At 36.2% G+C, this 142,552-nt stretch overlaps 12 protein-coding genes and 1 long non-coding RNA gene across 18 annotated transcripts; 6 read left to right on the forward strand and 7 right to left on the reverse strand.

Annotated features, from left to right (window-relative positions):
* The first annotated feature begins 6,140 nt into the window (after positions 1-6,140).
* LOC130714232 (NAC domain-containing protein 2-like) lies at positions 6,141-7,826 on the forward strand. Its single transcript, XM_057564130.1, has 3 exons — positions 6,141-6,424; positions 6,514-6,788; positions 6,905-7,826. Exons 1-3 carry the CDS (start codon positions 6,265-6,267, stop codon positions 7,319-7,321), a joined length of 852 nt encoding a protein of 283 aa, XP_057420113.1. The 5' UTR covers positions 6,141-6,264; the 3' UTR covers positions 7,322-7,826.
* Positions 7,827-8,156: 330 nt separating this feature from the next.
* LOC130714223 (aspartic proteinase Asp1-like) lies at positions 8,157-11,269 on the reverse strand. The gene is made up of 8 exons (XM_057564122.1): positions 10,951-11,269; positions 10,494-10,611; positions 10,001-10,224; positions 9,371-9,595; positions 9,121-9,259; positions 8,747-8,947; positions 8,567-8,639; positions 8,157-8,477 (listed from the first exon to the last, which is right to left on the reverse strand). The coding sequence occupies exons 1-8, from the start codon at positions 11,178-11,180 to the stop codon at positions 8,368-8,370; spliced, it is 1,320 nt and encodes a 439-aa protein (XP_057420105.1). The 5' UTR covers positions 11,181-11,269; the 3' UTR covers positions 8,157-8,367.
* A 476-nt stretch (positions 11,270-11,745) lies between these two features.
* On the reverse strand, positions 11,746-16,276 carry LOC130714211 (aldehyde dehydrogenase family 3 member H1-like). 2 transcript variants are annotated; one of them, XM_057564102.1, is made up of 12 exons: positions 16,118-16,276; positions 15,398-15,502; positions 15,069-15,312; positions 14,764-14,832; positions 14,565-14,661; positions 14,234-14,440; positions 13,901-14,016; positions 13,561-13,665; positions 13,312-13,484; positions 13,137-13,227; positions 12,771-12,920; positions 11,746-12,215 (listed from the first exon to the last, which is right to left on the reverse strand). In XM_057564102.1, exons 1-12 carry the CDS (start codon positions 16,153-16,155, stop codon positions 11,976-11,978), a joined length of 1,635 nt encoding a protein of 544 aa, XP_057420085.1. In that variant the 5' UTR covers positions 16,156-16,276; the 3' UTR covers positions 11,746-11,975. The 2 variants fall into 2 exon arrangements, with proteins under 2 accessions (XP_057420085.1, XP_057420094.1); XM_057564111.1 differs by having other exon boundaries at positions 15,398-15,499; positions 16,118-16,265.
* Positions 16,277-16,394: 118 nt separating this feature from the next.
* On the forward strand, positions 16,395-19,699 carry LOC130714187 (serine/threonine-protein phosphatase 7 long form homolog). 2 transcript variants are annotated; one of them, XM_057564087.1, is made up of 4 exons: positions 16,395-16,688; positions 17,296-18,314; positions 18,399-19,159; positions 19,252-19,699. In XM_057564087.1, the coding sequence occupies exons 2-4, from the start codon at positions 17,300-17,302 to the stop codon at positions 19,585-19,587; spliced, it is 2,112 nt and encodes a 703-aa protein (XP_057420070.1). In that variant the 5' UTR covers positions 16,395-16,688; positions 17,296-17,299; the 3' UTR covers positions 19,588-19,699. The 2 variants fall into 2 exon arrangements, with proteins under 2 accessions (XP_057420070.1, XP_057420063.1); XM_057564080.1 differs by lacking the exon at positions 16,395-16,688 and having other exon boundaries at positions 17,114-18,314.
* Positions 19,700-19,951: 252 nt separating this feature from the next.
* Positions 19,952-20,895, reverse strand: LOC130714241 (uncharacterized). Its single transcript, XM_057564139.1, has 2 exons — positions 20,227-20,895; positions 19,952-20,134 (listed from the first exon to the last, which is right to left on the reverse strand). The coding sequence occupies exons 1-2, from the start codon at positions 20,587-20,589 to the stop codon at positions 20,027-20,029; spliced, it is 471 nt and encodes a 156-aa protein (XP_057420122.1). The 5' UTR covers positions 20,590-20,895; the 3' UTR covers positions 19,952-20,026.
* An 18-nt stretch (positions 20,896-20,913) lies between these two features.
* Positions 20,914-23,198, reverse strand: LOC130714203 (uncharacterized). Its single transcript, XM_057564097.1, has 4 exons — positions 22,665-23,198; positions 22,264-22,574; positions 21,319-22,181; positions 20,914-21,213 (listed from the first exon to the last, which is right to left on the reverse strand). Exons 1-4 carry the CDS (start codon positions 23,057-23,059, stop codon positions 21,028-21,030), a joined length of 1,755 nt encoding a protein of 584 aa, XP_057420080.1. The 5' UTR covers positions 23,060-23,198; the 3' UTR covers positions 20,914-21,027.
* Positions 23,199-38,253: 15,055 nt separating this feature from the next.
* LOC130747138 (uncharacterized) lies at positions 38,254-39,042 on the reverse strand. The gene has a single exon (XM_057599981.1). It carries the CDS (start codon positions 39,040-39,042, stop codon positions 38,254-38,256), a length of 789 nt encoding a protein of 262 aa, XP_057455964.1.
* Positions 39,043-51,372: 12,330 nt separating this feature from the next.
* LOC130714251 (uncharacterized) lies at positions 51,373-53,815 on the forward strand. The gene is made up of 2 exons (XM_057564147.1): positions 51,373-52,428; positions 53,067-53,815. Exon 1 carries the CDS (start codon positions 51,446-51,448, stop codon positions 52,421-52,423), a length of 978 nt encoding a protein of 325 aa, XP_057420130.1. The 5' UTR covers positions 51,373-51,445; the 3' UTR covers positions 52,424-52,428; positions 53,067-53,815.
* Positions 53,816-56,009: 2,194 nt separating this feature from the next.
* LOC130747145 (protein ROLLING AND ERECT LEAF 2-like) lies at positions 56,010-59,948 on the forward strand. Its single transcript, XM_057599994.1, has 4 exons — positions 56,010-57,345; positions 57,975-58,144; positions 58,246-58,469; positions 59,153-59,948. The coding sequence occupies exons 1-4, from the start codon at positions 56,010-56,012 to the stop codon at positions 59,946-59,948; spliced, it is 2,526 nt and encodes an 841-aa protein (XP_057455977.1).
* Positions 59,949-60,733: 785 nt separating this feature from the next.
* Positions 60,734-71,381, reverse strand: LOC130714261 (cyclin-dependent kinase E-1-like). Of its 3 annotated transcripts, none has more exons than XM_057564168.1 (16): positions 71,028-71,381; positions 70,723-70,833; positions 70,432-70,535; positions 70,304-70,346; positions 70,095-70,193; positions 69,278-69,347; positions 68,668-68,762; positions 68,515-68,548; positions 68,329-68,413; positions 68,057-68,134; positions 66,371-66,418; positions 64,028-64,060; positions 63,678-63,786; positions 61,801-62,007; positions 61,642-61,708; positions 60,734-61,054 (listed from the first exon to the last, which is right to left on the reverse strand). In XM_057564168.1, exons 1-15 carry the CDS (start codon positions 71,247-71,249, stop codon positions 61,643-61,645), a joined length of 1,404 nt encoding a protein of 467 aa, XP_057420151.1. In that variant the 5' UTR covers positions 71,250-71,381; the 3' UTR covers positions 60,734-61,054; position 61,642. The 3 variants fall into 3 exon arrangements, with proteins under 3 accessions (XP_057420151.1, XP_057420143.1, XP_057420160.1); XM_057564160.1 differs by having other exon boundaries at positions 60,734-61,190; XM_057564177.1 differs by lacking the exon at positions 60,734-61,054 and adding an exon at positions 61,223-61,538.
* A 5,680-nt stretch (positions 71,382-77,061) lies between these two features.
* LOC130714285 (fatty acid amide hydrolase-like) lies at positions 77,062-82,989 on the forward strand. Its single transcript, XM_057564190.1, has 20 exons — positions 77,062-77,553; positions 78,068-78,177; positions 78,325-78,385; positions 78,479-78,666; positions 78,876-79,005; positions 79,494-79,571; positions 79,674-79,821; positions 79,954-80,066; positions 80,527-80,602; positions 80,683-80,754; positions 80,839-80,890; positions 81,041-81,112; positions 81,205-81,285; positions 81,506-81,606; positions 81,703-81,795; positions 81,949-82,017; positions 82,110-82,174; positions 82,263-82,324; positions 82,422-82,517; positions 82,735-82,989. Exons 1-20 carry the CDS (start codon positions 77,454-77,456, stop codon positions 82,792-82,794), a joined length of 1,827 nt encoding a protein of 608 aa, XP_057420173.1. The 5' UTR covers positions 77,062-77,453; the 3' UTR covers positions 82,795-82,989.
* Positions 82,990-83,249: 260 nt separating this feature from the next.
* Positions 83,250-87,469, reverse strand: LOC130714294 (S-adenosyl-L-methionine:benzoic acid/salicylic acid carboxyl methyltransferase 3-like). The gene is made up of 4 exons (XM_057564201.1): positions 87,213-87,469; positions 86,185-86,592; positions 85,613-85,867; positions 83,250-83,636 (listed from the first exon to the last, which is right to left on the reverse strand). The coding sequence occupies exons 1-4, from the start codon at positions 87,375-87,377 to the stop codon at positions 83,259-83,261; spliced, it is 1,206 nt and encodes a 401-aa protein (XP_057420184.1). The 5' UTR covers positions 87,378-87,469; the 3' UTR covers positions 83,250-83,258.
* A 2,850-nt stretch (positions 87,470-90,319) lies between these two features.
* Positions 90,320-98,117, forward strand: LOC130714312 (uncharacterized). Of its 2 annotated transcripts, XR_009011245.1 has the most exons (3): positions 90,320-90,998; positions 91,088-91,155; positions 91,227-98,117. It is a non-coding gene; the product is annotated as an uncharacterized LOC130714312 (long non-coding RNA). The 2 variants fall into 2 exon arrangements; XR_009011239.1 differs by having other exon boundaries at positions 91,088-98,117.
* The last annotated feature ends 44,435 nt before the right edge of the window (positions 98,118-142,552 follow it).

A 142,552-nucleotide genomic window follows, 5' to 3' on the forward strand; every position in this document is an offset into this window, starting at 1 on the left:
ACGAGCAATAACAGATACCCAATCACCCGCAGCATCCCAAAGAACCGCCGCGCACCCCATTCAATTTAGCAGCGGATTCCTGCTCCCATCAGTAGCAATTCGCACAACAGCATCTGAAATCATTAGACCCAAATTCGTGCTAGAGCTTAATAGCTAAGGCTGTACGCCCTCTGCCATAAATTCACGTCCTTGAGAACACTTCGAAGGACCTGATTGAGTGTTCAATGGTGCTCACCGAAGGCTCTGTGGTTTCTCCATCGCCACGTCCATCATAGCACTACAATGCCCAGAACGTTGTTTTTATTTCTTAACAGGACATGAAACCAATGAACAAAATGTAAGATCAAGTTTTGATCTAGTAGTACAACTCTATGTTTTGATGATTACACGTTAACTATTGTGTATGAACAATTATGGTACTTTAACGTTGTTTTCTGAGTGTTTCTAATGACAGGCTATGACTCTGGTCTTATTTCACATAATTCAGAAGCACTATGCTCAAAGAGTAACCTCCGCAACGCTTTCGCACTTACTATGTTCAATCTGAACAGTAGATTAAGCTTTAGAAGATCTGAAGATAGTAAAGCTCTGATATGGATTCAGTTCACTAGAAGCTCTGAAGGATCAGAAGCTCTGAAGGTCCAGAAGCTGAGTAGTGAAGATTCTGAAGTCCAAGAGTAAGCTGGCTCTGAAGACCAAGTACTTCTCCTCTGAGTTCAGAAGCAGAAGGTACAAAGGTCAGAGGATCCAAGCTTTCCTCTAACTCTGATCACCAAGTTTCACAAGTTCCAACATGAAGCGTCGCTCTGATCAGAAGTCAACTAGGATAAAGGTCATGTCACTATCCAAAGTACAAAAGCAAGTGTACCATTCTTGACGACCTTACCTAACTTATTCAGCCACAACAGAACCTGGAAAACCCAGATCTGCCCTCCAACGGTAGCATTCCATGCAAACTTCCAAACCTTAATCCTTGGAGTATATAAAGAGGCTGAAGATGAAAGATGCTTTTTGAGAAGAAACTTTGTTCAAGCTCACGCGATATTCAAATATTTCTCTTAAGCAATCTTTCTTCATATTGTACTAATTGTGTTTACCATTAGCTTTCTGAGAAGCATTTCTTTGTAAACCCAATCTTTCAAACAGTTGTTTGTTTTTCCTTAAGGAGACCAAGGTTGGTCGGATCCTTGAGAAGACTAAGAGAGTGAATCTTAGTGATAGCTAAGTCAGTGTATTGTTAGTCACTTTGCAGGTTGCAAGTGCAGTTGTAACAAACTCTGATTAGTGGATTGCCTTCATTCTAAGAAGGAAGAAATCACCTTAACGGGTGGACTGGATTAGCTTGAGGGATTTATCAAGTGAACCAGGATAAAATCATTGTGTGCTTTCCTCAACTCTTATCTTAACACTTTTATCTTTGGTGTTCGAAGAGATTTGTTAAAATCTCAAGTGAGAAAGGTTTTAGATTGAAAACGCTATTCAAACCCCCCTTTTCTATCGTTTTTCATACCTTCACAAAAGCCATGTGATTCGCAAGGGGAGGCAAGATAGATCCAAGCTAGGATCAAACAGTGCAAGAATATGGGCATCCTCGAAAAATGCGGTCCATATCTTCCTGATCTGCATCGCATCTTTGGCAAGCCGCATTTAGCGCCAGATGACACCGATGACGCTTCTCATTAGTGGGTAGCTCTCCTTTCCCGATAAGCTATAGGAAGAATCAGATTATTTCAAGGACTTTTGCCTTCCAATTTAACCTCCAAGGTTCGTCGTTCTCCTCTACAGGAGACACCAAACTGTGGTACATGGAATTAGGCGTATAATGCCCATCTGGTGCGTGAATCCAACATAAATATCTGGCTTTGACTCCACCATTCTCTTCCAGTCAATGAGCATCATTTCGCTTCCAAGTTGGTTGTGAGCCCAGCTTGCTCTCGCTGATCCCATATGGTTGGAAATGCGCTCCATTGTCTCCGGGATTGCCCACATTCCAAGGAGCTTTGGCTCCGTTCAGGTTGCATTTTCTTCCCGAATTTCTTTGTTTCAAATCTTTGGAACTGGATTGGGGATATGATTAATCATTCTGAAGCTGTGTGGATTGGCGATGAGGTTTGGCCCATGGAGTATGTTCAACGTCAAATTGTGAGCACTAATCATAGCTCGGGCTGGTGGGTTCGAAATGATGTGATTCAACGTGCGGTTTCGAGTTTTGTTCCTCCTCCAACTGGCTGGATAAAATTGCACGTGGATGGTAGGTTCCATCGCCAGTCTTCTTTGATGAGCTGTGGTGGCCTGCTCAGGGATCACAATGGTGTCTGGGTTGAAGGGTTTGCTAGTTTCGAAGGCATTGGTGAGGTGTTCCTTCCTGAACTCATTGCTGTTATAAGGGGTTTAACCTTGGCTTGAAAAAAGGGGGCCTGTAAGCTTATCTGCATATCATATTGTCCGGATGTTCTCACTAGTAACATCTCTCTAAACTTGTACTCTTCTGCAATTTACTTGGCTGAGGCAAAGAGTTTACTGCACCAGGATTGAGAAATGTCTAATCATGAACCTAGGGAGATGAATAAACTTGCTGATGCTCTAGCAAAGTTGGGGTTTAGACTGAGAGTAGATTTCTCTTCTTGGGTCGTTCCCCCTCCTGAGATTGCTCCTCTTGTGGGGTGTGGCTAGCTTTTCTTCTTCTTCTTCTTGAGTTCTTTGTTGTTTTGTTTAAAAAATATTATTGAAAATTCCATATAAAATTAAAAAACATCTAATCATTTTGATTTATTTAAAGTTTAAATTTATTTATATTATCTAATTTCATTTAAACATATTTAGAAATAGAATAGAACTAAAACATCAATGCCTAATTTTTATAATAGTAAATATTTTGAATTAAATAAAGTATTTAAGGTGAATTTGCACAAAATATATTTTTCAGAAAGATAAGTTATATTGATTTATGTTCATGCAGGGAACAAAGAGACTGTGTCAATCGGTAATGGATTGCTCTAGTCAAGTTTAGTAATGTATTCAATGTGTCCTGTCAAATTGTAGATATATACATATGTTTACATAGGGTATGGATTAGGGTTTTCACGTTCAATATACCCTTCACTAGTTGTTTGACTGGAGGACCTCCTTAATCTAAGTTGAGGGACATGAATTGATTATTTCCTTCTTTTGGAACCATTATGCCATTGCAAAAATTCGAGGAGAATTATTGATAGTGTCATTAAGATTGATCGACCGATCGAGCCAAAATCAAGGATAGTACAAAACCCAAAGCCTTCAACAATTTTAATTGTGTGAAGTCTTAATGCATTGTACGGTTGGGTGAAGTGACTTGACACAACATAATCATTGCAACTTGAGAGATCTCAAGTGGTGAAGTATCTCGATGCGAGTCTTTGAATTGTGACGGGCCAATTGATCCTTTTCTCCCAACACTCGAAGTGTATATGCCTAGCTATTACAAGAATGAGACACCTCTTGTGAGCTTGTGACAACCTTTAATTACAATAATGAAATGAGGAAAAATGGTAAATTGCGGAGTCATCCTTTCTGTTTATTGATTAACCCTATATTAATTTCACATCATTTTTACTATTGTTAATTAACCCATTTTAATTTAAAGCCCCATTGTGGACTAATGATATGGTAAGAATATTATCGGCATATTCTCTCTATTTCTAATTTTCTATATATTTATTTCCAGATAAGTCTTATGTGAAGGAAATCCGGTTCAAAACCAAGCCAGCAAACATCCATCCATTCAAGTCCACTTTATGCATGAATAAATAATGAAGGGGAAATTAGTAGTGTCCTGGTAATTAAAGATTTAAGAAATGGGAAAACCATGGAAAACCTTGTTAAAGGGACAGTAGCTTGAGAATTTTATCCAATGTGCTTGACTCATGCCTGTGCTTGTAAGCATAAGATTAGTTTAACTTGGCTTAATATTAAAGGCAAAAAGGCACAAGATGAACAAAACTAGTTTTTTAATGGCTTAATTTGTGTGCTTTGATGTGCCGTGCTTTTTTGTTTATTAATTATTACTACTACTTGTTTTAATGATAGGCGTTTTTTTAATTATATATTGGGTGTCGACACTTAACATAACATGCGTATTTCGCGTGTGTTTCAAAAAATCATATATAGCTAGGTTAATCATCCTAGGATGAATAGTTAATGGATTAGCACAAATGTATAACTATAGTACTGAGGGTTAGCTCAAGTGGTAAGAGTTAGAGGACATAAGGGTGGGGAGGGGAAGGTCCAGGGTTCGAATCCTGGAAGTGAACTTTGAAGAAAATTTCTAACTTACTAACAACTAACCACTAACATTTGCCTATAAAAAAAAAAAACTGATTCTCAAGAAACATTCTTAATTCATAAGCTTATTCCAAACGAGACCGTGTTGGAGGGGATTGAAATTAGTGGACCTTATTAATTGCTAATTGTAGCACGGTACGGTTGATTTTTCTCAGATAATATGACAAAATACTATGGCCACAGAGATGTGGTCCTTAATTAGCAGAACATTGATCATTAATTAGTGTGACAATGTGACATTACATGGCAATTCCTAATGCTTGTAAGTTGGAATGTTAATTACTACGAAACAAACGTGCGGTTTCTTGGTGGATTACAGATGAACTAACTAAAAATCCAAATTAGCAGCTAGCTGGAGTGGATGACGCAGGTTTGCATACGTGGACACCAAACAACTTGACCAAGTATTCAAACTCACTGTTCAATACTTCAATATTGGAGAGATGCAGATTCTCTACGGTGAACAGTAATATTCAATGTAATTTTCGTATTAAGGATTTGGCAACCAGTTAAAGAATGTTTTGGTTTTAGCAAGTATATATTCTACGTTATACGCCTATGAGACTAATCTTATCAAAGTAAAGTTATGAATAAACAAATTTTAATAAATCATTTTTCATACACATTTTTATGAATCAAACTCTCAACTAAATATTTAACGAGTTCTACCAATTGAGTTAGATGTTGTTGGCGACCAAATAAAGAATTAAGCAAACTATAACATTTTTTTATCTTCGACAGATGTCACCACCTATTCAAAAAACACTTGCATGTCTCTCATAAAAAATGTATTTCACTAATAATAAATAATATATACTAGTAACATTTTATTAAAAAGTATACTCCCTTCGTCCCTAATTATAAGTCCCAACAATGATATATACACACCTCCTTTTTTATACACTTCATCTCCACTTATTTTTATTTCTATATCTCTCATCTTATCATCTATCACATCTTATATTTTTTCTATCTTACATTTTCTTTTTTTTCTATTTCTCTTCTCCTCCACCTCTTTCCATCTCATTTTGAGGTGTGAACAAATAATTATTCTTACAAGTCCCTATAAAGAAATTTTGGTTTCCATCTCACTTACCTCCCCTAATGTGTTATTATTGTTGCATTGATCTCCCCTCTATTATTTAACAATATAGTAAACTAGTAATCACTCTTATTTTATTGTGAAATATTGTACTAACCTCACTTAAACATTTTATCAAAAAGTATAATATTTTTAAGATTAATTTCTATGTACTGACGGTGTAAAAAGTTTTACACTATCATTTAATCACAACCTTTCATTTTCTATTTTAGATATTATTAAATTTAAAATTAATTGTGAGATAAAAAAATGGAGGAATGTGATTAAATGATGATGTAAAACTTATTTACACCGTCAGTGCATAGAAATTAATCTCAATATTTTTGGGTTAACAAATAAAATATTTAATATTTTTAATAACATGAAATATAAAAAATTCTGCTTATTTTAGCAGTCACAAAATTTACACGATAGGAACGACATGATTTGCCATGTCGATCCTAGAACCATCATCATTCATTCATCCTAGCGAACACAGTCAACCGAAGCCGACATATTGAAATATCCAACAAAAAAAAACAACAATATGGTACGGAGAAAAAAAAAAGTGACGGAAGCAGTGACAAAATCACTCTCAAACAAAACACTCACACGTGCCTCCTTTGCCACGTGTTGGCTGCTCTACACAGTTCCACCCTCCACCTTAACTACGCACGTGCTTCAATTCACTGTCTCTCTATTGATTCTTCCACCCTATATAAACACCTCCATCCACTCTCTCATAGTCTCATTCCAATTTCCAAGTCACAGAGCAAAACAGAGAAGAAGAAGAATCATCATCAACATTCAACAACAACTACATCACCATCATCATCAATCAATCAACAGGAATTCAAACACCAATGAAGGGTGAATTAGAGTTGCCACCTGGGTTCAGATTCCACCCAACAGATGAAGAATTGGTGAACCACTACCTCTGCACAAAATGTGCTGGCCAATCCTTCAACTACTCCGTTATCAAAGAAATCGATTTGTACAAGTTTGATCCATGGCAGCTTCCAGGTAAACAACGATTTCCAATCGATTTTGTGTGAATTTCTGTGATAAAATGAGTTTTTGATGTTGACCATGAGGTGTTTGATGAAATGCAGAAATGGGTTTTGATGGCGAGAAAGAATGGTACTTCTTTTCTCCGAGAGACCGGAAGTATCCGAATGGTTCCCGGCCGAACCGGGCGGCCGGGAGCGGGTATTGGAAGGCTACTGGAGCTGATAAACCGATTGGGAAGCCCAAGGCGTTGGGGATTAAGAAGGCACTGGTGTTTTATGTGGGGAAAGCACCTAAAGGAATCAAAACGAATTGGATCATGCATGAGTATCGTCTTGCCAATGTTGATAGATCAGCTGGAAAGAAAAGCAACTTGAGGGTATGTGATTTCATGAATTTGTTATTACAAAAGGCTTCAATTTTTGAACTTTTTGATTGATGGGGTGTGTGAAGATTGAAAAAAGTTTCTGATATTTTGGTTTGTTTTATTTGCAGCTTGATGATTGGGTGTTGTGTAGAATTTACAACAAGAAAGGGAAGATTGAGAAATACAACACCCCCACACCAAAGTTTTCAGGTTTAGGGGAGGTTCATGATAGTTATGATGAGCATGAGCATGAGAGGAAGCCAGAGATTCATGATCAATTGTACATGGAGGCATCAGATTCAGTGCCCAGGCTGCACACGGATTCGAGTGGCTCGGAGCATGCGGCTTCACCTGATGTCACGTGTGACAAGGAGGTGCAGAGCGAGCCTCAGTGGAATAATGAGCTAGAGTTCAAGCTGGATGATGGCACCTTTGATTTTCAGTTCAGTTTCTTGGATGATAACAACATGTCGGTGGATGAGTACCAACTGAACCAGTTATCACCGTTGCAGGATATGTTCATGTACCTGGAAAAGCCATTTTGATTCTTCTGGTCCAAGCGTTTGTATGAATTGAAAGTGAAAGTTTTTGGGAAGGGGGAAAGGGTTTTGCCTAATTAGTTTGTAGGAAAAGTCACCATTTATGCAATTGCACCTAACTACAGCTTGTGAACCAAACAAACATTGATGCACGTGCGGTAACTACTCTCATTCTCAGCTCTTGGGAGATATGGGAAGTTTGAACTCTGCTGACATGGACCAATTGGATTGGACCCTACTGAAAAAAAGGAAAAGAAAATGAGATTAGGCCCTGTTGTGTGTAAGTAGTGAAAAATAAGAAGCAGGAAGATCTCAACAGGGTGCTGATCCATTCCAATGGATCATGCAATGTTAGAGTGTAAATGTGTAGGTGCAACCGTGCAAGGACTCTTAGAAAAATTCTTGTTCAATATTGTTATTGTAGTGGGATTTTTTCATATCTTTGTAATATACAACAACTTGTACTTTTCAATTCAAAGGAAACAATTGAATGAAAATTCTTATATTCAAAGGGATAGAATGTGCATTTTATATCTACCTGTCTTATATTCAAAGGGATTCAATTTGACTACAATATGTTACATCTTCTTTCTCAAGGTTTTGGTACTTTTGACCTTTCTCACACATTGGAACATAGCAAGTGATTTATACGGATTAAGAAAACTTGTTTTCTGTAGTCAAATTTGAATAGATCTGAAAATCTTGAAAGACAAGATGTAACATATTGTATGAAATCTGCCAATGAATTAAATCAAGAGATGATGCATCTAATCTTCACATCAATCAGCATTAGTCTTTGGCTCTTTGCTTTGCCTTTTGCCTTTCAAATTCTAACCGTGCATTCAAACTAATATGATATGAATGATTATATGACTGATTAGCCGAAAATACACTGTAAACTGTACCAATATACTACTATATACAACACAAGGATATCTTCTTAAGCAGATACATTCATTTTGATACAACCACCCTTGTCTTATAAATCAGCACAATAGCTACTATCTGATGATAACAAAGATGTAAAAGAGTTCCCAAGTTGTCTTTGGTGATCAAATGCTGACATGTCTGGAATTTGGAACCCGGTTACAATCTGCTGGTGCCCAACCAATCAGTTGCTTCTCATTGTCAAATACCATCACTTTGTCTAGCATGGATATGTCTGCATAAACAAGACAGAGGAGTTTATAATGGACAGTTAATTGGCTAATACAAGCATCTGAAGAAGAGAGATAGTAACAAAATTCGTACCTCCAATTAGGTTCAGATCACCCATTCCTACTTCAGAGCCATCTAGAATGCCCAAGCAAACATTTCCCATGTTCTGAATCAACAATTTATCAGCATTTAGAAACAAAATGTATCAGTTACTTGTGATAACAATAAAAAACCAATCTACGAGAAATTGATTAGTTGGGACTTAAGACTTACTGATACAATCAGATATGCTTCAGGAGGGATTTCAAACTGAGTATTAGTTCTCCCACTGCTGGTGAAACTAAGTGCCATAGGCTTGAAGTATTTTCTGACTTCATATACACTTCTAAAAGGTCTTTTACCATGCCAGCAAAGAGGTAAAGTTTGGTCATCCGGTGCTTCTTTCAGGGGTTTTCCAGCTAATTCCTTCTTCAACTGCGCATGGAAATTGAACAAAAGACTCATGTTAAGTAGTATGGAAACATTTTCTTGTATTACTTCAAACAATTCAAATCTTGCATGATGAAATTGACATGATCTTATTAATGTCTATTGCATTTTGAAATTCTTGAGATTGGAGGACATATTGAAATTTTCTCTGAACTGACCCAAGATATTACTGCTTGGTAAGCATTAGAGTTGAAGTAAGTGTACGAACTCCCCGTGTCGAAAACAGGAAGAAGGCCTCCAATTCCAGTCTTCTTCCCTCCAAAAATGAGTTCGGCAGCCCCTGCTACGTAATGTTTTCTATGACAAATCACAAAGATGGGATTACAATCAGGAGAAAGGATTATAATTCATCACAATACATGTGGAAAATGTAAAATGAGGATCAAAGTTCTGGAAGGTTCTGCTTACAAATCTCTGGATGACATTGGAGTCCAAGTCAGTCGAGAAGAGTCATAAACATCCCCAAAGAAGATATACCCTCCTCCTTGTGCACTCAAACAGTGTCCAACCACATTTCGCACCAAACCCTGACTATTCAACTGTGATACCAAGCTGGATTTTCCCCTGCCAAGGCCAAGCATTCCATCTAAGGGGTGGTAAGAAGAATCTGGAAAAAGCTGATCATATCCACATCTGCAGAAAGGAAACAAAAAACAAGTGTATTAGATAACCAAATAATTTTTACTTCTAAATATGCTTGGTTGCCATGATAAAATAGTATTCTGAAATTTGAACACCATCCTTTCATAAGCCAAATAGTGGATCATGTAACTATGGTTTTGTTTTTTAATTGCAGAAAGTGAATTTAAAGAGAACATACATATGGACTGTAGGAAATTAAAAAATGGTTTTAGGTAAATGATTAAATATGTGATTGGATACCAGTTAAGTGCGAGGTGAACTGACTTTCATTTTAATTCATAAGAAGAGTTTTGTTGAGATTTTATCTCAAAGTGAGTGCTAATGTCTGTTTGAACTGGTACTAACACGTAACAAAACATATATGTAGCCTAAAGCAAAGCTTTTAAAGTTACTAACCCAAGTGCCATACGAACTTTAAGTTGTACTCCATTTGTGAAGTTGAGAACATAGACATCATTGACAAGCACACCAAGGGATGAGTAATGGTCTGCATACTCAACTTCGTAGTCACACTGATGTTGGACTTCACAGTCATAGTTATCAGTCTGGTGCAGGGAAGCACAAAGGGGATTCCTGCAGGGCACTAAGTCATTGCTGGGCCTGTAAAGCGGATGGGGTGTCTGAAAAATAAGCAACAAACATTTAAGATTAATTCTAATAGGATTTGGTAATCAAATAGTTTCTACATGTATCTATGTGACTTCTAATCACAACTTTGTACTTCTAAGTTGTTAATTTGATTTGAAACATTGGTACTGAGTGAATATATAATTAGCATGTTAGATTAGTTAATTTTTTCTCAGAATCTATTCTGACATCTAAAAACTTCTCGTAATTGATTTTGGCCATAGAATCTATTATAAAAGAATTTCCAAACATGCATATATACCTGAGAGCAACGGGAACAAGGGGCATCACATTGAAGCCATGTGAGGTCGCTACCGGTGTCAATGTCAAGATAATATGGCCTGGGTGGGTTGCCTAGGTTGAGAGTAACATTGTAAAACCTGTAAATATTGAAAGTAACAGTGACTTGTATATTAGAGGAACATATACCAAGGTTCTTTCCTCTCAATCATATTGAAAGTAACAGTGACTCTTCTATGCTTTTACCTTTTTGTGTGTGTTGTGTCTCAATAATATATTATGAAAGTGAGAAAAACATGATATGGGAATGGGAAAAAACCTCATAAAGATGATTTCTTTATTCAAATTCATTAGTGGGGTTTTCAAATGCACACACCATAGAAAAAAAGGTATGATGAAAGCAACATAGAAAGAAAGGTATAAAGTGAAACATAAGGAAAAAAAATGAAGAAAGGGGGAAGAGTGTTCTGTTTACGTACCCAACAGGGTAAACATTGCCATGAACGGGTAACAAAACCGATGAGCCGGAACGAAAACGGCTTAAGTATGAAGATGATGATGAAGATGATGATGAGGTTTCATGTGGAAGAATGGAGTTTCTTCCATTTGCATAGGAACTTTTGTGTTTGTTACTACCAAACCATGCTGAACAAGCAGAGGAGTTCAAGAAGAGTAAAAGCAGAAAGAATCCTAATTTCCCTGACTTCATCTCTCAATTTCAGATATTGATCATATGATGAGAGAAACAAGACTATAATATGATGGTTCGTTGAGTGTTTGATGAATTGCGTGAAACAACACAAATAAATACCAAGACTTTAATAAACCAGGGTGTGCATGGCATAAAGGCTTTGCTTCAGAAACTGGAACTTGGGTTTGTTAAGGAATGTTTTGTTCTTATTCCTTCCTTCCTCTCATCAACCCTCCTCCACACAAAAATGCTAGTTTTTTATTTTTATTTTATATTTATAGTGAATTTCACAGAAAAGTAATTTAATGATGATTTGTAATTATTTTATTTTGTTTAATGTAATTTTTTTTGGTACAAATAGTTTGAGTCCGTTCAGCTTCTGTCACGACCACCGGTCAGAGCATGTTTTCAAGACCATAGATCGCATACATGGGTTCTTACATGTAACCCCACCAATACCACATTTATATTCGTAGCGAGAATCAAACTCTCTAAGGGAAAATGGTTTAAGCTTACCAACTGGTGTTTCGGTTTACCCCGCTGAGCAGGTATTATGTTGTCCGTTGTCACACACCACTGTATATGCAGCAAAATATTTGTTGTTGAAATCTCATTCAACATTTTGGATGGAGTGTACAATTGAAAAAATACAAAAAAAAAATCCATTCTAGTCTAACCAAAAAAATTGAAAAAGGGATTCAACTATCCAATCAAAGTAAAAAAAAAATTATAATCTAGCTAAAAAAATTGAAAAACGGATTCAATTATATATCCTACATTGGGCAGAAGTTTGAACGACATTTTCCTTATGCATTATTCTTTGGACCATCCGATCAAAGTAAGAATTATGCGGACAATATTGCCACTGATAAGGGCCTTCAACAATCTTTGCTTTTCAGGTGTATATGGTGGGTACCTCAGGGATGAGTCTGCATCAAAACTTCTATACAGGACTGACTTCTTATGACTGAAACCATCAAAGGAGAATTTTCCATGGTAAGACCCCATTCCACTCTCTTCAACTCCTCCAAATGGAAGACCAGGAGTTGCAACCTGTGTCAACATTGTTATAAATGTTAAGTAATTGATTATGTCATCTTGCATGTGTATATACATGAGAGTCAATACATGGACAAGTGGGTGTCTAATACAAGTATCCTTCATGGAGACAATCTTATTCGAGTCGGAAAAATTCACTTCCGATTGAAGATACCTCTCCCAATGTTTTTTTTTTTTTCTGCATACACAAGACTTGAACCCGAGACATTGCTAAGGAGAATCAAGCATGTACCATTCGAATCAACCATTTGTTTATGGACAAGTGGGTTTTTTTCGTCTTAGTCAAGGTGTCTCCACAACAGGTAGTTGTGAGGTGAGACAAATCTCTCGCCCAAACAGTCAGCACACTAAAAAATAAGGGGCTAGCCGGAGAGTTTTTTTTTTTCCATTCATAAGAATTGGGAATCAAACTCCTAACCACTTATTTAAGGGACGAAGTGCTGAACCAATACGTAACCCACTTGGACAAAATGGGTTTATAGAAGTAGGAGCATATATAGAGAAAAAAATGCTCGCATAGGATTAATATTTCAAGAAGAGAATGAGTACATGTAAGATAGTGTCATTTATGAGCATCCCTCCAGAAGATATGTTTTCCACATAATCCTTTTTCAACTGCTCATTGTTTGTGAAGAGATAAGCAGCAAGAGGTTTTGGCTTTGATTTGATTATGCTGAAGCTATCTTCAATGTTGTCAACCTGCAAGAATGGAAGAGAAAGAAAGATGTAACAACTTAAGTTCATGTGAAATATGGGGGAAGAGTGGAAGACACTACAGTCCTTCTCAAAATAACACTAGTAAGAAAGTAATAGGGAATAGGGAACTAATCAGAAAGAAGAGGCATCAAGAGGTTTTTCCATTGCATCAAGAATAGAGTCATGATGTACTATTTCTTTATGACCTAGTATACTCACAGTGATAATTGGCATTATTGGTCCAAATATCTCCTCTTGCATTACCATAGAATCGTCAGGAGCATCCAATATGATGGTTGGAGCAATCTTTCTACAATAAGGGGAAGTGAAATTATGGTGTTTCTCTAAATGACTATTACCTAATACTAATAAACAAGAAGTGGATGCAACTCACAATTGCTTCTCATCCTTCTGACCTCCTAAAACAATTTTGTCTGATACCTTATCCTCATCTAAGAGCTTCACAAGCCTTGCAAATTGGGATGGAGACACAATACGTGACATGTCTTTTGATTCCAATGGATCTTTTCCAAAAAATTGCTCCAGTTCCTCTTTCAGAGCATTTATCTGTTGAGTGAGAATTTATCAAGTAAAAATATATTTAAGTAGCACACTTGGTTTTGTAGTTTTGAAGCAATCTTACAAGTGTTGGTGCAAATTCTTTCTTTGTGATGATATAATCAACAGAAATGCATGCTTGTCCACTATTGCATGCCCACTTTCCAGCTATTATCCTCCTAGCAGCAACCTGAAATTTTCAATGATTATTATACATGAAACAATGTTGTTCGGTAAAATGCCTAAATAATGAACCAAATTGTGGTTTGTTCAAGTATTGTGTATGGAGGAAAAAACTCTACTGGGAGAGGTAGTCCCACAAGAATGTGGATGTCCATAGCTCGAAAAAGGATAGCCTTTCGTGGAGGATACCAATATTGGATTATAAAAAATGCCTAAATAATGACCACTGGAGACAATGTTACCAGTAAATTGACATTTGAATCGATAACAGCTGGGCACTTTCCTCCAAGTTCAAGAATTACTGGAGTAAGATGTTTTGCAGCAGCAGCCATGACAATGCGACCTACTCTAGCACTACCTGCATAAAATTGATCTATTATGCATAGGAGGTAACCCTGCTTGAATCAGGAACATTTACATCATGGTGCAAGGCTAGCTCTCCTAGCGGATAGTTTTTTCATTTACAAGACTTTAACCAAAGACATTGCTTAAAGAGAATCAAGTATGTAGTACGTACCATCTGAACCGATCACCCGTTGGTAATGGATTGATGAATATATTGAAGGCAAAATTACCTGTGTACAGTATCTTATCCCACTTCTGCTCCAAGAGTGCTGTTGTTTCAGGAACAGCCCCTTCAATAACTCTTATGGCAGAGTTGTCTAGATAATCTTTGAGCAAATTTGCAAGCAGTGATGATGTTGCTGGAGCAATTTCTGATGGTTTAAGAACCACTGCATTACCCGCCGAAATTGCTCCGATGACTGGATCAAGTGATAATACTGAAGGTAGGAAATACAACCTCATTAGTGGATTGAAGGAATGCAACAGGAGAAAATGGAAAGCCATTTAGACAGTGTAGGAATCTTTATGAAATGTGTGAAAGCATGAATAGCTTTTACATACAGAAAGGAAAGTTCCATGTTGAGATGACCAACACAACTCCCAGTGGTTCTGACACAATCTCTGCTGATGATGGATATGTTGTAATTGAAGTTTTTACCTTAAAGGGATAAGATAAACCTGTGTGTTAATTAACTGAAGCTGATTATTATAAATCAGAGGCTGGAACTTATTGTCATTGCTATTCATTCTTGGTAATTACCTTTTCAGGTTTCATCCAATGACTCAGTTCTTTAAGTGCTTCACTACAAGAGGATTTTGTTTGAGACACCTGCATCAACAACCACCTGCTTAAGTACACGTTTGGTAATCATTCTACAATTGATTCTAAACCAGGGTCAATGAGAAATTTCTCTGAGTAGCTTCTGCATTTCAGAATTGATTCTAGAAAACAGAAGTTGATTCAAACATGTTATAAATTTGGTGACCATGATGAAGGTAAGGACAAAAAATGAAGTATATATCATATAAGTTTGAAAAATAGAGCCAAACTAAGAAATTGGAGACCTCAGATAGAAATGCTTCAAATCCAGGTTTAGAAAGGTCCTTATCAAGTGCTGCAATGATGTCCTTCTCCCGCTCTTCTAGCATCTTAGCTATGCCCTTCAACTGGGAAATCCGCCATTCATAGCTTTTTGTCTTGCCTGAATCAAAGCTCTTCCTAAGATCCTTAACAAGCAAAGCAGCCTTGTGTCCATCAAATATAGGCTTCTCTACTACTTCTTCAGTTGCTGATATAGTAGCAGAACCTCTTTACAAGATAAACCATTCATAAAATAAGATCAGAGTTGAAAAAATAAAGAACTCTATTAAATTGTTGAGGGATAGAGGTTTACGAGTGTGAAGAGAAAACAAGGAAATGAGAGTGGAATTGAAGTTGCTTTCCAATGCTCTTTCTAGTTAAATGGTCCGAAAAGCTTCTGCTGTGAAATGGGACACTGCTACTCATTATGAAGAAGAAGAACCGAGTAAGAGACTAACTATATGTTAGGAAATTCTTTTATCACTAACTCTAAAGTCAAATTGTATGTTTGAATATACAGGTGGAAAACTACCGTGAACCCAAAATCACGGTAAACAACTATAAAAGCTAAGGGAAGTTGCTTCGGTTTACTGTGATTTTTGCTTACAGCTGGGATTTTTCACTACCTATCCAAAATATGCCCAAAATCAATTTTGGTGTGAAGCTTATATGAAGAATTGACTATGACTAATCCAAATATGCAATCAAATATGATAAAATTGTAGTTTTTTATTGTGCAAAATTTTAGCAACTCTATTCCTTGAGGTGATTTTGCATTCTCACAAGTTTCATTGGCCAAGTTTCTTTATATTCCCAAAAATATATGGATAACTAGTTTTGAATTTTGATACATTCACTCTCATTTTCTCTTTTACGACACTGCTATTTTATTCTCACATTTTTCTTTTTGTAACAACACTTATCGTATCTCCCATTTCACTATTTGTGTGCGGTGAATTGGAGGTGCTAACAAAAGTTTTATGCTAACCACTTGTATGAAAAGTAGGAGCAAATAAGCAGGAAAAACAGGTACCTGGCACCAAGGAACAGGCCAATACATACGCTTTTCATTGTAGAAGCAGAAAGATCATTGAAAGTTCAGGTCTTCATTCAAGAGGAGCAGGTTCTTTACAACAGTCTAGAACTAGAACGTGGAGTCTAAATTTGTTGTTTGCATTTACAGATATATGTATTTAGACGTTGGGTGAATCTCAGCCATGAAAAATACAAGGATAACGTTGTACGCATTTGATGACATTTTGCTTTTGTATTTACAATGTCACAACAAAAAAGGGGGAATTGGGTTTAACACCCCAGCCCTTAGGCTTCCCGCCCCACTTAAAGTGGGGAAATTACCGGAAACCCTCAGGATTAATATCGGTAAATGATTTTCCGATACGTATCGGTTTATCATTTACCGATTCGTATTGATATTACAGCATCAGATAGGTTTTGAAACATAATTTTCAAAACCCATTTCCCTCCCCAAATCACTCCCTCTTCAAATCTCTCCCAAACTTGCGTTCCACCACTCCAAGCTTCGGTCCCATCATCATCAAAGCTTCCTCAAAGCACCGGAACTCCCATTCCATTACATTCAAAAGGTAAGTTTGATTTTTATTGATTCTCTCACATTGATTGATGATTAGAGGTAGTTGATGGATTATTAGGTGAATGTTGAACACTAGGGTAGTTGATTATTGATTAGAGGTAGGTTTTATTGACTGAAATGACATGAAACAGTCATGGGCACGAGTGGGTCGTTTCCAGTTCTGGTTTCTGGGTTACTGTAAAATCGGAAAAACATTTTCCGATTCTGTAATGGAAAATGTTTTTCCGATTCTGTAATGGGAAAACATTTCCCGATTCTAAACCAATTTAAGGCAGTTTAAAGCAGTTTTTTTAAGCCAGTTTTTTTTAGTTTTCCTCCATCTATTGGGCTGAATATTTTGTACAAATTTTCAAATATTTTAGTGTCATGACACTGGGAAAGGGTGTTGATGGTATCAGCTTATTAGAACTAGGGAACTTCCTTAATGTTGCATTTTAGTTATCTAGATTGACAAATTAGAAAGGGTGTTGATGCTATATGAGAGATGTTTGTTTCTATATGAGAGATGTTTGTTGCTATATGAGAGATGTTTGTACAAGTTGTAACTGTTAAAGTTGTTCAAGTTGTAATTTGATGTTAAATTTGTTTGCTTTTCATAGGAGAATGAAGGGCGGGAGGAAGAGGTCTCGATCTTCTACAGTCGATGATGCAGAGGATCGCCACGAGCGCTTGCATGCTTCTACGCGGCGCGGCGACCATCGAGCAACTAGTCAGGCGGTTGAGGCTTCGGCCCCGTCTCCGTCTGCTACTCCGGCCGGGGCTCCGTCTCCGTGTCCGTCTGCTACAGCTCCGTCAGGTGGTCCATCTACTACAGCTCCGTCAGGTACTCCGGCTGAGCCTCAGCCTCATCCTACTCCGGTCTCTCCGATGGTTGAGTTACCTCTTGAGGAGACATCTGGCGAGCAGTCTTCTTCGGAGCCCAGTGGCGAGGAGTCTGCTTCTGAGACTGCTTCTGAGGCCAGTGGTGAGGAGGAGGAGCCTCTTATTCTCCAGGAGGAGATTGATGCTGCTGATGTTGTGCCAGATGTGGTGGCAGAGGGCGGCGCGGATGACGACCTCATCCAGAGGGTGGCACCGTTTCCTGGGGGGCCTGAGGATCTGTCGCTTCTTGCGCATTATCCTGACCACAAGGCTCCTTGGACGTGGCAGGCACTTCTTCGCACAGACCCGCGGTACGTGGACCGTCGGACATTGAGGGTGGCCACTGTTGGGGGGAAGGTATGGAACCTCCCCTGTGATGGCGATTCAGAGGCCCACACACATGTGCGACAGCTGCTGCAGCAGACGGGTTTGTATCACCTGCCTTGGTGCGGGTTACCGGAGACAGACCCAGCTGTCGTACTGGCCCTTGTTGAGAGATGGCATGAGGAGACGAGTAGCTTCCACATGCCGTTCGGGGAGATGACTATCACCCTGGACGATGTGTCTGCTCTTCTCCATCTTCCCACAGGGTCGAGGTTCTACACTCCGGGCAGAGGGGAGCGAGACGAGGTTGCAGCGCTATGCGCCCAGCTCCTGGGAGGATCTGTTGCTGCTTATCTGGCTGAGTTTGAGGCGGCGGGTGGCCAGAACATTCGGTTCATTACTCTGAAGACCATGTACACGTCTGCTATGGATGGTATGTCTTAATAATTACTTTATTAAGTTGTATTTATTTTTAGAGTATTATTAATAACTGTTAACTTAATTCATTTCATTGTAGGGGGACGCTATGAGGATGCTGCTAGGATCTGGCTGGTGAACCAGCTTGGTGCCACCCTCTTTGCCAGCAAGAGTGGTGGTTACCACACTACTGTCTACTGGATCGGGATGCTTGAGGACCTCGGTCGCGTGTCGGAGTACGCGTGGGGTGCGATTGCGCTGGCTTCGTTGTACGAACAGCTGAGTCGTGCATCCCGTAGGAAGACAGCGCAGATCGGTGGGTTCACCTCCCTCGTGCTGTCATGGGCGTATGAGTACATATCCAGCAGCGTCATTATCAGGACGGAGGTCCCCGGCTACACACAGGACCAGCCTAGGGCGCAGCGGTGGTCCACGTCTCGGATCGCGCATTCCGGACTCGATGAGAGACGAGTCATGCTCGATGAGCTTACAGTGGATGATATCACATGGACCCCTTTTGAGGACCATCGAGATGTTCGACCGCGGGATCCCAGGGCCCTCTATTCCGGCTACATCCGGACACCTTACGGCCGGTCTGTGAGCCGACATCTACCAGAGCGGGTTATGCGCCAGTTTGGCTTCATACAGGACATCCCTCGACACCCCTCTGAGATCCAGACGACGGGGTCCCTTGCTGAGACCACAGATGCTGCCTATGCTGAGTTTGAGCCGCACCTCCGCCCTCAGGGGATACCTGCTACATATCCGGGAGAGGCGGTGGAGGGTTACATGAGGTGGTATAGCAGAGTGTCACATGTGTTCATCATCCCTGAGGATAGGAGGGAGGAGCTTAGTGCCGTGGTAAGTTTGGATTCTAAACTTGTATATTATTTTTATTCATTCAATTGTGATTTTTGTTAATGAAATTATTTTTGTATATTATTTTTATGCAGTCTGCCATACGTAGGGGTGTGGAGTTGTTGGAGCAGTCCCTGGAGGTGCCAGGTGCTCTTGCTCCAGGGACACAGCCCCGGATCCTCACGGAGAGGGCGCTCGATCTCTTTCGACGGAGTTCCTTCGTTGGTACCCAGGGAGTTGCCTTTTCTGCTATTCGAGGAGCCGCAGCTGCGGGAGGCAGAGCTCGTGGAGGCAGAGCTCGTGGAGGCAGACCCCGTGGAGGCGGAGCTCGTGGAGGCAGAGCTCGTGGAGAGGGTGATCCTGGAGAGGGTGTTCGTGGAGGTCGAGCTCGTGGACCCAGAGGTCGCAGGGGGCGGGGTCGGGGAGAGTGATTTTATTACACTTGTTATGTGGGATCCATTATTATGTATATGTTAGGACTTTTTATGTTATGTTATGACTCTTGCCTCGTTTTATTTACATGTGTTATATTTTTAGTCTTAATATTATGACTCTTATAATGAAAAAAACAGAAACAACGACAACATATAAATAATTCAAAGCATGTAGTAATCCATGACAATAAGTTAAACGGTTACACAACCAAATTAAACATAAGCAACACCGAAAACAAAATTATTCCTCTGTGATATCGATGAAGTCATGGGGTCCGCAATCTTTTGGGAATACCTTCACTAGGTTGGGCAATGTTATATTAAGATAACAAACAGTTCCTCTAGGTGCAAACACAACAACCTGCATGTGAAATGTATACTTTAATTAAACCATGCTTAACTGTCCAAAAAATGAAGCAAGTTTCATGTTTAGGTTTCAGACCTTTTGGAGAACGAGAACAGATCCAACAGTTATGTCATTCGCAAATTCACTGTGAGTAAATGCCTTGCGGTGGATGCTAGCATCAACAGCACCCGTGGGGTCCTAAATTTTTGAAATCGTTTGAGAAGTAAATTAGAACGGTTAGTCAAGGGGGACCAAAAGCAAGGCCTTACAAAAGCAAGGACAAGACATACCTTGAGGGTAACTTTCGCATCTCCAAACCCATTGGGAGTGCAAGATTTGATAACAGCAACAACATTCTCCACCCTCTCAACGTTCGCTGTCAGAGAGCCCAGCGGAGTGGCTATTCCCCACTCTTGCAGGGCTGATAGCCAAGCATGTGAGTTGAAATCAGGATCGGTTTCGGTTGATCCATGATCTAGCACACGCCTCACGATTTCCTGGGTCGGAATGAGTGGTGTGTTAGGGGTGGATCTACGGGCATACATGGCAGCCTGGATGGCGCCAGCCGGGCCAGGAATGAGAGGACGAGAGCTGCCAGAGTTGTTGCTTTGACCTTTGCAATGGCGGAGGAATGGATTTGGGTCTTGTTCCATCGTGTAGAAAGAGGAGTAATAAGAAGAGGCAAGACACAATAGACAGGAAGATGAGGAATGAAGAGTAAGAAGAAGAGGCAAGACACAACAGATATTTATAGCTCAGGCGTGCGGTCAAAACATTTAAGGTGTACTGGTGGATGGTAGAAGAGTGGTTGGGGCTGGTGGTTGAGAGTAATGTCAGGGTTGGTGGTGGAGGGTAATGAAAATGAAAATGACAAGAGTACATCAAATTAACATTACCAAAAGTACATCAAATTAACATTACCAAAAGTGCATCAAATTAACATTACCAAAAGTGCATCAAATTAACATTACCAAAAGTGCCAATCTACGATGATGTCTAGATTTTCATCATTAACAACAACCTGTGATAAGGGCCACATTCTACCAAATTACAGAGAGTTTACAAATTAATATTACACAATACAAGAACATTCAATCTGTGGTGATGTCCACATAGTCCGCATGACCACTAAAAGCACCAAGCCAAGCTTGGAATTGTGCATCATACATGCCTAAACGTGGACCATATAGGTTGCGCCAGTATTTGGAGGCAAGATCACTGTGCCATTCCCACTGGGGAGCAATAGTCGGCATAGGATGTCCAGGAGTTAATTGGAGCTTCATTTTAGAGAATAACCATAAAATTAGATAACTTCCACATACAAAAATTAATCGACAAGCTAGTAGGCAACTAAAATATTAGTGTATTTGGTCAAAATATACCTGTACCCAGTGATTTATCACATGTCCAATAGCTATAACAGAATGCTCATCTCGTGGGCCGGCTCCTATCAGTGGAAAGTATGTGTTACAACCCATAGAGGATAAGGATACGAGAACCAATTGGTACTTTGTGGCAACAAGGTATCCCATCTCTGGCAGTTGAAACCATTTGTCAGGGGTGGCCGGGTCACCAATAGGAAGAGTGAGACGATTATGTAAGCCATCAACAACATCTGTGCCCCACATCCTATTATACATTACCACATTGGTCTCAAGTTCTTGTATCAATGTAGCCCTAACCCAAGGCCAACCGTCCTGACCGGCGGAATGCCCCATTAATGCAGCAATGGATCTATAGCCACAGTTACCATCATCCTCAACATCTGTAATTGTGCCAATATATGGATGGAGAAAGGCTGGAAAGTTACACATGAAATGGCTTGTATCAGACTTCTTCACACGCTTCTTCCTCTTTGCTGGTTGTGAAGACTTCTTTTCCTCTTTAATCTTCTTGTCTGTAAGTTCAAACGCTGAAGGATCACGAGTCAAGGATCCTATTGCTCGACCCTTGGGTTGTTTGCTCTCTTTCAACTTAGGAGTGCGGTTGGACTTTATCCGAAGCTCAGGAGTACATAGTGTACTCCTTTCAGGACAATATATCGCTTGAAGCTTCCTCCTTACCATACTCTGCCCTCCAGTACCCAAAGAATGGAAATAACGTGTCAGTGCCTCAACTTCTGGGTGCATCTCTCCATGGTTTAGTCCGCAAATATCTGAGCTGCCAGTATCTGCAACAGGTACATGCTCCCAACTTAGGCTCTTCCAGAATGGATGAATGGCCTCGTACGGAATCCTCTCATAATCTGCAAGTTCACAGACATGTTACATTGAATCACAAATATAAATAATTGGAAGTAGTTGAGAGGAGAGTGGTTGACCGGTAACCTGCAAGTTGACAACCGCAAGGTAGTCCATGAGTCTCTCTCAATAAGCAATCGCATCTGCCGCCGCAGGCTCGCATTCTTGTCAGTTCAGCATCAATGAGTTTCAGGCATTTGATTGACACAAATCCCCTAATATTTGTGTAGAAAGGGGTCTTGAAAAGGTGATCAATTTTATTCATACTGCGCTCAAACGATGCTACTATCTCAGTGTGGCGATTGGTGGTCAAACTATGCGACGCATCCCATGATGTGGCCAGGTCACCCTTACTGTTCCGCAACATCAACTTCAAGCTGGCATGTGCACCTTCAGCCCTGCAAACCAACAACGCACATGTAAGAATTAATATTGTAATAATCTATGAAATGAAATACATATAACAAGTCATAACATAATTTTTGTACCTGTTACTTGTTGTTGTTCCAAAATGCATCACATGATTTGTCCATGCCTTGGCAAATTTCTGCTTGTGGACCAACCATGTAGTAGAACAATAAGTGGCAAATTTCAACTTGTGTTTATGCTTGCACATGTTAAACAATTCAATCCAATGAGCTTCAAATTCTGGAACTGTTGGAGCATCTACCAATTCGGCCCACTTGTCCATAACCTCTTGAGCAAAATCATCCGTGCCAACATACTCTTTGCACTTTGCCAAAACACACTTGTTGATGTGCCACAAGCATAGTAAATGGGTGGTGGTGGGAAGGCTTTGTGAAGCAGCACTCAATAAAGCAAGATCTCTGTCCGTCACAATCACTCTAGGCAACCTGGATTGGTCGGAAATCAGAGACTTCATACACTCCAATGCCCAAATGTAGTCCTCTGTGGTCTCACTGCCAATGTAACAGAATGCTATTGAGTATGTTTTATCCGTGGAGGTCAGGCCAACAATCTCGAGCAAGGGTAGTTTGTATTTGCTGGTCTTGTATGTGCAATCCATGATGACTACATATGGGAATGTGTTGAAAAGTTTGACGGCATTCGGATGAGCCCAAAATATATCTCTAATCACTTCCGATCCGGGTTCATTTCGTTCGAAGTGAACATACTTCTCACCGTCCAACTTCTTCAGCAAGTATTGTATCTCTGTCAGTGACCCACGAACGGATTGTCTGAACCGCTTGCAAACACCATAAATTTGTTGGATGGTAGTCAAGTTTGAAGGATCTTTTTCCTTCAAGGACGCCAACATCTTTCTAGGTGGAACCCAAGTCTTAGCCTGATTTATCACGTCCTCCTTCGCCTCACTATTCAGTCTACCAGCGTAATTGTGGCCAACTAGTGACTCAGCTGCGAGATGGATGTGTCTACCGTCCATCACCTTCAACCACAAACCTTTATCATCTTTCGTACGTCGTCCTTTTAGCCTAAAAGGACAACCTGTCTTTTGTGTTGACGTTCCTTCAACAAGATCCGGTTCTCTGTAGGGAATATACGCACCATGCTTCTCACACCCCAGAATGACATATTCTTTTCTTCCCTTCGCACCACTATCAGACTTTGTTGTCACCAAAACAAAATTATTTGCCATAGAAATGTCGCGAACCCATTTCATAAGATCATCTTTCAAAGGGAAACGCTGTTTCAGGATAAACAAGGCATAAGGCATAAAACAAGGCATAAACAAAGCAAACAAAACATGCAAAAATTTGTGCAATGAGTACCTGATCAGTATGATACAAATGAGAGACATCTATAGATATAATCGGAGGTTCAGCTAGTGATGGTTGCTCCTCTGGATTATCATTTTCCAATCCAGCAGCATGTATCAATTGTGATTCACCAAAGAAAAAGGACTCTGTCATCCCTGGAACAAAAACGGTAAATCAATAACCGACCATATAACGGTAAATCAAATTCCGGTATAATAACGGTAAAGCATAACCCGATACATTAACGGCAATTCATTTACCGATTCGATTCACGATTCAGCAGCCTAAATTACCAACTTAACTAACTAAACTAACTACTTAAACTAACAACTAACTACTTAAACTAACTATAAATAAAGTACCAAAGCTAACACCACTTACCAGAAGTTAAAAGCTTTCCCTTGGTGGTGGTGGTGGTGGTGGAAATGTGGAGATGGTGGTGGTGGTGGGAAGGTGAAATGTGAGGGAGGAGTGGAGTAATGGTAGAATAAGGTAGTTTGGGCGAGTTATGGGGGGCTGGTGGGGGTTGTTGGAGGGAAGAGTAATGGTGGAGGGGTTGGTGGAGGGAGGAGTAATGGTGAAAAGGTGATCAAACTGCCAGATTACCAATCGGTAAATGATATACCGATATCAATAGAAGAATCAGTTAATGATTAACCGATATTGTTCTTCGTGTTCTGGGTAATGGGATAAAGGTGTTCATACTGAGGAACAATAACGGTAAATCATTTACCGATTGTTATTTTGACATCGGCAAATCATTTACCGATGGGTAGTTTTGGAATAAAAAAAAATGCTGGGGCGCGTAGCCTAAAGGGTGGGGTGCCAAACCCAAATCCCAAAAAAGGTAATAGTGGCGGTACTTTGTACAAAGGCACTCTTTATTTGTCTTTTGTTAGATTTCATGAAATTTGGTTCACTTTTTTGGGTTTAGTTTTGTGTAGAATTTTTTGTTTTTTGATTTTAAGAAACTTACAAATCTTATTAGTAAAAATAATATTCATTGATGGATGACATTTTAAATGGACGGAAAATTAAAATAATACCAAAAAATTGTTTAAAGATGATGAGATAAATTGTTTTCTTGAATATTTTTTTGCACATTAATATATATTATATTAATATTTTTTAGATATGTTATTTTCTAAAAATAAATTGAATTTTCTACATCTTAAGATAAAAAATGAAAATAGATAAGATTAATTAATTTTTTTTCCCAAAGTATCCCACGGTCGGCTATCAATTTTTTTTTTTGATAAGCCAAATAAATATATTGAATGAAGTACAAGGGGTACTTCAACCCAATACAAAGAGGAAGAAAGATAAAGTAGTAAGAAAGAAGCAAAAAACAGTGAAAAAACATGTCAGGAATAAACCCCCTCCTCCTTGAAAGCACAGCATAATAAAATATGCCTCATTAAAACCTTCCCAGGAAAACCCCCTTGGGAAAAACCTGGAAAAGGAAAAAGAGTACATATTTTAGAAGGCCATAACAATACCTCCAAGGAGAAATTACAAAACCCACCCACTAATTGAAACTGAATGAAAATAAATCCATAGCACTACCACTCGAAGCCAGTTTAGCAGTACAGCTTCAACTATATCAAGCAAAGATTCCTTTACACCATGAGACTAGTTCTTCAAGGCTCTGATATCATATTAAGCGGGTAAGCCTCTCCTATCAAATATTTCTTCATACGCACTGCCCAGGAAAAAAACATCATGTGTGTGTACTGTTAGTGTAATTTAATGTTATAGTTTTTTTTTTGAAAGTTAATGTTATAGTTCATTCAATTGAATTCTGCCACATTCTAAAATATTGTTTTTTTTTTAACGTAAACTATAGTGTTGTGTTAATTAAAATTTAGAATCAAAGTTTTTTTTTTTTTTTTGAAAAATTTAGAATCAAAGTTATTATTTTTCGTGTGTAGCATGATGTGATTTTTTTTTGTTACATGAGAAATAAGTAGCATGATGTGATTGATGGTTAGAGTCCTATTATTTGATAACCATTATAATTGTTGACGAAATAGTAGTGACATATAATAATAAAGTACATGGTGTTATACAAAAGTTTTTCAATTAAGTAATTATCATTAAAGTGAAAATAGTAATAAAATTTAAGAATATAATTTAACATTAAAGTTTTTTTTTGAACGAATAGCATGAAAGTTAATACTAAAATTATTGGTATATGAATAGATTGGGTGTTATTGCATTTTATTTTATGAAAACAGATGGTATCAAAGTTATACCCTAAAATAGAGGGGATTTGATAAAATTAAGCATTAATGGATTAGATTTATAGATAAAATCTTGATTAAATTGGAAAATTTATATTAATTTAGTACTGAGTTTTTGTTTTTGTTTTTGAAATCAAGTACTGAGTTAAAGATGTTATGTTAAAATTATATATTACTAGTGTTTTTTTACCCGTGCGATGCACGGGGAATATGTCTTTCGTATTTTATACGTGAGTCAATACGTTAATTCTTTTAAATATATTATACAACGGGTGAAATTGAAGAGTCTGATACGCTGAGCATAGTGGCAGAAAAGTCTTAAATTGAATCACTTGTTTGAAATTCATGCGGTTGAATAACTAATAAACAAAGATGAAATAGAACTGTCTGAAATGCGAACCTTACGACTGATTAACTAATAAGAAGATTGGTTAACAAAACCTCAAATTCTCCAAAACATATAAGGGGACGGTTTTACGGTGTCTAATAAACAGTAGCTGAGTTACTGTGCAGTGACCGCGATTATGCGCGTCAATTTCCGCTCACACGTTCTCAAAAACTTCTTTGTAGACAACATTGCGCGTGGAGCTCGAAACCACCCCTTGCTCATCCACAATGAGCACCTTCAGGCCTTTTCTAGCCTTCACCCTTGAGAGAGCGACATACAGCCGTCCATGAGTAAACACAGGCCTCGGAAGGTACAAACCGACATGAGAAAGGGACTGCCCCTGACTCTTGTTTATAGTCATCGCAAAGCATAAAGTCACCGGGAATTGCCTTTGAGAGAACTTGAAGAGAAGACCAGAGTCAGAAGGCGTTAAGGTTATCCTCGGAATGTACTCAGTTTTACCCAGCCTGATTCCTGATAAAACAGTCGCAACAATTATATACTGAGTAAGATGAGTGACTCTCAACCGGGTTCCATTACACAGATCGACCGCTTGGTCTATGTTTCAAAGAAGCATGATCGGAACTCTAACTTTCAATGTCCATCCCCGTGCATGAAAGTATTTTCATGCTCATTTCTCTCCCTATTCACACACTTCACTTACAAAAAAATGAAAACCAAAACATGATTACTAACGAAAAAGAACTTTATTTATATGAAAATGAAAAATGTTCATCCCTGTACAAAAAAAGAACTTTAATTATATGAAAATGTATTTTTACTAATGAATTCATTAAAATAATTATCTAAAAACTCGAGAGTCAATTACTATGCACTAACAACGCAAAAAAGATTATATAATTTAATTTATTTTTTTAAATAACTCATGAAGTTTGGTAAAAAAACCATACTCGTTCAGCAAAATGTTGTCTATAATGTCACCCAGAATTTTCAGTGATTGTCATTTTACTCACTCACCCCACATGCCAAGAATGTAAGGTTGTTATTCAGTTTGGGTTTAAATCTTGAGGATCTTAAATATCATCACATAGCAACTTGTTTAACAATTTATATATAACCAAACATGCTTCACTGCCATGCTTCCACGATATGACATGTTACCAAACAATAGTCCTTGAAAATAAAACTTTATTGACAAAAGTGATATATAAAAAAATGAATTTAGGCTTTAGATTCATGAAGCCAAAACTCTGTCCTTAAATTATGACCACATCATCATAGTAAGATGGTTTAACAAAAAGGAATTCTAGAGGCATTAACTTCAAGTAGATAAAGTAGACTATCTAATACATATTAGAAGAGGCTAAAGCCTTGGGAATATCTCTTGGCATATTTTGTTTTAATTGAATTGAAGAAGCCCAGGTTCAAATGCTTTGTTGAAGGACGATGTACAGAGATATCTAGCCTCTGAGATGGTGGATATGTTGTTTTTGATGAGATGAATAACATTGAGAGAAAAATTGGATTTGGAAGGGACTCATTGATTGTTCTATCAATACTTCTTGGCAGCGACTATCATTAAGTAGTTCATTCCTTATTAATACACCCCTGCAACGAAAAATGCAAACCAGTTGCTTTTCTCAAAGAGGTGCATCAACAATAGTGAACAATATAGATAAAGAATATAGACTTTACTCTATAAGCACAAATTATAAGAATACCTTTGGTGAGCAAGTGACCTATTCACCTTATTTTATAACATCTAGCCTCATCTGAAATTGCAGGTAAACAATATTAGAACTTGCAACAAAAATTCAGAAGATACTATTAGATAAGAGAGCAGAGAGATGAAAAAGAGAACACATTTTCTTTAACCACCAAGACCCCCCCATCAGGAACCACCAATCCAAGTCCCCTTACTCTACAAACACTAACTTCTCTTTGATGATAAAGTTGATCAGAAAGTGTTCTACTCATGAAGATGATTATATAATTGGTTCCTGTCATCTTCACCTCACCAAATTTATGTCATTTTTTTACAAAATTCATTTCTTATTTAGTTGAACGAATATCCTCCTAGGATGAAAACTATTATGATTATGAATCCCAATAGTATGTTTTAGAATACGTCCAAAAGTGAACTCAGGTTTAGATCAATCCTGAAGGAAACCTAACAAATAGAGAGAATGAAATGAAGTACATGAATATCCTCCTCTATCTGTTTTAAGATTAGATTTGCTTAAGATTTTAGATATTAGAATAGATTTAATATACTAAACTACATAAACTTTTGGTTTCAGCAAATATTTTATGCACTTATTTTTAGCATTATAACTTAAACAGCTATAAGAATAACAACTATAATTTTAATCACGTGATTGAATAACAGCAACTACAGTAGCAATTGAAAATTCTAAATCTGAATATACGAAACCAACATTAAAGACCAAAATCAGATACAGTGTTTGAGAAGAGAAAAAGAAACCTCTTCTATTGCAGCTCGTGCAGCTTCTCCTTCCTTTTCTCTTCGTTGCCTCAATTCTTCCTCATCCCTCATTCTAGCAGCAACTTCTGCAGTTTTGATTTGACCTTCAATTCTACCTCTCTCTGTTATGCAGCATGCCATGAACACTTGTAATCAAAACTAAGATACAGTTCACATTACTCAGCAAATCACTTCAAAGTATAATAAGTTTAAACGATTGTAAGCATGGACTTTTATGCTGAAACCGAATATTAAAATTAAAGCAAATATTTTAAAAATAAGTGCATAAAGTTCATGCAACCATGAGACAAATATTGTTGCTCAAATTCTGCACATATTCAAGTCACAATTAGCACAACGATACATACTTTGCATTCCTGCAATATGATATTTAATTAGTCAAGTAACATTTACTACTACAGGCATTTGATGGATGAAACTACATAAAACTTAAAAGATGTCTTAAAAGAAATTGTTAAAAAGTACCTTGAATTGGTTAGGTTTGAAGTCCGAATGAGATGGGGCATTTGAGTAGGAGCTGTTCTGCGAGGCAAAACCAAAAGGATTGGGCTTTTGTTGTTGTTGGTGGGAGGCAGATACAGATGCAAACTTAGACCCAAACAAAAGGATTATTGGTATTTTGCTGCTAGTAAGAATTGTTCTGCCCTCCAAATCCACGAACGTTAGGTTTTCTGTGTTTGGACTGCATTTACAAAATTACACCTTTCTCCATATTGACAACTGAAACATGAAACCAAACCAAATCAATAATACAATCTTGAACATGTTTCAGGTTATACTAACACATTCTTCAAATCTAAAAAATGCATGCGGTGACGGATTAAAACGGGAGAATGAATATCACTTACTCTTAGATAAAGACAGTGCACCCTTTTTCTTTTTAGCTGGAATTCTTTTAGCAGTTTTGGGTGCTTCACCACAAATCAGTATTACATCTCCTCTATCTCTGGATCCACATACTTGGCAAGGTATATCACCAGCACTGAAACTCATAAATGGAAATTAAACGCAAAACTAATGAAAAACTCTGTCCACACCAATTCACCAGGAATAAAAAAGAAAGAACCAAGATACTAAAAAACCATTGAGTCCAATAAAAAGTATGAGTTTAATCAGATGCTCCAAGAGAGCCTTTGGTACACAGTGCATTGCATATTTTAACAAAGATTAAACAAAAAATAATCCAAATTGCATCTGGATACAGAACTGATATTTTCAGGTATGAAAGTTCAGCCATGTGAGGTGCCATAAAATGAGTGAAATTTTCCATAAAATGAGTGAAATGAACTAAAGACTTTGCTTGAGACATCCTCATTGCCATCATATATTTCCACTGAAAACCTAAAATGAAATGCCAAATTCAAGAATTCCAATGACAAATGGAATGAAAGGAAAATTTAAAAGACCAAATAATATCAATTCAACAACCAAAGTATAGAATGTAATCAAAGAAAACTATCTGTAAGGCTACAATTTTTACACCCAAGTCACAGGAATACAGGAAACAAATCACATCTCCTAGTTTTGCCTATTCCATATTTGACTAAGAGTGGCTCTTGTAGAGCACGAATAATAGTATTAAATCAAACATTCACATGTCAGTAAGAATGATCATGATTGAAATAGATGCAACATAAACCATTTTCTCCAGGCTACTTTGACCATCAATTTCTCGATCATTTAAATGCTAGAAAGCCAAAACAACTCAACACATAAGCAGATCAATAAAACAAAATAGAACTCTAGATTCTGCCAGTAGAAAAATGCCTTAAAAAACAGCAGAATGCCCAATATAAGAATAAAAAACATGATAGAACTGAACAAATATATTGATTAAAGTATGAGAAAGAGAGAACTTACAGTTACAGAAGACAATGGGATCTAAATGTCTTCCGCTTCTCTTCAATCTCACAGCACCTACAAATATCAGTTCACAAAATGCATCAATGTGCACACACAAAAAAATCTATTAATGTTTCATGCAAAATAGAACCAACCATTTTAATCAATATATATTTGAAAAGAAGAACTCCAATCAGGCTGATTTAGTGACGTGTCATTCTCACGTTAATTCTTAGTGACGTGTCATTCTCAGGTTAATTCTCATAAAAAAAAAATTCACGTGTCATTCTCAGGTTAATTCTCATAAAACAAATACATTTTTTAAATTTTAGATTTGATTAGGATTTTTGTTGATTATTTCTTGATTTTATCTTAATTTATTTTTGATTTATTTTTAGAGTATTAATTAATTTTTATGGTATTTTTATTGAATTTTCGGATTTTTAATTAATTCAGGATTTTAATTAATACTCCAAAAATAAACTTTTTTCTGCACCTAAAATTTATTTACCGACTTTTTAAAGGTAATTTTAAATCTGAGAAACGGTTTTATAAAACATTAAAATTTTAAAAGATTTGCTTTAATTATCTAAGATTTACCTAGATTACTCTTTACTAATACTGCATCAGCCATCTCCTCCCCTATATGCCTCTACTGTGAACCGGTTGACATGGAGGAAAAATGAGGAAGATCACTCGAGTATGCAACTTGCTTCATGTAATGCTGATAATTGTGTAAGTTGATAATTGTGTAGTGTTTGCCATAATTATTGTTGAGTAATTAGATTATTTTCCTCATCCTCTTTTGATATATTTGTTAGAATATTCTCAGGTACGTCAAAATTGTGGCTCATTCGAGAATATTTCTTCATCATCCCTACTGTTCTTCATTCCTTTTAATTTTTTTTTGAGTTTTAACCACTTTCTCTGTCTTTTTAATAATGGTCCCCCTGTGTGTCAGGATCAAATTTTATCAAATAAAGAACCGTGAACTGCTGAAGCAGTTGAAACAACTTCCATTTTCAGGTACTACTTTCATTCCCTGATTTTCTTAATCCTATTGTGCCGCCACCATGGTAATCAAGTTTGTTTCCTTTATGGGCAAATTGAAAATTGAAATGATGATTAAAGAAACTTAATTATCAGTATCAATTAGTAATAATTGAACAATTTCGGTTGTGTGTGAAATCCTCCCTACTATTGCTTATTGCAGGACCTTGCCTAAAGTTCATTTGCACTGAACTATGTCAAGAACTAAATTCTATTATGTTCTCATGCCTATTTTTAAGTCAACTTTTTGACCTATGATGTTTTATTCTCTTTTTTTTTTCTCTATTTCATTAGTTGAAATTTTAGAAACAATTAGAGCTAACTGAACCATGTTACTTACTGATGTTGTTATGCTTTCATTCCTAATATTGCAGATGTGCTTGTTTCAATTGCATTTTGCGTTGGTCCAAGGTGGCTGCTGGGAAGCAACGTTATCCACCTTCTTCTGTAAAATTAGCTACTGATTATATCTATTATGTAGACATAATTTTTTTTTTATCATATATGGAGTTGATGGTAGTTGCTTCCAGCGTCAATATGTAAATACATATGTTAAGGATAGGTTTGGCAAAACATTTCTATCAATGTCAATTCCGAATTAGTATAAGCAAGATAAAGAAGCAATTTAAAATCACCCAGATTCTGGAACTGGTTAAATTTGGTCAAGTTAGTCAAGCATTTACTAATTCATGAGAATGACCACCTCAATCTCTAATCTTTGATTCTTCAATTACTTTTAAGTTTTAAGAGTTGCAAATAAATAGAATAAAAAAATCTGCAAAGAGTACTCTAACTTCTTTTTTTCTATCTATGGAACTTACCTTTAGAACTTCAGTAGGTGTTCTATGTTTTTCCTGATACACCAATTCTGTAAAAATGACTTCGGGTTTTTTGTTGATTAATCTCCATTTATGTACTCAATGGTCAATTCTTTTACTTACATCAACCATGTAACTATAGGATGGTCCAGCAGTGCACACTCCTTTACCAAAACGCTCCAATTCTTTAAGTGAAACACACAAGTTTAAGCCCAACTTTATTTTTCCTTTATCTATTATTGTCAGATAAGAGTAAACATCAAAGGTCTCATATCACTTTCCCAATATAGATGTATCAAACAAAGTAGTCCGAGTATAAAATATATACAATGGACATGATCAATTGATCACAGTAGTTCAGACTACTCTTCAGTTCCTTCACAATCCTTTATGATTTACCTTTCACAATCCTGATTTGTGCTACTATCACACCCTTTTTTCTAAGATTAATATGTGTTCTGAATGCTTTATTGGTGATTTCTTATATGTATGCTTTGTGTTATTGTCTTCATGTTCATGAAGAATGTGAAACGATTTTCTGTTGATTTGGATTAAGCTTAGTTTGATGTATCAAATACAATAGACATATTCCCCGTGCAACGCGCGGGTAAAAAACACTAGTATGTATTGATTTTTTGTCAATCACCCTGATATGTTTTGCGAAGGATTTAAAATTTAGTAAACGAAAAACTATAAATCAATTAAGCCGTGAATACCTGAGATGTCGTTGTTGCGCCATGGACAGGATTGAGGCCGCGAGCTGCTGCTTGGAGCGCCGGAAATCCAAAAGCACATAAGGAGAATCTACATCCTTGGAATTGTGAAAAAAATCTAAGCTAAAATTCAAAATATTCTAAAATATAAAAGCAGATCAAAATTAGAATCCAATTCCCAATTGAGGTGCATTAATTTCAATCAGCATAAGCATATCCATAAAAGCTTGAAGCAAGTCTCTCTTTGCTTGAGTTATTTACTTTTTCATTTGCAATTGCAACTAATAAGTGAATTCAAAAAACCATGCGGTCAAATGTACCCAAGTTAATCACAGCATCTTGTGATTCTTGAGTTTACACCTTAAAATATACAAAATTATACCTTCAAATCAGTTAATCTCTGCAAGTGAAGAAGATGAAATAATTAACACTTAACAGTAGAGGGAGTTCTGAGTAATCAATAATACAAAGTTTTAAGGTTAAAAAATCCTCTCAGTGCATTTGGTGAACTCACGACATCTCTTGCAATGGAAGAAGTTATCCTTGCCTCTAATTCTGAAAGCTCATTGATTCTATAAAGCAAGGTTGTGTTATGTGTTAGTTGAGGGGTTAAAACTCTTATTGTTGATTGTTGTTACCAATCATTGCGGCAATGATTGAGAGAAAGTGAGAGTCTGTAGTTCCTGAATCATGAGTTAGTGGATTTCCTTTCTTTGGGTCGATATACTAAGTAGAAAAACACTTGGTAGATTAGGAAAAGAACTATGAACTGTGGCGTTCATGAGTGTCTGTAGTTTCTGAATCATGAGATAGTGGATTCTCTTTCTTTGGGTGAAAACCCTCCAAATGTATGTGATGTTTCACCGAACTGGGTTACCAATTGTCTTGTGTCTTGTTTAGTTATTCTTTTAAACTTTCTGTTGTTACTGTTAGTCAGTTGTCAAACCGGTTGTCCTAGCATCGCGTTGAACATTTGTCCTGTGCGAGAACCAGAATTTCAGCTATTTCCAAGATTATTATACGAGTTTAACAAGCGTCGTTTGTTCATGGTTATAACATTCTCTTATCTATTTCTTCAATCTGGGACTTTTCTGATGTTCACTGCTTAGTCTGATATTTTTCCTAGTAAGGTGTATGTTGGTGAAAGAATATCTGGAAACAAAAGTTTTGCGCAAGAGTGCTCTTCAAAGTCTCCTTTTGTTACTTGGGAAGTCCCATCAGAATGAGCAACTTCGTTAGTGGTGGTGCTAATTATCACACAATTGCCCAGGAAATAGACTTTGAAGACCACTCTTGCCCAAAACTTTCTTTCCAGATATTTTTTCAGCGTCGTAGGCCTCGACAACAAAATACCTGACCAAGCCGCGAACGTCAAAAAAGCCCCAGATTGATAAAAAAGAGAGAAGGGAATGCTATGACCATGAACAAATCGTGAAACCCCTCTAATAATCTTGGAAATGGCAATCTCATCAACACCAAAAGCGACCCTAATGTTAAGTAACATGCATTGTTGGTCCTATTCGCCACAGTGGTACCCAAGTGCTCCCAATTCATCAACATGTTTGATAAGCGCATAATTGATGCACTTTACGTGTGTCTTTCTAAGCTTCATTATATACATTTTTGTGCTTAATTGTTATGACTTAGGCATGTTTTGACCATTAGTGTTTATTTGGATTATTCATGGAAAAGAGCTTAATTCTACACTTTTAGTTTCTATGACTGTTTTGCTAGAACAGATTGAATATGGAGCTAGAAATATGGAAATAAGGCCCATAATATGTCGTTGGAAAGCTAACTCGAAGCCCTACAACTTTCATGTTCAGAAAAAATTTAGAATCAGCCTCTAACTTGGTCATAACTTCCTTGCAAAGTTGCTGTCGCTAATCCTGCGAGTCTGGAACAGTCTGCACTAAAATGATCATATCTTGGGCTACAGAACTCCGAATTAGGATCCGATTGAAGGCCCGCGAAGCTGACTTAAAGAGCTACAACTCTCATGTTTACCTCAATTGAAGATTCAGACTTCTTGTGGGACCCGCGAATGCCTGATTGTTCAGCAGCTTACTCCTTTATGTGGGCCCGATTTTGTGAAGATTTATAAAAGATTTAGATAACAAAGATTGTTACTTGATGAACAAGTTTATTTATTAGTATAAATAAGTGAATTTAGGCTTTTGTTAGACCTCACCGCCTCACCACATCTCACCATCACCTCCTCCACCTTCTCCTAATATCTCTCTCCATCTTTTCTAGTATGAGTTGCTAAACTCCATAGTTAGTCTGTCTTAGGATTTTTAATATTCTTGTGTTTGCAAACTTGAGGTTCTGTTTTTAATGCAAATTTCTTCTTTATTAATTCTCTTCATCTCTATTTCTGATCTAGGGTTTGCTTAATTCCGTAGTTTTAGAAATTAGAGTTGATGCATGTTCGCTTAGTTCATGTTAGTTCGTAACTGTTTCTTAATCGCTTAGTTTAGGAAACTGTGAATTGATTTTCGCTTAGTTAATCAACTCTCACGAATTAGGGAAACAATAAGGAAGAATTAATCTTTTGTAACCAATGAAGGTTTGTTGCACTTAAATGCTATAATCCGATGACTAACACTTTCTTTTATCTGACTAAATCTCTTTTAAGTTTTGTTTGTTACTTTACAATCAAATCAATCAAACCCCCTTTTTAATTTGCTTTTGTTTTACTCTAATATCAATTAATACTTCACCGAGTCCTTGTGAGATCGATCCTGGTGTTCAACACCTTGTACTGTATTCAAAGCAGAATAATTTGGCACGCACCCGCGACAGTGTGTTCGTCAATGTTGGAGAGTTTTTTTTAGAAAGATTAAGAATTCTGGCTTTGGGGTTCAAATGTCCATTGCTGGCTAGTTAATATAACTCTAGTCAAATGTCTACACACGTAGTACACACATAACACACACACACACAACGTAATTCAGAGGAAGGTGAAGCGGAGAACGAACAAAATTAGCAATGTTTGAAAACATCGGACATACCCAATTCAAGTAAGTGATATATTGCACAGAAGGAAAGAATGACGCCAAAGAAGCTTTTAATGATATATCATGAAAATATTTTATCATAAAGAGAAACAAAATTACCACTCAATTGTTTGAATAATATATAGAGCATAATGACTTATAACCATTTTTATTCTTATATTACTTTTTCTAATATTTTTATTTCTTTTAGTTTTATCCATATAATTACTTGTGACTTTTGTCATCATACACATTTGTCCTTCTTTCGAGTCTCAAGAGTTTGTTGAACTTAGCCATCAGTCAAAGATTTGGCATGTGATGCTAGTGGAACTTGCATGGTTTCTGAAATTACACATAATTATGATGTTCTTCACTCAATTTTAGGGTCATCGACAGAGTGGACCACAATGATGATGAAGCTAAGTGGTTTTAACACTTTAACTTGTGGGTGATAACTCCTTAAGCCTAGAAATATGTTTCAACATGTTAAAACGCAAAAGTTGGGTGCCAATATGATTGGCGGGTCAAACCCGACTTGACATTGGTCAAGGATAATGCGGATTGGATTAACTCACTTTTGTATTTGGATTCAAAATCTCAACTCAACTCAAATTGTGGCGGGTCGGCCGGTTGACGGAATGACCCATTTAGAGAATGTAGTTGTTCTTGCCATGAACATTGAGAAAGGGTATAGTCCCTAAAGTAGAGAGATTGCACTTACAGAGAGAAAGTTAGAGAAAGAGAATAACTGAATTTCATGTGTTATTTAGCAAATGAGCCAAGAGTCCCTTACAAATGGTAACCGCTCCCTATTTATAGTGGGGGAGCTGAGCCTAGCATGCGTAACGGCCTCGGTTGGGCCTGTTGGCCTTCGCTGGAGGAGGCCCAATTTCTAGGCTGCGCGACCGCCACGTGGAGGGTAACCCCTGGGCGTAGGCCCCCTAGGGGCTCGCCCAGTCCACCAGTCCACAAGACACTGAGCTCGAAGCATGAGAGCTAAGTGTGTCTTAAAGATCAAAACAACTAACTACAAATGCTAATGTGCTAAAGTATTTAAGTCGCCGACATGGTGTTAAAAAGAAATCAAATTTTGCAAGTCCACGAGCGGCGGTCGTGGTGAGTTTGGTCGCCACGCTTGAGGGGCGATCGTGGTGAGTTTGGTCGCCATGTGTGTTGACACGTAAGAGAAGCGGAGACGTCATCATATCTCCAAGATCTAAACAGCTCCTCTCGAAACGTCACCCCATGTCACAAAGTCGTGAAACTCGAGCCCATCATGCGCAATAACTACGCGCCGTCTGCCCTCCACGAGGAAACCATCATTCAATGTGGCCACTCTCTTTCATCATCATGGGGCACGTTCCCCGACCAACCGTTGCAGTCTTTCACACGTCCGTTCTGATTCCCCCTTGAGTCTATAAAATCCCCACGACCCCATCATTTCTTCTTTTCACGAACCTACTCTCTGCTCCTTACTCCCTCCAGATATTCCCGGCGAACCCCTACTCCGGTACCGCTGCAACTTATTTCCCTTCCTCCACCTTCGCTCGCTTTTCCTGATGAGTTTCTTCTTCCGCTCTTTGCATTCGCTTTTGCGTATTCCCGTAACTGCTGTTTTCCCTACCATGTGACCCACACGTCAAGCCAGAGACCCTCTCCCCGATACCGACCGTAACTCCCCTTCATTTTCCCATATAAGTCCAGAGCATTGTTGTAGCATTGCCTAACTTGCTTTTGGTCTACCTTAATTCTTCTGATCCTCCCACTTGGTAACAGGTATTTGACCGCCAAATGAGCCGTCGAGATTACAGCACACATTCAATTCAAGGTGTTCCGGCCGATGATCATGTTGTAAGACCCCACCACTTGCAAGACCAGATACCTTACCCTTAGCATCTTGGCGTTCTCATTCTCGCCGAATGTGGTGTCTAAATCAAGGAACCCTCGCACCCAAACTTGTTTACCTGAGAACCCCACAAGAGTCCTTGTGTAAGGAGTCAAATCACTATCCTCCAAACCAAGCCAGTCAAATGTGTCACCATAGATGATGTATGTTGAACGGCCTTGATCCAAGAGCACACGCCTGATGTTTAAATTGTTGATCCTCAACAGGACTACGATTGGGTCATCCAGGTAAGGCATGATCCCGACAAAGTCTTCTGTTGAGATAATGATATATGGGTGCCTGAAGCCAAAAGAAGTTTCCTGAATAGAGTTCACCGCCCTCACATGTCGCTTCCTTGCCGCACAAGTATCTCTGCCACCCCCGAACGCTCCGGCGATCGTGCTAATGGCTTTAGTCGACGACTCTCGCTCTTGCCCTACGATCACCAAGGTTTCCAATTGGCTTGATAGGGCCCGACGATGATCACTCCTAACATGATGTCTCAAACGTCCTGCCTTAACCAACTTCTCAATGCCTTTTCCCAAGGCGTGGCAGTCGGTGGTTTCATGGCCGACCACACAATGGTACTCACACCACTTGGTTGCGTAACATCCCTCGGCGAGCATTTGGGCAACCCCGTCTGCCAAGTTAGTGTTGAGTACCACGTTTGCCTCCGCTCGCCAGCTGGATCCTGGGCGCTCCCAGCGACGACGTCGCTCCATGTTTTCCCGCCACCATTGTGGCGCTAATTACTCCTTGATCGGCTTCACCACTGACTTTTTCTTCTCGCTATCGTGCCTTTGCTTCTCAAGTTGTTTCACTGGAGCTCCATCCTTTTCTCATTTCGCACGGTCACGCTTGAAAGCATCGTATCTTCATCCAAGATATACACACTCGCCCGGGATCGAACCTCCGTCATGGAACGAGATGACTTCCTGCTTAGCTTGCTATTTAGAGGTCCTGGCAACAGTCCATTCTTGAATGCTCGTGCGGAGGAATGAGGTTCGGATTCCTCTATTCTCACGAAAGTTGCACTGAAACGCGCTACATACTGCTTCAAATTTTCGGCCTCTGTTTGGCTAACGTTATACAGACCATCAATCGTTACCGGCCTGACCTTACTCGCGGAGAATTGAATCAGGAACTTCGATGAAAAATCGTGAAAATTTGTGATAGAACCGCGAGACAGAGTCGTGAACCACGCCATTGTCGTGCTCTTGAACGTCGACGAGAACATCTGACTGTGTCCGACGTCGCGTTTATCACCATTTTTGTATTGAAGTGGAGGAGATGATCCTTCGGATCGGTCTTCCTGCTGTAAGACTCCAAAACAAGATTCTTCTTACTGTCCGGAATGGCGACTTCCCTCACCTCCGTCGAGAAAGGCTCAAACTCTGCGACTGCTGCTGCCTTGCGAATTTCTTCGTCCTGCTGCTCGAGGCGAAAGAAATCAAGTTGTTCCTGCAGATGTTCATTTCACCGTTGAATGTCGGCCACACTTCGAACCATTTGTCGCTAGTCTCTCTGTGTGACTGCCAACCGAGGCGACGACGACGGAACCGACGGCGGAGTTTCCTGCCGCGAAACTGATGAAGGCGATATGAGTGGTGTCGGTGAAGGTTGAGGAGGTGGAGGAATCGGCTGCTCTAGCCGCACCTCCTCGCACTGTCCCTGTTCCGGTGGAACGCGTCGTCGTTGGCGACAGGTCTCCATAAAAAATCGCCTAAAGAACACTGAGAATCAAGAAATTCCTCAGAAATCAAGGGACTCAATCAGAAATCGAAGCTTCCTTCAATTGTGCAATCAATCCATGTGATCCGGGAGTAGAAAATTTAACGCTCCCCACAGACGGCGCCAAATGTTCTTGCCATGAACATTGAGAAATGGTATAGTCCCTAACGTAGAGAGATTGCACTTAGAGAGAGAAAATTAGAGAAAAAGAGAGAATAACTGAATTTCATGTGTTATTTAGCAAATGAGCCAAGAGTCCCTTACAAATGGTAACCTCTTCCGATTTATAGTGGGGGAGTTGGGCCTAGCATGTGTCACAGCCTCAGTTGGGCCTGTTGAGCTTCGCTGGAGGAGGCCCAATTTCCAGGCTGGGCGACCGCCACTTGCGGGTAACCCCTGGGCATAGGCCCCTAGGGGCTCGCCCAGTCTAGTAGTGAAAGAAAAAAAAATTGTGTAATGAGTCATTTTAAGATATCTTTCACCTTGGTGATTGCTGCAGTGAGTGTCGTCTTCCCGTGATCAACGTGTCCAATTGTTCCGACAATAACGTGAGGTTTTCTATAAGGGGAAACAGAGAAAATGAGGATCACAATAAAATTTCGAAGAGTTAAAGAGTGAAAGAGTTACGTTCGTGCCACGGGTCTTAGAGATGAGGCAGAGGAAGAAGTGTCATTGAGGGTAAGGGAATTAGGGGATCTATCAAACAGCTATTGCAGTGTGACCAAAACTCCCTGAACCCCTTACACTGGAACTCCATTATTTCGGCCTCCCCCACCACCAAACTGCAGCCTTGCTCAGCTACATCTCCCGGAGTGTTAGCAATACGACACCACATGTAATCCCTATAGCCAAGCCAAAATACCCAGACCTCACCATATCACCAAGGACAACTGCAAAGGTTAGCATCAACCCCATGGTGAAGGATAACACATCAGACACATGGGAAAGCTTAAGGTTGCTTCCAACATGAGGTATGAAGATGTATACAAAAGTGATTGTGGAGAAAGAAACACAGCTCAACATCCACCTTGCTAACAGGACCATCCCCTTAGAATGAGCAACTTTATCAGTGGTACTGCTAAGCATCACACAATTGGCTAGGAAATCAACTTTGAAGACCAATCTTGCAGAAAACTCTCTTTCTAGATATTTGTTCAACGCAATAGGCCTTGCGAGCAGAATACCAGACCAAGCCGTGTCCCACATTGAACAAAAAGGTAAGGAAATGTTATGACAATCAACAAATCGTAAAACTCCTCTGATAATGTTGGAAATGTCAATCCCATCAACATCAAAAGGCAGTATGATGTTAAGTAACATAGATAGTTAGTCCTATTGCCCACAGTGGTACCCATATCCTCCCAATTCATCGGCATGGTGGAGAGTTTTTTCTTAGGAAGTTGAAGAATTTTGATCTTAGAGTTAGAGGTTCATGAGATTTGGTTAGAAACCTTTTATGGGTGCCCAGGTTTAGTTTTTGCTTGTTTTGGGGCCAAGCCCTTCATCTAGAACAAAGAAAAAACCAAATCTAAAGTTAGAAAAAGTTTCTAATTAATATTAATTGCATTTTTATATGATAAAATTAATTACGTTTTGTGTCTATTTAAATACAAACAAAAGATTCTCTGTCATGAGTATTGATTTTATTCATTTTTTAATATTACCTAAGAAGTAATTTAGAAACTACAAATATTAAAATTTCAAAACTGATGAGGTATGATTGGATTTTGAAATATTTTGGTTCAATGAAAATATGTAAATTAATTTAGATTGAATTGTAAATCATATGTATATAATATCGTAAATGTTTTTTATTTCATAAAAACGTGGATCGCACGGGTAATCTACCTAGTTTGATGACATTTTGCTTTTGCATTTATAATGTCACAACAAAAAAGGTAATAGTGGCGTACTTCGAACAAAGACACAAAATGGACAGTGAAGACCAAGAATGTCCAGCACATCGATAGATTCTTGGGCTCTTTTAGGATGGGTTATGAGAGATTTGCATGAAAAATGATTTGTTAATAGAGATTTTATGATGTTAAAGTCTTGAGGAGATTAGTCTTATAACAGTCCGTTGCACGTGGATATCTTGATACAACATTAAAAAATGATAAAAAAAAATTTAAAATCTTTGGTGGATGTTACTACCCGTTTGAGAAATGGTTGCATTTCCCTCAAGCAAATGTCTTTCTTGAAATTTAGACCGTTTTCATCCTTACACGATTTCGCTTGCTTACCACTAGATTAACACATATAATTGCTAAAAAATGACCATTTAAGATTAAGTTTCAAACAAAATATCAAATTCATTTGAAAAAATCAATTATGCTAAGTGCTAACTAATGATGTTTATAATATAAATAACTTTTTAAAGGAAAAGAGAAAATCTAAATGAGTGAAGGAAGATATATCAACACAAATCTCATCAGTCCACGACAAATTAAAACAAAAGTGACAATACAGAAAAGTCTTGTTTATGCTAATAATTATGTTGGCTTAGCAATCGAAATAATGGATTTAGAAACTCTGACTCAATGGATGAATGCTTTAAACTTTCACCAAATGATCCCTTGAAATATCTTACACATTGCATGGCTTATGTGAAATGAATCATGCGATTTTGGTTAAATTCCATTGGGGGCACTACTCAATTTCTACGTCCTCATCATTACAATTTTTTTAATATTTTATGCTCTTATCCAACTCTAATGTAAATGTAAGATCAAGTTTTGATCTAGTAGTACAACTCTATGTTTTGATGATTACAAGTTAACTATTAAGTATGAACAATTATGGTACTCTAACGTTGTTTTCTGAGTGTTCAAATGGCAGGCCAAAACTCTGGACCTATCTCACAAAAATCAGAAGCACAATGCTCAAAGAGTAACCTCTGCAACGCTTTCGCACGTACTATGTTCAATCTGAACAGTAGATCAAGCTTCAGAAGATCTGAAGATTACAAAGCTCTGATATGGATTCAGCTCACTAGAAGCTCTGAAGGATCAGACGCTCTGAAGGATTAGACGCTCTGAAGGATCAGACGCTCTGAAGGATCAGATGGTCTGAAGCATCAGAAGCTGAGTAGTGAAGACTCTGAAGTCCAAGAGTAAGCTGGCTCTGAAGACCAAGTACTTCTCCTCTGAGTCCAGAAGCAGAAGGTACAAAGGTCAGAGGATCCAAGCTTCCCTCTGACTCTGATCATCAAGCTTCACAAGTTCCAAGATGAAGCATCCTCTGATCAGAAGTCAACAAGGTTGAAGGTCATGTCGCTATCCAAAGTACAAAAGCAATTGTACCATTCCTGACGACCTTACCTAACTGATTCAGCCATAGCAGAACTTGAAAATTCCAGATCTGCCCTCCAACGGTAGCATCTCCATGTAACGTTCAAACCCTAATCCTTGGAGTATATAAAGAGGCTGAAGATTGAAAGATGCCGCCTAAGAAACTTACTCACGCGCAAGAAATATTTCAAAATCTTCTTAGCAATCTTTCTTCAAATAGAACTAAGTGTGTTTACTATCAGCTTTTGTAGAAGCACTTATTTGTAAACCCAATATTTTCAAACAGATGTTTGTTTTACCTTTAGGAGATCAAGGTTGATCGGATCCTAGAGAAGACTAAGAGAGTGAATCTTAGTGTTAGCTAAGCTAAGTCAGTGTATTGTTAGTCACTTTGCAGGTAGCAAGTGCAGTTGTAACAAAACTCTGATTAGTGGATTGCCTTCATTCTAAGAAGGAAGAAATCACCTTAGCGGGTGGACTGGATTAGCTTGAAGGATTTATCAAGTGAACCAGGATAAAATCATTTGTGTGCTTTCCTTATCTCTTATCTCTGCACTCTTATCTTTGGTGTTCGAAGATATTTATTTAAATCTCAAGTGGGTTGAGTTTTTAGTTGTAAAACGTTATTCAAACCCCCCTTTCTATCGTTTTTTATACCTTCAATTGGTATCAGAGCGCAAATTCTGATTACCACACCTAACAGTGTTCAGTGATCCGGGCCGGTGTGAAAAACTAAAATGGCTGCCACCATTGAAACGCAAAAAGATGTCTACAGTGCAAAGCCTCCTATGTTTGATGGGCAAAGATTTGAATACTGGAAAGACAGATTTGAAAGCTTCTTTCTGGGCTTTGATGCAGATCTCTGGGATATTGTAGTGGATGACTACGAGCGTCCAGTTGATGTTGATGGCAAGAAGATCTCAAGATCAGAGATGTCTGCAGAACAAAAGAAGCTTTACTCACTGCATCATAAAGGTAGAACTATTCTTCTAAGTGCTATATCTTACGAAGAATATCAAAAGATCACAGATCGTGAGTATGCTAAGGGTATCTTTGATTCATTAAAAATGACCCATGAAGGAAACAAGAAGGTGAAGGAATCAAAGGCGTTGGCCTTAATCAGAAAGTATGAATCCTTCCAAATGGAATCCAGTGAGTCCATTGAGGACATGTTCTCCAGATTTCAGCTACTCATTGCTGGAATCAGACCTCTCAACAACAGCTACACAACAGCTGATCATGTCATGAGAATTCTGAGAGGCTTTCCTGAAAGCTGGATGCCTCTGATAACTTCCCTGGAGCTCACAAGAGATGTTGATCAGATGAGTCTGGAAGAACTCATAAGCATACTGAAGTGTCATGAACTGAAGCGTTCTGAACATCAGGATCAGAAGAAGAAGTCTATAGCCTTGAAATCCAAATCTGAAAAGGCTAATGCTCTCCAAGCAGAAGAAGAAGAATCTGAAGAAGTCTCTGAAGATCTTGATGAGGATGAGCTGACTCTGGTCTCCAGAAGGCTTAACCGCATCTGGAAGCACAGGCAGTGTATTGTTAGTCACTTTGCAGGTAGCAAGTGCAGTTGTAACAAAACTCTGATTAGTGGATTGCCTTCATTCTAAGAAGGAATAAATCACCTTAGCGGGTGGACTGGATTAGCTTGAGGGATTTATCAAGTGAACCAGGATAAAATCATTTGTATGCTTTCCTTATATCTTATCTCTGCACTCTTATCTTTGGTGTTCGAAGAGATTTATTTAAATCTCAAGTAGGTTGAGTTTTTAGTTGTAAAACGCTATTCAAACCCCCATTTCTATCGTTTTTCATACCTTCAGTAAACACTCAGCAACATCAATCACAATTATTGTAAAGATGAAAATTTTCAGTGCAGTATTAACTTTCGGCTAGTTGCTTTAGGATTATACTTATTCCATACAATACAATTATTACTAACACAACTCTTCTGAACTAAGATCCGACCACAGGGCCTAAAACTGTTGAATTAAGTTTCATACACTCTAATATGGGTCAAAATTGAGTGAAGAGAAGAAAGAAATCTATATATATATATGAAAATAATGTTTCCTTCTAGAAGTCTATGCCACATGGCACCCCCAAATTCTTCCAATTTCCCTCCAAGAAAAAAAAAGACATCCCACTTTTTTGTTACAACATATTTCATCTCTCACCTATTTAATTTCATTTATTATTAATAATTCCTTATCCTATATGATACACTTGAATGTATATTTTTAAATATTATATTTTTGAAAGTTTATGACAATTCAAGTAATATTACGAAATCTATTTCAAAAAAAAATGATTATTTCGAAATCTTTTTCTCACTTTTTAAATTTTAAATATAAAAATTAATTGAAATTATTTTAAAAATAAATCTAACATTAGTTTTTTTATTACAAATTAAAAAATATAATACACAACAAAAATTGGAATCCTTTGTTTGTTCAACTCCAACAGCAATGTTGATAATAAATATTGAAACTTTTAATTTAAACTATCATTATTTCCTAACCTATAATTTATGTCTTTAACATGTTTTTAAAAAATATATTTAAATTTTTTAAAAAATATATTGGAAGGAAATATTATATTAATTTTACATTTGAAATTTAACTTTCTTCATTATAATAATTGTTGAAAATCTAATTAATATTATTGGTTGTTGGTTTACTTAGATGAGAAAATGAATGTTTTCAGATCAAATAAATATTTTTTTTTCCAGCATCATGATTTTTTGGTAAATTGGAAAATAAGCATCATGTTTTTATTAAGTTTGATTTATTCTTCTGAAATTTTAATCTATATTAAACATTTTATCCTTATAATTGTTATTAATGACTCTAATTAATAACTAAAGTCAATGGATATAATTAATTACCTTTTTTAAATTCAAAAATGAAAAAAAATCAATTTTTTAAAAATTTTGCTTTTTTTTTTGCTAAAACTTCTACAAATCAAACAAATAATTTATATGTGAGACACACATCATTTATAAACATTTCATTACTAAACAAATTTCCAAGGTTTTTTCCATTAGCGGACCTTATTATCCTATTTGATCCAAAAAGCTAGAGCATATTCTGGAGTTTTTTCTCCAAGAAATGGAATATTCCAAAAATCTATATATATGTGAAAATAAGGTTTATTCTAGAAGATCTATGACACATGGCACCTCCATATTCATCCATTTTCTCTCCAAGAAAAAAAATATTCATTCTACTTTTTTGTCACAACATACAATCATGACTCACCCTATTTAATATCGTTTAATTTAATTCCAATTTTTATGTAACCTTTATTTAAAAGTTTAAAAATATTTTAAATCCTTTTTAATTGAATTATCACAACAATTAATGATTTAATTTTTTAATATTTAATATTTAATTTCGATTTTTTATATAACCTTTACTTGGAATTATATTTGAAAAAATTACAAATATGATAAGAAAAATTAAATTCGAAAATAAAAAATAATAATCACAAATCGGAAAAAATACTTCTTAATTTAATTTTCAGCGTAATTATTATTTTAATTTTTCATCTGTTTCGAAAGTACAGATTTTCAATATTTAATATTGATTTTAATTTCAATTTTTTATGTAACCTTTACTAGGAATTTTATTTGAAAATATATCTAATATAATAAAAAAATTGAATTCGAAAATAGAACAAAAATAATAAAAAATCAGAAAATAAAATTAATTTAAATCATTTTTAATTTAATTTTCAACGTAAATGTTATTTTAATTTTTCAATCTATATCTATATATATATGAAAAGAAGGTTTTCTTCTAGAAGACCTATGCCACATGTCTCCTCTTAAGTAATTCATTTTCCTTCCAAAACAAAAAAATATATTTCCACTTTTTTTTGTCACATTAATTGCTAAGTTTAATATAGGTAAAATCTTGATTAGGAATAAAACATAAGTAATACTTATAAAAACTATCAAAGTAAGGATATAATTCCAAATAATATTATTTTCTGCCCCTCCATATTTTCGAAAACATGATACAATACATGAACATCTCTAAACCTATTTCATTTCATCCATTATTAAAAATTCATAATTAGATTAAAACTTTTTGAAAATAATCAATTCTGATTAAAAAAATTTAAATTTTTATTTTCCCTGAAATTATTTTTTAAGATAAATCAAATATTTTAAAAAAATATTACAAATTTGAAAATACGATTCATAAAAATAATTGCAATCCCTTTTTTTTAATTAACAATATTCTAAATAGTTATAATAAATATTCGTAATTATTTCAAATAGAAATAAGTATTGGATCTTTTAATTTTTATTTTTCTAAAATTCATTTATTTGTTTTTCTTTAATATTATGGTTAAAATGATTTTAAAATATAAATTAATTTTTTTGAAATTCGAATTTCCTTTACTATAGTAATCGTTTAAAATCTAATTATTACTAGATTAGTTGTAAAATGAGTGTGATGAGCAAATAATTTTTTGAAAATAAAATAAATATATTTTTAAAAAAATTTTAGCATCATTTTTTTTTTTAATTTTTCGAAAATTTGGCAATTGAATAAATATTCCTATTTTATATACTACAATTTTGATTTCTTATAATTGAAATTAATGGCTCTAATTAATTCCTACAATTAATGAGTATAATTAATTGTCTTTTGAAATTCAATTTTTAAAAACCTTGATGCTCAAGAATTGATAATTTATTGGAACAATGAAATAATTTGTAAGAAATAACGAAAAAATTTAATTAAATTAGACAAGATTAATTAAAGAATTGAAATTTCAAAAATGAAATATTCCACATTTTCGAAATTAAATTGATATAATTTAATTAATGAATCCTTAGAACATTTAATACAAATAATTTTGTTGATATGTTTAATTTCTGATTAATTTTTCACTGACCAATAATTAATATTTTATTTTAGGAAAAAATTAAGCATAAATAAATCAAAATATTTCAGCATCATTTTGTGCATACCTCCTCGAAAACAAGGTAAGGACTTTCATTTTCCTCCATTTCCTATTCAACTTATACTTCTTCCTCCCATCTTTGGAATTTCTTATGAAAAAAACCCATCATGTTTTTCTCTCCGCTCCATGGTAAGTATTTTCAACTTTCTTCCATATTTTTCATACTCCTCTCTTTCCTCCCTTTCATTTTTCTGTTTCTCAATTCTTTATTCAATTTCATGTTAAGCAACTTTCACCTTCAATTTTTCTTTCATTTGAAACAATTATAGAGAAAAATAATTTATCAATCATGTGCTAGGTAATGCTTTAATTTTATCTTAATGCAAAAATAATTAATTTTGCTATACATGTGCATTGGTTAGAGAATTCATTTGCTCTTTTGAGACATTTCTCACATTATTTATTTAATCTATAACATTTTGATATAATTTAATTAATGAATACTTAGAACATTTAATACAAATAATTTTGTTGATATATTTAATTTCTGATTAATTTTTCATTGACCAATAATGAGTATTTTATTTTAGGAAAAAATTAAACATTAATAAATCAAAATATTTCAGCATCCTTTTGTGCATACCTCCTCGAAAACAAGGCAAGGACTTTCATTTTCCTCCATTTCCTATTCATCTTATACTTCTTCCTCCCATCTTTGAAATTTCTTATGAAAAAAACTCATCCTGTTTTTTTCTCCGTTCGTCTACTCCATGGTAAGTATTTTCAACTTTCTTCCATATTTTTCATACTCCTCTATTTCCTCCCTTTCATTTTTCTGTTTCTCAATTCTTTATTCAATTTCATGATAAGGAACTTTCACCTTCAATTTTTCTTTCATTTGAAACAGCTATAGAGAAAAATAATTTATCAATCGTTTCGGTTTTATAATTTAATTACCCAATTTTTTTTTCCAAATCCGATCCAATTTTTATCGGTTTGGATTGGATTGGATTTCAGTTTTTCAAAGAAAGTAAAAATCTTGAAATACATAACAAAATAGAAAATAAAATCATAAAACAAGAAGCACTGTAAAAGTTACAGAGACAAGATATCATGCTTAACACTAACATCAATACTGTAAGAAATGAATTATGTACGCACTGATATGTTTCACTTTCGCTGAATGAAAAGAAGGCATATGTCTCCTAACTTGGAAAATGTTAAACACATTACTGTAAAGGTTTGGGTATACATGGAATAAAATATTATAAGTATGGTTAAATGGGTAATTATGTATGTCAAAATTTAAATAAATAAATACTTTCGGTTTGGTTTGGATCGGTACGATTTAGAACATGGGAACTGAAAACCAATCCGATCCATTAGCGTAAATATTGGTTTTTGCTATTTTCGGTTTTTCAGTTTTTGGTTTTTTTGGATCGATTTGAGCGGTTTTAATTAGTTTGGTTCGGTTATGAACACCCCTATTTCATGATCCTATTATTTACTTATTCATCCATTTTTTATTCACCATCATATATTGTTTCACCCCTTTTTTAAATCATGAAGGGGAAAGACGAACATCCTTCAATTTATCTGCTTGGATTGATAAAATGAATTTTTCCTCCATCGTCCCTGGTAGGCGGTGGTTACCAAAGGTATGATCGAAGAGCCAAGGACAAAAAAGAGGAATGAGTTCAAACTTAAAAGTAATAGTCACATGAGAGTTTATTCAAAAATAAGAGAAGCCTCTGGATCTAAATAATTTTCGTAAATTATCTATTATTTTGGTTTATTTAATCTGGCGATTTTCTCCTATGATTTGATTTGAGTTTTATTAGAAGTGGGGTTTCATTTTGTTGTTACATGTTTTTTTTTTGTCCTTTGGCCACCAGTCACCATGGGGGAAAAGGGCCCCACGTGACTAATCTGGCTCGGGATACGGTAGTAATGTCCCTGACCACAAATGTATTATATTTTCCCTTAGAGGGGATCGAACCCGGACCAGAAGCCTAGGCGAAATCCCTTAAGGAAATGCACATTCACCAAACATTTTGAATCAAAATATATATATTATTATTAGTGTTATTGCTATTATAAATAGAAACATTGATATGAAAAATAATCAATCAAATATTAATAATTAAACATGTATAAAAAAATTAAAATACTGATTTAATGCATATATAAAAATTTGAGTGAATTTAAGTCTTATAATTTAAAATATTTAATTTTTTTCATATTTAAATAATTAAAAATTTATAAGTAAAAAGTTGTGGTAGATTAATACATAATTATCACTATTAAGAACATATAGTTGAAACAATTGTTAAAATATATTTACTAAAAAGATACAAAACATAATATTACATGAAATTTAAATTGTAAATAACAAAAGTCACCCGTGCAGGGCACGGGTAATCCCGCTAGTATAAAGTAAAAAAGAGAAAAAGTAAGAGATATGATGAGTGATAAGATTTAAAAAGAAAAAAGAAGAATAGAAAATAAATGTGTTAATGAATTTATAGTATGAATGAATAATAGATCAAGAGTTTCAAAAAAAAAAAAAGAATAATAGCTCAAAACCAAAGGCTAAATACAACAGCCAAACTTCTATTGCTTTAACTAGCTAACTTAGCCAATAGTTAAGATATTTGGACCATGACCAAGCTATTAGAGCCCATATTAAGTTATTCACATGGCTATTAAGTTATGCCATTTATGTAAACAATTATACTAAGCAATTGAAAATACGAGGACAACCATGAGTATTCTTTACTTTCACTTGAGCGTCTTTTACACGTACAATGCCATTTTGCACCATTATGTTCCACTTGGATACCATGAGTCCATAAAACCGAGCACCATCCTACCACTTCAAGAACATCTTGTTGACCAGACTCTTGGGTCTAAGAAGATTAACAACTATTATAATGTTTCTATCGACTTCTCTTTTTTCAAAATTAATTTTAAAACTCAAACTCTATTAAGATAAGTTTATCACTATAATCAATTTTAACTTTAAAATCCATTATAGAAGAATGACAAACATGCACTAAGGAGTATAAGGGCAGAAAGGATTTGGATTCAAAGAGTTGCTTTATTAATAGGAATAGGAGAATGAGAATGAGAATTGAGAAGGACACACACGACAGGGATTCATTGTGAGGTGTTCATGAAACCAAGTGAAGGGACACAAACACAAGGTAAAGTAGTAAACAAAGATATGCTTCCACTAAAGCTGGTTCGTTCTCTGGTCTTAGGAGAAACCATCAACCACAACCCTCACATCCTAAAACAAAAACACCACCATGCCCACATCCATGATAATGTCATTGATCCCAATGATGATGATGATGAAGCCAATGAAAACCATGCAAAATCCCAACCCCACAACCATCAAACAAGAAGAACAAGAACAAGAACAAGAAGAACAACAAAATTGAAAAAGGCAAGTCTAGTTTTCCTCCCAACAAAAGAAATCATTACAAACACATATAGACTTGCCACCATTGCAAGGGAATTAGGCTTGGACTTGTACCCAACGCCATCACTTTCCCACATCATCTTCTCCAATTCATCATCCATACCTTCATCATCAACATCCCCTTCAACTTCAACCCCATCAACCTCCTCCGCTTCATTCTCCTCCCTCAACGACGCCGTTCCAATCCCATTCCCTTCACTCTCAACAGCGCCACTGACCCACCTTCGTCTCTTTGCCAAACTCTCGCCACGCGCCTTCAAGATCGTCCTTTTCGACTCCGACGAGCACCCTGACGCCGCCGCCGCCGCCTTCGGCGGCGGCGTGAGCAACTGGGATTGCTGTTCCGCTTCTCTGTACTCGCGGGTCACCGGAAACCGGGTCGGCACGATGGAGGGGTTTTGCCGGGTCCTCGCCGGCAAAGGTTGGACCTTTTTCAAGAGCAAGAAAACCCCATCTACGGATCAGAACGGCGGTGGTGCTGTTTACCTCTTCAGGAAGGTGGATGTGAACCGGGTTCGTGTGGGTCGGGTCGGTGGAGTCGGGTTGCCTGATGGGGCGTGCAGAGTGAGGGAGCTGAGATTGCCACATTTGGATTTTGAGAATGCTCCTTTGAGGATTTTGCAGTATATTTTGTTGATGACTGATGACATCTTCTGTCTGGAGTAAAATTTGTAAGTGTTTGATTTTTTTGATGAGTTTTTGCTTCACTTTTTTGTGTGTAATCTTTTGGTCTTGTTTTCTTTGTTACTAAAATAAGAAATTGATTTCCCTGGATTGATTGCTTTTGAATTTGAGGGCGTTAGGTGATGGATAATAAATAGGGGATTTGCTTTAGTGTTGCAATATGTGGTGTTCAAGTTTAACTGTTTAAGTGATCTTCTCTGATGTCTATTTGGAAATCTGGTAGTCTTAAATGTTTGTGAAAGAAGTGATTATGTAAAAAGCTTTTAGCTTTTTGTGGGGGGAGTAGTGGTTCATGAAGGAATCATAGCATGTTTGGATCAACTTCTATTTACTCGTGATCATTCCTTAAATCCATAAACTACTGTTAGAAGGTTCTCCCTAAAACTGATTCTGTCTTTAGAATCAAATCACAGTGCATGTTTGAATACACCGTGGACAACCACAAAAGCTAGGGATGTTGTTTCTGTCCACTGTGATTTTGGCTTACCATGGTTTTCTACCATGTATCCAAACATGCACTTAGAAGGATTTGCCAACATGCACTAATTGTGGATCCAAACACACACTTAGCATTATTGCACAGGTAAATTGATTCAACCTAGTAATTTCCTCTTGTGTTGTCTAGGATTCTTGATGATGTTTAACCAGATGCTTAAGGAAGTGGAGTTGAATGATTTTTCATAGAGGAGAAAATGCTGAAACCCTTGAAAGATGAGAGTGACACCTTTCTTTTACTCTGTGATTCTTTCAATTAGAAGCCAAGACCTTTGGGGATGCCTTGTAGTTTGCCACAATTAAAACCATATAAGAATGGAAGGTTGATGCACCAAGGGATACACAATACATCGAATACACATGGTTTGGCTAACTACAAAGTTCAATTCTGGAGGCTGGTGGAAGGGAATGGACATGAGGAAATGAAGTAGAGTTTGTCTATCTGAAGAGCTATTACCCTTTGGTATGTGATATTCAAATCAAATTTGGAGTGGCAGAGCCATCATTTCGCTGGTGAATTTGAAAGAAAGGCTATTGTCAACAATGAGTGTAGTGTATGTTTAGTTTATCGTTGGTCCAAACGCAAACGATTTCAAGGTATCAATGGAGAAGCTAAATTTTGTTACTTTAAATTTACCGTGGATCGGAGAAGCAAGATTTTGTCGCATCGAGTTCAAGGTGGATCTACATCGAGTTCTAAACGGAAATCTAGAGAATGGAACTGTTCCTATTTTTTTTTTTGTTTACTGCAATGCACTGTAATTACAGCCACTACACTCAGCTTAACAATGAGTCATGTCCATGAATGCTTCTGTAACCAAAAAAGATGTTGCATATTTCAATAACAGGAATGGAGGACTAGAAATATATTGATACTCATGTCTTGTGAATTTGAGTTGAGATGAATCCATTTGAAAAAGCTTTTGGGACAAAATCTGAGGTCCGGTGATCCAGAAACTACACATTGGAGCTTCTTTACTTATGATTTTCTTTTTGTACCTGGAATGGCTGTTGTGATTCCAAATATGCAATTGTTGTTCTAGTTTAAAAAAGTGCATATTTATACAAGTCAATCATTTATACAAGTTCAAAATTAAAATTTATAGAGGAATAGAAGATAGAGAAAGGATAGATATGATGAGTGAAGTGATAAGAGAAAATATCTAAAAATTAGATAGAAGATAAAGTTTGTTTTAATGTATGAGAAATGTTCTTTTTGGAATAAAACTTCAAATACCTTTTATTTTTGTATGGTGGATATAAGTTGAACGCACTTGTGGCTGTAGAAATGTCCGCAGCAGAGCTTGGAAGAGAATACCAAAGGTGAACTTGTAAAAGACATTCGATGTTTAAGAAGGTGAACTTGTAAAAGACATTCGATGTTTAAGCCAGCTTCTAAATCAAAGTCTAAGAATAATATTAAAGTAACAAACTGAGTAATAGTTATGTAAATGAACGACCAAATTGTATTTATAGACATGGTAAGATTATGTGAGACATAGAACCTTAATGAAACCCTTAGAGAAGGCTTTCAAAATGATGACTATGCTTGAGTTGTCTTGCAAATTTTAGTAAATGTGTTGGTTTGGTTTTGTTCGCCTAATTGTTAGACTAGATAAATCTTTGTTTTGGTCGTCCCGTCTGTCTAACATTCACTTAGTTGTGAAACTTTTGGACCATCCATAATGATATTGGTCCTTATGGCAGCTATTTGGGCCGGCCATGACAGAATCCTACAAGCTTGACCTGTAATGCAATGTAATATCAAATTCGACAAATTAATGCTAATTACAAATGGAGCATATATGAGTAAAAAAACTAATCCAACAGATAACTTATTTGAACCAACTCTTAATTTATCTAGTTTTGATTAATGTGAAAAGCATTAATTGATTGAATACTCATTTAATATGTAATTCATATTGATAATTTAGATTTATTGAATATTTAATATAAAATAATTAATTTTTTTTGAAAGAAAATTAAAATTGATATGATTCATATTTAAATAGGGAAGTTCATATCACGTGGTTATATGGTGAAATCATGATATTAAAGATTCAGAACCCGAATTTAATATATAAATGGTGGATATGTTTTTTTTTTCTTTTTCTTAAATTTCTCTTAAGAATTGAACTATTAACTTTCCGATGAAGAAAAAAAAAATTTGAAATATCAAACTAGGGGTTAAAATGTAACAAAAAAAACTAGGGGTTAAAACAACTATTTTTACTACTGCAATGTGATTTGATTTTTTTTTTTGGTACATGAGGAAGAAAATGTGTGATTTGATTTGAACATGAAGACAAGTATACTAATAATTGTCACAAAAATATTTATATTTTGGTCAAAATAAAATATCAAAATCGAAAACACTTTTATATAAAATAGAAAAATCGAATATAATTTGACTTAAATTTGAAAACAGTAACATGCGTTAATAACCAAATTTTGATGGATTCAAAATAAAATAATTCAAAATTTAAAATCCTTTGACAATAAGATTTGAAAAATCAAATAAGATTTTATTTTAATTTAAAGATATAGAAATAGAATATATTTTCTTTGATAAAAATATAAATAGAGCATCGGTGATACAATTATGTCTTTAAAAAAAATTATACAATTATGTATCTATTAGTCTGATTCATCTCAAATTTAGCACAATCTTTTAATCAGTATAATTCGGCGGCTAGATTGACTAAATTGATATGGAATAAAATTACTTATTAAGCATAGTAATTTACTTCTCTTTATTCTTATTAAGTGGATACCACACAAATCAAGATTTCAAGTTTTCTGAATGCGCATTTACTGGCTAGATACATGACAGATATATGCTTATTTTCCTTTTTTTTCTGTTACCTTACCTCTCTTGAGTCTTTAACAATAAACGTGACCATCTTTCAAAAAAACCAAACGTGACTTGTAATTGTATCGCAGAAACCCTTCTTTTCGATTTTGTTTATGTTCAGAGGTTTTTCCTTAGGATTCAGATTAAGACTTTGAAATTTTTTGCCGCCTATAGAGGTCCTACCTGACTCGAATAAGGTTGATTCAGTAGTTAGGCGACATGGTTAAGGTATCAATGTTGCATTCAACATCACAAACAGTGAGTCTATGTAAACAGAGAAAGGAGATTATTAAAGCTGCTAAGTGTTGTAGGTATGATTTAGTCACAAACTTTGTGTTGTACTTGGATTCACTTTTGGTGCTAGGAAATTCCCTCAACAACTACGTGGAGAAAGAGTTGCTGATTTATGATAATTGCTGTGGCCACTTGGAGTTTTCCTCTTCCTCTGACTCTGATTCTGATTTGGATTCTTTGCTTCACCATGTTGATGAGGAAGAACCAGTAAGCATTCATCATATGTTGGAAGTGGAGGACGAATCCAGCACTAGCGACGACGAGGAGATAGAGGGAGCCCAAAGCACGAGCACAAGCACTGAGGAGTCAACACCGAAGACTGCCAGTCCCCGGATTCGCAAGAACAATACTCATATTCCCATGTCACATGGAGATTTTGGACACCATGAGCATAGTCAAGAGATGGAAACTTTGGGAACTCCAATGTATTATTTTTCCCACTACAATGAAATGTATGCGCATTATAGTACTGAGGCATTTCCAATGGGTGTACCTGTAGTTGTACCCCCAAGTCATGATGATCCAATGTCTCAAATGCATGGACCTAAGAAGAATAACACTGTTACTCCCTTACCTACTCCAGCCCCACCTGAAAACTCTACATGGGATTTCTTATATCCATTTAGCATGAATAATGATGTTTCATATGAACATGATCTGGATGAGAGGGAAATAAGGAAAAGAGAAGGGATTCCTGATTTAGAAGAAGAAAGTGGTGAGAAAAGTAAAGAAAGTGAAGAAACTTTTCATTCAACCATGGGAGTTTTTTACCAGAAGGAAATGGATAGTGGAATAAGGCTTGGCTCAGGTGATGAAAATGGAACAAGGCTTGGCTCAGATGATGGAAATGGAACAAGGCTTGGCTCAGGTGATGGAAATGGAACAAGGCTTGGCTCAGGTGATGGAAATGGAACTAGGCTTGGCTCAAGTGATGGAAATGGAACTAGGCTTGGCTCAGGTGATGGCACTTCCAATGTTACACAGTCAAATGCTAAAAAGGGTGCATTTTCAAACAAAGGTAAAGAGCTTATCATTATGGTTAGGGGAGAAACAAATGAGAAGAAGTGTGACTTGGGGCCTAAGACAAAAGGGCAGGACACTGAATCTTCTGAAACCAGTCTTCAGGAAGCAGTGGTGGATATAAGGAACCAATGCAAGTATCTAGTTGATTGTGGAAAAGAATTCTCATCAGTTATAGAGGTGGCAAAGCGACAGCATCATTCTGCAAGCACCAAATTAAAGGGTATGGTCTCTGGTCTTGGTTTGTTTACAAGTACATAAAAGTTATGGAAGAATTTTCCTTTTAGTTGCCTGTGAAGTGATCAATAAATCCATTACTTTATTGAAAGAATAGAATGAGGTATGATTGTGAAAAATATAATATAAAATCATTCATGTCTCTTCACACAACACCTATATCTTGATGGTTGTGAAAAATATAATATAAAATCATTCTAGTTTTTGAGATAGTTGTTCATTACATGGTATCAGAACCAAGTGATCTAGAGTTTGATCTTTGCTTCCTCATTATTCTATTAAAGAAAATGTTTAATTTATAAGCACAAAGTGGAGTGTGTATTATCCATGCTTCAAGTTTGATAGGCTCTTTTGTGAGGAAAATATTAAAATTATAATATAAAACCATTCATTTGTTCACCCCTATCAGTATAAACATTTGAGATAGTTGGTTCATAACAATGATGAGGATATGTTTCTTCCTCATTTTCACACATGGAATGAACAAAAACTTGATCATGATAGACATTAGAGTTAGAAGAACCAAATAAGAAGGGAGTGAAAATAAACAAATAGATTGGAGAGAAAGAACTTGATTATGATTTAGCCTTGCAGACTTTGCTTCTTCTGTCCTGGGGTTGATAATTCCTTCAGCAAAAAGGTGTTTGTACCCTTCACACATGTCATACCAACCAGCTCCTAAAGCAAGGTTGTTGTCCAAGGCTGATATGAAAAGCAATCAAGATCATGAAACATCAAGTGACCTTTTATCAACATTGGAGAGGCTTCATGTCTGGGAGGATAAACTCTATAGAGAAGTAAAGGTAAAAACTTACTTATATTTATCACATAGATGCCTTCTTTGTGATAGTAACCAAATATTTTTGATATTTTATTCCTTAACAATTTTAATGTTTAATGATAGGGTGAAGAAAAACTTGGAATTCTCTATGATAAGCAGTTCAAGAGACTAAAGGAAATGGATGATAAAGGTTTTGACCCAGATCAGATTGATGATGCTCTTGCTGCTTTTAAACTACTAAATTCAGAAATGAAAGTAGCTGTTACATCAATCAGTGCAAAATCAAGAGAGATACATGAGTTGAGAGATAATAAGCTGCTTCCTGAACTGAATAAATTGATTGATGGGTATGGTCCTTTGGCCTCTTCCTTTTATTATTTGTGGAGTCCTATCACCTATGTAACTTTCATTTGTTGCTCCCAAATAACATTATTATTGATGAATTTGTTGAAGAATTTAAGGTCATTGCTTCATCTCTACGCACCAAAACACTTGCATTCCTTCTTTCTACTTCAATGAGATATTAGGGACTAGGTCTGTATATGATTTTCCTCTGAAATGGTTGTTTGATGCAATATTTTTCATCTCAATATTTAATATGTCATTGATGCAGTGACTCCTTGTTTTTATATGTCTCAAGAATTTGATGTAGTGCCTCTTGTTTTTCACTAGTCTTGTTTTGCTTTGAGAAAAATCAATGTGCAATGTGATATTAAACATAGAAGAGGCATATCACTTATGTTGAATTCCAGTAACTGAAATTGTTGATAGCAGATTAGGTAGATATGAAGATAACTTCATATTAAAGAATAGGGAAAACTTCTGCCTCTATTGATAAGTATGTTTGAATCTGTTTTTCTTTTTCTTCAGAATCAAATTCTGAAATCCAGATGCTACTCACAAAAACTTCTTTCCATAATTGATTCTGACTTTAAAATCAATTGTAGACGGATTTCCAACCATGCATTGAAATTCTTTTATTTAAGTTTTTGCATTTTATAATTAAACTTACCCTACATCTTTTTTGTAGCTTAACAAGATTGTGGACCGTCATGAATACATGCCATCAGAAACAATTCAAAGCTATCAAAAATGCCAAAAGTCATGTTCACATACTAGGTCCTGGGAACATGAAAAAAAAATCAAGCTCAAAAGGTACTTTGAGACTGGAAAAGGTGATCTTGAATTGGGGAATGTGCTTCAGAAACTTCATCAACACACAGAAGACCCTTGTGAAACACTTACATAACTGGCTTCTGAGGTTCATTCTTGAATCAACTAAAGATGGGACTAATCCTCTCTTGCCAAGTGATGCAGAAGCTCCTCCTATTTTCAGAGTTTGCAACAATTGGTACCAAGCAATTGACAAAATTTCAGAAGTTAAAGTCTCTGAAGCCATTAGTACTTTTGCCTCAAGCTTGCACCAGTTATATGTGAAACTGAAAGAGGAAAAGAAATTAAAAGCTAAACTGAATAAACTTGTACAGAATTATCAGCACCAGCTTCAACCTTTTTGTGATGAGAATGGTAACAACGCTAAGAAGTGTGACTCTTTTATCAAAATGAAACCCTCAGAAATTTCTATACTGGATGATATTCCAAAACTGAGAGTTTTTGATGAAGATTTAGCAAATTCAAGGAGAAGACTGGTTGAATTGAGAAAGAAGCACCATGAAGTTTTTCTGCATGTTAATGATGTTGCTTCAAGTTTCTTACATGAGGGTCTCACTCCCATCTTTGATGCTTTGCAGAGCTTCTGTTTAGAAAATCTGAGAGTATATGAGCAGCTCAGACTTCCAAGCTCTGGTAATGGCACCGATGGATAAGCACTTTTTTGTTAGAAACTAGTGTGTGTAGAAACTCTGCAGGTTTTCACTGATTCTGAGAGAAGCTACAAGGAGTAGTTTTTGTGATGCGAGAAGTGATTCTAGGAAGATTAGAAGTGGGTTCAAAATGTTCATAGTTTTATCAAGTTGGTCATAGGAAGTGTGAATAAACTAACTGGGTTAGACATAGACAAATATAGCAGAAGATCATGGTTCTTTGATTTCTGCTATCCCTTTCATTGTAAATTTTTGCCATTGATGCATGTTCAGAAAGGAAAATAACCTACCAAAAAGAAAAGAAAAAAGTTGAATAATTTCTTTTGAACCAAAAAATATTCTCCTAATTTGATAAATATCAAATTTCAAGATTGTCAACTATATTTCATCTAGTATTTGGTTCTTTCCAAACATTAGTTTTAAAATCTAACTTTTTTTTTTGGTCAAAACTTTTAAATCTAACTTCGAACGAGTACTTTTTTGTTGTCTAAAGGATAATCTTGGTTTTTTTTTGTCAAAGGTTAATGTTGTGGCAAAATTGGTTTTTCTTGTAAATCCCCTAATATGGATTTTGAAATGAATTCTCACCCGAGTTATTGTGTTGTGTATTTTTTTTTAATGTACTACAAAAAATAAGCTTTTGAGCCTAAGTAGAAAATTGTTGGATAAAGCAACGCATGCCTAATAGAAATATGTTTTCAACAAAATTGGTCAATACTCAAAGTTACATAACTCCTAGGAATACAACAAAATTTAAAAGGCCAAAAAGAATATAATACACTTCGGGCTAGTAACTTGCGACTTCCTTAATTTAAGGCAATATTCTACACAATGAGTTCTACAAAGTTATACATCAGTTTAACTACTAACAGTTCATTTTTGGGAAAATCTATGTAACATGAACATCTTTTATCTTGCCATAGCATATGTAAGCATAATCTACAAGAACATTGTACAACTATAAGCATGATATACATGTGCCTCCAGTTGCTCAAGCATTTCCTATGTTTATTCCCCTCCCCGGGCTCCTTTGGAGTTCCAAAATTATAGTTCTAAGTATAAGATCCAGAATTCCTGCACCCAATGAGGCGAATCTTTTGACTGCAAATCTGCATTTACAAATTGTGAGGTCCACAAGCATGAAGCAAGCCATCTGAACATGGCGTTCATAAACTGTCCTGAATGAGCACAAGCTCCCTAGCGTTGACCCAGAATCCCTCTTCTCTTGACATCTATCAGTGCATCCTAACCATGAACATGATAATTCAGCTTCATGGAAAACACAGAAGAGTTGTCCAACTACGAGTTCAAGTATGCTAAAAGGTTGAACAATGTTGACAGGGCACTATTCAAGAAAAATATTGATAAAGATGTGTGCATTTAGATGTTTGCCACAACCTCCATACACAGTTGACTGTTTAAGAGGAGAATCAGTGAATAGCGATGCTCAGTTTGTAGTTTCTCAAATACTTTGCAAGAATCTTAGTACAAGAATATAAGAATGCCATGTTTAATTAAGAACATCACCATGAATCCTAATTGCCCACGAAAATCATTCATGCAAACCAGAAAATTGGTGAAACTCCTGATTGCCTACATCAAAGGAGTTCTCCAAGTTTTATAAAAGGCGAAGTTATAACTCTATAAAAGTCACCACCACCACAGCCATTATTATGGGTGGAGCAATAGTATTTACCTTACATACGCCTTGACTTCTGCTGTGGAGGGTATCCGGGCATCCCCATTTGATCTTTTCTCCTCAGCTGTTCAAAAAGAAAAAACAATATCACACCCACCTCAGAAAAAGGACAAAAAGATAACCCTTCCAGCCTCCTATTCCAAATAAACCACAGACCTGTTGCTGCTGATTGCCTTGTGGAACACCTCGCTGCATTGGGATTCCACCAGGATTCATTCCACTGCCCATCCCTGCCTGGGACGTGAGATTATAAGCTTGCATTCCCGGGTGATGCATTCTTTGCATGCCAACAACATTCACTGGCCGAGGGACAGATCTTGATGCATGACCACCAGGCATGCTGCCTGCAGCTCCAGATGATACCTGACTCAGATTAAGAAAAAAACACATTCAAAAAGCATGAAGCGGAAAATGTTTGTGTGGCTATGCTTGTCCATGTGCAAATAATGTGAATACAAAACCAATAACAATGAAAAAGCCATTTTTATATTTTAAAACAAAAAAAAAGCAACTTAAGTTTCAGTAAGGAATCAAAATTATCCGTGAACAGACGTCAGTCAGCATATTATTCATATACAGTTAAGTAACTAGGTCCAGTTAAAAATAGCAAGTCATTGAAAATAGTCATAACCTCATAGCAAAATTTGATTCAACTATATTAATAACAATTATTACCTATATTTTTTTCAATATGATTGAGTTAGAATGTTAGATAGAATATTCAAAAGTAAGCCAAAGTAATTCGTTTTATGATTTCTATCCTCTTATTGAAGGCCACGACAGTTATATAAGCAAAGGTTCATTTCCTGCTATGAAGTTGGAAAAAAAGGAATAATTAAAACTGGTTATCATTTGATGGAGTTACATAGGAGTGGGAGAGGAACCCTGACTAATCTTAAAATTTCCAACTATATTATTGCCCATAGGATACCCTCATCATTTAGAATTTCTCTATGTCAAAGCTGAATTGCTATACACCAACTTTACATGGTTATTTAAATGGATGTGACAACATTAAGCTATATGGAGAGGATGCAGTCCACTAAATCATCCACCATTTGGAGGTGAACCTGAAGTTTTGACATAATCTGTGTGTATGTAGAGTTCAAGATATAACTTCATACATAAAATAGTCAGAAAGATCTCTTCACTTGTCTAAATATGCACTACTCTTTCAATTCCAAGTACTATCGATCCAAGTTTGAATGTTATAGAGCAGTTAATGAAAATCATGAAAGAGTATTAAAAATATGAAGAAAAACCCGATGACAGAAATGGAGTCCGTGATACCCCAGAGCTTGGCTCCTAATCCACTGATCCACTCCCACAAAATGCGCAACCCCCACCCCAAAAAAAATGAAGGAAAATACCTTGAGATCTAACTATCCACTACTAATTTCCATTAATTCCCATTTTGCCCTGCTACCCCACCTTTTTCCTTATTTCTTCTTTAGGTCTCCCAAACACTAAATTCGACTGGACCCAGTGTTGTTAATGGCGGATGGCGGAGACACAAAACCCGCCATACTTGACAAATAATGATAGCGGATTATGGCGGGATATCGGCCATGGCGGAGTGCCAAAGATCCGCCATGAGATTCCGCACCATGGCAGATATTTGATAACACTGACTGGACCAACTGAATCTTGGCTTGGCGTCTTACAGTGAACATCGCTATTTGTCTAATACTCATTACTCTCAAATTTTGAACCTATAATATGACTCCACAATAAAGGAGAGATTCTTATGTACTCTGGAAGTAATACCATTGGATTAAAAATTGTAATATGAAATTAAATCAGGACAGTCGCTAAACTAATGAGAGTATTACATATATTATATACCTATTTACCACAAAAATACGATTTAAGGACAAAATTGAATTACATCTTCTCTTACTTATATGCCCTACTTAATAAAAAAATAAAATCTATTAACCTTTACAATATCAAGATGGCTTCATAAACTAACTCAGCACAATTTTAGTTAAGAATAATATAGTTTCAACATAATTTCAATTATAATTGCATACCGGCTGAGAAGATTGCATGGTGGCTGTCCCTTCAAAATCTGTTGTTGTGTCCACTGGACGTGTGGGATAATTCACAAATGTCTCTCCAGGTTGGCAGGGTACAAGTGCACTGAGCAGAGATTTTACAGACATGTTTAATGAAGACAACAGACAATTGTGGAATACATGTTTAATTAAGACAATATCATGATGAGAACTATGTGAATATTGTTTATTACTAAATCTTCCACACAATTATTTGAAGTAATGAAATGTAACCAACAGTCCTAGGAAAAAGTTTTATCCAATCAAAACTTAGGGGGGGGGGGGGGGGGACCAAAACAGAATAGCAAAAGGAAGGAAGGTCTTACTTCCGCCCAGGTTGTGGATCCATTTTGAAATACCTGACAAACAAAGCATAAGGATGCTTAAAAGATAATAACTGAAAGATACAAGGGAACTAACTGTATAACCGATATAGATACAAACACACACAAACACACACATGTATATGACGTGTCTTTTCATCAGAAGTCACAGTGTACATCCCCAAATTTAACTAAGAATCTTTGCGAAGGCAACAACCAATTTTTAAGCTTTTCCTACCATACATTCAAGTCATATTGATAAAGTAAAACTCGTAAAACTGCATCAACATCAAATCCCCATTACCATTAAAATTAGTAATCCAGCGATGTTTTGCAAACTTTCTTAATTTGGAATAAAAGGCGAAATTAAGAAGGCAAATCACTAGCGATTAAAAAACAATTAGCAGACTACCTCTATGAACAAATATAGAATATCTGACATGACCAACAGCGATCTAAGAGGAATTGACTGAAAAGCCATGCAATGTAATCAGGCCATCACCCCAGGAAAATCTTAAAGGTCTACTATAAACCCAAAACCCAACTTGTAAGCTCTCTACCATATACCGAAGTCACATTGATGATGTACAACTGTATCAACATCAAATGTCCATTACCAATTTACCTTCCAATTTGGCATATAATACAAAATTAAGAAGGCGCACTGGGAGTTATGAAACAATCAGCAGTCCACCTCTACGAAGTACGAACACATGACACGGAAAATATGACATGACAAATACTGACTCAGGAAGGAGTAAAGAGCCAGGCAGCCAGGTAATTTGCCCAGGTGTTAGAATATGAGAGCGGGGAAATTAGTGAGGGACTGTTATAGCAGTTGGTTAGCTAATAGGAGGGGATTAATAAGATATAAATAGGGGAAATAAAGAGGAAATTAATTCATTCGGTGAATTTGTTAGTTTTATGTGACAGGAAATCCTTCGTAAAGGGAGAAACTTTTGGAGGAGAGATTTCTCTCCTTTTCTATCCATTATTTTCATTTAAAAGTAATAGATTCTTCAATTCTAATTTGCAGGTTCCAAAATGGTCCGACCAGCCAGATCCAAAATAGCGGAGATGGAATATCATTTGGAGATGTTGGAGCGCTCGGTGGAGAAGTTGAGAAGGTTTCTTGGGAGTAGGGGACATAGATGTCAGAGATTAAGGTGAAGCTTGATCCCGGCCATCCCGCTATCCCTTTTTTGGGGCTGGCCGCTACGTTCTGAGATCTGGGATTGACAACATAGGTGCTATTAACAAAAAAAATTAAAATAAACTGGGGGCAATTGCCCCCTTAAGGCAATGCAAGGTCCCTCCTTAAGCAGGTAACTGGTTTAGGTTCTGGAGACAGAAGAAAGAAGACCACTGATCTCTTTAGGGACGGTTTCCCCGCTGTATTGCTTGGACGATTCAGAGGTCGAAGATTAGGGAGCATCTACAAGCATCGAACAAATTCACCTCCAAATAGGGTCAGTGTAAGAGTACATTCAAGATTTTGAGATATTGGTACGAACAGCTACACAACCTTGAGGACATGGTTGAATTTCAGGGGGTGGTATAGTTCTGATATGAGAATAGGGAAAATTAGTTAGGGGCTTTTATAGCAGTTAGTTAGTTAGTTAATAGGTAGGGAATAGTTAGATATAAGTAGGGGAAATAAGGAGGGAAAGATTCATTATGAGAATTTTTAGTTGTATGTCAAAGGAGAAATCCTATATGAAGGGGGAACCCTTGGAGGAGAGATTTCGATCCTTTTATGTTCATTCTTTTCATTCAATAATAATAGATTCTTTAATTCTGATTTTCCAGTTCCTAACACCGTGAAAATCTGAAAAACATAGATAAGGTTTATCATTGGCTGATGACCTATACTCACTGACCTGACAAATTGCAGCATCAATATTACGAAAATGATACCATACCCAGATGCAATTGCAAAAGGTTTGACTGAAACATAAGTGGTAAAACTAATTTACGTAAAATTCTTGAACTCAGGAGCAGCTAGACAACGTAATCGCTTCATTTGGTACATAAAGTAGTTTAGGGAAAGCTTAGGACTTGTTCTTAAGATGATTACAACAATCTACTTGATCATCCTCAATAACTTTTGCAACTTCTGATCATAATATATATTGAACACATCAATAAGATGGCAACCGCATAATTTTCCATAAACCTTAAAAAATAAGCCATATTGTCAAGGTTTCTATACAAGGAGAAATGTGAAATCTTGTCAAGGTTTCTATTGATAGAACAACCATTAAGCAAATAAATGTTAAATCATCCTTTTCATTGCTAGGGGTGTAGATTTCATGCCAGGATAGAAGTGAATAAAAGGAGTCTTACTCATGCTCCAAAGCTTGTGCTGCTGTTATACGCTTTCGAGGATCATATCTGCACATAAATACACAAACCATATTATCAAAAAACGAGAAAAGAGAAGCAGAAGCAGAGGAGGAAGAGACAGAGAGACTTCAATTAAACAGAAAGCCATGCATTACATTCACATATCCATAAATGCTAAATGAAATATTTAAAAGTTGAATGCCATGTCTGACAAAACTGAAATTAAGGTTTGGCTATCTAGAATGATTTAATCGGAATCTGAATTGTTGAGAAAAAAATGAGAAGCAAGAAATTGAGAGAAGAAAGAGATTGATACTAAAAAAGGGTGTTTTGAACTCTGATTTAATCTATATACTGATTAGAAGACACTACTTGTATAGGGACTAGCATACAGGTAACTGAGTCAGTTATTAGTTACAACTAACTGATGGAAGATAATTCCCAGCAAGTCAGTTGTAAAACTAATCACTAAAAACTACAGATAGCAACAATTGGCAACTAACTCCACGTGTAAAACAACTTTATACTCTAACCAGAATAAAATAATAATTCCAATTGGCATATTTGGCATTAAAAGATTTTAAATTCTATCCCTAAATGGTATGCCAAATCAGGCAGGACAGCAAAAGAAAAATGTTCAATGGTAACATTTAGCTAGGTGGTGGATGTAGTAGTCGTGGTACCAGCAAGAGCAGTCGCAATAGGGGTGGCTGACCAGGGATGGCAATGGGTAAAGTCTACGTAGGATTTTAAAAATACATGTATTCGATTCTATCCCATGTGACACCGAACCCATTAGACGTATTTTAGTTAACTTGATGTGGTCCCAGTGATGTGTTTATGAGCAGGTACAAGGCAATTCAATTAATTATTGATGAATGCAGTGGGTGGAAGGTATGGCCATTCAAATCACTCCCGTAGTAACTACCAGACATAAGTTCCTAGTGATGGTAAAAAGTGGAAATCAGAATTTTTGGATTGCTCATAATAAAGTTCGTTGATATATTGTTTCAGCCAGGTGAGTCTTTCTTTCATTGAAGGTAAGAGGAATGAGTCCCCCCCCCCCCACCCCAAAAAAAAGAAATAGAGATAATCATGTAGTGAAGGATATAATTCTCCAACTTATTCAGTGTTGCAGAATCCTTGAAATCATTCTCAGAATTGAGAAATTCCCAGAACTTCATGTCAAATATACTCTTTTGAGGCTTAGATGATGAATAATTTACAAGAAAAGCAGCAAACTTTATCAAGTGGGAAATTGCCAGGTGGACTAGCTCAGCAGATTAATCAGAGTAACTATGACTCTATGAGAACTAAAAAATAATTCAAACAATGTAGAAAGAGTTTGGGCTAGATTGAGTCTGGTGAACTCATGCACTGTAAGTCTGTAACTATAAACAAGAACAGGGACAGTGGGTGATAACGATAAAATTAGAAATAACAACTAACAGAACCACAAACATATCCTTCACATATACAAGCTGGACAAGGAAACAAAATACTGAGACTTATTTAACCATACTATCATGATATTACAGAGGGAATATCACCACAAATTACGAGCATGTAAGAAGTTATAACTCCCTCCTGCGATCAATTTTGCATCTTTTTAACGAAAAGGAAATGCAGCGCCATTATGTGTAGAGGGAGCAAAAAATTCTCCAAAGCTTAGAAGGAACTACTTACTCAAGCATCTTTGACAAGAGGTCATATGCAGGACTTTTTGGAGATAAGTGTACAACACCATTGAGGCTAGCATTGTCACTGTTTGCAAACAGCAGAACAAAAGATCCATTAATTTCATGAATATTTAGAAAAACGGACAAAGAAATTTAGATCAATAGATGTAAATGGTATATCATTGAACTTGATTAATAACACATTAACACGACATCATGGAAATTGGAAATAGGCCTATCCTGAATATATTTGTAGAAACACATTAAATAGTATCTTACTATTTGTGCGCTTGTATATGTTGCGTATCTTGTTGCCAATGGGGAAGATTTGGTAAGGAAGGCCACTTTTCTAATGTGGGATGGCCTGGCACAGTAACAATGTCCATTGATGTAGGTCTGGAATAGCATAAAGAGAATGAACACTCCCCAGCAGGGAGAAAGAAAAACAGTAAGCATATAAATTACCTAAAACCTTGAATATCTTGTCAAGTTGATCGAGCTGCACAAGTGGAACAACATTATACAAAATGCAAAATGACAAGGTTATATTAATAGAGACTGCATTTATAACAATATTCAACTTCAGAATCAGAAGCTGAAAGTTATAGCATCAAGCACCTGAAAAGGATTAGGTGTGGCTTTGACTTCTGCACCTTGAAATAGTGGCTTCAAGGTCAACAACTCAGCAAAAATGCATCCCACAGCCCACATATCTAAGAGTTCATTTAAGGAAAAATAACTGTACTAATTCTAGAATAAGTTTATACCGACACATTTATTTAATATACAAAGTAGATAAGTCTACTCATTGAGTTACGTGTATCATGGTTCCCAACATCCACGTAGATGAATTCAAAATTTCAAATTCAGTTATACCATGTCAACCTTTCGTGTAGACACTAGATACTCTGACATCCCAGATTCATTGAAAGCCATAACTTATTCAGGCGACATCCTCGACCTCAAGTCAAGCTACGGATAGCAAAGGTTCCAAGAATTTTTAAAAAGATTAGTATATATGTATTAAAAGACTTGAGAGATATCCATGAGATATTAATAACTTCACACAATTATAATTCTGAAGTTAAATTTTACACTGGCAAGCTGGCACACAGGTGCAATCATTCGACTGGAAAATATTATTAAAAATATATATATATATATATATATATATATATATATATATATATATATATATAAGAAAGTTATAACTTAAATTAAAGGATACCAACAGCACTGGTGTAATGTTTCGCTCCAAGAAGCAACTCAGGCGCACGATACCAAATGGTTACAACAACCTGCATGTTAGTATTTATTAGAATCATTCATGTGTCTCACCCAATAGTTTAGACTTCTTGAGACAGTTAGAGCTTTATCACAAAGTGATCTGGAGTTGAATCCCTGTTGCCCCCCTTATTCTAATAAGAAGTTGAATTTCAACACTGGGTAGATGAGCCTGTCCATGCAAGAGCCAATTGGGCATTTGGTGATGAGGCTTGCACCATGGCCCCCCAACAGATTAAGGCCAATGGGCTCTAACATGAGGGGGCACATTAAAAATATAGTATAAAATTATTTATGTGGTTTCAGTTTCACTCAACGGCTTATGTTTTTCGGATAGTTAGTTTGAGGAAGTGTCTTTATAAAATCAAGAATATAAACCAGCAAACATATGAAAACGTAAAATAAGTTACAAGTGCACAGATAACTCGATTTAAAGATGATAACGAGCAATGGATTATCAAGCAACCAGCTTGTGTGAATCAAAACATGTGAGGTTTCCAGCATATTAGACAGTTCATTAAGCTAAACTTGAAATGAAGAACAATATCTATCACTAAGCTTATATCAGAAAACTGAGATACAGAGATAGAACAAGACTTTACTGAACTACTATCAGTACTACATGCATACCCAGATTTTTGGTTTTCAAATATTAAGAATTCCGTATCTACTATCTATGTAGAAAACATACATGAAGATTTTCCAAATACACAGATGATAGATATAATGCAGGTGGTTGACAATGGAAAATATTCTCATACCCCATTTTCAGATAATGGCTTCAAAGGGGCTTGATATATCCTCGCAAGTCCAAAGTCAGCAATTTTAATAACTCCATGTTCCTCCCCTTCACCCATAACCTTTTCATAAAAAGCTTGTTAAAGACAAATAAATCTGAATCCAGACGTCTACTTAAAGCGGTAATGGTTAAAGAACTAATCACATAGCGATAAAGTGGTCAAAACCATACCAATATATTTGATGGCTTTAAATCTCGATGTATAATCCAATTACTGCAGGAAAAATACAATATAGTATGTGAACATATAAAGAATGGAAATAAAAGGAACCATCTTCAACTTAACAAAAAAGACTTGCCTGTGCAGATAGTTTAGTCCATTGAGCAACTGCCATAGTAACGATTTAACCGTGTACTGGTTAATGGATTGGTTAACCTTGTCTCTATGATGTCTTATTATTTCCTGCCATTCAAGATTTCAATCTTTACACTCTAGCTAAATCATACATTTCCTTGCTACCTACATATGACTCTTCCCATAAAATTCACAATTACATAAATTCATTGCAAAGCCCATAAAATATGTCCTATACAAGATGCAATAGCAATTTCAAGTCCAGTGCCTAATGTTCCACAAAATTATGACTTACATAAAGGTCATGTTCGGCGTAATCGAAAGCTAGATACAGAGACATGTCAGTATGATTGATGTGAACATTCACAAGCTTCACAACATTCTCGTGTGTTATCTCCCTCAGTAACTGCACCATCAAACAAAATTCACACAAAATCAATCCAAAACATCAGAGAACAAGTGCATTAGCATCCAGTGATCATCAAATGAAAGAAAAAAAACACAAATTCTTTGAAATTACGAATTGAAAAAATCCAGTAATTTCAGCTTGCTCAGTTCCGAACTTCGCAACTTCCTCAGCTGCAATTAACCAAGAATTACCATGATTTCACGAATGGCGGTGGGAGAAACACCGTCGCCATCCTTGGATTGCTTGAATTTCTTGATGGCGATGGATTTTCCGCGATTGGTTTGAGACTTGATCCGAGCGAGGAAGACGAGACCGTAGGTTCCTTCTCCGATCTTCCCTATCAGATCATACTGCTGCAGCCACTCCGGCTTGTTGCTGCCGCTGCTACGGCTCCCGGAGGTGCCGTCTCCCATGGCTGCTGCTCCTCCTTTCTGCGTTCCGCTTAAGGCTCTGTTTGGATGTAAATTTAGGATTATTGCTCTTCCGTACGTACAAATTACAAAATGTAGAACTTTACTTTAATATTCTGAAACTGCAGTTCAGAATATTCACCTGTAACTGTATTGATTATGAAAAATTTTTTAAGGATTTTTTTGGTAAATTTTTTGAAGGATTATGTGTGGTAAAAATAACTAAAGATTTTTTTTTCTTCACATTCTTTTTAAAAGGAAAGCTCATACAATAATATTTTGATTTAGGACAGTTTGTAATTGTTAAATTATGTGTTAGTTGGCACATGTTACCTCAGTTGGTAAAGTACTACTTTCCTTCAAAAAGTTGTGTATTTAATCCTACTGCTTATATGAGGATTGTGTTAGTATTTAAAATTCTTGAGGCAAGTCATGTTCCATAGTACTGATAGTAGTAACCAAAGGTGAATTAACTCAAACTTTTATTCATAAAAAAAAATTAAATATGTCATTTTGTATACGATTGTTATAACTTGTTCTATGAAAGCTTAAACCTTTGTAAACATGAGTTTACTATTGGTTGAGATGATAATCAAGTGATTGATGATAACAATTAACAAATTAGTTTTCTAAAAATATTAATTTGATGGAATGTTGACATATGAGCTCACTTGCTTAACAAGAGTTCCAATGTTCCATGTGTTTAAGATTAAATTTACTTTCTAAAGTCAACTATTAAACCATTATTTGATGTGAATGTAAAAAATAATTAAACAATATTACATAGACACAAAATCTTCTCAAAATTTATTCTTGTTCTGACGACTAAGTCGGAGTACCCATAGACACGAGCTACAGATTATGCAATGATGAGTGTTAAACCTACATGCAACCTAACCTTGGGTTGCACGATAAAACAACGAATAGAGCGATCTAACAACACTCCTCAATCAGCATACCACATGGCCCCCACCCCGAGCAGCGCCCCAGCCTCGTAGCTCGTTACCTAAGAAATCGCAAACCCCCCACCTGTATAAAGATACAACTAAAGGATTTCCCGATAACAAATTAATCTCAGATCTTCTCGCTTATCACTCACATACTAACTTGGCTATTGGAGTGTTTTTTTGCGAGATTCCCCTCCTCAGGTCGATGCTAGACAGAAGAGTACAATTACCCCTATTTCAGCCATTGCATTCGTCGAAGCCCTTCTCATTATCATTTCAAATCGTTGTCTTTCCTACCGTCCCTTATTGGTGATTTGGTTAGATAGACCTGTCTAATCAATTCTGAAAGCAATATTGTATGAACTATAGCGTAATTGAAGCATCACATCAATATTATCAACTTTGACTTTTGGTTCTTTCAACCAATTCTAATTTTCTTCTATGGATAATATTGTTTATGATTTGTTTGGTTAGAAAAGAAAATGGAGAAGAAAGAGAAAAGAATAGAAATTGAGATGGTTTTGTAAGTTGTGGTAGGAAAAAAGGATTAAAAATGTGAACACTATGAGGTCGATAAAAGTATAGATTTGTTTACACAGTTGATTAATTGAATTTCGCTACATCATAAAATATATAGATTTGTTTTGATTAAAATCTATAACAAAAGTAATTATTTCTTCTACATGGTATGTTGTAATTGGTTATCAGTGTAAAATTATTTTACACTAACAGATTGAACTCACTCATGAAAGAATGCAGAAAAAAATATGAGAAAACATAAAAGGTCATAGTGATAAATGGCAAATGTGCTTATGTTTGACTGAAAACCACTATCTTAAAATAAAAATTTAATTTATGTAACTATTCTTGAAATAATGAGTCGATGTTGCATGAAATAATTGAACATTAGTGCACAGTATGTGTGCTTTTTTTTTTTTAAGTGACTTTTATATGCAACACTTTATATTTAATTATGTAACCCTTATATAGTAAATTTTAAAATTAAAGGGTCTGATTTATGTACCACTAGAGCAACACTTTGTTAGTAGAAAATAAGTCTTTTTAAGACTAATATGAGTATGAAAGTTCAAAGAAAATGGAGATAAATGTATTTAAAAACTCTTCTAGACATGACTAACTCAAGTACAACACTCTTGAAGGCCAATTCTAAAATTTTAAATGCAGTACCAAATAGAGACAATAAAGCTTGTCTCTCTTTCGACTTAAATATTTTTGCAGACTGCAGGTTTGATTTAAACAAAGTTTTTATATAATGATGGCTAAGAAGTATATAAGGAGCTAGAGTTGAATCTAAGTTGTTAAGTTGGTGTTGAAAATCTTTTCTTCCAAACCTTTTATTAAATGCCAAAGTGCAGGAGTTGTTATAAGTTGCTATCTTCATCATCTTTTTGGAAATAAGTCACAAGAAGTCCAAGTGTAGGTTTAGGAATCATTTATCTTTTGTTGAAAAGTTTTACTACATTAACTCAAATCCAAAATGTAAGTATGTTTATTAAAGCTTCTACGTGGAGCTTTTGTGTCTTTCCTTTTTTCTTTGTTGCCGTATAATCATTTTCAAAAGCATAAAATACTTACTTATCTTTTTGAGTGATGGCATATGCATTTTCAAATGCATTAAATTCTTACATTACAATGAAGAGCTGATATTAAACTTTTCGATGATTTAATTAGTTCTTAAAAATACACTTAGACATGGTTCGTGGTAGTCTGTAGAGATAGGAAGGCAGTAGGTTCTCAAATTAAGGTAAGAATGGAATATATATTGGAATTGTTGTCACGATATCCTTTATATTCCAAAATTAGACAATAAATTTGAAGTCATCATTCATTCATAGTTCATACACATCAATAGATATCTAAGAATTTGCTTCTACTCCTATTTTTATTCTTGTTTGAAAAAATTTACCCTTTAATCATATAATTCTATAGAATTCATATTTATTCTTCTCGTTTATAACCTCTTAACTGGAAGCTGATACTTGAGTTTGACTCAAATAAGTAGAAATTTCCCGTCTTTTTATAGATTATTCTGCTTAGAAATTTAGTTTTACATTAGGTTTTCATGTGGTTTTAGTATTCTATTTTCATTTATAGCAATTTACATTCATAGTTTAGGCTATTCTCTATGATCAAAAAGGAACTTAACTCAAATTTGGTGTACTATTCTTACATTGGCAGCGCAGCGGGGTTGGGAAATCCATCGCTACAATATGCCGCTGCGATCACCGTAATAAATGTTGGATTTAGCATTAAATTTTAGCATCACTCAACGTGACAACGTGTTAAAATTTAAATTTGTTTCACTTAATGTTAGGCCGCATTAGCTATAGTTTGGTCGATGATAAAATCACGGGACAATTTTAGTGTTGCCATGGCCAACACTAATTTGAAATATATCCAACCCCCATTTAATCGGCTCATGTTTTAGTGTCGGCATGGACATGACCAAAGTTCGATGAATAATATGCTTGTGTTATAGCATATGTCGGGCCAACGCTGAATTTGATGAATCTTAGCATGTCTTTGTCTTTATTACTTCTCATTGCTTGTCGCCATCTTTCCCTAACCCTCCCCCTTCACCCTCCTCAGCCCACCTCCGCCACCAATGTCGTCGTGATGCCCCGTCTTTGCCACCTTTGTTAACTTTGTGCCTAGCATTTGAAAACCTCACCTTGAGACTTCTCGTCGTTCCCTAACCCTAACCTTCCCTCTCACTCTAACCCTCACCCACCTCAACCTCTTACCCTCTTTGCTCCACCACTCATGACCTTATGACCAACCCTTGCGACGCCTCGCGACGTTCCACACAACCACCACAACGAACCAACTAGAATCAACCAACCCTTCAATCAAAGCACATCCTCACCCATAACAATCCTTTGTTGGCGGCCGTCATGAGTCTCGTCACTGTTGACAGTGAAGTCTCCCTCAACCCTCTGTGAGTCCTCTTCGCGGATGATGCTCGACCTCCACCACTACAAAAAAAAACACTCATTAGCATCATCAAAAAACAATGCTAGCAAGCCAAAGTCGAAGTTATAATCAATATCGCATCGATGTCAGGGTTGTTGCTAAATAGCTTGAAGCTTACATGTAACATTGACCACGTGGCCGACCCTATCGTCCATTCGTTAATGTCGGTCGCGGCAATGACAACGGAGGCTATGACGACACTAGAGGAGACGACAACGACAAAGGTCGTGGCAACAAAGACTGTGGTAGCGATGAGACAATGTTGAAAGTGTAAGTAGTGGCGGAGGCCGTGGCAAAGGCACTGGAGATGTGGGGGTTGAGGGATTATTTTTCAGAAAACAAATTAGGTTTTTTCTTTTAATAGCCACTGAAGCAAGAAAACTTGAGATGCAACAATGATGTAAGTTTTCTTTGGTAGCTGCAAAACAGTGTTGAGTTGACTGTTAACTTACTGGTGCTACTTTTATGCAATTCTACCGAACCTAGGTTTCGTTTTTCGGCCTCTGCTGGAACAAGAAAAGTAAAAAATGACAAGCTCATGTGAAGAAACGCTTAGGCATTGGACCACTATAAATGTGCAAACAACTCAGGTAGTAAATATTGCATTAACTTGGATCGTGCGTGCTGCGACAAAAACAATTAAATGAAGGAAAGGGTAGTGGTAACATTCAGAACATTGGTAGTCATCATACAGATTGGAGAGTCAGAAGCAGGAGGCCACTAAATGGGGCAACATTTTCAACCAGTAATTCACTGTACCGTGCACACCCCACCAGTGTGGATCCTCTCAATGGTAAGTGAACATGCCCCCCACTTTTCACTTTTTATGTTTTTCTATTTTTTAGGTCATACAATAAATTTTCCAACAACCTTGATTCTTACCACTTCTCTAATAGAGTAGTTGGTGTAATATTTCAACACTTTATTTTTTAAGGAAATTATTGAGGTTTAACTCACATAAACTCATTGGTCAGATTGATATATACTACCGCTCTTTGCATTAACAGGGACGTGATGAAACAGTCTCATGACTATCGGGTATGTTTGAATGCCTTAATTAAGACAAAAAAAGTATATTTTAGTCAATTCTCTTTCCTCTGGAATTAATAATGAAACCAGGATTGTTTGGAAATGCTTCTAAAGCTCAAATAAATTATTAGGTGAAGTTTCTCGAAATGTCTTTAAGTGACAAAATTGATTTTGAGGAAAAAGTAACCGATACAAACATTCAATTGATTTTGATTTTTAAATCAATTGTAGCAAATTCACTAGAGAGAATCCAATGGAACCTACTTGCCTAAAGACAATTTTTATGCAACCATGCAGTTAAGGCACATCGACGAGGATGAAAGTCGATTGATTCTAAATTTAGTGTGATATATATGTAAAACATGTTGTCAAAATCTCAGTCATTCAAATTTTATCTAATGGTCGAGATTCCTTAACTGCAGTGACTGTACACCGAAGGTGGACTGCGAAGAATCCATTTCCTACCCTCAAGCCCCAAGTAGAAAGACAACAAAATGATGAAATGAAAGAATATGTTTTGTAGATATAATAATATATTATGTTTTGTAGATATAATACTATTCTCACCAATCAAATATAAAAATTGCTTAAAATTAGCAAAACAAACACAAACCAATAAATTGTATTAGTGACATTCCATTATGTTTATCTGTCTTTTTAATGAACATTAAATAAGATTTTTAATTTGATTTTGACAGCATTAATTCATAGCAAAAACAAAAAAAGAACACCTATCATGTAAGCAAAACTCGACTTATATAGTAAGCTAGATAAGGATCACGGGGCTAAGATTAGTATTATTAGTTCCCTTTAACTCGGGTTGAAAATTTCATAGTTGTGTTTGTGTCTTTGTGTTTGTTTTGCAGAAAAGTTGCTGTGAAATTTTCATACCAATTTTCAAGGAGACAACACCAAACTTGCGTGTGTTTTTTTGTATTTTACTCTTTGAGTGTAACCAAATTCCACCCTGTTGTTGTTCATGCAAACCATGAAACTAATTGATTACTAGTTGTCTTACCAGATCCTATCCATCACCATGGACAGTTAAGAATTCATGATAAAAGCACATTGAATTGAATGACTACATATTGAATTACTACATAGTTTCCCCTTGCAATCTCCGCCAAATCTTCCTATAACAAGAAGATTCAATTCCACTATTCTGATATAACTTCTCTCTGTCTCTCTCTCCTTTTTCTTACTGTCCTACTTCCATACACCAACCTTTTCTTGGCTCATGGGTTTGTTGAAATGTAAGAGTGTGTTTTACACACCAGCTAAGGATGTTGATTTAAGCCCCTATAGCAGTGAATCCTACCTCCAAGCCAATGTCAAAGGTTAATTCACAATGCATTGCCTTTTTTTTCTTTCTCTGTTTTTTCTCTCTAGTCTCTATATATAGCTAATTGTTTCTTGATTTCCTGTTCTTTTGGTTTTTTTTTTCATACATGATTTGCTTTCTTGATTGTAATATTCACAATCCTCATAGTAGCATCACTCTGCATGAGGTTTACAGAAGGTTCTGAATGTTTCTACCATGTGTTTTAACAATGATGCATTTTCCAGTTTTGAGAAGTTGTTATGCATGTTTGAAAATCCTTGTACAAATGATTCTGGAGTCAAAATCAATTCTCTGGAGAAGTTTATGTGAGTAGTTCTAGGTTCAGGATGTCATAATTGATTATGAGGAAAGAGAAGTTGATTCGAACATGCTAAATAGTTGCTTCCAGTGTCATTGATTTGTCAAGTTTTGAGAAAAATAATAGCTTGAGAGTTGTGAGTGAGTTTTTTTAGCTTAAAAGAGGATAGTCATGCATGCACACCAAATGAAGATGATATTGTCAAACACAGCTCCTCGCATGACTGGAGTTTTGGTCAAGATTGTCACTCACTTGTTGGAGTGTCCAATACTTGGAACCTTGCTGTTGTACATATTGAAAGGAGGCAATCTTATTCACCAGGTATGCTTTTGTTCCATGTCTCCATAATCACTTGGATTCCACTTCATGAGGTTATTTTTTCAATAACAATTGAATTTCATCCTCTTTATCACTTGTAGTTGCAGTTGCAGGTTTTTCTCCAACTCTTAACATGTTCTTTTTGTGCAGCTTATTTCAAATGCAGAGTTAGCAGAGCCACCTCTCTCTGTTCCCTTACATCATTTTGAAGGTTCGAGAAATAGATTATGGAAATGAGCACTTTCTAATTGCAGAACTTTGCCTTAATAGATAGTGGATCATTGATTTCGGTTTATTCTTGCAGACATAAAAGAAAAAGAAGTCAAACGCTTAGATCCTTCTTCATCTCCACCTGAGAAAGTTCAATTTGCATTAGATTGCTTGCCTCTATCTCCAGCAGAAACACCTAATGGAACAGATCCTTTATTCCGTCGCTGGACGATAATGGATTATTCCAATGCTTACAGATCAGGGGAAATAACACCAAGCTTGGTATTTTATCTTTTAGTCTTCTTTTAATATGTTCTCATTCTGTCATCACTGTGTTCATTCATCAAAACTTAACATGCATGAAAAAAGAAGTTATAATTGATATTTGGTATCTCTGATTATTCCACAAGATCACGAGTACTTCATATTTCTAGTGGTAGTGAATTTTGATGTAAGTTTCATTAGCTTTCTTTGCATTTTCATTTACATAGGTTGCAGAACGATTTGTTGCTGCTGTTGATGAATCCAGAAAACCCCCACTCCAAATGGGATTCTTTATTCACTACACCGTTGAAGATATACTAAAACAAGCAACTGAATCAACTCTTCGATACCAACAAGGTACTTCATAGCAACTCGAGCAGGAATCCAAACTTCCAAAGTTAAGAGACCTTTTTTTAACCTTTATATGATGCCTGATACTGTTTTTGAAACTAACATACATGTTTACTTGTGCTAAGGTGCATTCCTTTCTCCTACCGCACTTTAAATCTGTTTTGGTTGCAGACCAAAGAGCACTAATTGGAGCTTATCCAGTGTTTTTTTCTTTTCTTTTCTAGTAGATAAGTTCTAATAAGTGTTCTTTAGTCCATATCCAAACGGGGTCTTTGTAACTTAAATGTGCTCATGGTACAAGTCTAACCTTGGAGGCGTAAAGAGTACTTTAACAATTGAAGTGATACAGGAATATTACAATGACACTATTTGGAGGCTATTAGTGATAACTGTTGCACTGAATGCCATTTTTGTTATACTTTCTCTTTATTTTTGGTCATATGTTGTGTGTGTGCTCAAACAAGATTAGACTTGATGCAATACTGTTTTTGCAGGGGAACCTATCTCGGTGCTAGACGGAGTTCCAGTTGCTATCAAGGATGAGATAGATTGTTTACCATATCCAACAACAGGTAGTGTAATGTGTTATTGTTTTCTCTAAGGTGTCATCTATTCAAGTGATTAAGCTGCTGATTTCACAATTCACTTAAGCATCTGAAAATGATGTCCTCAAGGAGGTACAAAGTGGCTGGATAAAGAAAGGCCTTGTAAAGGTGATGCTTGCTGCGTCAAGCGTCTAAGGTCATGCGGTGCTATACTTGTTGGGAAAACCAATATGCATGAGCTTGGATCTGGAACTAGTGGGATAAATCCACATTATGGGTAAGAGCACCATGTGTTACACTCATAATCACATCGAAGTTTTATCTTTGTTGTCTAAAATCTGAACTGAATATTAGGGAATTTACTCTAAACTAAGGTGTGACAAGAGCACTTCTGTTTATTTACTTGTAGGCCTTCCAGAAACCCATATGATAGCCATATGATTGCAGGAGGTTCTTCTAGTGGATCTGCTGCTGTGGTGTGTGCAGGACTCTGCCCGGTTACCCTTGGTGTTGACGGGGGAGGTATTTATTTGACCTACATTTGAACATGAAAGGCCAGAGAAATCTGCATTAATTTTTTGCTTTATAGCATTGCACATATATCTGTTTCAGCCATAAGTAATGTATATGAATTTACTAAGTAAACTTAGACCCTGTTTGGAAGAGCTTATTTGAGCTTATCTTAGAGTCGACGTTTATGCATGTATTTCAGAGAGCTTATGTGTATAGCCTATGATTTACCTATAAGCTGTTTTAAGCTTATTTTCAGAAGATGCTCATAATTGCTTATGAATAAGCGCTCAGACTTATAACCTATTTTGAGCTCATTTCAATTAACTTCTCAAAATAGCTTACGGATAAGCACTTATATGATAAATACTTATTAATAAGCGCTTGATTAAGTTGTTTACCCAAACACACCCCTATTTCAGTAGTAGCATCAGTTATTGGTGAATTACTATATATTTGCACATCTGTTCAGGATCTGTCAGGATGCCAGCTTCTCTTTGTGGTGTTATTGGTCTGAAACCGACTTTTGCGCGTATACCTCATGACGGGTGGGTATTCTTTTTTTTTTTATCATGTTTAATTTCTGGGAAGGTTTGTAATGATTTAGGAGAATGACCTTCTGCTACAGAGTTCTTCCCCTAAATTGGACAGTTGGGATGGTTGGAATACTAGCAGGCACTGTTGAGGATGCAATGATCATGTTAGTAGTCCTTTACTGTGATATTCTTTCTTCAAGGAAGTTTTAAGATTGGTTTTACAGCATCTGCTGTTCCACTGTTTGTAGTTATGCAGCAATCAGTGGCGAAATTCCATCCGATCAGCCTTCCGGTAAATTGGTAAGAACTAGTTTTTCTGATAATATTTATATAATCTTCCTGTGTTTCATATATCATATATGATTCTGATTAGATTTACACTTTCATGTTCATAGTCGGGTTCTGACATTTTAAAATCTTTGAACTTCTGAAATCATTGTAACACTCCAGACTAAGATAAATCTTCCACTGCTGAGCATGACAAAGTCTTTATCTCAGATCACGTTAGCAAAATATGGAAAGGTTAGATACTTATGACATTCTTTAACCATATATAGAAAGTTTGTTCCAATTCTAACATCGTTTATATTCTTTAACCACTGTCCATCAATTAGTGGTTCGATGATTGCAGCGATGATGTCAGAATATGCTGCTCCCAAGCTTTGCACAAGCTTCAGGATCGTTACAGTTGGAAGGTATTGCAAATCATAAAGCAATGACTAGATTATCATGTTTTCTACTTTTCCTACTTCAGCAGGCCTTTGGTGATTGAGTATTTGATGTGGACCTGAATGAAACATCCTTTTAAAAATAGCTTCCCAAAGCATTTCTTATACAATTACTGAACCCCATCATTGAGAAACAGAAGAGCCTATACTTGCTAACCTTCTAACTCTTTCTTTTCTAACATACAAGATTATAGATGTCACCATACCAGAGATAGAAGCGATGCGGCTGGCACATTACATAACAATCGGATCTGAGTGTTCCACTGCCCTTGATTCTTATAAGAAAAAGTATGTCACTTCATAAATATGAACTCTTTGCTTTCCTTCTCATTGCCCTCGAGATTGAGGAGTATGATTGCTGATATCACCAAATTACTACCAAAGGAATTTTGCAGAATTAGGATGGGATGTAAGGGTAGCACAATGCATCTATGGTGCTTTCAGCGGCATGGAGTATCTTAAAGCTCAGAAAATGAGGTAACCTATCACCTCATTTTATCAATTATAGACCTGCATAATTGCATTACTCCCTGTAGTCGATATTGTTTATGTATTCAAATCAATTCGTTATATATTTATTGATTCATGAATCAACTATCCCAAAAGCTTAAACTGTTGAAATGTGAACAGGAATCGCCAATTGCAAATTCACATGAAAATATTTGCCGATGCAGACGTCATTGTCTCACCAACAACAGGGTTTGTCCTGTTTTCTCAAACTTCACAGAATGGTTTTCATGAAATTAGTAGCAGTTTGCTAAAAGGTGACACATTTGTGATATTTGTAACAGTGTGACTGCATATCCAATTCAAGATGATGCCTTGGAGACTGGTGAACTTGACTATGTCAATGGAGGTACAGAAGAAATTCATTTGGTTAATGACATTGTAGTATTGAACTCTGCATTTTTATTTTGTTTCTGAAGTTGTTGGTATCATTTCAGCTGCGCTTGTTCGTTACTCCATAGCAGGAAACTTCCTAGGACTTCCTGCTGTCACCATTCCGGTATAATTATATTCAAATTTGTATGCCAAATGTGAATTTATATAAGACTTTAGATGCTAATTGTATGAAATCTACATGTGTTTTTCACACTTCACAGGTTGGGTATGATAAACTAGGTTTGCCTATTGGCCTTCAGTTTATTGGAAGGCCTTGGTCTGAAGCAACACTGATCCATTTGGCATATGCAATGCAGGTAAAATTCCTTTATTTAAGAATAGCTACTTCTTCAGTGTTGATCATTTTCTTTTACCAATTTCCTAATTTTAGCTTAATTGTACTTCTAGTCTCCTACTTACATGATTTTGATTTCCATACTTTCGATTGTGCTAGTTCGATTCCCAAATTTCTCCAATATTATAAGTAGAATTTTGCAAAGTTCTTAACAAGTAGTGGTATATTTGTGATATCAGGCTATCTGCATGCCAGAGTACAGAAGGCCAGAGATTTATTATGATTTATTAAGAAAATAAAAAGAAGAATAGTAGCAGTAGCATATTGTTTATAGCTAAAAGAAAGCATTGTAATTTGTCTGAGACATATTGGGATTTCTTTTATTTTGGGGGATTTCATCTAATATTATATTTGTTGCAAAACATGATGCCTTTGGTGGTAACATACGTTTTCTTCCCTTATGATTTCATTCCATTGGTTTCCACATTAGCCTTTATTACCCAAAATTACCTATGACGTAGTATAGAACAATTATCATATATAATCCACACTTAAATAATTTCATTACACAATTGATAACAGATATCACTTGCCATGGTACAACATAATACTCCTAGTTTTATCTTTATTTTTCCTCAGCATAACATTTCCTGCCTAATTACAATCCAAAGTTAAATCAACCAAACAAACTAACACAACAATTAGGAAAATCTTTCTGACAAAACCACAAATATGAATCATAGATTGTGCAAGCTTCTTCTCCTCATCCTTTCCTAGTCAACAATATGGTAACATTGACAAATTTAGTTTTCTCCTTAGACATCCTATCAGCCAAGATTTCTTGGTAGCGACTAAAAACCTTTTCAATGATAGCTTCACCAAAGTGATTAACCAGCAAAGGTTCAGCCACTGCCCTCATGCACTGAGCAACATTGTATCCACTATCACTCAGTGATTCATTCATTTCAGACTCAAATTCAAAAACATTGCATTCATCCATAGCGTTCCAATTCACTTCTGACACCTCCAAGCGATTAATGGCGAATGATCCTTCTTTAAGAACTTCCCATTTCACTTCTAATGGAGATGGAGTATATTGAGGGATGTTGAAAGTAGTCACTTGGTCTTCCTTTATAATCCCCTATAGCATATAAAATGTGATTCAGATTAATCTTGTCAATTTTTTTTCTATATTTAAAGGACATTCGTATCTAATATACTACGAGCTAGTGTGTTTAAAAATTTTCTTTTTTTGTATACTATTTACTTTGATTATAACAAAATGTTCTATCTTCAAACAAAATTGATAAGCACTCAAAATTAACTCAGAACTTTAATATTCAAATTGCCTAAAAGTATGTTTCATTTTCAAATTAAAAGTGGAATTTATATGAAAAATAATTAAGCATATCATAAGAATAATTCTAAATAAAAGAATATGAACTCAGAGCCTACATATTTTGATACTCTAAACTAATCAAATTTTAAAAATGTGGGAAAACAGTTTTGTATTGAGATTAATTTTGTGTAAAAAATATATGCATTCTCAACCAAACAGATTTAAAAGGTATCAGTCAACATCAATCAATATATATTAGAAAAGAATAACTTCCATCAAACCAATTTGATGAGGTGTTACTCCCAGATTACTTCTCATTTGAGCTTCTCTTCTGTTGACACGTGTCGCACCTTAATTACTAAATAAAATCTTGACATATTTTATTTCAAAATCAAATTAATCTTGACCTATTTTGATTAAAAATCAAATCATCCAAAATTTTTAAAAAATTCTACGTGTCATTCCATTAAATAGTTCTCTTCTGTTGTGTTATTTTATCTAGAAAACGAATTTTAAAAGATTTGTCATAATTATCTAAGATTTACCTAGATTACTCCTTACTAAATTTATTTCCAAAACAAATCTTGAAACCGTTTTCACTGTCTCTTTAAATTAGGAAAAGTCTCAAGCCTAATTTACTACATATTTACAGGAATCCCGTGATTTCCCCCTCTATTCTTTCTCATAATCAACAATATAAAAATAAAATATGTAGTGTTGAAATTATAATTCATTAAAATTTTAAAAGATTTTCCCTAATTATCTAAGACACTACATCAGTCATCTCCTCCTCTATATATCAATCTATATTAGAAAATAATTAAATAACTTCTCTTCTGTTGACACGTGTTCCCTAATTCCAAAACAAATCTTGAAACCGAATTTTAAAAGATTTACCCTAACTATCTAAGATTTAAACGAACACGCATAATCACATTCATGATTAATTGATGTATCAAATACAATAGACATATTCCCCGTGCGTTGCCCTAATTATCTAAGATTGAAACGAACACGCATAATCACATTCAAGATTCATTGATGAATCAAATACAATAGACATATTTTATGTGCAACGCACGGGAAAAAACACTATTTCTACATCAATTAATTAAATTGAACAAAAAAATTATTTGTTGCACGTCTTGAAAATTTGATTGCTAACAGTGTAAAAAAATATTTACATTGCCTGTGCGTGTACATTTTTCTCTTTTTATTTAATTTAATTTATTGATGTGAAACTTCTTTAAAATCTTACTTGTTGACAGTGTAATTTTTTTCCTAACTATTAGTGCATCACCTCACTCTTTTAAACACATTCTAGCAAACTTCAACCTGATTGGGTTAATTTTTTAAAAGTCATCACATGTTTTAATAAGTGGTAAGAGCTAGGGTCATAAGGATTGAGTGAGATGAATTGTGAAGGGTCCGGGTTCGAACCCGGAGTAGAGATTAATTTACTAACATTTGTTTATAAAAAAATATGTTTTAATAAGTACATAAGTATCTTGACTATTTTATGAATAGATAAATCGGGGAATGTCTATGAAAATGTGTTTAAAAAAGTGTGTTTCTAGTACTCCTCAACTCATAATAAAATTATTTAAAATTTATTATGTGTTCTAGAATTTCAATTTATGGCTATACTACAAAAAAATACAACTTCCGAAATACAATAAATTTTTACTTTCAAAATGGAATGCAAAGTTTGATTGCAATGATTGTAGGAAGGAAATCAACGACCGAAGTAAATCCATATCCAATTAATTGGAATCTACCTGCATGACCATATCATTGAGAGCTTTAGCCATAAGTTCCCAAATGTAGCAACACTCCTTGCTACATGGATTGTCACTCTTTCTTCCCAAAAATGTTAGAACCATGCGACCCCCTTCAACTAGTTCCTCTGCACGACACTTGAGAAAAACAGAGAAATCTCTTTGAAACTGCTCGTAGTAAGCCTTTACAACATTTGAGGGGCTTGTTCTCGATATGTATATATTGTCTTTATTGTTCTCTGCTCCTTCAGGAACCTAATTAATAAAACAACAATTATTTATTCTATTATTAATTGGGAATTTTGGGGATGTATGTTGTGAAAATGGTATGAACAAATTATGATGGCGCGCTAGATTTAAGATTGAATGGTTAAGATAAAATAAGTCACCTGATATTTTTTAGTGAACATCTCACACATAATTAATTTTTAATCACGATATTCATGATTAGATCTAACAGTATTCACAAAAAAACATGTAATAGTCACGATTTATTCATATTACTCTTATATAATAGCATATTTTTTCATAAGATACATGCCCGAGAATTCCTCTATATAGATTAGACATACCTTAGATAGCCATTGGAGGCTGTAAGAAGAATGGACAAAATTTAGACTTTGATTAGGAAAAACTCTGCCATAGAAAGAACCAGGAACCCCATAGAAGTAGCATGGACCCATTATGTCCGATTCCATTTCATCACTTAGTTTCTCTTTGAAGCTGTCAAGGGACTTAAAGATGTTGTTGAAATCATTTCCAGGAAGGTCATTCAAAAACACCTTGTACTCTGGAGATTTACGGTTCAGCTCTCGGCAAAGCTTTTCCACAACCTTGATAATTTCTGAAACCACAAACAGAGTGTTTGGTCCTGAAGAACAACCCATGTCTGCAATTGCAAGGCTTCTTGGGAATGTGGTGCAATAAAGGCTGGTTATGGCTTCTTCTCTTATAGGCTTTGTTAAAGAAATCACCTTTTGCTGTATGACCAATGACATCAAATTAAGTCAGAATAATTACTTAATAAGTGCTATAAGTGTTATCATAATTGGTCCATGAAAGAATTAGTTTTTGATAAAATTCATTATGATAAATATGAGTTAAGAGTAAAATAATTTATTTTGAATGGCTTCCTCTAGTGTCAACCACATGTTTGGGTGGTGTATTAGTATATCGCTTGTAGCTTTTAAATACAAAATTTGTGACCATATGAGATATGGTTTGAAACTTAAGAAATAGTTATAAAATAATTATCAATTAGTTGTTAAATAATTATGAATATGTTATTCTCACAACTAATTCACAACTATTTATGGCGGTATTTGCATAAACCACCCGAACATGTGATGGACGCAAGAGAGCATCATCTTACAATTGACATGTACACACAAAAGTTAGAATTTGTAATTTTATCCATAATTGATTTGGAGGTAGAATCAATTGTGAAAGTGGAAAATCAATTCTAACACTTGCAAATATTATGAAATCAAACATGCTCTAATACATGTTGATTTTACTTTAATAATTTGCTAACCACATTACCATCAAATAAGTGATTATGGGTAATATGGTTATAAACACAAAAACATTACTCCAATACCTGAACTAAAGAGTTGTTTGCATAGCTTGCTTCTCCAACTCCTCCATTCATGTGTAGAACCTGTGTAACTTCCATTCTCATTATTGTATTGTATTTGCTCCACTCTTTCTCTGGCTTTTTTGCTTCTATGCATTTAATCATAACCCATATATATAGATGTGACATATACCTAGTACTTGTGGACCAGAAAAAAAATATATTTATTAAAAAAGATATTCCATGTTCTCCTTTTTTTCATGCTTTCATCTAAAAAAACATTTTTCGCGGTTACGTGAAATAAGGGACCGGAAATAAGTAACCTGAAATAAGTAATGGTTTGACTTGTTGTTGAACAAAAGAAGAAATAGTGATACACTCATTTTTCTCTATTATTTTGCTTTCAGCTCCTCTATTTTGCACCACCAGAGTTGATCCTTGCACCTCCCACACCAATCTACATGTCTCTTAGTTCTTATCACTTGAGCCATCATTCGGAGATTGATCATTTTCTTTTTTTAATCACATCTTTCATTTGTTCTTTTAGCTATGTTTAATAGCAGGGGTGTACCGCACTGATCATTTTCAATTCTAACATTTCGCTTTCAATAGATAAAATTGCTAATTCATTCAATCTATCAGTATCTTGTAACATTGTTGGCTTTAGATATGATTGAAGCAATTTTAATTTTGAAAAACTTCTTTCAGGCAACCGGTTGTCAATCAAATTCTATAGGCTGTATATATATACATTTGGAAATCTAAAGTTTTCATACAACTCAATACTTCTATCGGGTACTAAAGTAATTTCAATTATAAACATACATCAAAACCATCAATGTCAGAGTATTTCATTAAACTTTAAAAACTTTTCAAGATTAATACACTATTTTTTCACTTCATCATCACCTAATGCTTTAATTTTTTTTGGAATCAAATAAAAACTAAAAATAGCCTCATATTGTAAAAATTGTTCAAATCATGTCTCAATAAATTTAATTGATTGATATAATATTATATGTATAAAATATACTCAACACTCAATTATTTTTTGATAAATAGGTACTAATTTTTTTTAAATGTTGGAGCTAAGGCACATGCCTTAGTGGCCTTGCAATATGCACGGCCTTAGTTGTGTATGGTTGTTGTTCGTTAGGTTGATGGTGTTTTGAGCACCATGGAGTGTAGGAGTGGTGGGGGCTTGGGCGGTGGGTATGATGGTTATGTGTGAGGGCTTTGATGTTGCTGGTCTAGAATTATGAGAGCGTGGTAGTGTTGTGTATATATGCTTTTGCTGCACTGCATCCTACTGTGTTGCTGTGGAGAGATGGAAGAAGAGAGATATAGCAAGAAAGGAGAGTGAAAATAAAAATGTGATATATGATTTAATTGATAACGAAAAGAGAAATAGATAAAAAGGGAGATGAAGGTGTGTATATATCAAAACTTGTGTTTTTTTACTTTCTCTGTTTGTCTTTGCTGTTTCTGGTCTCTTTTGTATTTTTTTTATAAGCAATGATCTCATTAAAAGGCACAAGGGGTGCCACCCAATTACAAAGAAAAACAAAAGAAAAGGTAACAAATGTAAAAAAGGAAGAGAATAATCACATAGAGTGATTTATGGAAATCTTTAATATACACAAGTAAAAACTTGTGCAAGATTACACAAGCTACTTTTTACCTGTTATTACAGGTTAACCGGTTTATTTAATAAAAAAAATTGAAATACTTATTTTCTTAATTAAACATTTATCCTTTAATCTTCACAAATTCCTAAAACACATTCTTTCTCTCTCACATGTTCATATTTTCTCTCTATAGATCTTCCATTTCACTAGTTTATCCCTTGGAGCTGAATTACTCAACCGATTCCCAGAAAATTTCACATCCCAACCATCAACCATCAAGATTTTTCGGAACACAAACATCGAATAGAAATTGGCCTAGAACACCTCGTCGATTTTTTGTTTTGCCCACCGCCAACCACCACTCCGCCGTCTACCATTTTTTCTCCACAGGTACCTTCATACCCTAAATCAAAACAAAAGAAAAAAGAATCCAGGTGCTCCAAAAATTTAGCACCACTGAAAGAAACCCAAATACCATTCTAGAGAAAATTGATATTTGGAAGCCAAATTCACAATGTTGAGTTGTTGAGACATCTGAAAAATCTGGTCTCCGTCTATATCCTGCGAGAACTCTTCTTCTCTACAACTAATCTACATGGACACCACAACAAATCTGTGAAGACATTGGGGGTGTGGTGGCTGATCATACCCACGCTGAGGAGAAACCAAGAAGTCGCCGGAAATGATGGAGGTTCCACGAGTTCGGCAAAGACGAAGCCCCAACGGCCGGCAACGAAGGTGGGAGAGCGGAGATCGAGATCGGTTCCGGCGGGGTGGAAGGCGGATGAAGTGGTGAGGAGGGTGGCGCTAGGGTTTTGGCTGCGGTAGGAGTGGTTCTGGGTTGCGGTGGGGATGGGGTGAGGTTGGGTGTGGGTTCGGTGGGGTTGGGGGTCGTCGGAAGTAGATCTGTGAATTGAGAGGGAAGAGTTGGCCACAGTAAGTTAGGGATGAGGATGAACCCAGATCTGATTAAACTAAATCTTTCATTAATTAATTTACTACTATTAAATGTTTTTTTGAATTATTTTTTTAATAAAAATCTGGTTAACATATAATCTATTCTATATAATCTATTCTATTCTATATTCTATTCTATTCTATATATAGATATAGATATATAGATACAATTCAGAAGTCTTTATAAGACAAAATTGTCCGACGTGTCCCCTTCCTATGCAAGCTCAATTGTGTTGCTCAATAAACTTGGATTGAACACGTGGTTTCATGGAATTGTTTCGCGGAAAAAATGGATGAAGTTCCATGGCTCCGTATGTGGATGTATGCATATATGTATTCGGATGTATGGGGAAGTTTTCATTTTATCTTCATTTGTAAGATTTGTAAGACTAGATGTCTAGATGCATGCAACTTGAGTAACACGTGTATAGAGAAATAATGGGATATCTGACATGTTGGACTTAATAACAATTGACCAAAGGATATTACTGACATGAGTTTGTGAATCTTTAAGTCTGTTGTTGAATATATGCACATGAGATGGCCGTAAAAGTCAATGGGTCATTGAATAGATATGCAGGTAAAATGTTTAAATAATAGTTCCATGACTTTGAAGTCTTGATGTTTAGAGATTATAGAATGGGAATGAGAATTATTATCGTGCATTCTTCCACCACCGCCCCTTTGCCCAATTGTCTTCCAGCACCGCCCCTTCGCCCAATTGCCTATGTGCAGTCCCCCTATTCTCTAATGCATATTTCATTGATGTTTTTTTAGGATCATCTGAAGGCTTTCAGATTCTCCCCATTCACCACCCTCCCAAAAACCTATAAACCTCCTCTCTTTTTTTCTCTCCTTTTCTTCTTTTATTGCTCTTTTGCGTTTTATCTTCAGTGGAAACAATGGGTGTGTAATGGATGCCGTTGATTTTTGTCCGCCACCGTGTAAGGTGGAGAAGGTGGCGGTGCGGTCTCTGAACAAGCTCCCGTTTGGGCTTCCGGTTCTGCCCCTCCGCTCGAAGTTCCTCACAAAACACAGTTTTTTTTTTGTAATTTTGTGCATGTAGATTATAATCGTTAATTAGACATCAACTGTTGTGATTCGGGTAAAGCTGCAAAGTCTAATGCTGAAGTCTGATCAGATGCAGATGTGGAGCAAATATAACCTAAATCATGTGTTTATCTGTGAGCACATGTATGATCCTGCTACTGGGTCACTCAGGAAGGTATTTTATCCTTTGCCCCTTTGAGTACGTTTATAATGCGCTTGTGAGTCCATCCTTATTTATTTCTCCATTTGATTGATTGTTCCCAGCTGATATCAAAGTAACATACTCAAAGTGGATGCTACTTCTTCCTTAAGAAAAGAGAAGAAAGAGAAGTGTAAGATCTTCTTCAACCATTTTATTATTCTTCTTCGTTTTCATAGATCATAACAAGAGAGAGTGGGATAGGTTTGAAGACGGAAGACTATGATTCGCATTGATGCAACGTCTGATAGCAAAGATGAAGAGAGAAAAGTAAAGAAGGAGCCTTTTGAGACAAATCAGATCTACAACCGTGGGAGATTCCGTTTCAGTGGGAATGGAGAGTGGTCTGATATGGGCTTATTGATTAGTTGGGCTTATCAGCCTAATGTAAATATGGGTCACGCAACCCATGGTCCGGGCGGACCGAAACTCAATCTATAAATATCAGACACCACCCAAGCGGTGGGGATCTAATTTTTCAGGCATTTTTCTAGTTTCGTTCATTCTCTATCGCTCTCAAACTGGTTAGCCCTTGCTCGATAGTTCCATACCGGAACATTGGCGCCGTCTGTGGGGACTCTGTAAAACAAATCCCCACTACCACGAACAAGAGGCTATGTGATTTCTACTCCTGAGAGAGGAGGGCGAACGAAATTGAAGGGGAAGCCATGCAATCAATTTATGTAAAAATGTCAGTTTCAAAAGATGGTTGCATAGAACATCAGAAACAGATTGAGGAAACGTGAAGAAGCAGAGAAGAGAAAACGGCGACAAGGGAGAAAAGTTTCGGATCGATGCCAGGACGTGAACGGAGGCGGCGAAACTCCTTGGTGCTCGCGGGCGATGCGTTTTGTGGGCGGTGGAAGGGATGAACAAAGTGGTTCGCCTTTACCATCGTCCATGCTCTTTTTCTTTCAATCCTTTTTCAATGTTGCAGTTCCCAAACTTCACAAAGGACAGAGGTCAAGTGGATTGAAGGTTGGAGGATCACAATTTGGGCTTGAAAATCAAGATGGAGAACGCCCCTGTTTCCGGACCTGATTCAAAACCGTCAACAAATCCCAATTCATACGATTTTGGAAATGCACAACCGCCACGTAGAAGATTGAAGCCATCATTTTGAGTTGCAACCGTCCATTCAATTTCAACTGTCACGCCCAGAATTTAAATGCTCATTTTGTCTCAACTGCAAGGGGAGTTTGCAACCGCTCATGCTTTCTCAACCGCCACTCTGGGTCGAAATCGTCCATGTTCGTCCATGAGTTCAATCAAACCAAATTGATTCAGGACCATTCAAGCACAATCCTTGTTCCTTCAAATATTTCTTCTACTTTCTGTTTCAGTTTTGTTTCCATTAGATTTGTGCTCCGATTATCAATGGTTTGAAATTAATTCCATCATTCTTTTCTTTGTGTTTGATACGAGAAAGAGAGGAGCATGGTGGATTAAGAAGAAGGAGCATATAAGTTGGAACACACCAACTGTTCGACGAAATGCTTCAGCAAAACTTTGCATCTTCGAATGCCATAATGTGCTTGTCAACTCCGTCATCATGTACCAGGATTTCAACATTGCACACAAAGTGTTTGATCAAATGCCACAATGAGATGTTGTTTCATTGGTGAGGATGAACTATGCAATTTGGTGCATAGGAGCAAGTCTTAAGGGCTGGAGTGAGAGGGCAGTACAATTTCCATTCTACTAGTTGATTTTTTAATTTTACCTCTTACTTTCTTATCATGTGGTTCTTCGTTCATAAGCATGCCTGCATTCTGTTTGATGAAGTGCTTAACTGACATTCATTTTACCTTCAATTCATCACATGAGAGTTCTGATCTGGGATATGATTTTCTCGATTTTAATTTGTTTTAATCCTTTAACTACTACATGGGAATTTAAACGCTCTTGAGTTTTATGGTGACTGTTTAACGTTCGTAACTCCTTGCCTTGCCTGCAATCTGGTTTATCCCTCGCTCATTTGATTAGTTTAGATTTGAACCTGCACTTATTTGCATCTGAACATGAAACTTGGTAGTTAATTTCCTAATTAAAGGTGTTTGATTGTATAACTGTTCTTTCTCATGTGATTTGGTTATTACGAAGGATAAGGTGTTGAGTTTTGAAATGTGTATCAAGTATAACCATATGTTCTGGTGCTGGTTCTCAATTTCCTTGATGTGGCTCTATACGTGTTGTCACTTATCATATTCCAAATGCTGGTTTTTATCATAGTGATTTGGTGCACGCTTGCACCTGAGGTAATTTGTTAATGATCTCTTGTCTAAAACATGTGGACCATCATACAACTCTGGAATTTAGTTTACTGCAACTAATTAATTTATCTAGCTCCTCTTGTCTGTATCATTTTTATGTTCATTTTCCCCAAAGCATATGTTGATTTGGTGATGAACTACTTGTTTGTATAAATCTGTATGTTAGAACAAAGGGGACAGCCCTGCATTATAAATAATGAAACGAAACTGTCTTTCTAAAAGAGTAAATGTGTGTTGCCCCACTGTGCTTTGTAAATTATTTTATAAAACAGATATTTAGTATTCAAACCAAGGGTAGGGAAATGGATACCTTCTGTTTTTTCACATGTACGTAATAATTCTGGTTTGAGTCTTGTTTTATGTTATCATAAGTTTCTAGTTTATTCTGACTAAGCCTTGCCATCTGTTCTTAATTCTCACCACTTTCATCAGTTTAATTATGTATACTTGGATACCTTAGTCAATTAACTGTCTTCATGATCATATTCAAATCTCTGCATAATTACTTTAATTTGTAATGCACATGCAATTCCTTAGCTGAACATGTGAAAAGCTACAGTAGGCGGTCTCGTGTGAGACTCAACTTTAGGGATGCACATTTTGATATACATGCTCATTCTTGGTATATATATATATTTTCTCATTTCATCAACATGCCTTTTACACCTTCTATTGTATAAAGTTTAAAGTTCAGGAAAGGTATGTGCACATGGCCAACTCACTGGAAAGGGAAGTGACGGTGAAGAGGATGGTAAAGAAAAAGTAAAAGGCACTGGGAGAGTGTTTAGAGTCTGAAGATGAAGAACCAATTTTCCGCCACACCAATTATTTGATGGAATGGAGGATGATGAAGATGCATCCTAGGAGAGGGCATGCGAACAAAAAATGGCTGGTCTTGAATAGCACAAAATCTGGAACTGAGACAAAATTCTGGTTTGACAAATCTTTCTTTTAATTCTATTTAATATCCTATCTGCATAATCTGCATGCTGCCTGCACAAAGAATAGTGATTTTCTTTGATAACTATTCGAACTCCAGTGGAATATACTCTTGCATAGTTAATTCTTAATTTGTTTTGATGGTAAATCCTTAATTGATTATTTGAGAAACAGTCTCCTAGCTTTAATAAGAAGTACCTTTGGAAAGTGTCTAATTGCAGTGGATGTTTTATATCACTATATGAATTTGAACTGTTTGAGCTATAAAATAATGAGCTTTAATTTTGATGAATGGATGCTCTTTACTTGAATTCAAAGTTGATTCTAAAGTTAATGCTTTCTATGTTATTAAGTATCAATTTGTCTTTGTTGTGAGTTGCTCTGCTATATTCTTGAATTAAACATGAAAAATTGGTCCTTCAAATTGAGATTTTGCCTGCTAATCCTGAAAGCTTGATTACTTGAACTTGTGATGCAAGAGATTGAAATTTATGTTGAAAATCAATCTATACTCGGTTACTTCCACATTGATGTTGGATCTGATTGCATTTTGGGGTCCATGAGTTTCAATTTGTACTTTGAAGAGATCTCCAAATGCCTACCATATATTTGATAAATTCTCTATGTGAGTTCAAAAGAAGTTCAAGAAAGTATAACGTTGCTGTTTGGAAAAAAGTTACCCTGAGTTCTTGACTTTGTGTTGGTTATCAAGTGTTTCTGATGCTATGCCTTATATTATTTGGCCAACTTTCATTTTAAACTGCCATTTTACTTAGAAAACCTTAGGTTTGGGTGTTGTGTGCTTGAGTTATCATAAGCTATAAAATTTCTCCTACAATTAAACGCTGTTTTGATGATAATTTGCTTGCTTACCAGACTATATGTATGTAATGATGTGGAACTTTAATCATACTATTTTCATAGAAAATAAGCATTTGGTTATTACATGATTCTTAAATGGAATTAAGGTTTTTCTTTTAAAGTCAGAGTGCAGTATGGTTAATAGGCTTGCATATACATTTTGGAAGAGTCTTCATCATATGTCTTGTGAAGTATCTATAACTATCAAATTTTATGTGCTTAATAGGTTCAAGGGTACCAGAAATTGGGTATTGGCTAACAAATATGATAAGATTTCACTTTTTTTTTTTTTTGCCTCATTGTATCTATATAAGATTTCACTTTTTAGTTATCCTGTCATGATTTTTGCTTAAAGCAACATGGATTTTGGTTTTGGTTTTGTGAAGCTTGAAGCTTTGAACCTTGGATGAATGTTCATTGAATTGATGGTGGAATGATTCTGATTTAGATAAACTAGCTTAGGCTGATCATAAGAAGTGTTCCATTGTGTTTTTGCTGCTTAGTTTAGTAATTGAGAAGACTCATTCATAATACTGAGAAAACTCATTTCTTTAAGGTTTTGGATTTTGAATATTGTTCCTGTACAATTTGCATGTTTGTGCGCTTCTTACATATTTTGATTTTGTCAATGTTATATTATATTTTATCTCATGCTAACAAGGTGATGAGTTGACAGGTGATGAGTTGACTAAAAACAGTCAAAGCATAAAACATTAAGTACAGAAAAAGAAAGGAGCAACAGGTATGCACTCTTTTCTCTACCCCAGGCGGGAGAGTTTTTAACGAGGCATAACCTTTTAAAAATGTTCAAGGGCGTATGCACTCTTTTCTCTACCCCAGGCGGGAGAGTTTTAACGAGGCATAACCTTTTTAAAGTGATCAAGGGCGTATCATTTTACTTATTTCTTTTACCCATAGCGGAAACTTATCAACTAAGGTCTATCAATTGGGCGACGTCAGACAATTGAGAAAAGAGTAAGTCTCTTAAAACAAGAGCATTCGACCACGAATTCATAAGCACAGTCTTAAATTGGATTTAAGCTTGTCCAAACTAAGCACAAGTCTCCACGCGAGCATACTAATGAAATCAAATATCGTGACTTTGATTTCCATGAATAACTATGTCAAAAATGAAAATTTGACTAAGTTATATACACGAAGGCCTTATGATTCCAAAGTAGTTGATTAAGTTTAAACTTTATAAAATTTTGAGATTCACTCAAGAGTATTTTACTATATACAGTAAAATAAGAAAGCGATGTGCTTGAATAATGATGAAGGCGGATCAATTCCGATGAAAAGTAAAGAAACACATAATGATTCTGATGGAAAGTTCATCTTACAAAAAATACACTACACTGAGCATAGATGAATGTGCAAGCGATATGAAGTAAGTGTGTTCCATGTTATTGATTTACATTTAAGTCTTCAACTTTTATTTTGTTCAAGTTTCAAATTATTGTGCATTATTACTTGTGGTATTATGAGAGCAGGTTGTAATCATGGTTTAGGGGAAGAGAAAATTATTCATGATAATGACAGTGAGGCTGTGATTGATGCGAAGAGGTGATTTTGGTCAACTTGCACACGCTACACAAAGATCAAGAAGTAACAGCAAAAGTTGAAATGACAAAGGAATGACTACTTAGCTTTTATGCCTTTTAAATTTTGATTTTGGAGCCTGTGTGCCCATTATTTCCTTTGCACATTTTGGGCGTGTCAATTACTTGTTAGTCTTTGTGTAGTGTTGGGTGAGTTGATTACTTGTGGGCTCGAAAAAAGACACACTTCGTCTTAAAGCTTTTAAGACTCGGTGTCTTGTGGGCTTGTGGTCTGATATGGGCTTATTGATTAGTTGGGCTTATCAGCCTAATGTAAATATGGGTCACGCAACCCATGGTCCGGGCGGACCGAAACTCAATCTATAAATATCAGACACCACCCAAGCGGTGGGGATCTAATTTTTCAGGCATTTTTCTAGTTTCGTTCATTCTCTATCGCTCTCAAACTGGTTAGCCCTTGCTCGATAGTTCCATAGCGGAACAGAGAGGATCTATGTCGGTGGAAAGGTTATCTCTCAACCATTTCTTTTCTGGGTATTATATTTGTTTCAAGTTTCAAATTTTACACATGCAGTTTCAATTTCTCTTTTTGAGACGATGGGGTTGGTGAACACAATTTGCAGTATCTAGCTAATTTCGCTTTTATTATATTGCTTTTTTTAGCTGCATTGGGGTCTATCTGATTGTCAGTTGGATTTGTTAATTTCATTTCTCCTTTCCTTCCTTGCAAATCTTATTTTTCTCATTTATTTACAGTCCAATGTGCAGATGGTCTTAATGTGTGACGGGTTGCAGGAAGGGAAGTTGGTTGTGCAGAGACGGAGGTTTGGGACCTGATCAAATGGGATGCAATCAATGGCAAGTGTTGTAAGTGTGATTTTTTATTTTATTTTACTTATTTGATTTGAGTTTTGTTGGATCTAGAGCTTGATTATTTTCTCTTGCTGTGTTTATCTACTTCTTCCTTTGTACTGTGGTCACCTAACATGTTGTGTCCTGCTGCTGTCTACAACCATGTGATCACTGATCTATCTTTATAAGATATGAACATGCTGTAGCTGGAGCTATTGATGGATGAAAACAAAATCTGTATAATAAAATATAAAACATGTTGAGTAATGAATTTGTTAATTGTCGTTTCTAAACATTCTCCTAACATTTTTATGTTAATTGTTTGTGTTTGATGCAATTTTTCCTATATTGTTGGAGTGGAGAGATGATCCTGAGGCCATTCTTGATAAGCATACATGGGATTTATCTCCAAATCTGGCTGCAGAAGCAGCACCAGATCAGCTTTGGAAAATAACGGCAATATAAGTGGCAGGAAACATCATGGTGTAGGCTACAAGAATCACATAAACCTCGATGCTTTATATGTCATGTATTCCCACTTTTAACTAAGCTCTCTGATTCTCTATGTTAGTAAGTGACTTAAATTAACCAAAGCATTTATTGATCAAGGTGTGTTAGCATTTATTCTTATGGCTTACAAAAAAAAATTGTATTGCTCGATGAGTATGTTAAATTGGAAATATTCTTTGACCAAGTGGCATAGTCTAACTTATACACGATTGTCTTTGCTTAATAACTAAGCATTGTAGATTTTCTATATAGAAATTTCTAATTAGAATTTTAAGGGCTTAACATGTTTATGAAGTTTCATGTTTATGTTGCTTTGCATATATGTCTCTGTTGGTGTGTATCGGTCGCTCTTGATTGGTGTATGGTTTTATCAAACTGAAACTTTTTCCAATCAAAATTCTTCTGTGCACAATTAGTAAATAGCTTGGCGAATTAATGTTACTAAATTAAGAAACTAGGAAACAAACTTTGTTATAAAATGTGTTGCACTATTATGTGTTGCAGTATAAAATGTGTTGCACTATGATGTGGTGAATCACATAATTTTATTTGTTAGAGGTGTAGAACTGCTGCCACATCAGTTCTATATACTGCCACATCAGTTCTATTTACAGTTCATGAAATAGAGCCAAAACAATGTGATTCTGAAGTTGAACTACATGAACACTTTGGTTTGTGAACACCTAATTTTGTCCTACTTTTAATAAAATTAATTTAATATAAAAATAGCACTCAAAATTATATTAATAGTAATTATTTAAATGATTTCTGAATTATAATATTAATTAAATAAATAAATACGAAAAATAAATATTAAATACCAAAAATAAACTAGATTGTTCTAGATGGACTTTTCTTCCTCTCCAAGAAGGGTGAAGAATGATTTCTAAGAATATTCTAGGAGTGGTGAGAAAGAAACCCTAAATCTGAAGCTATAAATAGAGAGGGGGTTTTGGTGGTGAGATCATGTTCAGAAAGAGAGTGTGAAAAAATAGAGTGACCACTTTTTGGGTTGTAGTTCCACCTTTGAACTCCAACTCTAAACAAGAGTGAGAGTGTGAGAGTGGGTTTGCTGAAGCAAGATCATCAGGTGTGATTGAAAAGGTTTGACTCTTCTTTGTAGATAACATGTTATTACCAATACCTGTTATTGACAAAGTTGTCTGTTTAATATGCACTATGCTTTCTCTTTGTGAATCGACATGAATATATTTGTTGGTCCTAACCTGGCTCTGTTCGTGATTGAAAGAAAATTATTATCTCTTCTTCTCTCCTCTGTCGTGAACTGCATAAGTATTGAAAGGTAACGTTTTTTTATCCCAAATTCAAATTGTCACCAACTATGATCCCACTTGATTTTTTTTCTTACATTTTGTGAATAATAGAACACCAGTGGTTTTCGATTATTCCCTGGTCTTGTTCCATGTTTTTTTCCCCAATGCCATATCCCTTTGAAAAAGGAAGATCGTTTTGTTTTCTTTTACACAATCAAAAGATATCAATTATAATTACCTACGGGGTTCTCACTTTTTCTTTATTACTTCCGTTTTTTTTTCCTTTTTCTATATCAATTTCAAATCCTTTAAACATGTTAATGGTTTTTAATATATAATAAAATACACCTACCGACTTAAAATGATCTCTTTTCTACAAAATTAAAACATGTTAATATATTAAATCTTTTCAAAATAAAAGACACAACCCAATCTAAAAGCACCAAGAACTACGTGGCTTTGAATTCTCCATTGCACTTTGGGGATACGTAGGAGCGGGCATCAACAACCGTCAAGCCAAATTTGTAAATAATCTTTTTTTCTTAATAAAATATAAACTAATCTTTTTATCGAAATCATTTTTTTGGGGTGGAATAAATAAAAAGCTATTTTCTTTCACACAGTTAATTAGGGTAACCATTCATAAACGGACGCTTAGGGTGCTAGTACCTTCCCTACGCGTAATTGACTCCCGGACCCGTTTTTGGTTTCGAAGACTATATTCATATGAGTTTTCTAATGTTTTCCCTCTGTAAAAAACATTGGTGGCGACTCTTATGAATTCTAATGTTTGTAGCGCCGTCCCGCCGCAATCCTGGTTGCGACAGTTGGCGACTCTGCTGGGGACTACACTTCGAGAGTCAGGCCTGTCATGATTAATTGTGTGATTTTCTTGTTAGCTTTATTTGTTTTACCCCCTTTTTGTAATTTTAATCTTGTGAACCCTAGGATAGGTGACCTTTTTATTTGGATATTTGTGTTTTCTGTTTCTTTTTGCAGGTAGGGTAGTAATAGGGATAAAGGTTTGTATGCTCCCTACACACACCACACTAATCATGTTTGTTACACATTTTGGGCTCTCAACTCGAGTCCTGGAACAACCATAGGATGAGAAGGGGACCCCAGTGATGGCATGTGAGCTATGCTCCCTGACAGTCATTGGATACCCGCCCAAATTTCTACTGCCATTATGGGCTAACCACATGTGAACTTTGGTTCCCTGTGGTTTAGGTCATGATGACAGGTTCAATCTGGGGACTTTTTCAATTGAGAGAATTTTAGACCCCTCCTTAAGGTAGCAACCTAAATAGGACACATGGGAGCATATTCTATTTTTTTTTTATCCCAAAAAATTAATAATGTAAATACTGTATATATCATGTTACGTACTATTAATTTTTTCTTTTTTCCAACGATAGGTAAGCTTGGAGGTTGGCATTGCTTTTGATAAAAAACGAAATGGAAAATTTTGAGCATACTAGCATTCCTCCGAAAGAAGATTTTAAGGTGATGACAAGCTCCAATGAAGTACAGATTATGAATGCCAAGCTCCTCAAGCCAAGAAAGACCACGAGGCGCTTCAAGCACAATACGTCGAAAGTCGCGATGAGTGTGCCATTTTGCAGAAGAAACTTGATATGGTGAGAGATCAATTGACAACTTGGGGCCCGGAGTTCTTACGTCGCCTCTGCGAAGCAAATGAAGAGATGTGCTCCAACCCTTTCTGGGAACCATTGCCTGCTGTGGGTGAATTCATGAGTCTGTGTGAGTATATGACATCAGGGCTTAAAAGAAAGAGAGATGGCCAGTAGAGTTGATACGGTCTAGAGTTCATGTTTTGTAATGGCAAATCTGATGTATGAACAAATTTTGCATTAATAAAATTTCGAGTTTATCTTCTCAAGATATTGCTAGTATGCTCAAGACACAATCTATGTGGAACTCCCCCTAGATTGATTGTCAACCATATTTACCATCTTATAGGTCGCGCACCTTCTGATGGGATACAGGTTCTATTTCGACTTATCAAGTTCAACGCCAACCTACCTGGTAACAACATCGTAAAATATATAGAATTAAATAAATAACTTAACAACATTTTATTTTACAGAAACAAAAAGTGTATCTTCGGCATCCTTATAGGACCCGATCTCAGGCTAAGATCATGGATGACCTTGAACGCAGCAATGCAGAGTTGAAGGAGGAACTGAATCAACTTAAGGAACAAATGTCCAAGCTCATGGAGTTTATACAAGAAGCTGCTAAAAAAGACAATGAAACGCCGTCATCCACTCCTGACAATCCACCTGGATTTTCTCTTGCCCATGGTCAAGGGGTAGTCATGCCGCTGACAGTGCAGTCTAACAGGCCCTTCCAACAAGTTTCTCAGCCGCACGATGTCCAATTTCCCCCTTATGGCCTTCCTCCAGACTATACACCGCCTTTTGTTGTCGACCCCACATACAGTAACCCACCAGCCACTGCCCAGCTTGGCCTGACTCAGTCACAGGGTTCGCTCAACAATGCCATGGGAGTACCATATGCTAATGTCCCTCCATATGCTGTCCCACCAAAACAGGTGCCACTCCCAAATACCAACCAACAAGACATGACTCACGTCTATTATCCCCCGCACTCCCTAACCGTTCCTGTACCAAATTACTCGGCTGAGGTGGACCAACAACACCCCACTCAGCCAACACCTCGCGCTGTTGAAGACGACCAACCCAAAGGAGGGCTACAGTTGTTGGAGGAAAGAATGCGAGCCATGGAAGCTGGAAATCATGGTTTTAGTGATGCATCAGGCTTGTGTCTTGTCCCAGATATTGTGATTCCCCCAAAATTCAAAGTCTCAGAGTTCCATAAGTACAAGGGGACTACTTGTCCAAAAAGTCATTTGACTATGTACTGCAGAAAGATGGCTTCACATACCCATGATGAGAAGATCCTGATCCATTTTTTCCAAGATAGTCTGACTGGAGGGGCATTGAATTGGTACATGCATTTAGAGCGGACCCGCATACGCAGTTGGGGAGATTTAGTAGACGCATTCTTGAAGCAGTACAAATACAACGCTGATATGGCTCCTGATAGAATGCAGCTCCAAAACACCTTGAAAAAAGAAAGTGAAACTTTCAAGGAATACGCCCAACGGTGGAGAGAGCTGACATCTCAAGTAGAACCTCCCTTATCTGAGAAAGAGATCGTATCAATGTTCATCGAAACTCTTCAACTCCCATTTTATGATAGGATGGTCGGAAGTGTGTCGTCGAATTTCTCAGACATGGTTATCATCGGTGAGAGAGTAGAGCATGGTATGAGAATTGGGAGGATTCCTGCTAATCACTCCGCAACCAGCAACATGAAGAAACCTGCTCAAAATTTTGGAAAGAACAATGAAGGGGAAGCTAATGCCATCACTGCCTACCAAACCTCGCAATGGTATCAACCAACTCCACCCCAATCTTCCAACATAATACCTCCACAACAAAACGCATCGCAAGACCAGGATCCCATTAACCAAAGAAACAAAGACAGGGTCCAGTTCGACCCCATTCCTATGACCTGCACAGAGCTTCTGCCCCAACTTATCAAAGGCTCCTTGGTGGTTCCTTATCCCTTAGTGCCGGCCCAACCTCCATATCCGAGGGGATATGACCCCAATGCTAAGTGTGACTATCATGCTGGATCTATCGGGCATTCCACCGAGAAATGTCTTGCATTTAAACATAAGGTGCAAAAGTTGATCGATGCGAAGTTGCTGAATTTTGCTGAAAAACCAAATATTGGGAACAATCCGCTGCCAGGTCACGGCGCAAATGCAATTGGGGAAGATTCTGAACCTGGCTTGGTCAGAAGCGTGGAAGACGTTAGGACTCCGTTGAAGCTCATCTTTATTGAAATGTGCAAAAAAGGAATGATCAAGGGGAGTCTCGATGAGGCGCAAATGTGTGGTTTCCACCCTGGTGCTCCTCATCACATCCAGGAATGCAATGAGTTCAGAGGGATATTGCAAGACCTTATGGATCAGAAGCTAGTGCAGATAGGCCAATCTGGGGCCGACCATGAAGTAGCAATGAATAAGGGGCAGATCCCGATCTTTTCAAAGCCGCTGGTTATCCATTACACTAGGAGTGTAACCACTCCTATTACAGGTGAACAAAAGACCATTACTGTACAAGTGGACATGACTAGCAAAGCCACGCTACAAGAGATGTTTGTTGGTAGCCATGCAGTTGCTCTGGTTTCCACCGATCCCAAGTCGATCACCATCAAACTACCAGCTCCATTTCCATGCAAAGATAGCAAGGCAGTACAATGGAAATATGATTTTAAGATCGAAAATGGCAGTTCTGAAGCTCCAACTATTACAAATATTGCTGACACCCTAGGAGTGACCCGAAGCGGGCATGTTTACGCACCAGAAGATGCATTAGAGACCTCATTTCAGGCACTGGAAATTGCTAGTGCAACGTACGTGAACAAAGAAATGCCTGACCTAAAATCACAATTGTCAGATGCTTCTTTGATGGTCGCTAAAGTAATGCTCGAAGGAAGTTATGAGCAAGGAAGAGGGCTTGGAACAAGTGAAAAAGGGATCGTTGAAGTTCCAACTCCATTCGAGAATAAGGACAAATATGGGCTAGGTTACAAACCCACTAAGGATGACAAGAAAATGGTGGCTGCTGATAAAAGGGAAAAGAGATTAGCCAGGTTGGAAAATCATGAACGGATGACTAAGAGACTCACCATATGCAATCTGTTAGAGACATTTCGAAGTGCTGGTTTTGAATTCCTAGGCTCGATAGCTGCAGCAGGAGAAGATGTTCCAGGAATCCAGCATGCTGATCTAATCCGTCCATGTGCACCAAATGTAAATCTCAATAATTGGAGGGTTTTCAAACTTTCTATGGTTCACAAATTTGTTCCAAAGTAATTGCATAATGCTTGTCCTTTGCTTTGCCCAAAGCTTAGGATATCTTGAGCATTTTGTGTTGGGTCATCATGTTTCCCTTTGATTTATAATATTAATAAAATGCATTTTGAATTTCTACTATAACCTCTTCTTTTACCCTTTTCTTTGTCTTTGCTTAAGCCTTTTGTTGCCAACGTTTCTTCTTATCCCCTCGCTTTTATTTATAACTAACAACAATGCAGGGCTAAGAGTGATGTCCTCGAGGGTGACAGTGCTAGTGTGATATCGCCTTATTTTGACTGCCCCATCAATCAAGCTGACGAGGAAACAAAATATGAGGTTGAACCTTCCCCTGAACTTTTGAGATTAATGGAGCAGTCGAGGCCGCAAATAAGAACATCAAAAAGACTGCAGAAAATGGTAGTAACATATAGAGATTGGCACGACATGCTCCTTTTCGCCTTGCATTCGCACTTCAACTGGGGCAACACCATTTTCTCTAGTGTATAGGATAAAGACAGTCTTACCAATTGAAGTTGAGATCTCATCACTGAGGGTGTTGATGGAAGCGAAACAGGAGGAAGCTGAATGGGTCCAAACCCGACTTGACCAATTGAATCTCATCGATGGTAGAAGGTTATCCGCTTACGAAAAGAAGGTGCGTCCTAGGGAATTTCAAGAAGGGGATCTAGTCCTTAAGAAGATTTTTTCCACTCAAAAAGACCACCGAGGTAAATGGACCCCAGATTATGAAGGTCCATATTTAGTCAAAAGAGTATTCTCTGGAGGAGCCCTTATCCTCAGTGACATGGATAACCAAGATCTGCCACACCCCACAAATTCTGATGCAGTAAAAAAGTATTATGTTTGAAAAGCTCGCTAGATCGAAAGATGATCTAGGCAAAAGTTAGAGCCACCCGGTGGACTGAAAACTCAAGAACGAGCAGCCCACGCAAAAATTAGGGTAAAAAAAAAACGGGGTGTGGTTTTGATCTTGGATAACTCTTGCGAAGGTAGAAGCCTTGGCTAGGGTAAAGGAGATACTTGTAGAGAGGGTTATCTGAGGCAATCAAGAAGATACACAGTAAAAAAGGTATTATGTTTGAAAAGCTCGCTAGATCAAAAGATGGTCTAGGCAAAAGTTAGAATCACCCGGTGGACTGAAAACTCAAAAAGAGCAGCCCATGCAAAAGTTAGGGTTAAAAACAAGGGAGACTAAGAAGAAATGGTATGGTTTGGATCTTGGGATAGCTCCTGCAAAGGTAGAAGTCTTGGCCAGGGGAAAAGATATGCTTGTAGAGAGGGTCATCTGGGGCAATCAAGAAGATCAACGCAGCTGGTTGATGGACACGCAAAATGAGACGAAGTAAAGCTAGCACTTCTCATCCTAGGGGGTGTCTTCTTAGTACTCTACCATCGCCTACATATCTTTCCTCTTGTACCTTTCATTCATTTGATGAATAAATTGGCTTTTTCCAACACTTACCTTTTGAATACTAATAAACTCATTTTCATCTGATAACCCTTGTGTTCATTTTGCATTTCATTATTATTATGCATTAAAGGGAAGCATGTTGTAGCATATAAATGCATCATTTTGGGCAAATTTTGTAAGCCTTGTAAGCTTGGCAACATCTGAGTCAAGAGAACAGACGGTTAGACCACAGGGAGTCTTACCAATGACATACTGCCGAGGTTGTTTGATTCAGAGTCCAGCAGCAACATGTGACATATAGACTTGTGGAAGTGGAAAATAGGGGCAAATGCTGCGTTCTAGCTCATCCTGGGGTCCTTGGATGCCTGATGCCGGTTCAAAAATCAAAAATCAAAAATCAAAAATCAAAAATCAAAAATCAAAAATCAAAAATCAAAAATCAAAAATCAAAAATCAAAAATCAAAAATCAAAAATCAAAAATCAAAAATCAAAAATCAAAAATCAAAAATCAAAAATCAAATGTCAGGTAGATTACGGTTTGGGTTACCAAAGGCACACGTAGTGGGCCATCTTCTAGTTAGGGACACATAGTGGACCCACTCAAAGACCACGTAGTGGTTTCACATCTCTTTTCGTTTTTCGGAAGACCACGTAGTGGTTCCGTAGCTTGTTCTTTTTTTTTTCGGAAGACCACGTAGTGGTTTCGCATCCAATCAGGATGCACGTAGTGCATCCGCTCAAAGGCGCACGTAGTGGGTCATCATCAAGTCAAGGGTACACGTAGTGAACCCGCTTAACGACGCACGTAGTGAGCCAAAATCTATACATGATACAAGGAAGACCACGTAGTGGTTCCGTAGCTTGTTCTCTTTTTCGGAAGACCACGTAGTGGTTCCGCATCCAATCAGGATGCACGTAGTGCATCCGCTCAAAGGCGCACGTAGTGGGCCATCATCAAGTCAAGGGTACACGTAGTGAACCCGCTTAACGACGCACGTAGTGAGCTAAAATCTATACAAGATACACGGAAGACCACGTAGTGGTTCCGTAGCTTGTTCTCTTTTTCGGAAGACCACGTAGTGGTTCCGCATCCAATCAGGATGCACGTAGTGCATCTGCTCAAAGGCGCACGTGTTGGGCCCATCATCCCGTCAGGGAGCACGTAGTGCACCCGCTCAAAAACCACGTAGTGGTTTCGCATCTCTTTTCTTTCGGAAGACCACATAGTGGTTCCGCATCAAGTCAAGGGTACACGTAGTGCACCCGTCCAATGACCCACATAGTGAGCCAAGGTCTATCCATGGTACACGTAATGTACCCCGCTCAGAGACCACGTAGTGGTTTCACCTCTCTTTTCTTTTTTTCTTTTTCGGAAGACCACTTAGTGGTTCCGCAGTTCTATTCTTTTCGGAAGACCACGTAGTGGTTCCGCAGCTCTATCCTTTTTCGGAAGACTACGTAGTGGTTCCACAACTCTTTTCTCAAGAGACCACATAGTGGTTCCTTACTTTGTTTCTCTTTTTCGGAAGACCACGTAGTGGTTCCGCGGATCTTTTTCTCAAGAGGCCACGTAGTGGTCACCTATCTCGCTTTTCTTTTCGGAAGACCACGTAGTGGTTCCGCCATTTATTTCAGTTTGTGTTTCTCGGTCTCATGTGCGCTTAGTCACTTTGACCATGGAGTTGTGAGACAAAATTAGAGTTCATATCTTTGCTTTTATTTTATCATAGCAATTTGATAACAATTGTTACTCATATTGCATATGAAAAATAACAAGTAAAGGGGGGCAACTGTGAACTCCTAATTTTGTCCTACTTTTAATAAAATTAATTTAATATAAAAATAGCACTCAAAATTATATTAATAGTAATTATTTAAATGATTTCTGAATTATAATATTAATTAAATAAATAAATACGAAAAATAAATATTAAATACCAAAAATAAACTAGATTGTTCTAGATGGGCTTTTCTTCCTCTCCAAGAAGGGTGAAGAATGATTCCTAAGAATATTCTAGGAGTGGTGAGAAAGAAACCCTAAATCTGCAGCTATAAATAGAGAGGGGGTTTTGGTGGTGAGATCATGTTCAGAAAGAGGCAGAAAGAGAGTGTGAAAAAATAGAGTGACTACTTTTTGGGTTGTAGTTCCACCTTTGAACTCCAACTCTAAACAAGAGTGAGAGTGTGAGAGTGGGTTTGCAGAAGCAAGATCATCAGGTGTGATTGAAAAGGTTTGACTCTTCTTTGTAGATAACATGTTATTACCAATACCTGTTATTGACAAAGTTGTCTGTTTAATATGCACTATGCTTTCTCTTTGTGAATCGACATGAATATATTTGTTGGTCCTAACCTGGCTCTGTTCGTGATTGAAAGAAAATTATTATCTCTTCTTCTCTCCTCTGTCGTGAACTGCATAAGTATTGAAAGGTAACGTTTTTTTATCCCAAATTCAAATTGTCACCAACTATGATCCCACTTGATTTTTTTTCTTACCTTTTGTGAATAATAGAACACCAGTGGTTTTCGATTATTCCCTGGTCTTGTTCCATATTTTTTTTCCCAGTGCCATATCCCTTTGAAAAAGGAAGATCGTTTTGTTTTCTTTTACACAATCAAAAGATATCAATTATAATTACCTACGGGGTTCTCACTTTTTCTTTATTACTTCCGTTTTTTTTTTTCCTTTTTCTATATCAATTTCAAATCCTTTAAACATGTTAATGGTTTTTAATATATAATAAAATACACCTACCAACTTAAAATGATCTCTTTTCTACAAAATTAAAACATGTTAATATATTAAATCTTTTCAAAATAAAAGACACAACCCAATCTGAAAGCACCAAGAACTACGTGGCTTTGAATTCTCTATCGCACTTTGGGGATACGTAGGAGCGGGCATCAACAACCGTCAAGCCAAATTTGTAAATAATCTTTTTTTCTTAATAAAATATAAACTAATCTTTTTATCGAAATCATTTTTTTGGGGTGGAATAAGTAAAAAGCTATTTTCTTTCACACAGTTAATTAGGGTAACCATTCATAAACGGACGCTTAGGGTGCTAGTACCTTCCCTACGTGTAATTGACTCCCGGACCCGTTTTTGGTTTCGAAGACTATATTCATATGGGTTTTCTAATGTTTTCCCTCTGTAAAAAACATTGGTGGCGACTCTTCTGAATTCTAATGTTTGTAGCGCCGTCCCGCCGCAATCCTGGTTGCGACATGGTTCATATTATGATGACATTTTTTAGGAGGGTGGAAAAAGAGTCATTCACATTCAGTATGAAACTTTCTAAGCATTACAAGTTCTTAACCTCACATTTCTTTTATGGAATAATGAATTTATAGAATATTTGTTCGTTTTGTTCAACAAGAGCTGCCATATTGACATAGGAGGATTTCCAATGAATTTGAAAAGGTTTGCTCTATCTTCATCAAATCAAGGATTGTGGGGCATGATAAGCTATTAAAGGTAAAATTTGCTATTCTTTTAACATTTCCTCAAGCTGAATTCGCATAATTGTTCTCTTACTGTGTTTATCCTACCATTGTCAAATCTTATTTTCATAGGATATGCTTCAGATGAAACTCGAAACACTCAAGATGCACTCAAGATGCGACTGTTAGTGGCGATTAGTGGAGTTGTAAATGTAAATGTGAAAGCTTCAATCCAAGGTGACTCATTTGGAGAGGTGGCAGAGATCTCACTTTTTTATTGTACCCGCAAAACATGCATATGGATGTTTTGTTCTCATTCATTCTTCTAATGCATTAGTTACTGTACGTACGGTTAAAAACCTTTCAGTGGAGATATTGAAAAAAATTGTGTTTACTCTCCAACGTGAAATGTTTGGAGTTTTTGAATTTTTCTTATAGAGCTACTTATTGGAAGAAAGAATCTTGATAGCAAGGAAGAGAGGAAATTAGTCAAGTGATGTATGAATCCACAACTTAAAGTTTGCTAGCCATCCAAAAGATGAAAGAATAGTAGATCTAGAAGAACAATAGTCTTATTAAGTCAATTGAATAAGGAAACCAAATTCACAGGAACGTTAGGTGTCGTTGTCATGGATTGAGAAGAAGAAGAACTCTAATGGGGAATAAATGTGATTGAAAAATCTTTGAGAGGGGGGGGGGGGACTAATAAGGTGACACTGAATTTCTCTGATGGTGGTTAGGTTGAATTGTGCAGGACAAAGAAGAAACAGAGAAGGGTAATCAATAAATGCTTATAACATTGTCACTAAAAAGATGGAAGTTTTAGTGTTAGTTTTTTTTTTCTTATTATGAGAGGTACATCTGTTAGGCTAGCATCTTCATTGTTGTGGCCTCAAATTGTCCTCTCCCCCAAATATATTCATTGATCTAAGTGTTGCTTTGCATGGTGAAGCAATCACACATCGGAGGGTGGGCAAAAACTACAGGGTAAAAAGCTCTCACGATGAGGATTATTCTACATGAAAAACATTTCATGTTAAAATGGGATACATGAAAAAAGTTTCATGTTAAAATGGGGAGGAACATTATACATGAAAATATTTTCATGTACAAATTAATAGAAATACAAATGTTAATAAAACTTCACTGCTTTACAATATAAGTTCATGTTAGAAGTGCATTTTATAACAATGTAGTCTACTTTAATTTTTATACAAATGACAGGGTAAAGGCTCTTTTTCGGAGTATAACGTTTTACAAGACTTTCTACATTTTTTTTTGGTAAGCTACAAAACTTATACATATACCTGTTCTTCATTAATTTATACAGGTTTATGCAGTGATTTAATATCCTTACTTGTGAGTTATAACAATTTTTTATTTTACTTATATATGAATTGATGTACAAATTCTATATTATATATATTAGAAAACATTTATCTTATAATTACAGAATAAAAAATAATAATTATGTATTCAACTATCAACAAAACAAACTATACTATATTCACTTAAAAAATATTCCATTGTGTGCTTTATTTTTTTGAAATCCAAATATATTAATAAAAATGAAAGAGACTAAGCTCAGGAATAGGATAATAGAGATAATAAAAACCAAAAAACTCCAACCATCCTCAAGAATTAATACACAAAGGCTTAATCACCCAATAAAAAACATGAACCTCTATGGAAAAGGAAAACAAACAAAAAAAACCCAAGGAACCAACTTAATAGCACGGGCACAGGGTCTAGTAACAGGTAAAAAGTAGCTTGTGCAACTATACACAAGTTTTTACTTATGTATATTAAAGGCCTCCGTGATTTATGCAGAAAATAAGGACAAGAATACAGATTAAAAAAATACCCATCCAACATAAAAGTCCCCACTTGGTGCCATAACCCACCGCTTGCAAAAACTGGGGTAGTCACCACATACAATCTTCCCCACGCTTGTTCATACAACAGCAAAAAGTTCAGAGAGTTTTCCATCAGTGCACCGCTTGAATGCATATAGGCTGTGCGATCCATTCGTATAAGGAGCAATGAAAGCCACGGGTTCTCCCTGATAACCAATGCTACACACGGGTTTGTGCTCTGTCAAATAATTCCTCCAATTGCAGTTCACCTCCATTGAAGATAAGTCCATTTCTCTACATCCACAAAGACCATGTCATTGCAAGCCAAATCATCCTATAAGTTGCATTCTGTTTTGTTGTGAGACGCGGCCAAACATGCTGTAAAAAATGGTCCTTACAATTTCCCGAGTTCACCGACATTCCTCCAAACCAACGATAACATTTTGCCCAAAGATTAAGGGTTATTGAGCATGTTGTAAACAGGTGATTTGAGGTTTCAATCCCATGTTGGCATAGGACACAGTTCAGATTAGCATCGCCAGAAATTACCCTTCTCTGCACCAGATTGGCTTTGGTAGGTAATCTGTCCAACAACATTCTCCAAGCAAAAACACAGACATTCTCCTTTGATTGTATGCTTTTTTTTTTTTTTGAATTTTCCTTTGATTGTATGCTGATTGCACTGTGAAGAGGCCTTCTTGTTCTGGCACCCATCTCCACGAATCTGTGGTTCCATTCAGCAGTTGCATACCCGCAGTAGTTCTTTTGAGATCCTCCACCAACAGTGCCTCACGCTCACTTAGGTCTCTTTTGTATTTGTTCCTTAATTTGTACACTTCCTTTGCCATGTCTTGTGTCGTTTATTGTATATTATCATGGTTTATCCAAAAAAATAAAAAAAGGATAACGGGAGTTTTATAATTAAATTACGTTTACCCTTCTATATATTTACTAGTTTATGACCCGTGCCTTGCACGGGGGAATTTTAAATTATATGTAAGTTTTATTGTGGTCATCAAGAATTTGTTGATTTTATTCTGTAATCAGTTTAAAATTTTTATGTATATTGTCACAGTTGTGTTTATTTCGTATTTGTTGCGTTGAATGATCATAATATTTTAATTTAAATCTTTAAAATTATTAAGTATTTTGTCCAAAAAAGAGAGCTAAATATTGGCGTAGGTGATGTTGCAAAGCAAGATGTTTTAGGGTCAATTTGTCGGTGGTGTCATTTTAAGTTCTTTTGTAAACTATAGAATATTATTTTGGTTATAGCAGGAAAATGGTAAATTATAGAATATATGTTTTTGTAGATTGAAAAAATGAAGAAAAATAAATTATAATAGACATGTATTTGAAATAATGAATCCTTAAAAAATAGACACGCGACGCTAAATTTTTTAAAATTCAAAGGTAGTTAGAAAACCAAAAAATAATTAGATATTAGATAAAATGTCCAAATAGCTGCTTTTGAAAATTTTCCCTCAAAGTCATTTTCATTGTGTAGTTGTTGTGAACCTTAATAAACGCCTTATAGCAAAGTGACATCAGAGATAAATGTTCACATCAAAGGCAAGTTCAAAACACTGCAATGTTCACATCAAATGACATAAAATATTTATAAACAAAATCAATATTGTAACAATTATCTCAAAAACCATAATTTAGAAATAAAAGAATAACTTAGAAATTAAATCTTGGTCTATGCAAACTTTATGAACGTTAAGTGCTAAATCAAACGTCCTTCCAAATTTGTCCTTCGCTTCAACCTTGAACAGGAATTTTTTTGTGAACATAAATCACAAATTTCTTTGGGAGAATGTGTACATGCAGTCGTTTTAGATTATGTGAGAACAACCGAAGAAAATTAATATCTAATTAATTGATTGAGAAATTAAAATAAGTTGTATTTACATGGATATGTTCACATTTTCCATCTTTCCTAACTTTATTTGCTTTTTTGATTGATCATAGGACAACCATCGTGATCAAATATGACCAATATCGCAGATCTAATATTATTAACTAGTACTTTTTACCCGTGCGATGCACGGGGATATTCACTTTTAGTTGTGTGTTTTTTTGGTTTAAATATGTCTTTTTTAAAATATATTTTGTTGATTAAAAGATATAAATTTATTTTAGACTATTTTCTTGAAAGTAATTTATCTTAGACTATAAATTATTAAATTTTCTTTTTTCTTTTTATCAAATGTTTGTTTTTTGTTTTTTTGAGTTGTTATTTTTTTTATCTTTTGTACTTGTTGTTTTAAATGCTAGATTAATATTATTTTTATATCTATTGAATAGTCTATCACGGGGAGTTGAAGTAACATGTATGTGCTAAGAATATGTGTTATTTTTTTGCGATTGACATTATTTCATTGAGAATAAAACTGAGTGTGTAGTATTTCACATTTTTTGTAAAAATATGTTCTTCATATGACCTTGCGAAATATCTCTTTGTAAACTACATTTGAAGTACTATGAGAACTGATGTCATCACCATCGCAAATGAGAATTCTTAATCTTTTACGATGAATGACTCTAGAGAATGCTACATATAACTGTCAAACAACCACTTATCCCAAAAGCTTAAGCTGTTGGGTAAGGGCCACTTTAATGGTTTTATATTATATTCTAACACGCCCCCTCACGCAAGAGCCCTTTGGGCTTGAAGCGTGGATAAATGCACATGCCCACCTACCATGTGCTTAATTAAATTCTACTTTTTTTAATTAGAAAGTGAGGGGAGCAAGGATCGAACTCTAGACCTCTCGGTCATAGAGGCTCTGATACCATGTCAAACAACCACTTATCCCAAAAGCTTAAGCTGTTGGGTAAGGGCCACTTTAATGGTTTTATATTATATTCTAACAATAACTGGCCATGTAAAAACACCAGTTTTGGAAAATATATATAACCTCACCCTTTTTAAAGACTGTCCTTGACTTTTATTTATTCTCATGTCAAAAGAGTGTGCATAGGCAAACCCGAAGAGTTTATTGTGTTTAAAAACTCCGGTGTGTGGATATAATCTGGGATCTCATAATTGTTGCATGATAAACATGTGTTATCAACACTCAAATAAATTTTCTCTTTTCCAAGAAACAATGATATCATGTATTCGTTCAAACTATCAACAATCTCATTAGTAGGAGCTAAAATAGCACGATGTTGAAAAAATTGGATCTTTGTAGTTTTGAAGGAAAGATAGATAAGTAGACTTGACAATAGAAGCCATTGGATCACCTGAATGTGAGACCAAAAATTTCTAAGGGATGTCCATGATTGTTTCATCTTCTATCTGCTTACCTGCATTTCCATCTCCTATACTTAAAAATAGTGTACATAGTTTATGAAATGGTTTATAAATCTGAGATGCCAAATGTTGATTTTCTAACAATGACTATATATAAAGTAGAAAAGACACATGGGTGGGAAAAAATAGAGAAATTAAAAAGTCACTCTCATAATAGAGTTAGTGGCAAGTTAGTACTTGAAGAACATTTCTAAAATGATATTAAAAAATATTAATTTATTAATTTAAGTACCTTTATTATTCAATTGTAAGTTTCACTATTTCAAGAAAAAAAATCACTAAAAACCACTTTGTATTCCATCACTTTGCTAACTCCCTTATGTTTTAATTTAATCAAATCATTTGCACATCAATACTTATGCACAACCCCTACGTATTAATTGACATCGGTTTTATTTTTTTAATATACTTAATGGTGTTACACAATCTTTAGTTAAAACAAAAATAAAGAGACACATGGGTGGGTAGAAATAGAGAATTTAAAAAATTACTCTCATAAGAGAGAGGTAGTGGCAAGTTAGTAAGAATATTTCTAAAAATATATTAAAATATATTAATTTATGTACCTTCATTATTCAATTGTAAGCTTCACTAAAATTCCCTTGGGATTTCATCACTTTGCTAACGCCCTACGTTTTCATTTAATCAAATCATTTGCACATTAATACTTGTGGACAACCCCTACACATTAATAATCTTTAGTTAAAACAAAACAAAGAGACACGTGGATGAGCAGAAATAGAGAAGTTAAAAAGTTACTCTCATAAGAGAGGTAGTGGAGATTGATGTCTAGGATTCGAACCCTGAGAAGGAACATTTGTAATTACTAACAACTAACCACTAACATTTGCCTATAAAAAAAAGAGGTAATGGCAAGTTAGTACTTAAAGCATATGTCTAAAACAATTAAAAAAATATTAATTTATTAATTTATGTACGTTTATTATTCAATTGTAAGCTTCACCAAAATCCCTTTGGGATTCCATCACTTTGCTAACTCTCCTACGTTTTAATTTAATCAAATCATTTGCACATTCATACTTGTGCACAACCCCTACCTATTAATTGACATCAGTTTCAATTTTTTAATACACTTAATGGTGTTACATAGCATTTAGTAATTTTATTTGAAACAACACCGTTAATTTTTTTTAATGTCCAATAAAATTATTATTATGCTACTTAATTGAGTACATACACGTTGGAATCATGAAACTAAGCCTATCTACTGTAGGTCAATTAAGTTATTTCATTATCATGATTTCTATATTTCAATTTGTCATTTCAGTTTATTCAACTCATAATTTCTTGAGAATCCTAATCTTTCATCCTTATATTGACATTTTTATAGATATTTTTATCAGTTAAGGTATGTCAATCATACTAAGGCCATAAAGAATAAATTGATTGTGCTTATGAGATATATAATCTAAATATTAAAATAGGTACTAAAAAACTACTCAAACAAAAGTTAAATAGCAAATTGGTATTTAACCATTGACTATCAATTTTAATTTTATTGTTCCATTTTTAATTATATTTTTAACTTTATTTCTAATTTCAATAAGTTTAGCATGGTTCCTACGTCTGTTGTTGTTGAGTTTATGGGGCGAGTCTAATGAAAGATAGAACATAGGAAGATTAAATTCACATTGTTGTTATTTTGTAAGCAATCTATTAATTATTTCTCATCCCATAGAAAATGACAAACATATGAACACCGAATGGCTCATGAATACTAATTATTCTACTAAGAAATTGTTTGGAAAAGAATCATGTTATCTTAATGGTGGTAAGGTTTTATGAAAATTTTACTTAATAATACAGAGACTGAACAAAAAAAATTTATTGTACTCAGAAAGATGGCTTGACTCTCTTGATACCAAGGTAGCCAATGGAATATATAGTCAAATGAAGTTCCGGATGAAAGTGGGAGTGGTGATAATAGTGAACCCCTTTCTATGTCAAAAATTTCTATCCTGAATGGTATTGTTAGATCACTCAGAAACAACTCTAAGGTGACAACTCAAATCTAACAAAACATCCAACATGGAAGTCAAAGTCTACTTTCTACAGCTCTCTCTTTTGCTGCGTCATCTTAATTGATTTCACAATATTGAACACACACCAAAATAGTGAACAATGGTGACATCCTAAACAAAACCAAAAATATCTAAAAGTGCACTTTGGACATAGATCACATTTTATTAAAAAAAATACTACAGTCTGAAAGGGGGAGACTACAATTCAAGGTTGTTAAATGCTTGTAGAGGTTCCTTGGCCATCAACATGGTTTCTTTGAATCGGTGAATTTATGCTTCGCGCCAAGACCTTGACATGAGAGATTCACACATTTGTGTTTTGTTCTGGTACAATGTTTTCTACAAATATTTACATTGAAAAGATTTTTATAGAATATATAAAAGCAATTTAGTTAACCAAACACTAGCACAATATAACTCAAATAAAAGTTGTTTTACCATTAGAAATGTTAGATTGTTGAATCCTCGCAAAAGTTTCTTGACTCGATTGATTTGATTCTATGTTGGAATTGGACATTATATGAAAAATGTGGATTTATGAATGATAAACTTATAGAAAAATTAGATGAGAAAAAAGAGAGAATTAAAACATTGATATGTACGAAACTTACTTGTGCCGTTGGTCGAATATCCATAGTTTGATGAATTATGTTTGCGAGCTTTATCTTTCAGCCTCAATTTGAGGGCGATAAACAATGGTTCTTTTGCAAACCAAGTTATCTATTTTTGAGACTGAGGCATATGTAACAATGCTAAAGTGTGAGAAACCATTTCAAAGATAAAGATGTTTGAGTGGGTAATTGTGTGTTGAGATGAAGACTTTTTTGTTATTTATATAGTAAGTAAATGAGAATGAAGTTGTAGAAGTGGAATGATTTTTTCTCTTGGATTTAATTATTTATTTTAATGTCATAATTAGATAAGGATTTTAAACCAATTTTGAAGGTTACAAATTTTTTAACTTCTTTTCAATTAATCTCTTAATTTTTATATAACTTCTAAATTGCATTAAAGGTTCTAGGAAATTGAATGGTTTTTTTTTTTTTCATTATTAGGCACTTTTTTTGGTAAATAATTATTAGGCAATTTGAAGTTGCTTATGAATCAACGGCTGAGATTCAATCTAAGTGAAATAAATTGCATTTTTACAAAAATATCCATGCCCAACTTTCATAGTTTTTTGAATTAATTGTGGAATGACAGGTTTGCCCCTAAGGCTGCACAAACTCTCCCTTTATATATAGTATAGATAGATAGATAAATAGATAGATAGATGACTTTAATCCACAGCTTATTCCTTCAGAAAACATGAATGAAAAATCAAATTGAATATGAAACAAATTAATTAAAATACTAATTAAAGATAATTGAAGTTTACTGGGTGGTAGGATTGATGCGCTTGTTAGAGTTTGAAAAAAAAAGAGTGTTTCGTCAGAGTTTGCAGCTCTGTGACATTTACAGTCATGATAGAACCAATCATCAGTGCTAAGAGTTTCCTTAATCGTGTCAAACACAATGAATATAGTCTCAGAGGGAAATCCTTTGATTAGTTTGTATGCTGATTGCACTGTGAAGAGGCCTTCTTGTTCTGGCACCCATCTCCACGAATCTGTGGTTCCATTCAGCAGTTGCATACCCGCAGTAGTTCTTTTAAGATCCTCCACCAACAGTGCCTCACACTCACTTAGGTCTCTTTTGTATTTGTTCCTTAATTTGTACACTTCCTTTGCCATGTCTTGTGCCGTTTATTATATATTATCATGGTTTATCCAAAAAAAAAGAGGATAAGGGGAGTTTTATAATTAAATTACGTTTACCCTTTTATATATTTATTATGAGGTTGTCTAAATGACCCATGAGAAAATGAAAAAAATAAATAATTATAAAACCCAAAAATAAAAATAACTAATTATGAATAAGTGAAGATAATAAAATTAGTGATATAATAAATAATATGATAATAAATGTAAAAAGAGATAGAAAAAAATTGTATTTTAAATTTACACGCAAAGAGTAAGTATCGTCTATCGCAAAAGTAATATTTTTATTTTATAAGTCATAGAAAATATATTGAATAAAGTACAATGAATACTTCAACCCAATACAAGTAAAAGAAGAACAGGAAAAATTAAAAAAGATTACAGTGATAATGAAATAACGAAATCTCACCATCTCCTTGGAGGAAAGACTTTGGAAAGATGGCTCATTAAAACTTTACTAGAAAAAACCCCTTAGGAAAACCTATTGAAGAAAAGAAAAAGTACAAATTTCCAAAATCAAAAGAAAGCAAAAGTAATATATGAATAAGTCACAATTTTCATACCTAAGAGACAACAATCAACGAGAATACTTTATTTTAAGATATTATTCATTGTCTAGGAGAATCAAGTGCTTGTTTAGAAAGGGTTGGTTTCAAGCATGCGGAAATTAAAGGAAAACAAATTAAGAAGGGAAAAACACATAAAATGGCCTTCAGATTATGATATGTGAACACCTAATTTTGTCCTACCTTAATAATATTAAAATTAGCCCGCAAAATAATCATAATAATAATAAATTAAAAATTTTCAGAATTTATAAAATTATTAATTAATTAAATACGAAAATAATAATAAAATACCAAAAGTAAATTAGGTGATTCTAGGTCAAGTATTTCTTTCTCCCTAAGATTGGTTCCAAAGAATATTCTAGTTAAAGATTAGGAGTAGTGAGCAAGAAACCCTAGGTTATAAATAGATGAGCCTCTTTGTGGTAGAGGCAGGTTCAGAAGGAGGCAAAGTAGGAGAGACTGAGGGATTACTTGATCATTGTCCTTTGATTCTTAAGGCATCTTATTTCAACTGGGGCCCCAAACCTTTCCGGACTCTTAATGGGTGGCTTCAAGATCATAGATTCAAACCCTTTGTAGAAAAGGAGTCGAATGATTTACAATTTCAAGGTTGGGGGGCATTCATTCTTAAAGAGAAGTTAAAAGCATTGAAAGATAGATTGAAGAAGTGGAACGCCGACGTGTTTGGGGATTTAATGACACACAAAAACTCTTTAACGAGCAAGCTGGCAGATTTGGATAGAAAAGCGGAAGAGGTGGGGTTAACGGAGGAAGAGAAAAAGGAAAGACAAGAGGTACAATCTAATTTCTGGAATATAGATAGACTTAATGAGTCCCTTCTCTTTCAGAAGTCTAGGCAAAGATGGATTAAAGAGGGGGACTCCAACTCAAAATATTTTCACTCTCTTATTCGGTGGAAAAGGAGGAAAAATACTATTTTGGGGCTCAACTTTGAAGGCCTGTGGTGTGAAGAACCTGCAGAGATTAAGAGCAAAGTCACAGAGTTCTTTGAAAGGAAATTTGGCATGGATAATGAGGAGGCGCCAAAACTAGATGGGATTGGATTCAATGAACTATCTCAAGCTGATAATGCATATCTTACGACACCGTTTAGTTTGGAGGAGATTAAGGAAGCGGTGTGGGATTGTGATGGGGATAAAAGTCCTGGACCGGACAGTTACAATTTCCGATTTATTAAATCATTCTGGCATCTTATGAACTTGGATATCAAAAAGGTACTTGATGACTTCTCCCTTAGAGGTATTTGGCCAAAGGGGAGCAATGCTTCCTTCATAGCGCTGATTCCTAAGAAAGATTCCCCTTCGGGACTCAATGACTTTCGACCTATCTCACTTGTGGGGTGTATCTACAAGATAGTGTCTAAAATCTTATCGAAGAGGTTGAAGCATGTGTTGCCCAAGTTGATTGATGTGAATCAATTTGCCTTCCTTGGCGGGAGGAATATGTTGGATAGTGTTCTGATAGTCAATGAAATTGTAGATGAAGCCAAGAGGAAGAAAAAGCCGACGATCATCTTTAAGGTGGATTATGAGAAGGCTTATGACTCAGTTAGGTGGGACTTTCTCTTGTACATGCTTCAGCGGAAGAACTTTTGTGATAAATGGATAAAGTGGATAAAAGGATGCCTGGAGTCTAATTCTGTTTCTGTTTTGATTAATGGGAGTCCTGGCCCGGAATTCAAAATGTGTAATGGGCTTCGGCAAGGTGATCCATTGGCTCCGTTCCTTTTTTTGGTGATAGCAGAAGGTCTCAATGGTCTTCTCAAGAAGGCGGTCCAACTCGACAAATTCACCTGGTTCAAGCTTGGTATGAATTCAGAGGTGGAAGTCGCGATGGTACAGTTTGCGGATGATACTCTCTTCATTGGTGAAGCGACGTTACAAAATGTCTTGACTCTGAAATGGGTTTTGAGGTGCTTCGAATTAGCTTCAGGTTTGAAGGTAAACTTTTCTAAGAGCAATTTGATAGGGATATCTTTAGGGGATCATATTTTGAGAAATTTCGCCACTACCCTTCATTGCTTGATTGATGATACTCCCTTTAAGTATCTTGGACTTCCAGTTGGGGGCAATCCTAGAAGGGCGGCATTTTGGGAACCGGTTGTCTCAAGGATAAAGAAGCGGTTAGCTTCTTGGAAAAATAAAGTGTTTTATTTGGGGGACGAATTTGTTTGATAAAGAGTGTACTATCCTCAATTCCTCGGCGATAGTTATTCACACTTGTCATAAAATATGGAGAAGGTTCTTATGGGGGGGGAACGGATGGCAACAATAAGATAGCTTGGTTAAGTTGGGACACAATATGCAAAACAAAAGAGGAAGGTGGCTTGGGGATAAAAGATTTGGGTAGATTCAATAAAGCACTAGTGGGAAAATGGCGTTGGCGTTTTTTGAATGAGAAGGAGAGCCTTTGGAATAAAGTGTTGCGGGCAAAGTATATCTGCTCAAGGCCCTCAAAAGCGTCTTATTGGTGGCAAGATTTGAAGAATCTGTGTTTTCAAGAGGGGAATGACCTTTGGTTCGAAAATCTGATTTGTAGGAGAGTAGGAGATGGGGAAGACACTCTTTTCTGGTCAGATATTTGGCTTGATAATATGAAGCTCTCTGAAAGATTCCCAAGACTCTATTCTTTATCAACACAGAAGAGCAAAAGCATAAAGGAGGTGGGGTCTTGGCAAAATGGGAACTGGGTGTGGTATTTTTCATGGAGGAGAAACTTAAGGGTATTTGAAGAAGATCTTCTCAATCAGATGATGAGCTCTCTGAACCTGTTTGTGCCATCTTTGAACCGTGTTGATAGCTGGTGGTGGCTTGGAAATCCTGAAGGACAGTATACGGTTCATTCAGCTTATGCGAGCTTGATAGAACACAATGGTGGTGTGGGTGAAGAGGTATTCAAGAGCTTGTGGGGTGTTCCTGCCATATCTAATGCTTTAGCCTTCACATGGAAGGTGTTCTATGACAGGATACAAACTCGGGACAACCTAAGAATGAGAAATGCTATTCCCTCTCAAGCAGATTTGAGGTGCCCCCTTTGTCTATCTCATGAAGAATCCTCTCCACATCTTCTTTTTTCATGTCATGTTGCCTGGAGGATCTGGATGGGAATCTATAATTGGATTGGCTTATTTACTGTTCTGCCTTCTAATGGAAAGGAACACTTTCTGCAACATTCATTCCCGTGGTGGACGAAAGCACAAAAACAAGGGTCTTGGGCGGTTTGGATAGCGGTAATCTGGACAATATGGAATCTTAAAAATAATCTCATCTTCAGAAATGGCCAAGTAGACATTGATAAAGTGTTGGAGGGGATTCAATTTAAATCTTGGAGCTGGCTCTAAGGAAGACTAAAAGGATTTCATTATACTCTTTATGATTGGCAAGCTCAACCGCTTCTTCTACTGAACTCTTTGTGATCAACTTGCTGTCTTTGTCAGCGCCCACCCTCATTTTTTTCCAAGTGCCCTGAACATGTTGGACAACTATCCTCTGGCTTCTCCCTTGACCTGTCGGTGGCTGCTTTAATTTGAGTAGTAGCTTTCTCTTTATCTCATTGTATTGTTGTAGCCTGTTATATCATTAGAAGGATTCAATGTAGGGACTGATTGTTTTTCTGCTTATTGCTAGTTGTTGGACAAAGTCTTGTTATTGGCTAGCTTTTTGCTAGTCTCTCTCATTGTATTTGATTGGAGTTGTTGGGGAGAGTCACGGCGAGGACCCACGGAGCAAGGTCGAGGGGAAACACCAATGAGATCTTAGACATTACATCTTAACCCAAAACCTTAAGGCATTAGGTTTATGGGTCACATCTCTTATAAACTCTTCCTCCTACCTTGACTTCTCTGATGTGGGACTTGACTCCAACACTTGATTCCAACAATCTCCCCCTCAAGTGTGAGTCCTTCAAGCACCTAGCCACACTGCTAGGAAGACTTTCGACACAAGGAGCCGTCATGGTCCCACGAACCATCGGCTCTGATACCACTTGTTGGGGAGAGTCACGGCGAGGACCCACGGAGCAAGGTCGAGGGGAAACACCAAGGAGATCTTAGACACCACATCTTAACCCAAAACCTTAAGGCATTAGGTTTATGGGTCACATCTCTTATAAACTCTTCCTCCCATCTTGACTTCTCTGATGTGGGACTTGACTCCAACACTTGATTCCAACAGGAGTACCCATTGTACTCTCATTTTATATTATTTTTGGCTTACCTAAAAAAAACTTGTGAGCAGTGGTTTCATCTTTGAGCCACAGTTCTAAAACTAAAATTAATTCATAGAGTGTGAGAGTGTCTAGGGGGCACGATCAAAATACAAAGGAGGAATAAAGCCAAGGGGCCATCAAGCACAATACAAAAGATTGTCAAAAGGAAAGATCTTTACGGTGCTTCAACAAGGTAACCTTCTCCCTTTCTCTAGTTTGTGATTACGTGGACATGTTGATCGGTCCCTCTTTTATTTAACTTCCAGTGGGTTTGAATATTATGTAAGTAAATCAATTACAAGTTTAACAAATGGCTTTTAAATCAATAAAGCTACATCATGCTGCACAACTTCAGTATCAATTTTATACCATAATTGTGAACAACATTCTCAAAACTTTATAACCCAGAATCATATTGCAGTATTGCACTACACAAACCTATTACCCTCCTCATATTTTTCATCCATCCTTTAATTTGTCAACTGATTGTTTTGCTTTGTGTAGCATCATTAAATTGGTGAGGGGTTTTATATATATCATTATGATTATTGCCCACGGGGAGAGACAAGGGATAGGTATTGAAATTGGAATGGAAGCACTGCTCTTGCTATTGCATTGCAGATTAGGTTTTGTCGTTAGGCATTAACTAATTTATTGGATTTTTTTTTTTGGTACATCGGAAAATTAAACAGGCAAGAAACAAAAACTACAAAGCTAACAAATCTCTAGCCAGAATCGGCTGAAGCTCTTGAGGAGGGCTCTCAAGACAAGTCAGGGGGCAAAGGAGGCTAGCTCCAAGTCCTGCGAGACAATCAGCTGCTGCATTCGCCTCTCTAGGAACGTAAGCAAGAGTAACAGTCCAATCCCGATCCAGGAGAAGACGAATATCCAGGAGCTCAGACGCCAAGGCATGAAACTGATACCGATCATTCTCCAAAGCTTCCACAATATCCAAACAATCAACTTCGCAAGTAGCTCTCCTAACATTGGCATTCCACAACAGTGTTAGACCATGCTTTAGAGCTGCAATCTCCGCCCGAAGAGCATCTCCTCCTAGGCTACCTGCATAGAAACCAGATATCCAAGCACCATGGGCATCCCGAACAATGCCACCCATTCCCATTCGATCATCATCATGCTTAAACGCCCCATCTGAGTTCATTTTGTACTCACCGGAAACAGGGGGAGCCCAACGGACTGGAGCATCGTCGACCATGGACAACGACAGACCTCTCGTGAGTAATAGATCATAATCCCTGTGCTCTGTAATAATCCAATTCACAGTGCTTACCATTGTCCAATCGTTATCGCCTAGGACTTCATTATTCCTCCATCTCCATATACCCCATATTGCTGTAAAAAACAGAGAAGCATGAGGACCTTGAGCTTGCGATTTTACCCAGGCTTGGGCATTACTCACAAAGAAGCCTGGCCACCCGAGAGCATTAAGCCGAACCCAGACATCACGCGCAATTCTACAGTCCCTGAGGCAATGCAAGATGTCCTCGAATTGATGTTGACAGCGCGGGCAAGCAGGGGAATTTGCAAGCTTGCATCTGAACCGAAAGCTATTGACTTGGATCGCACCCTGCATGATAAACCAGACAAAGACCCGAATTTTTTCCGGAACCTGAATTTTCCAAATCCATTTCCAGGAATCGGGTGTAGAGGGGGGGAGCTGGGAAGAAGACTCAAGAAGCCAGGAGTATGCAGCAGCAGCAGTAAACACACCTTGTCTCCCCTTCTTCCACGTCCAATGATCATGGAGTCTATCATCCACCAGAGGAGTGATGTCGTGCAGCTTCTGCAGAATCAAAGAAGGGACAACAGTATACAAACTAGTCGTGACCCAATCCCCTCCAATCACCAAATCTCTAAGAGACACATGGATGTCATGAATATCCACATAAGGGATGTGATTTGCCAAGTTTCCATGACCACTCCAATCATGGTACCAAAAAGAGGACTCACCGTTCCCCAACTTGAAACCAAACCCGTCCTTTAATTCATCTCTAGCACGCAACACCCCTTTCCAAAGGGAAGAAGAACTAGGCTTGGCCGAGACTTCCAACAAAGAATGGTCTTTTATATACTTATGGGTAAGCACTTGGACCCATAGTTTGTCAGATTGTTGTAACAAGTTCCACACCAGTTTGCCAAGCAGAGAGGTATTTGCAAGCGCTGCATCTCTAATCCCAAGTCCTCCGGCATGCCTGGGCTGGGTAACAATCTCCCACTTCACTCGATGCCACCCACGGTTAGCAGCGGAGTTAGACCAAATAAAGTTTCGAGCCGCTCTATCAATCGAATGGATTGTCTTCCTGGGGAGCCAGACCGCTTGCATATAGTAAGTGGGAATTGTTGTGATAACAGACCTAGCAAGACAAATTTTTCCTGCTGTGTTGAGAAGGCGACTCTTCCAGCCTGCTAAACTCCTCTCAATTTTGTCCATAAGAAAATCAAAATCACCATGAGATACTCTGCCACTGATCATTGGAAAACCTAAGTACTTGCCCAGGTTCCGAACAATTCTGATGGGACATACTTATTGGATTAAATAATATAATATTAAAAATAAGAGTTAATTGAAAATGTCAAAATGAAGATGTGTAGCGGCGCTACCCTCTTCTATCTAGACTAGGTTTTTTCATTTTTCAATCTTTTCAAATCATGCAATTAATTAAGTTATTCAATTAAAAATAATAAAATGCAAAAGACATTAATAAGTAAATTAAATGAAATAGAAAGAAGCAGCAACGCTGCTATAGGTTTAAAGTTATAAATCTTCAAAGAAATTATTATAATGATTAAAAGATTTTCATCTAAAATAAATGCAGCAAAAGTTGTATAATCTCAAGTGTATAAAACCCACCGTAATTTATTTTTCCTCCCCCCTTTAACTAACACTACTAGAAAAAAGACTTTTCACATCAGGGTTTTCACATCGGTTAATCAATAACCTGATGTAAAAGATGACGCGGTGGCAATATTGAAATTATAGTGAACTTTTATGATAGTTTTCACATCGGTTGGGAATATGTCTGATGTGAAAAGTAGTTAGGAAATACTTTTTACAACGGTTTTTATAATAAGCGATGTGAAAGCTAAATGCGGTGGCATTTTTGAAATTTTAATGAAGTACTTTTTACATCGGTTGAAGTATAAGCGATGTAAAAAGTCCATATTTTCTTTAGTTTTAACATCGGTTATGCTATAACCGATGTGAAAAGTCTCAGTTTTTTAGTTTTCACATCGGTTTTGTTATAACCGTTGTGAAAGATCATTCTTTTTTTAATTTTTACACAGGATACAAAGAGTAGTATTCGTTCAAAGTGCTTTCTTCCTCTTTCACCGTTGAAAACCTAAGTCGCCCTACGCTCTTGCTCCTCTTTCACCGTCGCTTGCCGTCGCTCGTGCGTTGTGCAGGTCCGGCCTGTTTCGCCGTTGTTCGCCCACTCCACTAAATCCCTATATTCCCTTCGCGCACCTCCTTCCTCTTCTCCGGCAGCGAGCGCCTCCTCCATCTCCTCCGGTCGCGCGCGCCTCCTTCTTCTCCTCCGGTCGCGCGCCGCCTACCTCTCCTCCGGTCGCGCGCCGCCTACCTCTCCTCCGGTCGCGTGCCCCTCCTGCACTCTCGCCGAGCCTCTTCACGTCTACAGAAAAAAGGTAAGCATCATTATTTTCGTCTGGTTATATTCTGAGTTATTTTCGTCTGGTTATGTTTGCTGCCCTTGAAGCTTTCCCTCGTTGTTGTTCTCATTTATGTGCTGAGCCCTTTTTCAGTGCCTTGGGTGTTGAATGGGAACAAATTAAAATAGCTTTGTGATATGGACAACGTATAAGTCTGTAACTTGGTATAAATAGAAAACCATTGTAGGTTTTCAATCCTTCAGAATCACTTTTCACCTAACTTGGTATATGAGCATTGCTGTCTGAATAAGTGCTTCTACTTCTGAATAGTGCTTCTTTAATACATATGTTTTTAATATACTGTTCTGATCATAATACAGTTTGAGTGTTTTGCACGTTTAGGTTGCTCGTATTGGCTCATTCTCATCAATCTAGTGCCTGCATTTTCAGTTGAAGTAATGAAGTCTCTTGTGATTTTTATTTCTTCAATGTATCAGTTTAATTGATTCTCCATTTTCACTCAATTGATACATGGTAATATAATGAAAAGCTTCTAATATGGATTTCATTTCTTAGTATTATGTGTTTTTTCCTGACTTCAACAAATTGTGAAAATAGAGTATGCATTCTTATTGACCAGGAAGAACTCTACAGTTTTTGTGATATCATCAATCTTAATCACAAATTGGCTGTTTGCATTTTGCACAAATGTACTTTTCTAGTTGCTGTTTTGGTAGTCACCGCCTTCCATTTTTTGAGCCAGTTAATATTTGGTGTTGTGTTGGCTGTTGAAATATGTTTACTGTCTAAATATAAGCCATAACTGTATAAGATGATATTTATGTGATAGTGATAATTGACACAAGAAACTGATCGGTACTTGTGCCCCTGTACAAGAAACTGATTGGTACTTGCTATTTTATATAACATGTAAAGCACACAATGTTGCTATGGTTTTTGCCACAAACATGACACATGTTTGTTTAAGCCTTGCTGACTAGTGTTGGGTCATTTGCTTATATGATAGCGGTGGGCAGTAGATTATGCAATTAAAGTGTGTTGTGGGTACGGCTTGGCTTGACTGTTCTATTCTACAAGTTTGGTGCACGTAAGTACACTATCATTTTGTCTATTATCTTTCATAACTGCAATATTCAATACTAATTTCAAATTTATTCAGGTACATCCATCGGCTATGTATCGAAAGATCCAAATCAGATGTGTTTGGAATCTTGGACCCAGTAATCTTGAGTTTAGGTACAAATGTCTCAAAGTCTAAAAAGAAAGTTCAAACACACTTACTATCTAAGTTACGTGATTTCAACAAAGTGTGTTACTTAGCACCATATCTTGCTGAGTAAGTATATGTAAATTTGTGTCTTCTTTTATTTATTTTTAATCCAAATATATCTTACTTAACACACTTATTGTTCTTCCATACTTATAGAGGGCATTGGCAATTAATAATCATTTGTCCTAAAGACAATACTCTAGTACTTCTTTGTTCATTACACAATGATCTTCATTCACCAATGAAGGATATTGTTACAAAGTAAGTGTATATTTTATGTCGCTTTTGTTATATATTATTATGTCCTATTACACTGAAATGTTTAATTTTCTTTGATGATTGTTTTCAATTTTTTTGATATAGAGCTATGGAGGTTTATCAAATGGCCCAGGGTAAAAGAATAAAGCCTCAATGGCTTCATCCCAAAGTAAGTGTTGTTGTTGTTTATGCGTCTTTAATATGTAAAGTCACGATATATATTCAGTGTATAAAAATTGAATTCATTTGTAGGCAAGGTTGCAGCCTAATGGGAATGATTGTGGATATTATGTGATGAAGAATATGCTTGACATTGTATCTGCTAATATTACTAAGTCTTGGATTGAGGTATTCTAATTTTATGAGAAGTTAAATGTTTGTCTCCTGTTGAGTTCTTCATCAAAATGTTACAAAACATGTATTTTAACCCATTGTACAAATTGCAGGTATTCAATGATCCAACAGAATTAACAGAACAAGAGTTATATGATTTGCGAAACAGTTGGGCAACTTGTTTTCTTGACTTGCTTAAACCTTAGAATTTATCAGGTATGTATTTAAAGTTTGTGCCTAAACTGTCTGAATTCCCTTTATTGGCTCATGCTTTATCCCTTGTAGAGTGATTAAAGTTCTAAATTCTGAGATCAATAGATTTGGGATTGTGGTATTTATTTTGTCATATATGTATTCATAAGTACCCTCTAATTTTACCTCACACTACTACTAGTTCCTGTTTATGCACTTTTCTGTGACTTTATTTACCAAGGGTTTATCACTGATGTGCTGCTTAGTTGATTAAAGTTAGAATCTGTGAATCATGTAACATTTTTAACAATTTATTGTTGATATATGCTAATGTGCTGCGTTAGTTGATTAAAGCTTTTCCACTGTTTTGCAAGTGAAATATTCCAGATTGATGCTGCTAATGCTTGTTTCTGCGCTTGGACATCCTATGATTGGTGCTGCTAATGTGAAATTTGGTTTCTGCTATACCACTGCCATATCACCACTAGTTTTCAAGCTGAAGGGAATTTCAATTCTTCTTGTGGGTAGCTTGTTATAGTCAATGGGATACTCATGTCTTTAATTTGCTGCAATTGTTACTGATGTAGATGTTTTCACATCTTTTTATTTCTTGTGCTTTTGTGCATTTGTCTCTGCACCTTTTTAGTCTAGTTTTTGATTCAGTTAGTCTTTGTTTTGGCTATGCTACTCGTTGTTTAGCTGAAATACTAATTAAACCTTTAGTGATACCAAACTCTAATATTAGTTTGCTACCCTTCACTTCATTTCTTCATCATTTTTTTAGCACTTTGCTGATCTATTTATATTTGGTCATTTCTTTAGCACTTTGCTGATCTATTTATATTTGGCAATGTTGTTGATATTCAGCTAAAATTTCTGTAAAAAAACCGCAAAAAAATAGAAAAAAAATATCTCACAACGGTTAGAAAGCTGATGTAAATATGGGAAAAAAAAATGAGACTTTTCACATCGGATATTTTTTCTAAACCGTTGTGAAAACAATACTTTTCACATCGGTTATTTGGTTTTAACCGTTGTGAAAACAGGACTTTTAACATCGGTTATATGTCGCGACTGATGTGAAATCTATACATTTCACAACGGTTATTTACTCCCAACCGTTGTGAAAACATGACTTTTCACATCGATTATGTGTCGCGACCGATGTGAAAACTTACTTTTCACATCGGTTGTATACCCGATGTGAAAAGGTGGGGACATACCACATCACCTTTACCCACATCGGTTTTCCAACCGATGTGAAAAGTACTTTTCAACCGATGTGAAAAGTCCTTTTCGTAGTAGTGTAATCTGATTCAAAAATATGATTCAATCTCCTAGATTTTTTTTGGATAGGCCAAAGAATTGCATTAAAAGGGGCACAAGGGGTGCCCCAACCCTTAATACAAGAGAGGGAAGAGAAAAGAAAAAGAAAGCAAAAAGTACACCAGATAATTAATCAGCCTTTGACAGAAACTAGATAGCTAATAGTATCATCAAATAACCTCCAAGCATAGCATTGGGTGAGATTGCCATTCAAACAGTGTGTACGAGAATCCCTTTATCTTGGCTTTTAGCCAGGACCAAGACTTTAATTGAATCAAGTCTAACACCTTTTGAATATTAACTTCTTCATCCTTGAATACCAGTGCATTCCTACTATACCAGATGACATTAATTGCTGCAATCCATATGGCCCAAGCACCACGCCTCCATCTCTGATTTCCATATCCCTGCAAGAATTGCATGAAGTTCGCAGCGCAGTCCTGCGGTAAAACAGAAGAAACTCCGCACCAATTATACAGAAACATCCAGACCCTCCAAGATAGAATGCAGGAAAAGAAAAGGTGAGGAATGCTCTCAACTGAGTGCAGGCAGAAGGGGCAGGATAAATCAGAAGTTTCTGTTAGGACATTTCGCTGTCTCAAATTATCTCTAGTTGGTATCCTACCCAAAATGGCTCTCCACGCAAGAGCCAAAGCGTTAGAGGGAGCCCTAACAGCCCACAAGTCCTTAAATATTCCTCCCTCTACCGGCTGAACCTGATTATGTAGAACATCGTAAGCAGATTTTACGGTATAACTTCCGGACACCTCATTTGACCATGCCCAATAATCTGCTCTGCCCCGTGAAGGTGAAAAAGCGCTGACCACAATCCTCAGATTCACCAGTAGGTCCTCCTCCTGCCTTGATAGAAACCGATTCCAATTGAATTCCCAATTCCATACCCCTGCAACCCAAGTTCCGCAATCCCGAACCAGATTGTCCTGTTGAGCAGAAGCACAATAAAGTGCATCGTATCTATCACGCAACGGTTCCTCCCCGATCCAGACATCGTTCCAAAAGAGAACAGAATCCCCTTCCCCCAAGCGTCTAAGCAGCCCAGTATCGAACCACGCGCCATGTTGACCCCCATAACACCGACTATTCAGGTCCTTCCACCAAGCAGATGCTGTAGCGGGCACATTACCATTGTATTTTGCAAATAACATCTTACTCACCAAGCAATATCTATCCGTCATCAATCGCCACCGCCACTTTCCTAACAACGCTTTGTTAAAATCCCCCCAATCTCTCAGCCCGAGACCTCCCATAGCTTTCGGTTTACAAATCGCATCCCAACTCACCCAAGCCATCTTGTTCTCCCCCTCCTTCCCACCCCAAAGGAAACTCCTCATCAAGCTCTTACATTTCTTTCTAATTCCCACTGGCATTCGGAACACTGACAGAAAGTACAAAGGGATTGAGGCTAAAACACTCCTTATTAGACAGATTCTGCCACCGAAGGATAAAGAGTTCCGCCTCCAATTTGACAGCTTCTTTTGTATTCTTAGAATCACCGGATCCCAAAATGACAATCGACAAGGACTGACACCAACCGGAAGACCGAGATAAGAAAAGGGAACCGACATGATCCTACAGTTCAACACCGCAGCGTACCTCCTCAAAAGGTTACTAGCCACCGAGATCCCAGCCAATTTGCTCTTGCTAAAGTTCACCTTAAGTCCCGACACTAGCTCGAAACACCGGAGGATACACTTGAACACCACTACATTTTGAGCAGAGGCTTCTCCTATGAATATGGTGTCATCAGCGAACTGTAGGCAAGAGACTTCAACAGGTGCTTGCTTCCCCACGCGAGCTGGCTTAAGCTTATTACACAAGACAGCCCTTTTTACTAAACCATTAAGCCCCTCCGCCACGATTACAAAAAGAAAAGGCGCCAAAGGGTCGCCTTGACGAAGGCCCTTATGCATTTTGAACTCAGCAGTGGGGCTACCATTCACCAATACTGAAACCGAAGCGGACTCTAAGCAACCACGAATCCATCCGATCCACTTCTCACTGAACCTCATCCTTCTGAGCATTAGATACCAATAAAAAAAACAACATGATAAATTTGTTAATGGCTGGGCTTTTAAATTAAAATCCATCTTTTCTACAAAATTTAAACATACAATGATCAAATCATTCAAAATTAAAACACACAAAACACAACAAAATATTATCTCCTCAAAGCTTCAAGAAATATTTCTTTTAGTCCCTCTCGCTTAGGGGTGGGAATATGCTGGGCCTAGGTAGGCTTTGCGTAAATAGGCCTAGCCTGTTTAAAAATCTTAAGGCCTGAGCCTGGCCTGTGGCCTATCAAAGGCTTTTTTTTTAGCCTGGTCTGGCTTTCTCGAAAGCCTGGCCTGGCCTGGTAGCCTATTTAAAGGCCTATTTCACAACAAAAGTTTTATGTTTGCTAACAAAATTATTTGTAAAGAAGCTATCAAACTTATAAACTAATGGGTTAAATTATACTAAAATAATTTTTTCAACAATCATACTCATAATATTATAAGCTATTAGGTAGAAATGAAACTAAACGAGAGATTATGTTGGTTTTTTAGAGTCGGAGAGCCAGTATAAAATCAAACTTCATATTAAGGTATTTAAATACGTTATATATCTATTTCTAAATAGACTTATAACTTTGAGTCATTATATAAGTCAATTTGCTTATATATATAAAAATGTCAATAAGTATATAATATTAAGATATTATGATAATTTTCTAATATATAGACATCATCAATAGTAAAATATATTTATACTAATCATATTTACAATGTATCAGAAAAATACTAATTATTTTTACTTAAATAGGCTAGCATATAAGGCTTAAAAGGCTTTTTATATGGCCTGAGCCTAGCCTTTTTAACTAAATAGGCTTTTCAAAAAGCCTAAGCCTTGCCTATTTACCAATTTGGTCTGGCCTGGCCTGGGCCTGTGGTAGGCTAGGCCATAGGCCCCTACGAACGGTCTGGCCTATTCCCACCCCTACTCTCGCTTTTTAAAGCCTTTCAAATTCAAGCCCTGGCTTCTTTAAGCCTTTGGTGATCAAGCTTCTTCAAGCTTTCATAGTCAAGCTCAGGTCTCTTCAAGCCTTTTAAATTCTGGCTTCTTTAAGTCTCTCAAGATCAAACTCCGGCTTCTTTAAGCCTCTCAAAATCAAGCTTCTTCAAGGTTTCTCCAATCATTTCAAATCAAGCTTTTTCAAGCTTTCCCTCAGAACTACGTTGCCTTGATGTCTCTCCAAAGAGAATACGTAGGCCGGGAAGTGATTCCCGTCAGGCACCCCAAATTAAAAATCTATTTAAACCTCAAGAACTACTGCTTTAAATTCTCCATCGTACTTTGGGGATACGTAGGAGCGGGGATCAACAACCGTCAAGCCAAAATTGTAAATAAACTTTTTTTTTCTTTTCTCTTAATAGAACATAAAATAATCTTTAGTCAAAATCATTTTCATATGGGGTAAAACAAATTTTTAGAAAGCTAAGAGATTTTGCATGATTAATTAGGGTAACCATTTGTGAACGGACGCTTAGGGTGCTAGTACCTTCCCTACGCGTAATTGACTCCCGGACCCGTTTTTGGTCTCGAAGACTATATTCATGGGTTTTCTAATGTTTTTCCTCTTAAAAAACATTGGTGGCGACTCTTCTGAATTCTAATGTTTGTAGCGCTGTCCCGCCGCAATCCTGGTTGCGACATGATAGTATAATTTATTCAGATACCACAAGTTTAATGGTTACTAATGATGATTCCTATTATTTCCAACTATGAACCCCACGTTGTTAACCAACTTTTTTTTTTGAAATTGTTAATCTTAGTGTACACATAATTAACAGTCTTATCCAAACGCACTACATCGCAACAACCGTCAACATGTGTGTTAGAGTGAGTAACAATGAAGTGCAGGGTGGCTACCTAAGGGGAGGGAATGTTTCACATTCTTCTACATCCTAAATGAATTGGAAATATTAGAAAGTCTAACCCTAACACCCACATCAGAGGTGAGCTAAGAGTGACCCTCCTATCTATTTGATCATCTCAAGATTCCGTTAAATTAACCCTTCGCTAAGACGAGTTAACCACTTCCAGTATACCTCGAATGACCAGTCCGAAATATAAAATAAACATAAAGATGAAATGTCAATCAATACTGATACTAAATATATGAAACAAAGAAGCTAAGTTTTACATCATCAATTACATCATAATCTTAAGCAAGTTGTTTAGCCAAACACCATAAACATAAAAATCATAATCATGATTAACAGGGGCGTAGCCAGGATTTCACGCCGGGGACTATAGATCAAACAAATGATTTATATATGCATGTTTGGTAAAACTTAAAAAATTATAGTGGACAAAAATAATGTAAAATTGCTTTTGTCGACTATTATTTTGCCTTAACGTGATTTTTATTGTGTATCCAAACATTCACAATTATTAAAAAGAATTTTTTTCCTCGTGAATTCAGAGTATGTTTGGATACGAATCACATTTTTCGTTAGGTATGTTAAGGGAGAAAAATGTACCTTAATATGTTTTTATCTTTTTTAAAAAAGTCATGTAAACGTAATAAAGTATGTTATGAGTGTGAAAATGTAATTAATGAAAATGTAGAAATGTGATACTTTTTATATTTCACTTTTGTGTTGAAACACAAGAATTACAAAACTTTTCACATAGAAATGTAATATTTTATACATTTTATCAAATATAATTTTTTCAATTGATATTTTTTATAAATAAAATAAATATATAATTAGTTTGAGTATAAAAGATACCAACAAAAAACTGTGTTTTTATCTAAAAAAAAATAGAAAATAACACATAATAATTAGTATGAAATATTTATCATAATGATCAATGATGTAAATATTTGGATGTATAAATAACTTAAATCGTCATTTAAAATTCAAGAGTTGCACCTAGTATAATGGTAGTTCACTCTCACAATATTGTTTTGGGAATGGGATCGACTCCCATTCAAATCAGTTGTCAATATTTTTTTTTGTTAAAAAAAACATATAACAGGGAAATCGATTCGAACACGGGACTCATTGATTGAAGGCAATAATGCTTGCCACTGGACCACCAAGTGACTTTCAATTCTTACTAACTTTTAGTTTATATTATCTTTTCTTCCGGTGCTAGAAATTTTTTTTACATAGTATTGCTATGAAATTTTGAAATTCCCGGGGGTGCGGAGCACCGGTAAGCCACCCCGGTGGCTCCGCCCCTGATTAACATCCCGATTAAAAAGGTGAAGAGATGAACCGATTGTTGAGCAGATACAGTGAGCTCAAAGTACCAAATTGCCAACACTGAAGACCAACAAGCTAGAGACTTGAACACCACACTTGTTTACCCAAAGCCTTAAGGTTTTGGGTAAAGAAATGGTATCCAAATCTTTTGGTGATATTCTATGTTGGCCCATGGGCTCCCTTGCCTCCCCAACAGGTGTGGGTAACTTTCGATAAGGAGGCACATGGTAATGTGACAATAACTCACACTTAAGGGGGATATATTGAGAATTCAAGTATGAGTTTGTAATCCGCATTGGTTAAAAATGAGTGAGGTGAAAGCTTTATAAGAGTTGTGAATCATAAGACCAATGCTTTAAAGCTTTGGGTGAAGATATGGTGTCTCGTTCTCATTGGCGATTTGGGCTCTCCCTGTGTCCCTAACACCCTTGTCTCCCAACACCAATACAAGGGACCCTTTCCGCATTCAATATGCCTATGAGGTGTTCATCCTCGTTCCCCTATCTCCATGAGATTCCAATGTCTTCCTAGTAAGTCTAAGAGCCAAGTCATTTGACTTAGGAGCCCCCAATATATTTATAAAATGATTTTGGGCCTAATGTAGACGTTATTTCACATTTTTAGCATCATCGCGATCATGCCTAACATTACCACAATGAAGATTGAGCACTGGTGTTTGAGATGAAGCACTAGTGTTTGAGATCGAGCTAGTGGACATTACCTTCGAGCTTTGAGTGACGATGTGGTTGAGCTTTGGTGTGTCACTATGGGTCACTCGGCCCAGGGCACATTTTCAAGCAAGAAAGGGAGCACAAGTTTCCATTCGAGCAACAACGACTCAACAAGTTACACTCTGCCCTCAGCATATACGCCTGAAATTTCGACTTTAATATCATAACACTCTAATTAGGTACTTGTTTATGTCGAACAAATAAACTCCCAACTTGTTCCATTTAAGAACCCTTCGGGTGGTGGAGACGGAGGTGGCAAAAGAAGGTATTTGACGAGGGAAGTGAATGATCATGGGGTTAGAGGAGGAGGAGGCGGGTGTCGGGGCGGTGGTTCCATTTGGGTCAATGCCGATGGTTGTGATTTAATCAATAATGGAGAAGATGGGGCAATAGGAACGCGAATGAGAATGAGAGATGGTTACGAACTCACGATCCCCAATTAGTTTTAATGGAAAAATGAGTTGAATTTTTTAATGACGTGTCACTCTATAATGGGCAGGATATATGTTGTTGACATAGAGATGAAACTGAAGATTTTAAAGAAATGCTACATCAATAAATTTCAGGAACCGACAACGGTAGTGAATCCAGATCCAATTAATTGGAATCTACCTGCATGACCATATCATTAAGAGCTTTAGCCATAAGTTCCCAAACGTAGCCACACTCCTTGCTACATGGATTGTCACTCCTTCTTCCCAAGAATGTTAGAACCATGCGACCTCCTTCAACTAGTTCCTCTACACGACACTTGAAAGAAGAAAATAACCAAACTGAAGATGAGGATGGCCTTGTGAACTAAAATTGTTATAATATAATATTAGAATATTTATTCTTGAATTATTATGATGTAATTACGCATGTAATCTAGCTTAGATTTGTTTTCTAGTTAACTATTAGCATAGGACCTTTGTATATAAATACTCAGTTGTTTATCAATAAAAGTATGGAATACAATTCCTTCATGTTATCAGAAGTTAGTTCTAATCCTATGACCTAGCCTTTATTTTTTATGTTTTTTTTTATTATTTTTTCCTTTCGCCGCCGCCGTAGCACCTAGGGGTGAACATGGGCCGGGTAAATCCAATGAACCCGCCCAACCCAATCCGATCCAATAGAAAAAATGCGTGTTGGATCGGACAATCGGGTTAGTCGGATGGATTTTACTACAACCCAACCAAGTTCGGATCGGATTTCGGATTCAGTTCAAATCCATCCAACCCAACCCAGAATCCATACATATAATAATAATTTTTATAATTTTACTCATACTTGGAGTGCTAGTGTCGGAGTGATGACTTTTTGAAACTTTGAGACTTAAGTATTTGTAGTTATTTGTCATATTTGAACTTAGAGTATTTGTTCGTTGTTATTTGTTACATGTTTATATATAGTTATTTGGCATGTTAGAGACATCTAAGTTCTAAGTGTCATGATATGACATTTAGTGTTGTTTTTCACTTTTTAGATACTATTTATATTAAATTGTTTCATATCATTTGGTAATGAAGTTTAATATTTTCATGACATTTGACTATATGTCATTTATGTGGTATTATTTTTATAACTTTTTGTGTCTTTTTCATGCTATTTAGTATTATAACATATTTAGTACTTTTTATAACTTTTTTTGAATTTATAATAATTTTTACAAGATTTTTTAATATTTCAGATATATTATTATTTTAATATAGTGACCCAATAAATCCATCCAACCCAATCCAAACTTCGTCGGGTTGGTTCGGATCGGGTCCGAAGAAGAAATTCGTGAAATTCAACTCAACCCAACCCAGCCAATTTTGATCGGTTCGGATTTTATTTTGACCAAAATCCATCCAACCCAACCCATGTGCACCCCTAGTAGCACCTTCTCTTGAACATGCCGCTGCCGCCCTCTACTCTTAGAGCGCCGCCGCTGCTCTCACGTGCAATCCTCGCCGTGATTGAGCCCTCGCCGCCACACTCTCCTCTTAAAGTGTCGCCGCCACTCTCACGTGTGATCTTCATCGTGATTGAGCCACCGCCGCCGCCCTGTACTCTTAGAGAGTCGCCGCCGCACCTTCTCTTCTTCTTCCTCTCTCCCTCACCTTCTTCTTCTCCTCTTGCTTCTCTCTTCTTCTTCTTCTTCTTCTTCTTCAATCCGCAGTCGCTGCCTCTTTCCAGCCGCTCGCCGAGCTCCGCATCCCCCTGCACTCCTCCCATTGTCGCACCGCCGTCGACCCTAGTCTCCCTCGCGCTCGCGACGCCGCCGGCACCAACCACCCTCATCATGCCCTTGCCCGCCGCCGCCTCGCCTCCAGCACCGCACTTTCCTGCGCCGACGTCTTTGGCCGCCAAGACGACCTCTCCTCTGCCTCCTACCCGACAACAGATTCGGGTCCAAGGCCACTACACAACCCGACCCGCCCAGTCTCCAAACCCTAACCCAAATTGGCCTAAAAAAAAAGGGTCAACCTCCAACCCAGCAAAAAAAAACCTCCGCTAAGTGGCAATTGTTTTTCTTAGTTTGAATATATCATAATGAGATAAAACAATCGTTAGGCAGTGCTCTGCTTCATTTGAGATCTTTGGAATGATATCCTTAGAAAAGAGGCAAACCAAACAAGGCCTAACTAATTGTTATTATTGAAACTTGGAAGTTTGGAGCCAACTGAAACGTATATTAGAGTAAATAATGTAACAAAACACAAAATATTAATTTTTAATATGTCCTTGAATTCTTTGCCACAAAAAAATTTACCTAGATTATTTGGTATATATTGTAAGATGATTTTTTTTTTTGAAACATATATTGTAAGATGATAATCGGATTTGGATTTAGCAGTGTTCTGAAAACCGGACCGGACCGGACGGTTCGACCGGGAACCGGATCATGTACCGGTCCGGAATGCCTCTTTAACCGGTGATATGTCAAACCGGAGTTGAACCGGGAAAACCGGTGTAAAACCGGGGAAACCGGAGAAAACCGGTGGTTTACCGGTTCCATCCGGTTCATTGAAAAAGTCCAGAAAACGTCATCGTATTGCAAAATCTGCATTAACGTAACCTTCTCTCACTGGGCTTCTACTCTTCTCAGCCGCCACCTTCTCCAATATCACAGGCAGACAACGGCGGCGAACCTTCTCTAGGTGACAGTGAGTGACAAGTTGCGACCCAGAGAGAAAAGTCCTCTATTTTTACCGTAAAGAATAGTTTTAGCACCAATCTTCAGATTCTATGAATGATGGAAAAGAAAAAGAAAGAAGATGAAGATGCATACGGTTGAATGGGGGAGAGAAAATAGCCTGCGGCTGTTGCTACTTGCTACAGCTTTCATATGACATCAAGAAACAAATTAGGGTTATAGAATTGGGCCTATTGTCTCAAGCCCAAGAAAGCTGCATGCTTTAAAAAAAAGTACATCTTTGGGAAGTAACGAAAAAAGATTAAAAGAAACAACAGCCTATGTTTTGAAATTTCAAATAAAATAAAATAACAATAAATAAAATAAACTTTGTAAAACAAATTAAGTAATTTTAAACGATGTTTTTTTAAGTTATATTGATGATACTTATCATTTTTATTTTGAGATACCAATTAACGAAAGTTTTTAATATTAGTTTCTATGTTTTATCAATTTAAATTATTATTTAATTATTATCGGTTCAACCCCGGTTCGACCTCGGTTGAACCTCTAAACCGTGAACCAGCACCTTCACCGGTTTAATGACCGGTCCGGTTTTCAGAACACTGGGATTTAGCCATATTTATTTTTGAGAAAAAGTTTGATCCACCGACAGTGTAAAGTTTTTTTACACCGTCAACCAATCAGATTTCAAGGATGTGCCACGTCAATTAATGAAATTAAATAATGAGAGATTTTCTCACATCCTTGAAATCTGATTGGTTGGCGGTGTAAAAAAAATTTACACCCGGTGCATAGAAATTAAACTCTTTCTTTTTATAGCAGGATATATGATATTTTAGTTTTTTTTATTCAACTAAACATTGAATAATTATACCATGGAGAACTCAGTTGAGGTTGTAATTGAGAAGCTGCTTCATGTTACTAAGGATATTATTCCAAAGGTCTCAAATCTCAGAGTGCTGCCTAACAATTGTTTTATCTCTTTACTAGTATTTTTTACCCGTGCGATGCATGGGGGATATTCACTTTTATTTTTAAATATATTTTATAGATTAAAAGAACAAAATTTATTTTTTATATAAGAAATCATAAGAGCTAGGGGAATATGGGTTAGGAGGGGAGGGTTGTAGTTTATCTTTCTGATGTAAACAAAAAACTGAAATTATGAATGTCCTAATTAATTTACTAAAATAAATGAAAATGAATGAGTTTTTTTTTTTAGAAAACGAAAATGAAAAAGTTAATAATTATATAATGCTTAAAAATTATTTGATTTTGTTTTATTAAGTTATTTTAAGAATTATAAAATAAGGCATTATATTGACTGGAAATTTCAATACAATAACTACGTAGAGTACACAATTTACCATTGTGATTGACGTGAGATATTTTTGAAAAAGAAAAACATTAAAGAATAATTATTGGAATAATTTGATAAAAGATTTACATTTTTTATTTATATTAAAAACCCCTTGTTGTCATCATTGCCATAAATAGCATTTTTATAAGTTTTGTATCAAGTGTTGAATGCTACTCCTCTAGATTTTTAACTCTAGAGTCTAGAGAATGCTACAAAGAATATAAGTGGGAAAAAAAATATAAGAGTGAAGAATATAAAAGAGAAATGAGGTGATGTTTGAATTATACTTTTTAGGGTTAAATATGCTTTTAGTCCCTGATTTAAAGAGATGCATCTAAATCGGTCTTGGGAATTTTCTTTTTCATATCTTTTGGTCCCAAAAAGTTTTTATTTCAAACAAAGACCTATCTATCTATCTATCTATCTATCTATCTATCTATCTATCTATCTATCTATCTATCTATCTATCTATAAACTATATAAAGGGAGAGTTTTTGTAACTTTGAGGGTAAGATAGTAATTCAATAAATCAATGCACATGAGTGAATATTTTTTCATGGGCATATATGTAAATTTGTGAATAATTAATTATAAAATCAATCTTGACCGTTGATTGCTTCTAATCCTAACCGTGCATCATTTTCTTACAAAACCCTTTGAGAAACCTTTTGACATTCTTGGTTGTTTTCTTTATTGCTTTTATAACTCTTGAATGTGGTTACAAAAATAGCAAGAGTCTCTTCCTTTTTCTCCCATATATGAAACACCTTTCCATTCCACTTTCAGATTCTTTTCATCTTTCCCATCTTGATCTCCAAAACCTCTATTTCTATGGAAGAAATCTCTCTCATTTGAATTCACCAAAAGCATCATCCCCTACATAAGAAGATCTTCTGTCAGGTTAGAAAATTTTCTACTTCATCTCTTCTTTTTTATCAGTCACTTCTTCTTCTTCATCAGTTTTCATTCTTTAGGCATTGATGTTCTTCTCCATCATCACCGTCCATCCGGTAAGAGTTTTTTATGGATTAATAAAATTACTATCATATTTTCTTAACTTCGATTATGTTTTCTTCTTTATCATTTCTCTTATTGTGTTTCACTTTTTTTCATGCACAATTTTATGATGTTATTTCCATTTCTTTGACAATTCAATCTTTAGTTAATGTAAGTTTCTTGCTTTTCTTTTCATTTTCATTATCAACTAAATCAACTAACTGATTTTCTTTTCTTCTAATCTAATACAATGAAGTTTTTGTTCTTATTTTACATTTAATTGATTTCATTTCAATTTTTTCTTCTTTCAGGTTTTACTGCTATTGTTTCTGTTCTTCCAATATACTATCTTGAAAATATGTAAGTTTCTTGCATCTTTTGTACTTTTTAATTGTTTGATTGTCAACTTGGTCTTCTGAATGAGAGTCATCTTTATTTTATTTCATTTTATACAGTATTGTCATCTTCATCGTCCTTCTTCTCTTCGAATACAATAGGTTTAATTTATTTTGTCATTTTTAGGTGTCACTTACACTACAAATGCACTAATTTTACATTATTTTTTCAATTTTTGGTTTTGTTCTGCCTTCTTATTTCTTTTATCTATCAACTCTATTGGTTTTTTTTATATATAAATATCAACTATATTGGTTGAGTGTACTTCATTGTTTTTGATCATTTCCCTATTGAAATGAAATCCTTAATTTTTTGACTGAAATTGAAGGACCAATGACATTCAAGTTAAATTATTTGAATCTTAATTTTTTATGTTATAACTCAACCATAATATAAGTATATTAAATGTTATTTAAATACTAACTTTCGGTTTCAATTTCAATTCATTTCTTCGTCTTTATAGTTTTAACCGCTTGAGAGTAGGAATTCTATGAGACACATATTATTAGTTTATATTTGTTGAAACATTAATCAACTAATAATTAATATTAATAATAAACCTCAAAAGTTAAAGGTCATTCAATAAAAAAAAACACTCATATACTCCTTCCTCTTGAACTTCCTTCATCAATGTCATTCTATGAACTTCTACTATTACCTTCACAATTATTTTAAGTAAATTTATTATTGTTTATGAGTTATGAAATTTAAAAATAAAAATTTAATATTAAATAAAAATATACATAATTATAAAAATAAATATCCCAAATAT

This window comes from Lotus japonicus, chromosome 1 (assembly GCF_012489685.1).
Source record: "Lotus japonicus ecotype B-129 chromosome 1, LjGifu_v1.2".
NCBI lineage: Eukaryota > Viridiplantae > Streptophyta > Magnoliopsida > Fabales > Fabaceae > Lotus > Lotus japonicus.

What these genes read in the sequence shown, in the direction of transcription:
- LOC130714203 (XM_057564097.1), bottom strand. Translation starts at nt 23,059, where the DNA reads ATGAAGTCTCTGATTTCCGACCAATCCAGGTTGCCTAGAGTGATTGTG. An exon ending in GGAACAACAACAAGTAACAG is followed by an intron (nt 22,575 to 22,664) that starts GTACAAAAATTA and finishes GTTGGTTTGCAG; the next exon opens with GGCTGAAGGTGCACATGCCA. An exon ending in TGATAAATCACTGGGTACAG is followed by an intron (nt 21,214 to 21,318) that starts GTATATTTTGAC and finishes TCTAAAATGAAG; the next exon opens with CTCCAATTAACTCCTGGACA.
- LOC130714223 (XM_057564122.1), bottom strand. Translation starts at nt 11,180, where the DNA reads ATGAAGTCAGGGAAATTAGGATTCTTTCTGCTTTTACTCTTCTTGAAC. An exon ending in CCAATGTCATCCAGAGATTT is followed by an intron (nt 9,260 to 9,370) that starts GTAAGCAGAACC and finishes GATTTGTCATAG; the next exon opens with AAAACATTACGTAGCAGGGG. An exon ending in ACCAAGCAGTAATATCTTGG is followed by an intron (nt 8,948 to 9,120) that starts GTCAGTTCAGAG and finishes TTCCATGCGCAG; the next exon opens with TTGAAGAAGGAATTAGCTGG.
- LOC130714241 (XM_057564139.1), bottom strand. Translation starts at nt 20,589, where the DNA reads ATGGAACAAGACCCAAATCCATTCCTCCGCCATTGCAAAGGTCAAAGC. An exon ending in ATGCGAAAGTTACCCTCAAG is followed by an intron (nt 20,135 to 20,226) that starts GTATGTCTTGTC and finishes TCAAAAATTTAG; the next exon opens with GACCCCACGGGTGCTGTTGA.
- LOC130714232 (XM_057564130.1), top strand. Translation starts at nt 6,265, where the DNA reads ATGAAGGGTGAATTAGAGTTGCCACCTGGGTTCAGATTCCACCCAACA. An exon ending in TGATCCATGGCAGCTTCCAG is followed by an intron (nt 6,425 to 6,513) that starts GTAAACAACGAT and finishes GATGAAATGCAG; the next exon opens with AAATGGGTTTTGATGGCGAG. An exon ending in GAAAGAAAAGCAACTTGAGG is followed by an intron (nt 6,789 to 6,904) that starts GTATGTGATTTC and finishes TTTTATTTGCAG; the next exon opens with CTTGATGATTGGGTGTTGTG.
- LOC130747145 (XM_057599994.1), top strand. Translation starts at nt 56,010, where the DNA reads ATGGTTAAGGTATCAATGTTGCATTCAACATCACAAACAGTGAGTCTA. An exon ending in GGGTATGGTCTCTGGTCTTG is followed by an intron (nt 57,346 to 57,974) that starts GTTTGTTTACAA and finishes TAATTCCTTCAG; the next exon opens with CAAAAAGGTGTTTGTACCCT. An exon ending in AACTCTATAGAGAAGTAAAG is followed by an intron (nt 58,145 to 58,245) that starts GTAAAAACTTAC and finishes GTTTAATGATAG; the next exon opens with GGTGAAGAAAAACTTGGAAT.
- LOC130714187 (XM_057564080.1), top strand. Translation starts at nt 17,270, where the DNA reads ATGTTAAATTTGTTTGCTTTTCATAGGAGAATGAAGGGCGGGAGGAAG. An exon ending in GTACACGTCTGCTATGGATG is followed by an intron (nt 18,315 to 18,398) that starts GTATGTCTTAAT and finishes ATTTCATTGTAG; the next exon opens with GGGGACGCTATGAGGATGCT. An exon ending in GGGAGGAGCTTAGTGCCGTG is followed by an intron (nt 19,160 to 19,251) that starts GTAAGTTTGGAT and finishes ATTTTTATGCAG; the next exon opens with TCTGCCATACGTAGGGGTGT.
- LOC130714294 (XM_057564201.1), bottom strand. Translation starts at nt 87,377, where the DNA reads ATGTCACATCTATATATATGGGTTATGATTAAATGCATAGAAGCAAAA. An exon ending in GCCTCCAATGGCTATCTAAG is followed by an intron (nt 85,868 to 86,184) that starts GTATGTCTAATC and finishes TTTATTAATTAG; the next exon opens with GTTCCTGAAGGAGCAGAGAA. An exon ending in TCAATGATATGGTCATGCAG is followed by an intron (nt 83,637 to 85,612) that starts GTAGATTCCAAT and finishes TATATGCTATAG; the next exon opens with GGGATTATAAAGGAAGACCA.
- LOC130714211 (XM_057564102.1), bottom strand. Translation starts at nt 16,155, where the DNA reads ATGAAAAGCGTATGTATTGGCCTGTTCCTTGGTGCCAG. An exon ending in GGCCTGTTCCTTGGTGCCAG is followed by an intron (nt 15,503 to 16,117) that starts GTACCTGTTTTT and finishes CATAATGAGTAG; the next exon opens with CAGTGTCCCATTTCACAGCA. An exon ending in CAGAAGGATGAGAAGCAATT is followed by an intron (nt 13,228 to 13,311) that starts GTGAGTTGCATC and finishes CCCTTATTGTAG; the next exon opens with AAAGATTGCTCCAACCATCA.
- LOC130714251 (XM_057564147.1), top strand. Translation starts at nt 51,446, where the DNA reads ATGAAACCAAGTGAAGGGACACAAACACAAGGTAAAGTAGTAAACAAA.
- LOC130747138 (XM_057599981.1), bottom strand. Translation starts at nt 39,042, where the DNA reads ATGGAGCGACGTCGTCGCTGGGAGCGCCCAGGATCCAGCTGGCGAGCG.
- LOC130714261 (XM_057564168.1), bottom strand. Translation starts at nt 71,249, where the DNA reads ATGGGAGACGGCACCTCCGGGAGCCGTAGCAGCGGCAGCAACAAGCCG. An exon ending in GCACAAGCTTTGGAGCATGA is followed by an intron (nt 64,061 to 66,370) that starts GTAAGACTCCTT and finishes TTTGTTTGTCAG; the next exon opens with GTATTTCAAAATGGATCCAC. An exon ending in CCATGCAATCTTCTCAGCCG is followed by an intron (nt 62,008 to 63,677) that starts GTATGCAATTAT and finishes AATCTGAGTCAG; the next exon opens with GTATCATCTGGAGCTGCAGG.
- LOC130714285 (XM_057564190.1), top strand. Translation starts at nt 77,454, where the DNA reads ATGGGTTTGTTGAAATGTAAGAGTGTGTTTTACACACCAGCTAAGGAT. An exon ending in GCGCGTATACCTCATGACGG is followed by an intron (nt 80,603 to 80,682) that starts GTGGGTATTCTT and finishes CTTCTGCTACAG; the next exon opens with AGTTCTTCCCCTAAATTGGA. An exon ending in GTTGAGGATGCAATGATCAT is followed by an intron (nt 80,755 to 80,838) that starts GTTAGTAGTCCT and finishes CACTGTTTGTAG; the next exon opens with TTATGCAGCAATCAGTGGCG.